Below are 144,179 nucleotides of genomic sequence, written 5' to 3' on the forward strand. Positions count from 1 at the left end.
TTTTTTGGTAGCACGTCACTACAAGAAAAATGGCATTTTCCAGCGCTCAAAATCGCCACAAATACCCTTCAGAATCGCTACATTTGATCATTTGCGGCGATTGGAAAAAATCGTCAGAAAATTGACAATTTCCGGCGATTTTAGTCTGTCGAAAATGTTCAAAAAATACAGAAATGGCCTTCCCATTTACTTTAAAATCGCTGAAAACAACTATTTCCGGCGATATATATCGCCACAAAAACTTAAAAAATCGCCGCAAATAACTTATTATTTTTTCAACGATTTTAAATTATCGTCGTCATTAGGTATTTCCAGCGGGTGGTTTTCGCCAAAAAAAGGTATTTCTGGCGATTTTATATCGCCGGTAATAAGTTCATGCTATGAAAAAATATTTCCGGCGAATTTTACTCGCCGGAAAAAGTGTTTCAGAAAATAATAAAAGAAAATTCGCAAAACATGCCTTAAAAAGGAAACAGATGCCTCAAATGAGATGAACTGGAGAATAATGATAGGAAGAAACCTTTTTAAGTTATAAGATGAAACATCCAACAAATTGAACTACTTAAAGGACCAACACTCAAAAGTTAACCAAATCAAACAGCTAAAAACTAAACTAAATTTATTCTGCCTTTGTATTTCCGGCTGCTTTCAAGGGGGAGGAGCATTAAACTTTAAGATTTAGTGCGACAACTTTTAGCAAAATAAAGGTTAGCAGGTCCTTCCATCTAAATTGCAGTGGGAAATTGAAATTCAAGAAATTTCCAAACAATTATGAAGACTGAATCAAATGAGAAAACTAAGAGGAAATTCAACATTGAAGATACCAAATGCTATGGGCGTTCAATACAACGGCACTATGGGCTGCAAGATGAATGGAGAATGAGTTCAACAAATGCTAGTAACTCAAAACAACAAACATCGGGGTGATGGGGTATCCACATCTCAGAAACTAAAGATGAAAGAAAAAGGGCATGCCTTTCAAAACAGTTTTATATGGAACCTTGCTAGTGATCTTGAACACAAGACTGGGTGCTTTTCCAGAATCTGGCCCATTAGCCTTCTTATCCTCTGAGCTCTTTGATGGAGGTTCTTCCTCATCTGATACCTCTTCAATATTACATTCCTGCACAAGAATTATATAAGATGGGTGAAGATTACTATTAGCATGAAGTACACTAAATGGTTATCTGAGGGATAGACTGCCCTTCATGGGCATCGGCAGTCACATATAAGCTGTGTGCATGTAAATATAGTTTGTCCATAGATGTATCAAGACAGAAAGGCTAAAACCCAAACACAAAGATGAGCATGCTAATGAGATATGTCCAATTCTACAAAAACCATCTGTGATACAGTTTTACCAAAAGCATCTTCTACAAATGACTCTTAAACATTCAAATAAAGTAGCGTCTCAGGAGACCAACTTTGATCCACGATTTTATAGTGTCGAAAATCTAATCAAGATAGTCAACAAGAGATTTCACTTTCTTCTCTATTACCTCCAAAGTGATGACTCCTCGAAAATGTCTTTCCTCCTACTTTTTGGTGTAACCAAGCTGTGGAATAAAGGAGAGGTCAAATAAATCCCAAGATCACAATTGTGATGATGATAGTAGATGAAAGTAGTTGCATTAGCAACAAATACACATCTTATATTACAAGGGCTATGGTGCCTCGATGTAAGAGAATCCCAACTTATAAATTGAAGCTTGAATTTAATGAGGTATTGCTGAATACCATAATTACGATAGGAATTTGTCCAGCACATCAGTGTGAGAATTTATATGCCCATAGTAAACTTGTTCTTGTATTCTGGGAAGCTCATCATTCATGGCATTTAAAAGAGCCTCCTGTTGAAAGTAATTACAGCATTTAAAATGCCAAGCGCAAGCATGCTGAACTCTTTTTTTTTTCTTTTTAAAAAATTAAAAAAAAAAAAAAGAAACTTCAGCAATACCTCATGAGAATCAAAAACTTCAGCAATTATCTCAACTTATAATTGTCATGAATTTTATTTTGGCACAAACCTCTATGTGAGTGAGTGGATCTCCAAGTCTCAAACCTTGCTACTGTTACACTAAAGAAACTAGAAACCTAAAGAATATGGGAGGGTTGTGCTTTTCAATTTTCCTCAACTTTTATCAAACCTATTTTCTGCAATCTGTTTCTGTGCTATATCTCAGACAACTTTTTCTTTTCTAATGTCAAATTGCATTTTTTGTATCCTTATATCAATTTTTTATGCAACTTTCATTTTCAGGTTCCCCCAACTCTGAGATCTGTAATGGATGGTGAGATGCCAAATTATTTACTTGCAAAAGATTTGATTTTACAAGTAAGTTAAACTGGTCCTTCAATCTAGAATTTTCTTTAAATTTTCCTGATGCAGCCTTATACAATAAAGCACTTTTATTGCATGAGCCAATATTTATAAAGTGGTTCATGTAAATAAATATATCTTCCCTTTTCCATTTTGCCACATTACCATGCAATCTTTACGTTATGCTTTGCATTGGTGAAATATCTTTATCTGGTGCAACATTTAAGTGTATATAGTTTGTTGGCACAACTGTTGAAAGCTTAACTGTAAGTAAATTTTAAAAGACAGTTACTGCATTTACTGCTTCTATGGTATTAGTACAAATTTACATCTGTGATGTTAACCATGTTACTATTTGTGATTGTTCAAGTGGATCAATATAAGTCTCTAATCCTCTATACTTTATAGATGGAAGAAAGGATGACATTATGTAACATGGTTGTTGAAGCTGGGGCAAAGAATGATGTTGTCCCTGCTGATAGCACTACATATAAGTACCTTGAGGTTAGTGTACACTAACCTCAAGGTACTGATCAGTAACATGTTACTGATCATGTTACTGATGAGTTTCAAATCGATTTGGTTCGATGGTTGTCTTTGTGTCTGCGCACGCACAACACAGTTGACTCTGATGTATGTATTAGCTATGCATGTTCGTGCAAACATACTAATATGTTTGAGAATATTTTACTCCGTTTGAGCCATATATCACCACTTAGATATATGAAACTCATTCATAGTTTTGATCCTAAAACTTGACTAAAACAGAACACGAGCCTGGGGAAGTTCTACTAAATATCTTTTTTTCCTTTGATCATTTCATCTTCCTTAGCGATTCTATTAGTTTTATATGAACAAAATATCTGAATTGACTTCAACACATCAAGTGAGATTAGTTTATAATTGTTTTATAGCAGGTTCTATTCTCAAAGGTTCAACCGAATAGAACCTGTAGAGGACATGAACTTTTCTTTGGAATAATGTATATAATTCAAGTTTTTCTTCCAAGGATTGTGGAATCTTAATTGCATTTAAACTAAAATGCAGGCAATGAATATCTATGCGGCCCACCTCTAGAATCATGCGACTCCTACCGTGGTGGTAAAGAGGTACAAGCATATGAACAATGTGGGAAGGGAGGAGTTAGATAGCATATGAGAAGGCTGGGAAAACTGAGTCATCCCAACTTGCTGCCTCTTGTGGCATATTATTATAGGAAAGATGAGAAGCTATTGATTTAAGTTCTTTGAACAAGTGATAGTTATTAGCAAAAAGGGTTTTTAGATGGAATTGACAGTCTTGTTAGGGACTCTTTTTTCTCTTTTTTGGTTATAAGGTTTTCATGTTAAGCAAAGAACTTCATCACTAATTAGTTTAGCACCAAAGATTTTCTTCATTCCTAGTTTATGATCTATTTTCCCCTTTTTGTTCAGCTTTGTGTGCATAACTCGAACAAAATACATAGAACTAATTGTAGTTGGACTACGTCTGTATGTATAAAATCATTAAGATTATCACAGCATAAAATTTATGAGTTAAGAGAACATGATGTGGTTTTTATAAGAACAAAACTCCATGGTTTTTTTTTTTTTTGATAATAACTTTTGGGGATAATTAATGCAAGCTGCTGTTAAATTAAAACAATATGCAAATTTTCCAAACCCAATACGCTAAACTAAAGAAAAAACTGATGAATAGGACAATTGCAAAGTAAAATCTTCTCAAACCCAAAAAAAAATCCAAAAGCAAATAAAACCCTAGAGCTGCCAGTATAACACAAACATCATTCACACAAAAATTGAAACAAAATCCTAACTTCATGTTCATAAACCAAATCCATTAAAGAATTACCTCCATCACAAAGCACCTCACAACTCTAAGCCACCAACACAGACATCAAAGACACAATAATCTTGTTTATTACGCACTCTTGCAGCACAAAATAGAGAGACGAGAGAGAGAGAGAGACGGTGGAGGAGAGATGACCTACCGACCAGGACGAAGGGCATAGTGGCTGTGGTGGTGGAGCAGGACCGAGGAGGCGTAGAGGATGAGCGGCGCAGAACAACTCCAGCCCGTCGGCGTTGTGTATTCACACAGAGACTTTAGAGAGAGAAACAGAGAGAGGGAAAGATGCGGACATCGTGAGAGAGAGAGAGAGAGACCGCAGAGGAAGAAAGCCGTCGGGGGGGGGTTTTGGGAAACAGGGGGGAAATGAGAGAGGGAGATATCGGGGGGGAGGGAAAAATGAAGGATCGAGGCTGCGGGCTTAATTCCTTTAAATTTTAAATATTTCCTTTTACGGCAATTTAAAGTCGCCATAAAAAAGCTTTAACTTCTTTGCAGCGATTTAAAACTGCCGCAAAAAAATATTTTACTTATTGTGGCGAACAATTCCGTTGCAAAAAGTAAAAATGCTGGAAGAGACCAATTCACTATTTGCGGCGAAATATTTTCGTCGCAAAAAAATAAAAAATCGCTGCAAAAGACCATTTTATAAACTTGATGAAAAAATATTACGACAATGTAGAAATCGCCGTAATTAAAGTCTTTTTGCGGCGATTTTATTTGCAACAGACATAAAATCGCCGCAAAAAGCCATATTTCTTGTGGTGCGTACGAATCGATCATGCAACTATTAATATGAAAATTTTAAAATCAAGGTGGTATTTCAATAAATATTATATTCCAAAATATAAAGGTTGCAGTTTACAACTATCATTAATCCCTCATTTATGTGCAAAAGAAAATATATATATATATATATATATATGAGAAAGTACTACAACTATAAAAAGATCTTACAAAAATAAATACAAAAATTAATATGATTTCATATGATATATTATATTTATTTTACAATAAAAAAAATTTTACCATATAATATATCATATTAAATTACGTCAATTTATAAATTTATTTTTATAAAATTTCTTTGTGATTAAACTATTTATCATTGAGTCATTTATATAAGTAGTTAGTACCTTTGCCTTTGACTATACGGGTAGGAATAGTTCGAGGTTGAAGATGGGCCAATCACAGGCCTATCCTGGTTTGAGCACAACTGGGCCTCATTTTTCCTAACAAGAAAGGTGGGCCGAGATATGGATCTCACCCAAAAAATAAAATGAAATAATTACAAAAAAAAAAAAATTACAAAAGAAAGAATGATACGAGCATGGTTGGAAAGAGACCCACCTGCCCCCTTATGGTGTCTTCCACATAATAAAAGCCCTACTTATCAAATCTATTTCACAGGTCAGTCCACGGACCTATATCTTACTTCTTCCATATAGTTTTGAAAACATACTAACTATCAAGCGTTCTTGAAATGGAAAATTTTATGCACTATATTATTATTTTATTTTTATCATAATATATAAGATGTGACATATTTATCATTATTAAATAATTATTTATTAGATTTTTTTATCATCCAATAATAGATAAATATGTTATATCTTATACAATGAGATGAAAATAAGATGAGAGTATAGAGTATAAATTTTTTTATATAGATAATGTGATAATTATAATATATTATATAATTAAAATTCATTATATAAATATCTGTTTTAATTTACTTGGCATGATATAATAGGACGTGAGTATCACATATCTATATTATAAAATTGCATAATAATTACTAGATTTGACTGTTTTCCATGTTATGGTAACAATTGCGCACCCTCATCAAGTACCTATGTGTATTCATTGACGGTGATTTAGCAAAAATATGTTAAAAAATAAATGTGAAATGATATAGACATAATAATTGCACAACTTTTACACAACTTGTTAACATAATATTATTATCTATAACAATTATAATATAAATTCATTTTTTTCGATATACATTTACTGATATGTCATATTTTGGATAGAAGTGCTACAATCATAAATAGATTTTATAAAAATAAATCTGTAAATTGACATGATTTTATATAATATGTTAAATCTAATTTACAATAAAAATAAATTTATAACATAACGTATTATATCAAATCACATCAATTTATAAAAAATAATTAAAACATCTCTCTATTTTGAATGGTTGCTCATCATTGATCATTGTTCTCCTTAACTCTACGTATGTAACATTACAAAAATCATCTTGATTCCCCAAACTGTCTATTTAAGTTTTTCCAACAAAACCATACCAATTCACAACTATTGTTACGCCGGTTGCGCATTTCTGCCGCATCATTAAAGCCAAAACTAATGATGCAAATAACCCCAAACACTTGAGTGCTTAAATCTTCTCGGGGGTAAAGTTAAGCCAAGTCATACAACAGCAAATCACGTTAATTTGTGAAAAATAGTTAAAACATCTCTCTATTTTAAATGGTTGCCCATCGTTGACCATTGTTCTCCTTAACTTCATGTATGTAACATTACTAACACCATCTTGATTTCCCAAATCATCTATTTAAGTTTCTCCAATAAAGCTATCACCAACTCACAATTATCGGAATGCCGGTCTATGCGTTTCTGCTGCATCATCAAAGCCAAAACTGATGATACAGATAACCCCAAACACTGGGGGAGTTAAATCTTTCCAGAGATAAAGTTAAGCCAAATCATACAACAACAAATCCAAAGAAATGCAATAAAATGAAAATTGAAAAGGGCTTTGTGGGTATTTGAAGCCGGCAACATACTCGACATGTATGAGGAATAAAAGTAATGGTACTATGTCGCTTTATTTTGCCCCCTCGTTTATGTATTTAATTTTTTTTAATTTTTTTTTAATTATTGATTAAAGAAGTAATTATTAGTTTATTGATATATTTTTTTATTTTTTAAAAATATTTAAATATGTTAAAAAATATATTAAAAAAATAAAAAATAAAATTTGTATATATAGACACGCCCAATAGTCAACACTGGCCGGCACACTAGCACTATCCTAAAAATAAATATGAATAGAGATTCTCTCTAATTTTCTATCCCATAAATACCATATATAATTAAACAGAGATAGACACAATATGTAAATTTCACGACACGAATTCAGAAGATATTTCTCCATTTTTTCTCTTCAGAAGAATTATTTTACGTATTTCCTGTCTTCCTCATCGGCTCAAAGATACGTACAATAATTTTATATTCTTTCACTTGGAACTACGTACCTTAATTTCTTGTGGTCTCAAATGAACGTGCAAAATTGTCATGAGGGCGGCATATCCCTTCTGGCCTCACAACATCACATCAGCATCATCGTCGGAATTTTCCACCTTGTCCACTGTACCAAATATAGATAGCTTTGAGAGGCATTAGTACCATCCCGTAGAGTAGAGGCGAAAATTAATGGACGCAACTTCAACATCCAGCCACCTCGATAAATATAATATTTTAAAGGAGAATATTATGTATCAAATATTACTAATTTCCACATTTTACACTTTTAATTTTTTCATAAAATATATTGTTATTTTTCATAGAACGTCAGCGTATTTTTCATAAAATATAGAATATGAAGTGATGAATAGTAATTGATAAAGAAGAATTTTTCAATCCCAAAATATAACGTTTGCACGCGTATATAATTTACACAAATATTTGAAGGCTTGATAATCTTTTTAGCGGAGAATTTTTGCTTGCCAAACAAAACAAAAATGAATCCCTTGTTACTGATTCAAATCGAGTAATTTTCTTTACTAGCCATTTAAAATCTCGTACGTTTGATTGGACTGGCTCGAAGTGCTACGTACCTTATATTTGTCTTGAACCATCTTTATATTACTTAAGTTTTTTTTTTGTCATTCTACGAAGTTAGATTATCAAATTAATTAAGCTTACAAATAGATGTAAGGATATTATATTAAATTACGTCAATTTACAAATTTTAATTTTATATTTATTTTTTTATGCCTAATATTTCTATAATTATTTTTATTAGTAACGAGACCATGCGGATAAATTTCATACCAGAATTTTGTCGCATTACAACTCACATGTTATGCCCAAGTACGTACACACAAACATATATATATATATATACATTAGCGGTTGGGCAATGTGCGAGGCACGTTTGCCCGGTTGAAAAATAACTTATTTTGTAAAATATAAATATGTTTTGGGTTAAAAAAAAAACGTAATCATAAGTAAAATAAATAGTATATAGAGAATTTTTTATGAACTAAATTTCTGTACCTAATAAGTGAAAAGAGATGTGGAGAATTTTTGTGATAGTGATAGTACTTCACTACATAAATCAAAACAATTCAACCGAAGAAAAAAAAATGAGAAGTGGTAAAATGAAGGGTTGGATTTAAATCTTAAAAATTTTAATGTACCAGTAGCAGCTTCGTCCTTCAAAAAACAACACACGTAGACATCATATCCTTAGATATGATTTGGATCGATGTATTAATGTAGTTTTTGTTTTGAAATTTAAAAAATTTATATTTAAGAAAATTGTAATGATTAGATTAACAAATTAAAAAATATTTTATATTATATAATATTTTAAAAAATATATAAAAGTTTCTGAAAACCTAAGAATCTATTAATCTCTTCCTCGAACTCAACAATTTTGTTTGGGAAGAGATAGATTGTCAATTCCCTCCTGACCCAATGATATTATAAATTTTTTATTTTTTTAAAAATGTTTATGATGATTAAAAAAATATATGAAAAAAAGAAAAGAAAAATAAAAAAATGAAATACACATTCATGACATATTTTCAGGTTACTTTTTTATTAGTTGTAGCAGTTCTCTTTAGTTAATCAAGAATATTATCATATTTAAATTATGTTAAAACTCTAATTATTTATATAGTTATACTTTTTTAAAAATATTTAACAAAATTTCATTATTTATTTAATGATGAAATATTAGTATTTTATAAATGGCTTGGTTATTTTGAAATTAGTGGTACTTGTGTAAAATCCTGTATGGCGTAAGATTTTCTAATTGATAAAAAAAAGCACGTTTGCCACATCTGTCAAATTGAAGAAAAAAATAAAGTGTAATTTCAAATATTAAAATAGTCTAATGTATAAGAATAAAATTATTATTTATTTATATTCATCATTTATTATGAAATTTAAATTATATTAAAAATTCAAATTAATTAGATAGTTTTTTTTCTCTTAAAAATGTACAGTAAAATTTCATCATTTATTTAATGATAAAAAATTAGTATTTTATAAATTAAAGTTGATTTTTAGTATATGATATAATAAACAGTAATAGAATAAGCGAAAAAAACATACGAAAAAAAAAAACAACTTCTTTATTGATCATTTAAAACTTAAAAATCAGTATTTTTTCCACTTTTTCTTTCTTTCTCTCTCTCATTCCCTACGCACGATTGCGGTATTACGTCGCACATTGACATTCACACGGACAAAAAAAAAAAACTTTATTGTTCATTACTGTTCATCATACTGTCGATGAACAGTAATAAGATATGAAAAAAAAAATGGCTGATTTAGATTTACTGTCCACGATGAACAGTAATAAACAGTAACGTTATAGGCACTTTTAAGTAATAAGCAAATATATATCAGATTACAATTCACATCATGCATATATGTGTATACACGAGCAGTACGTACGATATGAAAGCAAAAGACTAGTAAGGCCGCCCATTTTGCATTGAAGCTTACATACATATGCATATTTCAACATCAACTTGGCATCATATTTGATACATACAAGTTTCAACGTGTAGCTTATTTCATTAATGTTACTATATATATATATATATATATATATATATATATATAACTTGTCACGTACGCTTGAAACAAAGAAGCACTCCATCACGATCGAGCTAGCTGCATGCAGCTTATTTCAATACTATCATATATAAACTCGTTATTAGGTGGCCATAATACTGATCTATATATCTTCAAACCCTGAAAATCACAAATAAAAAGAAAAACAATGACAAATTAATTATTACATGCTTTTGATATTTAATGCACGTTAACAAACAGAAGTAGTACTAAATTAATGTGCAATTTCATGGATCGAGGCTTACTGAGTATATTCAATTTTGATTTTTCCGGCATCAGGATTAGCTATTGCAGAGAAAGCTTCTTGAGAGAGATCGATGGTTCCTTGACATCCTGGAGGACAGTAATCGACGATTTTAACCACAACGCTCGTATCCTTGCAAGGTTGTGGTACACCCTGATTTGTTGCCCCGATGCATCTGACACTATAACTTCTCCCACAGGCTGCTCGATTCTCCCATATTACATCGCTTGCAGCAGCTATCATGACACCATCGTCTTGAAATCCGTAGCACGAAGAGGCTGTAGTAGTCAATGACAATAATTAATTGTTGAAACTCATGAAAGATTCTTATAATTAAATCTGATTACGTAATTTGAGTTTGATACATGTAGCAGGGCAGTACATAGCATTTAGCCGCCCCATTTGAAATTGAGCATGCTAATTTGCACGCATCACACTAGCTTGATTGATTTCATGCATATTCAAGAGTAGTTTACTAATTTGATTTAGATGAATTTGAGCACATGAAGAAAATAAAGATTTCTAACTTGATGGGATTTGAGCTAAGTTGAATTATTAAGAAATCTAGTTAATTTTTTCTTAAGTTCAATGAATCTCATGTTGTTAGAAAAAAGAAAGATAATAGTGCTTAAAAATAAAAAGAATTATAATTATAAGGCGATGTAAAGAATACGTATATACTCAACATTATTGATTTGAAAAATATTGATTGGGAAGAAAAGTTTAAAAGTAAGAACTCTTTACATCGAAAATATGTTCACTTTAAAAATTTAAAAGATATAGGTAAAGTATGATATAAAAGCTCATAAGATATATATATATATATATATATTTATACACGCATACACTTTGGTCGATGTTAATTAATAGATACATGTAAATGGATATACTCACGAACATAAGGAGGAGTGTAGAAAGTAGCGGTCCCCTCTGCAGCATTTGCCACGGACGTGAGAGTAAATATGGTCATAGACACCATGATCAAAGCACGAATACCCAATCCCATCTTTTTTTCCTATCAAAAACTACACGACGAGTCTATTACAGTTCTACTTCTCTTATGCAAAAGATGTAGAGATAATGACCCCAATTTATAGAGTAATATAAGAAGACTAACTGGTATATTTTTCTACACTAACAAATAAATAATACATGGTTATGTGAGAATACATCATGCTTATAAAATAATTACCGTGTAATGTAAAATAATAAATAGTAATCGATAAGAAGAAATTTGCTGTATATTTGTTGTCTTTCTTATCGGCTCAAAGGTACGTATAATAATTTTATATTATTTAACTTGGAACTACCTTAATTTCTTGTCGTCTCAAATGAACGTGCAAAATCGTCAGGGCGGCTATGCCTTCTAGCCTAGCCTCACAACGTCACATCATCGTCATCATCTTATAGTTATCTCTATTCAAGTTTTAAATAGGGAAAATGCTAGGATCCTGTTGGTAGCTCCGTTTCAAAATTTTTTTAGTTTTTTTTATTTATTAAGTAATTAAGAAAATGTTATTTAATAATATTATTTAAGAAAGTGTAGACCCACCATTTAAATAGATTAATGACTGTTAATTAAGAAGTGATTTTATCTCATTTTTCAATTAAAATTGAGCTTAATTTTATATACGTCTTTTATAAAAGATTTTATTAAAAAAGAATAATTTTTATATACTTTTTAAGATAAAATCTATAATTTTAAAAAAATTTATATAAAATTTATCTATTTAAAATTTATAGAAATCATTTTTCGTGCAACTATATTTATAAATTTCGAGAACAGCTAGGATTGGAAAGGGCTAGATAAGATCAGTGGTAATATTAGAGGTTGCGTTAATTTTTTTTTTTTTAATTTTTTTTTCCAATTTTGGACCACAATGGGAAGTGAGAAGAAATTGCCGTGCTCGTGAGGTGGCTCCCATTATGGCCGGTTCATGGAATATACCGAATTATATTCTTCAATTAATATTATAAGCAACAATGTTAAGGTGTCTATCAAATGTGTCCATCAAATATATATATTAGTATAGATGAGTTTTTTTATTTATTTTTTAAATATTTTTTAAACATCCTTAATAATTAAGAACAAAATAAAAAATATATAAATTTATTAATAATCACTTCCTTAATCATTAAAAAAAAAAAAAAAACATATATGAGTAGACACATTTGATGGACATATTTGATAACCATACTATTATTTTCCTTTTACATATTAATTGTCTTGACTGGAATATTGGGTAAAAAACAAACCAAAACAATTTAAAATGGAAAAATACGTACTATGTTTATGGTCCCAACTTCTTGATGTATTTTTAATTTTTTTGTGCTTATTAATAGGGTGTTTACTTTGAATGTTTTCGTTACATTTATGATACTTATTTGTTTCTTTGTTTGTTTGTTTCGTTGCATTCCAATTCTAACTTCCTAACTTTGTTGTGTTTGTCGTTATGTTTATACACTACAAGAAATCTGGTCTTTTCCAGCGCTCAAAATCGTCGCAAATACCTATCAGAATCGCTGCATTTGATCATTTTCGGCGATTTATAAATCGCTGCAGGTTCGCCGAAATCCTAAAGCCATTTTTTATCAATTTCGGCGATAGGCAAAACTCGTCACAAAAAACTACTATTTCCGGCGATTTTAGTCTGCCGCAAATGTTCAAAAAATCGACAGAAACGGCTTTCCGGTTTGCCTTTAAAATTGCTGAGAACTAATATTTCCGGCGATATGCATTGTCACAAAAACTTAATAAATCGCCGCAAATAACTTATTATTTTTCTCAGCGATTTAAAATTATCGCCGTTATGAAGTATTTTCAGCGGGTAAGTTTCGCCGCAAATGTATTTCTGCTATAAGTTTCGCCGCAAATGTATTTCGCCGTTATGAAGTATTAATGACTGTTAATCGCCGCAAATGTGGCGATTTCATGTCGCCGTAAATGTATTTCTGCTATAAAAAATTATTTGCGGCGTTCAAAACTCGCCGGAAAAGATGTTTTACAAAATAAAAAAAAAATGCACAAAACAGTATAGAGAAAATATATCACACATCCAAGTTTTGGATACACAGCGATTATTCACTATATGACCCATGTATTATTTCTTTTACCTGTTTACAATGAAACCAATGTCAAGCTAAGCCTAACATGCAGCATCAAGTAGAAAAGATCAACACATCCAACATATGATCCAACATATGATCCAACATATGTGGGGTTTGGTTTACCTATTGACCCACATCTCCGGCTATTTAACCCAAGCTAATTGCAATGGTAACTGCTTTCACTTACCCCTTTCATCTCATTGACCCCATAAACTTTGATCTGCACATAACTATAATATATTTTAGCTGTCTGATTAAGTATTATCTTTAAATGTCACAGGCAATGGTAGACCATGCGGATTAGATGATTCAATGTCAACTTGTTTGAGAGACTTTTCTAGCTCCTTTTGTTGTTGTTGTTGGTTTTTTTTTCTTGTTCAGTTTGCTGTTTGGAGGAGATTTTGTTTTTCCTAGGCGTCTAGCAGTGTTAAGAGGTTATTGGCGGTGGTTGAGCAGAGTTGATCTTGAAAAAATCAACTCTGCATATAATTTGGAATGTAGGGTTATATTGGAACTACTAACACAAATTTTGGTTGTAATGGAACTCTTTATAAAGCCTTAGAACTGTTAGATACTAATTTGATGAAGTCTTGATCCCTAAAGATCATCATGTTACACCACGCTTTCGAATTTGATATCCATGACTGACTACTCTATCGACATTGACCTAGTAGTACATAGTCATTTCCCTTTTGATAGCTCCACTCATATGTAAGTATTCAATGATTTAACAATATAAATAGTACCAAAGCATTTTAACTTAACCTATAGATCCCTTCGTGACTTGGTTCAGGCTCTAATACCAATTATGAAATATATAGTCATTAATCTAAAAACTCTAAAATGGTTGGATACTAATTTTAATCCTAATGATCATAACATTGAACTCTTCAAATAATAAAACTGCCATTTATGTTTAACCACTACCTATAGAAGTATATAGTTGCAATGACCCTCTCCTACTCTGATAAACGTATTATGGAACAACTTGGATTACCTCTTGGGAAGTCAAAAAACCAGCTATTAGACTTTTGTTCTGGAACAGGCCAATGGAGGGTATGGTTAATCTCAATGTTGATAGCTGCTGTTTGGGGAACTCAGGTAATTGTGATGGAGGAGTAGCAAGAAATGAGTATGGGAAACTACTGGTTGCTTTCTCTTCCTTGGGATAAGAAAGCTGGCTGGATATGTACATAACAAACAGAACTACATGAGTTTACAACCTGTATTCAAACACATTATGTAACTACAATGGCGAATGGAAGAACAAGCTCTGCATTGTGGAAAAAAATATGATCAATCACTAATTAAAGGAGTCGGCTAAAACTAAATACATTCAAGCAGCATATACAAACAGTAATCGCAAGTAACATCATAAAAGGTAAAAGACAAGATAAGGCACTCACCTGGTTTTTATACACAAGGTAAGCAAGTGAAAAGTAAATCAGCAAGAAGGGCAACATTAAGGGTGCCAAGATGGAACATGTGAAACCAAGGAATCCAAATAAGAGGACTCGTGGGACTTCTGTATGGTAGGGAAAAGAGAAAGTGCAATTGGACGAATCATCCTTGATTCCGAGTACGAATCTCTTGACTAGATTGCAGAAAAGAGCAAGAAATTGCATCACTTCACACGACAAACTTGCCCAACCAGATGTTAAAACATAAGTTATGAAGAAGCTAGCCTGCAACAATTTGAAAACCAAAATCACAGTAATAAGTTATTGAAAAAACTTCTACATTTCCACAAGAGAAGAATACAGGTTTTCCCCAATTTCTCTACTTGTTGTAATTTCCAATTATCATGGCAGGAATTTCATCTCTATGTTCGTCTCCACAAATAATAATTTTTTTCCCACAGGATCATGATGTCTTCTACAGGATTGCAGCTCTCTTTATTTCATGAAAATCTAATAACCAAAGAAAAGACTTAAAATAGAAAGAAACTGATCATGAGGGATTATTTGACAAATAAAATTCTCATTTGTAAAGCCTTATTCAATCACTAATTGAAAAATAATATTACTCAAAACTCGCATCACTTCACGACATAATTTGATATTCATGTTAGCAAAACAGAAAAACTGAATGAATGGTATACTCTGCATAGGGTAGCATAATCAGAGACAGGTAAATAGCAAATTAACAAGGGAATCAAAGAACATTACCTGCCTCGGCACAACTCTGGCAAGTTGTGCAAGTATGTCTTTTACACTAGAAAGAAGCTCAATTGGCTAATAACAGATCCCGTAAAAACCTTAACGAAAAAAACATTCCAGATTGTGAAGTATAGGACTTTGCAGCATGCACTCTTTTTTTTTTTTTTTAAATTAGAATGAGTTATCATGAATGGTGAGGGGTGCTTTGGCAGTAGACAAAGCCGATATCCTTTATTTACGTTGTAACTGAGTTCATATTCACTTTGTTTCTCTATGTCTATGTCATAACAAATCTTCAATCTTTACTAAGATTCCAGATCAGTTTGACTTAATTACTTCCTGCATTCCAGATCAGTTTCAAATACAAACCCTAGCTTGTCATATGCATTAATCATAATGTATTTTCTTCAATGTGTTTTGTGTCACAGCAAACAAGGCTAAGTTTAAATAAAAAGCCTTTTTGTTGTGCAACACACGACAAAAAATATGTGGTTTGGCATGAAATCTGAGGGAGAAACTCTACTAACAAAAGATGGAGCATAATGGGGGTGAGAAACATTCAAACCTCCCTTTAACATATAAAGTCCTAATTTCTGAAAGGTTTTTGCGCCAAACTAAAAAAACATAATGTCTCTTGTCTACAATTTATTTGTCGTTCTAGTTTTTTCTCTACTTATTTTCCATCTAAAAGCTCAGTTTTCCTAATAAGCTCTATGAAAGAATATTAGTAGAGATGGTCACAGCACATAATTTTGAATGTATTGCAATTTCATAGTGAAGGAAAAAAAAAATAGACCCTACAAAAAATGTCAAACCCGACACGTACAATGATAATACTTTCCAGTTGATCGGCCTTTTGCGGCCATCACATTGCCAATCATTTCTGCATAAATCTGCAGGAAAGTAAATATATCATATAATGATAAGCACAGAGTAATATTTTCAAGTCCCTGTAAATGAGATCACAGTAAATTATAGAACTCAGATATAATTATCGTTGTAGTATGAAACCATGAAAGATCAAAAGCATGAAAACCATAGCATAAAATTCTGAGTGAAAATACCTTGCAAGCAGCATCAAACCCGAAACTTGTAGGAACCTCTTTGCATTTCAGATCACCACAAATGGTCTTAGGGCATCCAAGTACCTAAGTTTTTCAGATTTTTACCCCTGATAGAACAAATATTAAACACAAAATTCTGTGATATGATCATTAACGTCTAAGTGACGGAAGCCTAATATAGAAGAGAGGATACCAAAATAATAGAGAAATGAGTAGTATTGGAAGAAATAATGTCAAAAAAAAGGATAGAAATGTAGTAAGTGAATAGCAGAACCACACCAATCCTATTGATCTAATACCCAACGCCAAGATCCTATTCAAACATATAAATCCCTATTCCATGACACTATGGAAATTTTCCAAACCCAATACGCTAAACTAAAGAAAAAACTGATGGATAAGACAATTGCAAAGTAAAATCTTCTCAAACTCAAAAAAAAATCCAAAAGCAAACAAAACCCTAGAGCATGGTGGTGATTACGCACTCTTGCAGCACAAAATAGAGAGATGAGAGAGAGAGAGAGGGTGGAGGAGAGATGACCTACCGACGAGGACGAAGAGCATGGTGGTTGTGGTGATGGAGCAGGACCGAGGAGGCGTAGAGGTCGTGGAGCAAAACAACTCCAGCCCGTCGGCGCTGTGTACCCACACAGAGACTTTACAGAGAGAAACAGAGAGAGGGAAAGATACGGACATCGTGAGTGAGAGAAAGGGAGAGACAGAGACAGAGACCGGAGAGGAAGACAGAGAGAGGAAGAGAGCCGTCGGGGGGGTTTTGCGAAACAGGGGTGAAATCAGATAGGGAGAAATAGGGCGGGAGGGAAAAATGAAGGAGGTCGCGGGCTCCAATTCGTTTTAATTTTGAACATTACCTTTTGCGGCGATTTACTATCGCTGCAAAAATACATTTCATTTTTTCTAGCGATTTTTTAAGTTAAAAAATCGCTGCAAAAGTAACTTCCACAATTCCGTCGAACAATAAACCGTCATAAAAAGTTTTATGGCGAATACTTCTGTTGTAAAAAGTAAAATTGCTGCAAACGATCAATTTACTATTTGCGGCGAATTTTTTTCGTCGCAAAAAATAAAAAAAAAATCGCTGGGAAAAACCATTTTATAAACTCAATGAAAAAAAATTGGGACGATTTAGAAATCGCTGCAATTAAGGCCTTTTTGCATCAATTTTATTTCTAACGGACAAAAAAAGGCCGCAAAAGGCCTTATTTCTTGTAGTGATATTTTCTGGATAAGAAGGGTCCTGACTAATTTGATTGTAGTACTTTCTGATATGAATTATCCTTATAATTCGTGTTGGTTAAATTGGGATCCTATCGTTACATTTATCAAATAATTATCTTTCTCTCCTCTTTAATTAGTAATGCCAGATAAAATCTTAAAATGTACAATTCTCACACATTTTTTTTAAAAAAAATCCACCATAAAAAATATAATTTTTTCATACGTTTTTAAATTTGTCTTTTTTTTTTCAAAATTCATGATCAACGAGACTTGCACACCGTACAAATAATTTATCCTATTTAATCCCTCATTTGTGTGCAAAAGTAAGTATATATATGCAAAAAGAGAAGTAATATTAATCATTCTTTTCTTATTTCTTGACCTAACAATTAACCTTAATTAATTAAGTAATAGAAACATTAAAATGTATAATTGGACCGACCAAGTAAGTCTTGAGCAATCCTATTTTTTCCATTAGGTTAGGCATGAGTTAGCTAGCTGTTGTGGAAGAAAGCCTGACCTAGAGGAAGATATATCGATGGTGCTTTTATCTTTTGACTCATGATCACTTTAGCCCAAAAGTCGCTTATCGTGAAAATATATTCTTTATCTCAATATATAGTACATATACCGACATGAATTGCATTATCCTAAAACAAAAAAAAAAAAAAATGCAAACCCTATAGTATTTATATGAGAAAATATTAGAATTATAAAAAATTTCATAAAAGTAAATACAGAAATTAATATAGTTTCATATGATATAATATATCTATTTTACAATAAAAAAAAGATTTATAATCTTATATATTATATTAAATTACGTTAATTTATGAATTTATTTTTATAAAATTTAAATAAGATTAAAATATTTCTCATGAGTCATTTATATAAGTAGTTAGTACCTTTGATTTTGACTTTTGACTTTGACGATATGGGTAGGAATGATTCGAGGTTAAAGATGGGCCAATCACAGGCCTATACTGGTTTGAGCACAACTGGGCCTCATTTTTCCTACCAAGAAAGGTGGGCCGAGATATCCAAAAATTTAAAAAAAAAATAAAAATTGAATGATTGGAAGAGACCCACCTGCCCCATTATGGTGTCTTCCACATAATAAAGGCCTACTTATCAGATCTGTTTCTCAGGTCAGTCCACAGACCTATATCTTACTTCCTTCCATATAGTTTTGAAAACCTACCAATTATGAAGTCTCACTATCAAGTCTCGAAATGAAAAATTTTTATACACCACATTATTATTTTATTATATAATATATAACATATTTATATAGATAATATGATAATTATAATATATTATATAATTAAAATTAATTATATAAATATCTATTTTAATTAACTTGACATGATATAATAGGACGTGAGTATCACATATCTATATTATAAAATTGCATAATAATTATTCTATAGATTTTACTTTTTTCCATTTGATGGTAACAATTGCGCACCTTCATCAAGTACATATGTGTATTCATTGACGGTGATTTAGCAAAAATAAGTTAAAAAATAAATGTGATATGATATAGACATCATAATTGCACAACTTGTTAACATAATATTATTATCCATAACAATTATAAGATAAATTCATTTTTCTCAATATACATTTACTGATGTCATAATTTGAAAAGAAGTGCTAAAATCACAAATAGATCTTATAAAAGTAATGATTCAAATAACTCCAAACACTTGGGGACTTAAATCTTCCCAATTATAAAGTTAAGCCAAGTCATAAAACAATAAATTCAGACATTAAATCATGTCAATTTGTAAAAAATAGTTAAAACTTCTCTCTATTTTAAATGCTTGCTCATCGTTGACCATTCTTCTCTTTAACTTCACGTATGTAACATTACTAACACCATCTTGATTCTCCAAATCGTCTATTTAAATTTCTTCAACAAAGCCATCGCCATCTTACAACTACAGTTACGCTGATTTACGCGTTTTTACTGTATTATCAAAACCAATACTAATGATGAAGATAACCTCAACAATAAAAGCTGGCCGCACACTAGCACTATCCTAAAAATAAATATAAATAGAGATTCTCTCCAATTTTCTATCCCATAAATACCATATATAATTAAACAGAGATAGACACAAGATGTAAATTTCACGATACGAATTCAGAAGATATTTCTCCATTTTTTCTCTTCAGAAGATACTGTCTTCCTCATCGGCTCAAGGATACGTACAATAATTTTATATTCTTTCACTTGGAACTACGTACCTTAATTTCTTGTGGTCTCAAGTGAACGTGCAAAATTGTCATGAGGGCGGCATATCGCTTCTGGCCTCACATCACACATCAGCATCATCGTCGGAATTTTCCACCTTGTCCACTGTAAGTCTGTCCCTAATATAGATAGCTTTGAGACGCATTAGTACCATCCCCTAGAGGCGAAAATTAATGGACGCAACTTCAACATCTAGCCACCTCGATAAATAAAACATTTAGTACATGATGCCAATGCCCAAATATTTTCTTCTGTCGTTTATTTTTTAAAGCATAAATTGTGAAAGAAATTAAACCTTTTATTTAGTACTGGAAAATCCTTTAATTGCAGCGAACCTTATTAATTAATTAGCTCGCGAATTAATTAATAAAGGATGATCACTTATATGTAATATTATTAAAGTTGTAGAGTAGTCTATCCTTTCTCAGAGGCATTAGTGGAAGACTTGGACCAATTGATATTTACAGGTCAATAAAAGCTTAATTGTCCACTTCCATCGTTATGACAATTGAAAGTTTTGGGAGCATGTACGGATAATATTATCAATACCAAATTTCAACATCTAGCCACCTCGATAAATGTAATATTTTAAAGGAGAATATTTTTTCATAAAGTATGATGTTATTTTTTATAGAGTGAAATTTTTTTTTTTTATAAGATGTAAAATGTGAAGTGGTAAATAATAAGCAACGCGTGTATATAATTTAGACAAATATTTGAAGGCTTGATAATCTTTTTAGGGGAGAGTTTTTGCTTGCCAAACAAAACAAAAATGAATCCCTTGTTACTGATTCAAATCGAGTAATTTTCTTTACTAGCCATTTAAAATCTCGTACGTTTGATTGGGCTGGCTCGAAGTACTACTTACCTTATATTTGTCTTGAACCTTCTTTATATTAATTAGTTATTATTATTATTATTATTTTTTATCGTTCGAGGGATACTACGACGTTAGATTATTAAATTAATTAAGTTTACAAATAGATGTAAGGATATTATATTAAATTATGTCAATTTATAAATTCTAGTTTTATATATATATATATATATTTTGCCTAATATTTCTATAATTATTTTTATTAGCAACCAGGCCATGCAGATAAATTTCATACCATAATTTATCGATTACAAATCACATCATGTATATGTGTATACCCGAGCACGTACGATATGAAAGCAAAAGACTAGTAAGGCCTGCCCATTTTGCATTGAAGCTTACATACATATGCATATTTCAACGTCAACTTGGCATCATATTTGATACTTACAAGTTTCAACGTGTTGCTTATTTCATTAATGTTACCCCATATATATATATATATATATATATATATATATATATATATATATATAACTTGTCACGTACGCTTGAAATAAAGAAGTACTACATCACGATCGAGCTTGCTGCATACAGCTTATTTCAATACTATCATATATAAACTCGTTATTCGGAGGCCATAATACTGACCTATATATCTTCAAACCCTGAAAATCACAAAAAAATAAAAAAATAAAAAAATAATGACGAATTAATTATTACATGCTTTTGATATTTAATGCACGTTAACAAACAAAAGTAGTACTAAATTAATGTGCAATTTCATGGCTCGAGACTTACTGAGTATATTCAATTCTGATTTTTCCGGCATCAGGATTAGCTATTGCAGAGAAAGCTTCTTGAGAGAGATCGATGGTTCCCTGACATCCTGGTGGACAGTAATCGACGATTTTAACCACAACACTCGTACCCTTGCAAGGTTGTGGTACACCTTGATTTGTTGCTCCGATACATCTGACTCTATAATTTCTCCCACAGGCTGCTCGATTCCCCCATATTGCATCGCTTGCAGCAGCTATCATGACACCATTGTTTTGAAATCCGTAGCACGAAGAGGCTGTAGTAGTCAACGATAATAATTAATTGTTGAAACTCCTGAAACATTCTTATAATTAAATTTGATCACGTAATTAGAGTTTGATGCATGCAATAGGGCAGTACATAGCATTTGCCTGCCCCATTTGAAATTGAGCATGCTAATTTGCATGCATCACACTGGCTAGATTGATTTCATGCGTATTCAAGAGTAGTTTACTAATTTTATTTAGATGAATTTGAGCACATGCAGAAAATAAAGATTTCTAACTTGATGGGATTTGAGTTATGTTGAATTATTAAGAAATCTAATTAAATTTTTTTTAATTTCAGTGAATCTCACATTTTTAGAAATAAGAAACATAATAGTGCTTAAAAATAAAAAAGAATTATATTTACAAGGCGATGTAAAGAATACGTATATTCTTAACATTATTGACATAACAAATATTGATTGAGAAGAAAAATTTAAAAATAAGAACTCTTTACATGGAAAATATGTCTACTTTAGAAATCTGAAAGATATAGATAAAATATAATATGAAAGCTCATAATATATATATATACACAGGCATGTCGATGTTAATTAATAGATACATATAAATAGATATACTCACGAACATATGGAGGAGTGTAGTAAGTAGCAGTCCCCTCTGCAGCATTTGCCACTGACGTGAGAGTATATATGGTCATGGATACCATGATCAAAGCACGAATACCCAACCCCATCTTTTTTTCCCTATCAAAAATTATACGATGAGTCTATTACACTTCTACTTCTTTGATGCAAAAGAAGTAGAAATAAGGCCTCCAATTTATAGAGCAATATAAGAAGATAATTTGGTATATTTTTCTACGCTAATAAATAAATAATATGTGGTTTCCCTGTCTTCCTTACCGCCTCAAAGGTACATAAATACTTTTATGTTCTTTCACTTGAAACTACCTTAATTTCTCGTGGTCTCTAGTCAAATGAACGTGCAAAATTGTCAAGGCGGCGAACGTCATGTCTTCTAGCCTAACAACATCACATCATCATCATCGAAATTTTCCTCCCTTGTCCACTGTACTTAATTATATAAATTTAAAATAAATAAATTTTGTATAGATTTTTTTTTAAAAGATTTTCTTTAAAAAAACAATTTTTTTCATATTTTTTTAAGACAGAATCTATATTTTTATAAAAATTTACATGAAAATTATCTATTTAAAATTTATACAAATTATTTTTCATCCAGCTATATCTATGGATTTGGAGAACAACTATGATCGGAAAGGGCTAGATAAGATCAGTGGTAATAATAGAGGTTGCGTTGATTTTTTTATTTTTATTTTTCAAATTTTGGACCACAATGGGAAGTGAGAACAAACTGACGCGCTCTTATGGCCAGTTCATGGAATATACCGAATTATATTCTTCAATTAATATTATAAACGACAAAGCTAAGTTACCGATAAATGTGTCCACAAAATATTCACGTTAATATAAATGAGATCTCTAATTTTTATTTTTATTTTTATTTTTTAAACATTCTTAATCATTAAGAATAAAATAATATATATATATAAATTCACTAATAATTACTACCTTAACTATTAAATATATATATATATATAAGTGAGTACATTTGATAGATATATTTGACAATCATACTATCATTTTCCTATTCCAGATTAATTACTAATTAGTCCTGACCGGAATGTGTAAAAATCAAATCAGAAAAAAATAAAATGGAAAAATACGTAATATTCTTATGGTCCCAACTTCGTGATGTATTTCCAATTTTGTCGTGCTTAATAATAGGGTGTTAACTTTGAATGTTTTTGTTACGTTTATGATACTTATTTGTCTGTTTGTTTCGTTGCATTCCGATTCTAACTTCCTAATTTTGTTATGTTTGTCGTTATGTTTAATTATTTTCTGGGTGAGTAGGGTCCAGATGACTTTGATTGTAGTACTTTCTCATATGAATTATCCTTATAATTAGTTTTGGTTAAATTGGGATCCTATCGATACATTTATCAAATTGTTATCTTTCTCTTCTTTAACTAGTAATGCTAGACAAAGTTTTAGGATACACAACTCTCGCACATTTTTTTTTTAAAAAAGATCCACCATAAAAAAATAAAAAAATAAATAAAAAAATTCATGTGTTTTTAAATTTGTCTATTTTTCTCAAAATTCATGATCAACAAGACTTATACACCTTATAATTGTATAAATAATTTCTCTAATTTAATCCCTCATTTTTGTGCAAAAGAAAGTATATATATGCAAAAAGAGAAGTAATATTTATCATTCTTTTCTTATTTCTTGACCTAACAATTAACCTTAATTAATTAAGTAATAGAAACATTAAAATGTAGAATTGGACCGACCAAGTAAGTCTTGAGCAATCCTATTTTTTCCATTAATTTAGGCATGAGTTAGCTAGCTGTTGTGGAAGAAAAGCCTGATCTAGAGAAAGATATATCGATTGTCCTTTTGTCTTTTGACTATTGATCACTTTAGCCCAAAAGTCGCTTAAGGTGAAAATATATTCTTTATCTCAATATATAGTACATACCGACATGAATTGCATTATATCTCTAAAGAGAACAAAAAATGCAAACCCTATAGTATTTATATGAGAAAGTACTACAATTATAAAAAGATCTCATAAAAGTAAATATATAAATTAATGTAGTTTTATATGATATGTTAAATCTATTTACAATAAAATAAATTTTACAATTTAATATATCATATTAAACTATGTCAATTTATAAATTTATTTTTATAAAAAAAATTTGTGACTAAAATATTTCTGATTGAGTCATTTATATAAGTAGTTAGTCCCTTCGCCTTTGCCTTCGGCTTTGGCTTTGACTTTGACTATACGGGTAGGAATGATTCGAGGTTGAAGCTGCCAATCACAGGCCTATCCGGGTTTGAGCACAACTGGGCCTCATTTTTCCTAACAAGAAAGGTGGGCCGAGATTTGGATCTCACCCAAAAATTAAAATGAAATAATTACAAAAAAAAAAAAAAAAAAAAATACAAAAGAAAGAATGATACGAACATGGTTGGAAAGAGACCAACCAGCCCCATTATGGTGTCTTCCACGTAATAAAAGGCCTACTTATCAAATCCGTTTCTCAGGTCAGTCCACAGACCTATATCTTACTACTTCCATATAGTTTTGAAAACCTACTTGAAATCATTTAAGTATTTATGTGATGCAGTAAAAATATCTATCAATTCATTCAATAAATTGGTTAGTATTCAAGCATGTAATTAATTTAATAATTAAATAATAATATAAAATAAATAAATTACATAACACTAGGATTGGTATCGAATGCAAACCTTTTAAAGAACTCTTTAAAGGTAAAACCCTATGGGACAACCAAATCTAAAAAATTCAATCTTATTATTTGAAAATCAATTACAAGTATTCATCAATTACAAAATCTTTACAACTTGACTCTCTTACTTACCCAGACAAACGACCAATTTGTCTTCTACCGCAATAGCAGCTAGAACCTCTGGAGATTTTCAAATATTATCTTTCCTCATAGAACTCTAGGGGATGAAGTCCAATAACATGATCCTCCATGCTCGAAGCACGATCACACTCAAAGAGAGATCACAAATATGAAAATTCACTAAGGAATTTTCTCACCAAACAATGCACTAGAAAGTGCTATAGAAAATATGTAGATCTGAATCTCTATAGATCCTAACCAATATGATCCCCTAAATAAACAATCTGAAAATCAATTCTAGTTGTTGTAGGATTCTGCTGACGGAACAAATCTGATAAGAGTTTCAGGTGCAACAGGAGTCTACTGACGAAAGAACTCTGCTGACAGACTGCTAACAGCCAGCACTAAAGCTTCATCAGATAATGGCTTTAGATAACTTCTTGATAGTTTGAAATTTTTTTTGCTTAATATCTTCTTTTTGAATATTTTATCCAGATCACTTAATTTCTCCTATCTTTTTTAACATTGAATCTTGATCAAAAGTCTTTTGAGTTTTTATCTATTCAACCACTTATCTTCGAATTCAAATACTCATAGATAAAGATAAAGACAAATCTTTATCTATTAATCTATTTATCTTTGAATTTAAATATTCATAGATAAAGATAAAGACAAATTACATTCATCCAATAATTCAAATAAGTCATAGCCATCTAATCCTAGCCAACAAACTTTTACATCAACACTACCAACTATCAAGCGTTCTCGAAATGAAAAATTCTATACACCATATTATCATTTTATTTTTATCTTATTATATAAGATGTGCCATATTTATCACTATTGAATAATTTTTTATTGGATGATTATTTATCATCTAATAATGATAAATATGTTACATCTTATACAGTCAGATGAAAATAAGATGAGAGTATAGAGTATAGCTTTTTTTATATAGATAACGTGATAATTATAATATATTATATAATTAAAATTAATTATATAAATATCGTTTTTAATTAACTTGGCATCATATAATAGGACGTGAGTATCACGTATCTATATTATAAAATTGCATAATAATTACTCTATAGATTTTACTTTTTTCCAGTTTATGGTAGCAATTGCGCACCCTCATCAAGTACCTATGTGTATTCATTGACGGTGATTTAGCAAAAATATGTTAAAAGATAAATGCGAAATGATATAGACATAATAATTACACAACTTGTTAACATAATATTATTATCCATAACAATTATAAGATAAATTCATTTTTTTCTATATACATTTACTGATGTCATATTTTGAAGAGAAGTGCTATAATCACAAATAAATTTTATAAAAATAAACCTCAAATTGATATGATTTTATATAATATGTTAAATCTATTTTACAATAAAAATAGTTTTACAATTTAAAGTACTACATCAAATTACATTAATTTATAAAAAATAATTAAAACATCTCTCTATTTTGAATGGTTGCTCATCGTTGACTATTGTTCTCCTTAACTCTACGTATGTAACATTACTAACACCATCTTGATTCCCTAAATTGTCTATTTACATTTCTCCAACAAAGCCATCACCAACTTACAACTACCTCTACGCCGGTTTACGCGTTTTTGCCTCATTATTAAAACCAAAACTAATAATGCAGATAACCTCAAAAACACTTGGGAACTTAAATCTTTTCGGGGACAAAGTTAAGTCAAGTCATACGACAACAAATTCAGACATCAAATCACGTCAGTTTGTAAAAAATAGTTAAAACATCTCTCTATTTCGAATGGTTGCTTATCATCGACCATTGTTCTCCTTAACTTTACGTATGTAACGTTACTAACACCATCTTGATTCTCCAAATTGTCTATTTAAGTTTCTCCAACAAAGCCATCACCAACTCACAACTACTATTACGTCGGTCTACGCATTTCTGCCGCATCATCAAAGCTAAAACTAATGAGGTAGATAACCTCAAACGCTTGGAGAGTTAAATGTTTACGGGGATAAAGTTAAGCCAAGTCATACATCAACAAACCCATGAATTGGCAAAGAAATGCAAGAAAGTGAAAATTGAAAAGGGCTTTGTGGGTATTCGAAGCCGGCAACATACTTGGCATGTATGAGTAATAAAAGTAATGGTACTATGCTGCCTTATTTTGCCCCTCGTTTATGTATTTAATTTTGTTTTTATTTATTAATTAAAAAAGTGACTATTAGTTTATTAGTATATTTTTTATATATAAAAAAATAAAAAATAAAATTTATATTAGTGGGCACGCTTAAGAATCAATACTGATTGTGACATTAGCACTACCCTAAGAATAAATATGGATAGAGATTCTCTCCAATTTTCTGTCCCACAAGTACCATCTATAATTAAATAGAGATAGACACAACATGTAAACTCAAGACAGGAATCCAGAACATATTTCTCCATTTTTTTTCTTCAGACCAAGGCACATGAGAACGGGTTAGGTGCCATGAATTGAACCAGTCAGCAGCTTCCAACTGTTTCTGTGACATTATTAACATTAGCCATTAATGCATATATGTTGTAGTCCCTCCACCCTCCATACGCTCCAATCTTTACAGATTAAATGCACCAGCCTGCAACCAAAACGACCTTCCTCGGCAATTCCTGCTAATGAAAGAGTGACTCGTGTTCACTTCGAATTTGAATTTCACCCGCTTGCATTTATTATGCAACTCAACAACCATGTATATACTAATATAGGACCCAACTACTTTCAAGTTTCCGTCACAAGTATTATATGTAAATTGTTGCGTTAAATTTCTGAGATTTTTTTCTGCTTGGGATGAAAGAATGAAGGTGGTATAAAGCTCACAACTTTATAAATTATAGAAAATACTTACAAAAAGTTGGTGTGTTCAACAGAGGAACTCAAAGAACAGATACAATACAACAATGGTGGAGACAAATAATTCTAAAATAGAACTGAACGAATACTTAAAAAAAAATTATTATTTGCACACTTTTCGTGGCAGACTTATTGAAAACGCTAGCATTTTTTGTTTCTGAGTTTGGCAGATACTAAAAAAAAAAAAATTATCAGTGAAATGCAGAGAGTCTTGTGTCCAGTTCAGTACTTCAGATCTCTTTACACGCTTGGAATCTCTTCTCTCTATTCTCAACTGCAGATGTTCTAATTATACCTTCCATGATTAGGCAATCAAATTTAAATTAATCTAAGAAAGAAGATCGAAGAAGAAATAGAACGAAACTAGACATTTGATGCCGAGGACGAGTGAACGACCTTGTTCTGTTTTCCCGTGAGCCAGAGCAATGTCCGCCTTGCAAAAGATGGTACCTTTGCTTGAGAATCCAAATTGTTACAGCTCTGCCTTTCCTCGTCACTACACAATTCATTCCCTCCATTCTCGCGCCTCCCAATGTTAATCTCAGAAATACTCCTCCTTGCACCCCCATCTCCATTTTTGGCCTTCAAATCTTCTTCGGCTACAACACTTCGGTGCACCGGAAACCGGAACGAGACCGCCCGCCTCGATGCATCAGCTGATGCACTCGGCTTCTCCTTCTTCCCTCGGAGCCAAATCTTTGAAACAGAGAAGCTCTCTCTTTTGCTCCTTCCAATAGCACTTCCATTGCCGTTGGCATTGATGTTAAGATTAGGATCCCGGTATGCTTCAAAATTTCCAATTGCTTCAAACCCGTTGAATTTGAATTCTCTTCTGGATTCACAGTCACATTCAGACATTGCTAGCCTGTGGCCGGGCGTTAATGGCAAAGAAAGCTTCTTGCTTGATTGCTTCTTCACTGGGGTTTTAATGGGTACTTGCAACGTAGAATTCTCATCCATTACATACTCAAACGAACCCATTGAGAAACATCTTCTTGCATCCACGTTGTTGTTGCTACTACCTTCACCTCCATCCACATTCCTGAACTTTCCAAGCTTAACAGGCACTACTTTTTCCTTTGAATTCACCGTCACGGTTGGTCTGGGATCATCTTTTGCACCCAAATCACCAGATTTATGCGATAAATCGATGCGTGCGGACCCAAATTCAGTGACACAATGCGAACCCAGACGGGGATCGGTTCTTCCAACTGAACTGGTTTGGCCAGGAGCAGCCTCTGGGATAATCTCTCTTGAGCTCTCACTTCCAGATTCAAGAACAAGTACAATGGGTGAGCAGTTGCGATTTGGAGAGAAATCAGGGAGCAAGCTAGCTCTACAAAGTGGGCAAGTGGAGTGAGACAAGAGCCATGTGTCAATGCATTCCATGTGAAAGGCGTGGCTGCATTTTGGCAACAGCCTGAGCTTGTCTTCGGGCTCAAATTCACAGAGGCAGACAGCGCAGTCAAAGGGGTTCTTCAACCCTATAATGGCTTTGTAATGGAAGATAGGGAGGGTGTCTATGAAGGACTGGTCAACCCCAGCATCATGGAGGTGGAAGAGTTGCTGCAATTGCCCTTGAAAAGCCGTCACACCCTCCAAATCATCTGGGTCTCTATTTTGGGGTCTCCTGAGGAATCTAACAAGAAGGTGAAGCAAACCAGAAACAAAGAAGATGATGGCAAGAATTATAATGATGAGCAGTATGCCTGGACTGACCTTGTCGTTCAATCTGAAGATATCAGATTGAAGAGTGGGTGGTGGGGGTGGGGGTGGCTGAGAAAGGAAATATGATTGTGTGGGAGGAGCAAAGTTTCGTTCTTTGATTTCGAGGAACAGCCGTTCCATATTTTCTAAAGAAAGAACACGAAAAACTCACCCAAAAATACCAATTTCAGAACGATTCATCAAGTATGAAGAGTTTCATGCAGTACCACCAACAAACAAATCCAAGACCAAATGGAGAAACCCTGAAAGAGCAATACTTCAACGGATTAGTTCACCTCAATCCTTTTTTTTCTCTTGCTGGAGAGAGAGAGTGAGAGAAAGAGGCCGGGAGAGATAATTCATTGAATTCAATGCGAGTTTTAGAGGGTAGAAATAAATGGTGCCAGAAGGTGAGATTTCGAAAGGAGTAACCACAAATCTATCCACGGAGCCAACAAAAATAATAATATTAATAACGAGAATACGACTTATTAGCTACAAATTATAGACCGTGAATCAAATTGATCGGATAAACAATAAAAAGAAACGAACAAAATGGGATGACTTTACTGCTTTGTTTTCATGAAATGGGCTATTCTGTTTGACTTCAAAGAAACCCTTTCATCAACCTCGATGCCCATTTAATACCTCAAGAACAAAGAAGCAGTCTTCGGAACATATTTTATTTTTTTATTACACGTTTCGAAATGTGAACTCAAATGAGTTTGCTGTTTTCCCTCTTTTTAAACATTTCTTCTCACCCTGATCATACTTCTCGGTTCTTCTATTCCACTTCTAAATTCTAATCTGTGAAGTCGGTACCGAGGAATAAGGATCATCAATCCCTCTTCTGGGCAGGACAAAAAATGGGTGGAAGTCACCAATTAAGTTTAGAGAGAGAGAGAGAGAGAGAGAGGGAGTATTTGGAAAGAGTAGAAACGGATGCTTCGAATATATATGATTTTGTTTGCAATTGAAAAGTGAGGCAGTTCTCTGGAGTTTGTAGTTTGTACCCCATATCCTGGGAAGTGGTCAGTGGAACACTTTCCTCACCTCTCTCTCATGGATTTTTATATAAGAAATTTTGGATGCTGCTTAAAGAGGAGTCACAGGTTAGTGCTAGAAGAAGAGGTCTCCACCTTCTGTCGCCCTGTGATAACATTCTACTTTGGCTTTTATTAACTTTAATATTAGAGTATACAAATTGAGCATTGATGATTAAAAAAGCTGCTAATGTAATACGTAGAATTACTCCCTGCCTCATTTCCCAAAAAAATACTCCCAAAATTCTTTTTGGAAACAAATGAAAGGCCTACATAACTTAATTTCTTTGTTTTTGTGAAGATATAAAATAAATAATAAAATCTACATCTTTCCATCAACTTAAACTTTTGGGACAAGTGATGATTTCACATGGTATCAAATTAGAAGTTCTGAATTCAAATCCTGACTCTACATTCTATTACATTTAATTAAATATTCTACATATTGTATTACTCATTGAGAATGAGTCTGGTCTATACATGAGAGGAGTGTTAAAATATAAAATAAAAATAAAATCTACATCCTCCCATCAACTTAAACTTTTTAGACAAGTGATAATTTTACAATTTTTTAAAATTTGAGACGTACAGAGTCTACAAACATAAATTCAACCCTATTAGTGGACAAACAAACGCAAGGTAAGGTGTTAGGATCTACTACAGAGCTTAGAATCTGGAAGACAATTACTGGACAAAAATCTTTTAGCTGCTCTCAAAATGCTTCTTGCAGGTTTGGGATATGGGATGAAATATAAAATTCTCATATAATCTCATTATATCTCATCACATCTTATTCTCAAATATAATTCAAATACAAAATTTTCAATTAATCATTACAATTTTTTTAAATTTTTAAATAAAAAATAAAAAACAATTCCAACTTTTTCAAATTTCAAATTATATTATAAAACTATATTTTTATAATATTTTAATTTTATACTTTTTTTTTTCAATTTTTTCTCATTCATTTTTCAGAATCAAAAAAAATATTCAGCTCAAATTATCTTACTATTATTTATAAAATTCTCTATCTTATTTCACTTCTAAAACGAGCCCTTAAGAGACCAAGCTTGAAAAAAGATTAATATCCAAACTATCTAACCATTGGACAGATTACTTTTCCTTATCTACAACTATGCCAATTAACTATATATTGGAGGGATAGTTTTAGAAACTGCAGTGTCAACGAAGCAGCTCCTTGAGGGAGATGTGAACGGAACGGAGGAAACGTGTGTTTCCCTGAATTAAGAACAGATTCGTGGAAGTCCTTTCCTATATCCCTAACTCAAAGAAAGGACAACCTCGACTTTAGCCATCGATTTTATAGATTCTGTCGGATTAGCAAAGTCAACCTTCCTGCATCGAAGAACGATTTAAAATAAAGAAAGAAAACAAAAAAAAATGAGGGACCATGCAATTTAGGATTCAATACGCCTATGCCTGGTCGATGTATCTCCGAAACAGCTATGTATTATTATATATAGACAGCCACGGGATTCCCATCCTCTTTCACGTACATGCGGTGAATAGAAGGATGCTTCTCCAAGCGGGTGTTATCTTTTTGTTTTGTTTTCAGTACACCAGATCGAGCCCAGAGTACTTTGTGAATAAAGAATCCCCACGACGATGTTGTCTGTGTCTATCATTACCCTTTTGCAAAAATCTATGCAAGATCTGTCAAATGTCAAATAGAAATGCTATATATATAATGTATATATACATATATAAATATATTTATAAAAGATTAATACTATATACAATCGTGAAATATGTAAACATAGTATAGTTATTTTAAAAAAAAATAAGATTTATTATTAAAAAATTAATTTCCTTTTATATGGGTCCTATATTTATTTATTTTTTTCAAAACGACTACACGACGCTTATACATTCATGACTGCAAGTATCATTTCTCTTTATAAAATGATGTAAATTTACAAAATCTGTCAAATTTATTTTATAATAAAAATAATTTTACAGTATAATCTATTAAATCAAACTATATCATTTGATAAATTTATTTTTATATAATTCTTTTATCACAAAAATATTTCCCAAATTTAAATCATAAAATCACGGCATAGAAACCAGTAGTCTTAACTATCACAAGAAGTTGATGATAGTCATGTTGCTGCTAGGCTCCCGCTCGGCTGTTGTGTGGAGTACTTGTCATGAGGACAGCATGTTGGCACATTGCTGAAAGATTACCTTTCCTCCCTGAAACTTACAAATTTTTACCCCCAAATTCAGAATTCAAACCCAAATAACAAATTACATCCATCGATATATTCGACCATTAACACTAAATATCTAACAGAAGCAATATCTCTTGTACGTGATGCACTTTGCGGACATAAATCGTTGATATCATTGTTATCATTCACAAACACTTTGCGGATAAAGTATACAACGTGGGCTATGTCTTCGATGGTTAAGTTAGAGAGGGAATTATGTTTTTCAGTGATCAATTTAGAATCCATTTTAAAATATACCCGAGGTTGAGATATTTTACTATAGTATCGATCTTTCATAGGCACGATTCTTGATACTTAGTTTGGAATGTTACCTAGTTAATTGAGCTCAATTTTGTTATCGATAGTGTTTTTTCGGCACGGATATCTCGCTCGGACTCATTTTGTAGATCTTAATCTTACAAAAATATGATTGTTTAAGATTAGTCATGGTAAACATGACATCTTAGTAGATCTTATCTCCGAACTCGTATATACGTTTTATGTAACTTTATCCTTTGTTCGCTTGAGATCACATGATCAATCGATTCAATCCCCCGGCCGGCCCGTGACTTCACCATCCTTTGCTAGCTAGCCAGCTTTCTTCACCAATGACATATCTATTCGCACCCAACCTACATCGTACGTTGACCATGCCAGGTCAAGGAGCTAGCTAGGCAGAAATTTGAAATTTGTTTGACATGGAGTGGAGGAGAAGGAGATCGGATAATTACCTGTTGACCATGGCAGGCCAGAACATGACTTGATTGATGACATGGATTGGTACCGTCCTTGTAAAAAAAAACCTTTAATTTTTGAGATTTTCTTTTGGAATTTTGCGTGTGTAATGTCCTCCCATGTCCTTGTAAGTTGTATGTTTAAATTTGAAATATTGCACGTAAAAGCGAGCGATATTTGTGATAAAAGAAAAACAATACATTTTTTTGTAACATGCACGACTACCTTAACCATCTGATTTGGTTTTTTTTTTTTTTATATTGAACTCATGTTAAGAAAAGAAGACAATTGGAGCTGCAACTCCCAATCATTTTCTATGTCCGAAAAGGTGGGTTTTGAAACATTTTGAAGGGAGATGAAGGTTCCTACTTTTGTCGGTGCCTAGAAAACTTTTACATGCATGAGAAGATCACAACAACCCAAAAATTAGGTAAATTGTGATATAAAATTGAATTTTCTTAAACCTAACTAATCCCATTCACTAGCAACTCTTTCGTCACGTCCAATTTCATCACAATTTCAAAGTCAGACGTTCATGTCTTACCAAACCAAAAAAATTAAATCGCCAGACCTTTGAAAAACAAGCATCGATCATTAGGTCCCATATATATATATATATATAAAAAGGAAATATATATATTTATATATATGTATATCAATCATGAGTCATGACCATGGGCATCCATGCAGAAGCATGAAACAGATAAAATATATATGGAATGAAACGCACGACGCCCATGTGCATGTAATGAGGTAGATTTAAGTCCCAGTCATACCCATTAATTGCCTATGTACGTCTTTGGTTTGTAAACGAGGTTGACGTGTGACAAATGCACCCATGGAATTTTTTTTTTTTTTAAAAAGAAAAGGACAATATTCATTTTTATTGATTAGTCATGGGAACAAGGGCTTACAAAAATTCTAAAATCGGAGTCCTATAAAATATTATAATTCTTAATAAAATTAGTTACAATTGAGAATGAAAGAAAAGAAAATTAATGACGTAACGTGGAAGTTCCTGTACAATCCAAAAAATAGATATCAATCACATGTTTAGATAATTTATAAAAGGCGGAAAAACTTATTGTATTGTCTATTGCACCGAAGGAAGCAAGACTATCAACTAAGACATTATCTTCACTATATACATGGAATAAATCAAATTGGAAATCACTTTTAAAATGAAGAATGTCATTCCAAATATTAAAATAGGGCCAAGAGGGCAACACATTATTCTTGAACTAATTAACAATAAGAAGAGAGTCTGACTCCACGATAAGATCAGTAATACTCAGTTGATAACATAAGGCAAGACCCAATTTTAGAGTAGAAATTTCAGTATAAGTATTAGTACCAATCCCTAGAAAGGAGAAAAAACCAACAACAAACGAACCATAATGGGAATGCAGAACTTCCCCACAGCCTATAGGATCAAGGTTGCCTTTGAAGGCGTCATCTATGTTTAACTTAAACATAACAATGGAAGGATGAATCCATTTGACTAAGATAGATCTTTTGGATCTAATCGTGAGGATAGGGGAATAGAGAGTGTCCAAGGTGATAACAGTACTAGAGCTTGACACAATACCTTTCAACTTGAGAAGAAAATTGAGATCTCTTAACCATGTTTAACCCATGGACTTTGTGTTCAACTTAAAGGCCTTTTTCAATTTTCTTTTTTAAATGTTGTGTTCAATGTAACGTACAATCACTATTAAGACTTAGGCTTTCTTTCTATTTTACTTTTACACGTGTACATATAGAAAGTTTAGTTATCTTTCTATTAATGTATTAGCCAATAGGAATGAAGTTTAGTTTTTGTATATAAGGCAACTTTGTATGTTTATGTTAATATCAGAATATCAATATATGAAAGAATATCAATATACGAAAGAATATTTTTCTCTCTCTGGAAATTAGAGTTCTTGATATAGTATTAGGAGAAATAGAAGAAATTAGTTTTCTCTCTGATTTCCTGACGATCATGGCTGCTAATGTTCCTGCCAATTCTTCCGTTGTTAATATCGAATTTGATCCACATAGTCCTTTCTTTCTCACAAATGTTGATCATCTTGGTGTTCTTTTGGTCAGTGAGAAGTTGAGTAATAGTAATTACCATTCCTGGTCACGATCCATGTTTCTTTCCTTGAAGGCACGTAATAAACCAAGATTTATTGATGGATCCATTCCAATTCCAGCTATGGATGATCATCTGTTTTCTCCATGGAGTAAATGCGACACAATTGTTCTTTCCTGGCTTCTCAATTCTTTGTTACCAAAGATTGCTCAAAGTGTCATCTATGTTGATTCTTCTCGTGCAATGTGGTTGGAATTGAAGGAGAGATTTTCACAAAGGAATGGATCTCGGATCTTTGAATTGCAAACTGCAATCTCTGCCCTACGTCAAGAACACAATGATGTTAGCACCTATTTTATAGATTTAAAGGTACTTTGGGATGAACTCTTGAATTATCAGCCATTAGCTGTCTGTCTTTGTAGAGGTTGCACATGTAATTCTTCCAAGATTTTTGCTGCTTATCATCATCAGAATTATGTGATGACTTTTCTGATGGGACTTACAGATTTTTTTGATAATATAAGGGATTAGATTTTGATGATGGATCCCTTGCCATCTATTAACAAAGTTTTTTCTCTTGTTATACAAGAAGAGCGACAAAAGCTTGTTAGTAAAAAACATACTACTGTTTCTTCTGTTGAATAAGTAGTTTTAGCTGCTAAAATAGACAATTCCTTTAAGAATTTTAAGGGAAATACACATAGCAAAATTCACCTGCAGTCACTGTGGTATTGTTGGACACACAGTTGACAAATATTAAAAACTTCATGATTATCCTCCTAACTATAAATTTAGGGATAAGTCCAAAGGTGGCAATGTTGTTAATGCAGTTTAGAACACTGAGAATTTCTCTAACCTGCCTCTTACTGTTGAGCAATGTCAACAATTACTAGCCTTGTTGAAACTAGCTTCATCTCCTGCCACTCCTTCAGTCAACATGGCATTGGTTCCAAATTTTTCAAGTAAACACAAAACCTTTTGTGTTGCTGAAAATTCAGTCAATTTTTATTCTTGGATCATTGATAGTGGAGCTTCAGATCATATGATTCACTCTCCAAGTCTTTACACCGGCATTCCTACTATTGTTTCTAATTCAGTCAAGCTGCCCAATGGTACTTATGTAGAGGTTACACATATTGGTGATATTATTTTGAGTCATACTCTTACCTTAACCAATGTTTTATGTGTACCTACTTTTTCCTTTAATCTCATTTCAATTAGTAAATTAACACAAGCTCTTAACTGTTGCTTAATTCTTAAAGCTGATAATTGCTTTCTGCAGGACCTAGCAACTTGGAAGATGATTGGGGCGGTGAATTGCAAGATGGTCTGTAAAAGTTGATTGCTCCCAACTCATCTGTTCTTCACAGTGATTCTTCTTCCTCTAGCTGTTTTTCTGTTCAATCTGATGTAGCCTTATGGCACTTTAGATTAGGCCATCCATCTTTTTCTAGAATGCAACTTTTGCATAAACACATTCCTGTTTTTGACTTCCAAGTTTGATTCATGCACTACCTATTTCATTGCTAAACAAAAACGCTTATCATTTCCCATTGGTAATAATAAATGTGCATCTTCTTTTGATTTGGTGCATTGTGATATATGAGGACCAATGGCAGCACCAACTAATGATGGATTTAGGTATTTTCTTTCAATAGTTGATGACTTCTCTAGGGCTACTTGGGTATACCTATTGAAATCAAAATATGAAGCTGCTCCTCTTTTACAGTCTTTCTTCATCCATGTAGAAACTCAATTCAATGTTAAAATTAAAGCATTTAGGTTTGATAATGGACCTAAGTTTTCTTTGAAGGCTTTCTTTGCTTCTAAAGGAGTCCTTCATCAATTGAGTTGTGTTCGTACTCCACAACAAAATTCTGTTGTTGAGAGGAAACATCAACACATTCTCAATGTGGCAATGTCACTTATTTTTCATGCTAAACTTCTTGTTTCTTATTGGGGAGACAGCGTACTTATAGCTGTTTACCTTATTAATAGAACCCCGAGTCCTCTTCTTTTGAATAAGACTCCTTTTGAGCTCTTATATCACAAAATTTCCTCTTTTTCACATCTAAGAGTGTTTGGCTGATTGTGTTTTGGTTCAACACTCTCTCATAATCAATCTAAATTTTCTCCAAGAGCTGTAAAATCTGTTTTTTTTAAGATATCCATTTGGTGTTAAGGGTTATAAATTGTTAAATCTAGAAACTCATACTTGCAACATTTCTAGAATGTAGTATTTCATGAAGATGTTTTTTCTTTTGATACTTCTTCATCAACACCATTTCTTGCTCAAAATCTTTTATTTTCATTTTCTAAGAACAATTAGAAATAATTGTTCTATTCCATTTCTTGCTCCAAATTCTGATCTTCCCATTTCTGCACCTCTCTCAGTTTTAGAACATCATCTTGCCATTTCATTTCCTATATCAACTACTCAAGTTGATCATTCTAGGAGATCAACTAAGCCTAGACATCCTCCCACATATTTCAATCCTATCATTGTCAACAGGCTAGTTTGCAATCATCCTATTTCTCTGATCAACAAGCTTCTGGTTCCTTGAGTACTTCTCATCCACTCAATAAATACTTGACCTATGACAAATTGTCACATTCTCATAAGTCTTTTGTTCTTACTACTTCTACTCTGATTGAAACCAAGACTTATTTTCAAGCCATTTTATATCCTGAATGGAGGGATGCTATGCAATCAGAAATCTTAGCCTTAAAAGAAAATGGAACATGAGACTTGGTTCCTCTACCTGATGGCAAACACTCAGTTGGTTGTAAATGGGTGTATAAGTTGAAGCCTAGATATGATGGCAATGTGGAGAGATGCAAGGCTCGATTGGTAGCTAAGGGATATGCTCAATTGGAAGGGTTTAACTACTATGAAGCATTCAGTCCAGTAGCCAAGCTTACAACAGTTAGGATTTTTTTATCTATAGCTGCTGTCTAGAATTGGACTGTTATTCAACTGGATGTGAATAATGCTTTCTTAAATGATGATCTTCAAGAAGAGGTTTACATGTCTTTGCCATCTAGATTTGACAACAAGGGAAGTCAAATCTGGTTTGTAAGCTCAAAAACCTTTATATGGCTTAAAACAAGCCTCAAGACAATGGTTTGCAAAATTCTCCTCGACCTTGTTGGCCACTAGTTTTACTCAATCAAAATCAGACTATTCATTTTTCAGTAAACAAGAAGGTACCTTAGTCATCATGTTTTTTGTCTATGTTGATGACATTTTAGTTGCAAGTAATGATGCCTCAATTATGGATTCTTTAAAAGCATACTTGAATACTCATTTTAAGCTGAAAGATTTATGACCCTTAAAATACTTTTTGGGTCTAGAGGCTGCTAGATCTTCTAAAGGAATTCATCTTTGACAGAGAAAGTACTCCTTAGAAATTATAGAAGATTGTGGTTTGCTTGGTTGCAAACCAACAAGCTCTCCAATGGAACAAAATCTGATTCTAAGTGCCAACAATGGTGATGAATTATCAGACCCTTCCCAATATAGAGGGCTGATTGGGAGATTGATATACTTGACTATTACAAGGCCATATATTGCCTTTTATGTTCAGAAGTTAAGTCAGTTTACGCACAAGCCAAGAAAACCACACATGGCAGCTCACATAGTGGTTCAATATATCAAAAACACAATTGGCTTAGGCTTGTTTTTCTCTTCTTCCTCAAAGACTTTCAGCTCAAAATCTACACACACTCGGATTGGGCAGCATGCCCTAATACTAGAAGGTTTGTGAATGGATATACTGTCTTCTTGGGTGACAACCTAGTTAGTTGGAAATAAAAAAAGCAGCATATCGTATCTAGGTCCTCTGCTGAGTAAGAGTATAGAGCAATTGCATCAGCAGTTTGTGAAATAGCTTGGTTGAAGAATCTGTTGGCAGATTTTGGTATTGTGCATTCTCAAGCTGCAATTCACATCTCTTCAAATCCAGTATATTATGAGAGAACGAAACACATTGAGTTGGATTGTCACATTATGAGGAAGAAGTTACAAGCTGGAGTTATTAAACTATTCGATGTGAAATCCAATAACCAAATAGCAGAGATTTTAACTAAGGCACTTGGTTTGTATTAGTTTAATCATCTTATTGGCAAGATGCGATTAATAAACATATATAGTCTATCTTGAAGGGGATTATTAAGACTTAGACTTTCTTTCTTTTATACTTTTACACGTGTACATATAGAAAATTTAGTTATCTTTCAATTAATGTATTAGCCAATAGGAATGAAGTTTAGTTTTTGTATATAAGGCAACTTTGTATGCTTCTGTTGGTAACAGAATATCAATATACGAAAGAATATTTTTCTCACTTTGAAAATTAGAGTTCTTGATAATCATTACAATAATCCTTTAGTACGAAGAAAAAATTGTCATAAATTCTATCAGTCAACTTTTTTTGTTAATGATAGTAATTAAAAGCTAGCTGGTTCTTTTTCGGTATTGGTAATGCTAAAAAATAATAAGTGGGCTTGAAAATCAAATAAGTAGTTGTAATGATGAATTTCTATATATTTGCAATTGAGAAGTTGGCTTTTTTGGTATTGAGATGAGTTTATATGATACGTTAAGGGCCCGTTTGTTTTCAGAGATGAGATGAGATTAAAGTTAAAAAGTTGAATAAAATATTGTTAGAATATATTTTTTAATATTATTGTTGTTTTGGGATTTGAAAAAGTTGAATTGTTTATTTTATTTTGCGTGGGAATTTGGAAAAGTTGTAATGATGAGGTGAGATGAGGTGAGATGAGGTGAGATGTTTTTGGAAAACAAACAAGGCCTAAATCTATCTTATAATAAAATTATATTTATAATTTAACATATCACATCAAATAATATTAGTTTATAGATTAATTATTTTTATAGAATCTTTTTATAACTATAGTATTTCTATTTACAAATTAGCTTGGGCCTTCTTGAGGATTAATTAGCATGCGCACTCTAAGTGTGTGTATATATACACACACACTAGGAAAGGACAACATGCCCCACACGTGTGTCCAATTTAATTTTACATAATTTTTGGTTTTTTAAATAAAAAAATTATTTTAAAAAGTAGAAATAATGAATTATAAAAAAAAAAACTCAACTCATCATTTCCTATACTACACAGTAACATGTGATTTCTCATTTTTACCATTCAATTTAAACATATATATATATTGATGTTTAAATATGTGTGTTTACACATTAAGAAAAAAATCACATATTGGTGTGTGGTGTGGAGATGATGAATAGCATTTCTTTAAAAAAAATATATTTTAAATCTAATATCTTTATTTTAAATATAGCAAATGATTTTTAAATTGAGTCAAGTATTCTAAAATCTTCTAAATATTTTACCAAAATCATTTTAAATGAGGTATTTGTAGTGTTATTGAACAAAGACTAATTTTCAAGTAACCTTTTTATATTTTGGAGTTCTGAAAAATAATATAGTTTTGAAAAATTAATTTATTTAAATGATTTTATTATTTTAAGAATATTATTCAATATTTATTAATTTATTTTATGTTAAGAACTCTCATTATTTAGATGACTCTATTCTCCTAAGAAATATTTATTAAAACTCATCATTTTGTTTTATAATAAAAGATTTTAATTTTAGATCAAGAATAAAAAAATTTGATTTTAAAATTTAGTATATTTTTTTTCCTTATCTATTTCTTTCTCTCTTATTTTTCTATGCATTATTTTCACATTTTTTCTTTCCTCCCAACCCACATTCGCCAAGTTCTCTCTTTTTCACATGTGAAGAACAAAAGTCTAAGGACAGGTTTTCCTTTACCCCCAACCCATCTACTTCTCTCTCTCTCTCTCTCTTCTCTTCTTCCGCTGACATGGTCATCCAGTTTCTATTCAACCTTTTCACTTACATACAAAAATACCCTCCAAAAAGCTGCGATTAGGGTGGTCGTTCTTGTTTTGTTATCTTGTGCAGATACTTTGCCTCTGTGTACTGTTCACACATTCCTAAAACTCGTTGTTTTTCTCTTTGTTTTGTTGGCTTCATTTGGTTGGTAATGGCGTTGGGAGTCTGAAGAGGAGTGGACGACGTTGGGTTCTCCTTTTCTCATGCTAACGGAGACTAACTCGGTTTGCGTCATCATCCTCACCATCGTCACACATAGACTCTTCTGGGTTTTTTTTTTAATTTCTACTATTTCGTAAAAACCTTTGGAAATGTAGATTTTTTCTGAATTTCTTCGTAAATCTAGAGTGTTGTGATGCACTAGTGTTTGTGAAATTGGTGAGTTTCTTGATTGCATGTGAAATTTGTTCTTCTTTCCTCTGGGTTATTTTTCTTCGCTAATCCGGGGTGTAGATCTATTTGTTTCTGGGTTGTGTTTTTCTTTTTGGTTCAATTTAAAAATTTGAAACTTGTCTGTGGGTTTTCTTTACGAAGGGCGTAGATTTTCGTCAGCGTGGTTTAGTGGTAAGGATTAATGGGTTCTTGTCATTTCTTGGTTTTTTCTCTACAGTATATATACCTCCTTATTGGAAATCAAGGACAAAATTGAAAAGAAAATAGTGGAGGAAAACACTGTAGATCACTAGAAGGTTTCAATCCGTCAAAAGAAGTTAGAAATTCAAAAATGTAAAAAAACAATCTAGCCATAATCAGAGAAATGAAAGAAACGGGACAAAATGTAAATTCCTCATAAAATAAGAGACAAAACTAGAAAAAAATATGTTAAATGAAAATACTGTTTATTTAACATTCGTACTTATATATATAGTAGATATATAAAGGGCTAATCAAAACCTAATTTCAAACTCGTGACGCATGCTTTAATTAGACGGTTAATGTGCAATTAATGCAAAGCAACGCTCAACAACTGGACCCTTTGTCGTTATCATGTGCATAATTAAGAAGCTAGAAGACATTATCGACGACGATGCGAAAGTAATTACCTCATTAATTAATTCAGGCAAACCTAAACAACATTAAGTTTTAGTTAGGAAAATGGTGAAAAGATACTACTGTATATTTTGTAATTGAGTAATTCTAAGTACAATCGTGAAGTGCGTAAACGACACGTAATCATTTTAAAAATGAGTAAAATTTACTACTAAAAAATTAATTTCTTTCATGTAAGTTCTATGTTTTATTCACTTTTTTTAAAACGATTATGTTTTAAATATCTTTTCTCTTTATAATTGATTTATAATTTACCGTTGCATAATTTACGGTTATAAATATCTTTTCTCTTTAAAATTTATTTATAATTATGTTTTAAAATTTAAAATTTTCTTTTATAAAAAAAAATATCCTTCATTTAAATACAAGTACTGATCAATAAATAGGTGGGTTCTGGTGAGGACTTTCTTCCGGTTTAAAATGTCGAGATTAGATTTAAATCGATCCATCAGGCCCTAACCGACATATGCTTAAACTTTTGGGTTTATATTGCACTAATTAATGAGGCCGGCCCGCCGCCCATTACTTGGTCCAATTACTTTCCAACTTTCGATTATTATTATTATTATTATTTTTTGGAAATTTTTTCATCTATTATTAACAACTCTCCCAATGCAAGAGATTTCTCAACAATAATGATATCATGCAAAAGAAATTGATAGCCTTCGGCCATCAATATTTGCTTCTGTTTTATGCAAACTTGAAACGCAGAATGATGGGAAATCAATGACCAGAAAAATGAGATTTTTTCACGGGTAAAAACGTGCGCGCAAAATATGATGGCAGGCATCATATATGCTTGTGAAGTGTTGACAATTTTCATTTATTTTTTCTTACAATCTTGAGAAAAACTCAGGCAGAATTATTTTTGTTATCTTTCTTTTAAAGAATAATTAGTTTGAGGTCGGTTGAAAAATAAAATAGAAAATAGAAAAAGATATAGATCAGAAGAGATGAGAGGAGGGAGATCGAGAAACTTTGAGGACTACATTTTTACCATTCTCGGTTGTACTTGACTACATAATATATGTTTCTATTTATAAGAGAATGAGCAAATCTAGAGAGACAAGAGTCTGCATTAAGGGCACAAGTGGACACATTCAAAAAAGTTTCCAACGACATCCCAATAACGACGATAGTAGACAAAGATGGCTATTCAGGCATGGTACGTAGATGACAGAGATAATCTTCCAAACTGTTAAGACTGAGAGGAAGAATGTTTTTTTTTTTTTTTCATAAGTTGTCTTTGATTTGTGTACATCTTTACAAATAAATAGATTCACAAGAGACTTAAGTATAGAAAAACTTACATATGGTAAGTGGACTAATTAGACTAATGCCTAGAATTGAGGCGATTGCTGATTTTCTAGAGGTTGAGTATATGGTAAGATAGATAACTGTCAATACTTCATTTCAAGTTGGTGCATGTAGATCCGTAATGCCCAATTTGCGTGAAAAAATGTGAAAAAGTTTCTGACCTAAGGCTTTGGTGAAGATGTGGACAACTTGTTCATTTGAAGAAGTATGAATGACTTTGAGAAGACCCGAGCAAATCTTATTATGAATAATGTGGCAATCAATCTCAATATGTTTGATATGCTTATAAAACACGGGAAAGTGTGCAATGTAGAGGGCAAATTGATTGTCACGATGTAAGGTGAAGGGCTTGAGATGAGGAATGTCAAGGTCAGTGAGAAGTTGCTTCAACCAGGTGAGTTCACAGGTGGTGACGGCCATAGCTCAATATTCAGCTTCAACGAAAGAGCGAGCCACGATAGTCTGTTTTTTTGTACGCCATGAGATCGGGTTGATGCCTAGCTGAAGGAAGTATCTGTGGTGGGGAAGCTGGTCTAATCAGAATTAGTATATGCTGTGACATGTAAACTGCTAGAGGAAGAGAAAAAAATGCCTTAGCCTAGACTGCCTTTGAAGTAACGGAGGACACATGTAGCTGTAATCATGTGAGGAACGCGAGGAGCATGCATGAACTGACTGAGAATATTTACTACATAAATAATGTCAAGTCGGGTGATGGTTAGATAGATGAGGCTGCCAACTAGACAACCATAAATGCAAGGATTAGAAAAGAGGTCGCCATCTTGATTGCTGATTTTTTGGAGATTAAGTATATGGTAAGATAGATAACTCCTCATCGATTGTGGGTCCTGAAATAAGCAAGTGTTAGAATAAAATAAAAGAACACAAGAGCTTTGAAGGGTAATTTGAGAAACTGATAAAATATTGAAGGAGAAAGTTGAAACAAAATAAACATTAGATAATGTGAGGGACATAGAGAGAATACAAGTGCCTAGTCCTTTGATTGGAACATCTTGTCTAGTGGGTAACCGCAAGCAATAGTCGGAGTAAAGACTCCTCAAATCGGTGAAGGATTCTCGCTGGTGACAGATATGGTGGCTGGCGCCGCTATCCACCACCCAGTGGTGGTGCCGATTGAAGGAAAAAATAAAGGAGTGAGGGGAGAAGATGTTATTGACAAAATGGGCTGAAGAGGTTGAAGTGGTCGAAGAGGTTGAGGACGATGGCGCGAGCAAGGAAATGAGTTTCTGGTACAACTCCGACGACATACCAGGGACGGGACTCGAGGCCGAGAGAATGGTGGTGACCTGGTTTGTAGTAGGTGAAGGTTGCCCAAGAATAAAGGGCCACGACTTTGGATAGGGCTCTCGGCCAGGGGGGTAGCCCACTAGGATTTAGCAGCGATCTCTCATGTGCCATCTTTCCAGCATGCCGTGCATTTCAGAGGGGGCCTTTGTCGACCAGTGGTGCGGGCAACTATGGCAAGGGTCTCTGATGGTGCGGATCGAAGATGGAGCAACCTCTGTTGTTTTTCTTGGAAGAGAATGGAGAAAACTTTGCTTATCGAGGGGAGGGGGTCCATGGCCAAGGTCTGAGTACTTAGAGAGGCAAAGAAGTTGTTGAGGCCAAGAAGAAATTGAATCGCTCACTCATCTTCAGCCTACTGTTGCAGATCTTTGAGGTTGGTGCTGTTTTGGAGGTGCCCAAGCTCATCCCAAATCTGTTTGATTTGGTTATAGTATTCATGAACTGAGTTGGTTGTTTGTTGTAGGGAGAAAAGGACACATTTGAGGTGATATATTCGAGCATTGTTGTCATGACAGAAACGAGAGGAGAGGTTGACCCAAACATCACGAGGATTTGTATGATACTTGAGAGAATTAGCTATGGAGGGGTTGATTTAATTGAGGATCCAAGTAAGAACCATGTCTTTGGTTGAATTCCATTGAGTGTATTCGGGTGAGTTGGGGTCAGGGGATTTGAGGGTTCAATCAACAATGCTCAACTTATTTTTGGCATTGAGTGCTCGTGTCGTGGCTTTCTGTCATTTTGGAAAGTTGTCGCCGGTGAGAAAGCCATTGACGAAGATTAGGCTTGGAGAATCTAATGGATGAAGGAGGTAGGAGAGGAGATGAGTGGGTTGGAGTTGTTGGCCATATGGATAGAGGGTAGGGATCGATTAGGCTAATACCATGTTAAGACTGAGAGGAAGAATTTTTTTTTTTTCATCAGTTGTCTTTGATTTGTGTACATCTTTACAAATAAATTGATTTACAAGAAACTAAGTATAAAAGCATGTACATATGATAACTGGACTAATTAGACTAATGCCTAGAATTAAGGTGATTGCTGATTTTCTGGAGGTTAAGTATATGGTAAGATAGATAACTGTCAATACAAACTACGATTTGTAAACTGTATAACCATTTCAACCTTACTCTCTGTTGATCTCTGTTAAATAAAGTTATGAAAAAATTAGAGTAATAAATTATACTGATTGACTTGTACAATCAACTAAATATGATAGATTATAAGTCATATTATCGTATATACTAGAAGATCAAAAAATATATTTTAAATATAGTAATACTCTAATATATATATAATATGAAGTGAAAATCTCAACTACTTCGACTCCCTGGGATGGGAAGTTCCATAGGATATTGTTTCGAGTTTTCCATGCATATGGGTTTGGGCCGGTTGTCCTCCTGTAATTCTGTTAAGAACTAATGAGTTATAATTTGACATCTAACGTAAAACAACCAGCTCATATATAAGATCAGGTATATATAATTCGAAGTATTAGATATTAATGGAGGAGGATGAACTTAGACGTTCAAGCTAGCTCATAACTTGCCGGCGGCCAAAAAATGTTGGTCCACTTTGTATTCATGCTTGAAAGCCGAAGATGACATTTTAAACTTTATTCAAAGTAAATTGTAATGGAAAAATTAGAGAAGTGGCCGGCCGGCCGGCCATATTGTCACATTAGGGTTCTTCTTCTTCGTCTTCGCTGTTCAAATTTTTTATTTTACAAGTACTCACACTTATGGCTAGATTTGGATACACAAACCTATTTATCTCATCTCATTTTATCATTACAATTTTTATAATTTTTCATACAAAAATATAATAAACAATCTAATTTTCTCAAATCTTAAAATAAAAATAATACTAAAAAATTATATCTAACAATATTTTATTTAACTACTATTCAAAACATCTCATATGAATTGTCTATCAAAATCCAACTAAGTCTCATGCTTCTATATTACTTAGAAGGCTATTTGAGTATCTAAAAAATCGCTTGACAATAATTGTTTCAAACCATATATCATAACAGGAAAGTATAAAACTAGTGTCTGAAATGAGGAAGTACTCCAACTTTATCCAAAACATATATGTCGTATAAGTATTTTGGTAAGTGAAAAATTGAATAAAAAGAAGCATACATACCAGCAATTGTTAAACTTACTAAAGCATCAGCCAATCTATTCCCATCTCTATAAATATGAATTAATTCTAAAATTAGTAACTTTGATATTTTTCCGTTGTAAGTAAATACAATTAAAGTATCGTTCTCTTAAAAAAAAAAAAAACATAACATAAAAATGGATGAACAAAAAGAAAACCCCAAAAATACTCCTTGCTAGCTTTAGCATGTTCCTAATAATTATTATTTCACGCCAACATGAACTTAAGAATAATGAATAAGAAAGAGCTGTCCTTGATAAAGCATGAAACAAAATACACGAATTATGTATGTCTACCCAAGGCCAACATGCTAGAGCATGATGATGAGCTGAAATACGCGTCTTTGCCGGTGGGCTCCGTGGTGGGGTTATGACTTGGGGAATCTCTGCGTATTCTATGTTAAATTTTTATTCTTCAACTCAAGATGGGGCCTGCCGGGGACTAATATAAGCACTACTTTTAATGATAATGTTAATCCTACACATTCTTTATTATTATCTTACTATTCAATTTTTTTTTTTCTTTTTTGTTATTTGAATCTGAATTAAAAATCTCAAAACATGACTCTCTTACATAATCTAAAAGAAAATAAATTTAATCAATCAACATAATCATATAATTTAATTTAAAATAAATTCTATTTTATAAAAATTGACCTAAATAGCAAAATAATGTCACTTTTTATAAAATTAGATTTATTTTAATTAAATTATACGATTACATTATTTGATTGAATTTATTTTCTTCTAGATTATGGAAGATGATCATGTTCTGAGATTTTTAATCTAAATTCAAAGAGCAAAAAAAAAAGAAAAAAAAAACTGAGTAGTAAAACAGTAGTAAAGAAGATGTAAGTGTATCATTACCATTTTTTTAAACTCTAAGACCATCGATTAGGGGTGACACATTGTGTTTTTGGGTCGTGTTCGTATCGTATTAAGTCATGAATATTCGACTATAAAGGTCAACCTGAACCCAACCCGTTAAGCTAAACGTATCAAACTTTCAAACCCTAATCCAACCCATTTAGATAATGGGTCGTGTCGTGTCACCCGTTTTCACCCGTTTAATAATTAATTAGAAATATGTTAACACGACACAACTCAATTAAATCCGTTTATTTCATGTAAATGGGTTGAACTAAAACACATAACTCATTTGACCTGATTAACATAATTTTATATAAAAGTTAAAATCTATATTTATTAATAACCACAATATCTTAAAAAATATATATCAATATTTTTCAAATTTTAACATAAAACTCAATATTACAAATCATACAATAACAAATATGAGCATAGATCTAAAATTACAATCTCAATAATAAAAACATAAGTATATTGAGAAATACTAATATTACAACTTAACAATAATAAAATTTTAATTTCGAAATAAATTTTAAACGGGTGAAAACATGTTAATTTTGTGTTAAGCAGATTAACCAGTTTATAAATTGTGTCTTAACGGGTCAACCTAGTTTGACCTAAACCCATTAACATCATACCCAAACTCGCTAATTTCGTATCTTGTTTGTGTTGAATTTACACGACGTGTCACATATTGTCATCCCTACCATCAATTCGTTATTTCATATTTATTTAAGATGGAAATGCTGCAAAATTTAAAGAGAAAAATGCTAAACCCATCGAATTTGGGTTCCGAAAGTGTGTTCTGAAACTTTTTTTTTTTCTTATTAGTGATTAATGAATTGTTTTTTTATTTTTTTTTAAATATTTATGATGATTACAAAAATACATGGAAAAAAAAAAAAAATGGACTTTTCGGGACATTTTTCGGTGGCTGTAGTGGAGCTCAAATTTAAAAGCCATCGAAAACATTCTCAAACAGTGGAGTCGGGAAATATGACATAGTAGACTAGTAGTTAAGGATGAAGAAAAGAGATCTCGCATAATCTAACAATTAACTCTGCCACGTACGAGAGATCAGACGGCAAATTTACCAGAAAAGTTCAAAGAAGACGTACTTTCAGTTACAACCTAGTTTGCGGTCAAAATATGCAGGTGAAACGTAAAACAAAAAGAGTGAAGGCGAGTGAGCCGTGGGTACGACGCTTTTGGTATGTCGTGCGGTGTCGTCTTTTCCACTCCGCAGAGAAAGGGGAGGAGAGTGAGAGTGAGAGGAACAACCCAACCACCTACCAGGTTGACTGGCCTAATAGGCTAATATTATCCAATCATGAGAGACGCGCTTTTGTTGCAATACATTGTTGGTTGGGGTTGCTGTAAAAAGTCATTGTCCCCAATAAAACATCTCCCACTTCTGTTCCTCTTTATTTATCCTCTTGCCTTTTTATTTTAGGCAAATTCAGCTAACCATATGACTGTACGTATATATATGTTTTTATATATATCATGCCTTGCACCTTTTTCTGGGTCAATTCTCTGCTAAAGTTTGATCAGTCTCTCCAGCAAAGGAGATTACTTACTAGGTGTAGCAGATTTCGTTCTTTAGGTACATCTGGATTTGGGTATTGGGATATTCTGACTTTTGCTTGAGGATTTGGAAGTGGGTGTTGCGTAGTTTTGAATCTTTCTATTCCTTTTTGTGTTTTTATAAATAGTTATTACAGATTTTTGCTTTTGAGGGAAAACTTGGAGTGGGTATCGGAGGATTTTGATTCGTTTAGGATTATGTACAGGTGGGTACAAGAAATTCGGGTTCTTGGGACATATTCACCAATCGTTGAGGGTGATTTTGGCAGTCATTGGAGATTTTGATTCTTTCAGGATCCCGTAGAGGTGCGTGTCAGGAATTCGGATTCTTGGGGGATATTCACCAATCTTTGTGGCCATTTGGGGGCGAAAGTATAAAGGATGATTTTAGGATTGATTAAGAATATAGTACGCTGTTGAAAAGGAATTTAAAGTTGTCTGTTGCAGCTTGTATGTTTGTTGGGTTTCTCGACGTTTACGAGGACTTTTAAACTAATCTATAAACAATCACATCTATGTCAGTTTTTTCTAATGGGTAGTTTCAGAGTGGGTTGCTCCTCATTTTCCCAAAATTGAGGATGTGTACGTAACGAAACAAGAACATCAGCTGTGTGTGTTCGTGTGTGTGTGGGAGCATCAATGTTAGTGGGACTCTGACCGTTACAACCAATGCTTCTGCTGTCCTTGAGAGGCTTTGTCAGGGGTTGTTATCAGTTTGGTAAGACTAAGAAGTTTTGTGAAGAGATTTAAGAGTTACTTTTCAGTTTCTATTTATTCCTTATGCGAATTCGCTGATCGATTAAGGATCAATGCTCTTTGTATTACTCCATTTGTGAAGATTAAGGGACATGAGCTAGGCAGCAATCTCGTTTGGTTCGGTTTGGCTTATTTGAAAATCTTTGCGGGTCATGGGGTTTCTTAGCATAGTCGGGAATTCATTCGGATGTTCGGCATCTGGGGAGCGCTTAGTTTCAGCAGCAAGGGATGGAGACCTTCAAGAAGCCAAGGCATTATTGGATTATAATCCCCGTCTTGCGAGGTACTCAACTTTCGGTGTTCGTAATTCCCCACTCCATTACTCTGCATCTCAGGGCCACCATGAGGTACACTATAACTTAATTTAGGCTGGAAACTATTCTTAGAGAGTCAAGTTGTACCTTTTTTTTTTTAATTGAACAGTATCAGATCTAATATTACGTTTTTCCATGTCTTTAGATAGTCTGTCTCTTACTCGAGTCTGGAGTTGATATTAATCTCAGAAACTATCGTGGTCAGGTAATATGAATCCTCTGATTTGATCTAGTTCTGTTTGATTATTATATATAGTCATTTCAGTGTCTCTACGATTTTGAAACAGATTTCAAAAGTGGCATTTTGTTTTATTTGAGGACGTACATTATTTGGATATCAAAGTTAATTTTTGAGGAATTAATAGATGCATGTTCTTCATGTTTGCGAACAGACTGCTTTGATGCAAGCTTGCCAGCACGGTCATTGGGAAGTCGTTCAGATTCTGGTTGTTTTTGGAGCCAATGTAAGACTTCTATTCCTAGCCATTTTCCTATCTTTCAGTACCTTGAGTAGTTTAGAAGGTTAATGCGATACGATTTTGACAACTCTGTGGGAATCTAGATTCACAGAGCGGATTATCTGAATGGGGGTACTGCCCTCCACTTAGCTGCTTTGAATGGTCATTCGCAGTGCATTCGTCTCCTCCTTGCAGATTACATACCTAGTATCCCCAGTATCTGGAATGTATTAAGGAGAAGATCAGACAGTGAAGAATCAATCTTAGAATTTGATGACAGGTACCTTAATCTGAAAGTCCTCTTAACACTTTTAATTTCTCTGACTAGCATGCTCCTTTGATTTACTTTCTTGTTTTGTTGCTTGCAACAGTGATCTCTGTCAGGTAATTAATAAGCCTGCTGATGGAGGCATCACTGCTCTCCACATGGCAGCACTGAACGGGCATGTCGAGAGCGTGCAATTGCTCTTGGACTTGGGGGCTTCTGTTTCTGAGGTCACTGTGGAGGATGGAACCACAATCGATCTAATAGGTAAACCCTTTTAGCTTTGGCCTTTTTGGTCAATAATCTCTATTCACTCCTTGGTTAAGCAAATGTGGTTCTCTTTCATATTACAAAATAATATGCTTGCAAAATCTGTTGTGTGCTGCTGTTTGTGGTTGAATATTCAGATGGCACACAATCTCATGAAGTGTTTTCTCTCACAAGAAATAGGGCTAATTTTCTGAAAATATGCCCAGCTACCCTAAGAAGTTTTCCATCATTAAGTTTAAAAAGGTATGGCTCAAATCGGGATTGAAACAGGATTCAGAAGCCTAGAAAAGTCAAATTCGGACTAGTTTGCTCGATCGCAGGTCTCATGCGTGTCTAGTGAACTGCTTTGTAGAGGTTTGCTGGACCGCGCATCTCACGGGTGTCTAGTGAATGCTGTATTGCACATCTCACAGGAGTCTAGCAAAGTCTCTGGTTCTTAATTTTTTATCCAATTTTGAACTAAACTCAGCCCAAACTAATTACAACTCTAATGGACTTAGTTTTGTCATTAAAATATGCAAACAAATATTTTTACACTAGCAGTGGTGTTGGCAGTGGGTCCCCCCCCACCGCGCGGGGTTTTCTCTGATTTTCTTTTTCATCTCTAATGGTTTATCACCAAATTGAAACAATAATTTGAACTCAGAATTGAATTATGACCATGGCATTTTTGTTTCATTTAATTGAAATAGATTATGGGAATTTCGTAGTGCATTTCATGACCATTTTTTCCTCTATTGCTTTAATTGCAGTTTTCTGGAGATGTTAGATCCATGTGTCATATAACTGATTTTCGAATCTGTTCATATGATGAAAAAATTTGAAGCTAGATTCTTCTTGGATAAACGCTTGTATTTTGCCATGCCGCTATGGTGCAGACACAATCTCACAATCGGTTTAGTTTGACACATTCTAATCCTTAAGTGCCTCAGTCAACATTTAACCTTTTCTATTTTCCAGGCTATACATGGATTAAACTATAAAAATAGTCTAAATATGTGCTAAAACAGTGTACATTTTTCATGGCTTTGCAGGTGCTGGAAGCACAGCTCTGCATTATGCTGCATGCGGGGGAAATGCACAATGTTGTCAAGTAAGTTTTCAATTACTCTGAATTTGAATACACTATTGGTATTTATGCTGAAGTTTCTAATTTCCTTTCTTTCTGTTCAGATTTTAATTGCCAGGGGTGCCAGTCTGACTGCTGAAAATGAGAATGGGTATGCATTTCAATTTCCTGTCTAATATATCCTATGATTTTATTCTAGTTTAACTGGGAAGTTTTTTTGTTTCTTACAACTTTTGACTTTATCAATTTGTTGTTCAATTGGTTGGGCATAGGATTAAAGTGTCTGGTGATGACATACCATTTATTCAGGACTTGTGATGATTTTTTATAATGCTTGCAGTAGTTTTATGATAAGGCTTATTGAATCTGGCTTATTCTAGACTTAATTTGCAAACTTTTGGTGTTAAAATGTCCATGGGTAATTCAATGCATTGGTGACATATTGAATGACATCAATTTCCGGTGAATCCCCTCTAAAGGATGGATCATGGAGAGTCAGTTGAGGATAGCTCGTTTTTCCTTGGTTTAAGCACTATTTCTGTTATTTTCTCATCATTGCTCGAATTGTCTAAATATCCCTGTTTCTTTTCTGTTCAAAGATGGACTCCCTTGATGGTTGCTCGTTCATGGCATAGAAGTTGGCTTGAGGAAATTCTTAGAACCGAGCAGGCAGGGCAGGCACGAATTCTTCCTACACCCTATCTGTCACTTCCCCTTATGAGCATTTTCAAAATTGCTAGGTGAGTAAAGGTTGTACCAACTATTTATTACTTTTTGTTTCCACGTCAATGCTCAGAACTTTGAGTTTTTCATAATTGTAAGTTACCTCGACATCCGTTCATTCAAATGTATCACAATTGCTGATGTAAGAGATACCAAGCCTCAAATTCAATTAAGCATATCTTTTCCTTTGACATTTAAAGAGTGTCTGAATTTGAACTCATTCTTTATCCCTAGGCTGCATTCATTTCAACTTAAAACTTATTTGCAGATGAAATTAACTTTTTGCATTTTTTTTTGGCTAGATTAACTTTGTGCAATTAGTTACTTGAAAGTTCTTTCTCCGTGTTAGTTTGAGTCCTTTCCAGTTTTATTGTTGTCACTTTGGAGCCATTATATGTTCATAACCTCCTTTGACAAACATATTAGGCTAGATTACTTAATGTCTGACGCTTTCCAAGCTAAATTACAACTACAAATGCTAAATTCAGCCAGACAATGTTAGTAGTTGTCCTTTTTGCCATTCAGAGAGGCTTTGTCTGCTTCCTAGAGACTCTTGTTATAAGAAGGCCTATTTACCTGTTGTGTGAATCAAAGGCATGGATGTGTTTGAAGCAAAACCTACTATTTAATTGACATGCTATGCTATTTGCATGGTGAAGTTAACAAAAAGTTCCTCATTGCTAAGCACCTCCAAATTTCACGAGTTTTCTTAGGTTATTTTGTTTCCATTTTTCTTGTGATTTGTTGAAAATCCACTTTGCCATCAAGTGGGATTGTGGGAAAAAATGGTATTATGTCAAAAAAGGTTGAACCTTGCTGAACCTTATTGCTATTTTGTCTTTTCGGGCACCATTCGCAGAGAATGTGGATGGAGGACAGGTGAATCTTCAGCCGCATGTCATGATCCATGTGTCGTCTGTTTGGAAAGAAAGTGCACAGTAGCTGCAGAAGGTAAATGAACTTATTCTAGAATAAATTCTCTTCTTTGGTCATGTACTTATAATATCCCAACTTCAAGATATGTAGAATTATTTGAAAAGATGGTGTTAATTTCTAAAACTTCTTGTCGATTACCTGTCGGACATGAAACTTTTGACTATGATTTTTCTTTTGGTTGCCAAGAAGACATCAGTGTATTTACAGAATCTTTCAATCTTTTCTAATGTTACCACATGGACACGTATTCTTGCACACACATTACTTGGGTCAAGTTGCTTGGCGGTGGCATTTGGTAGTGAAAATAAATAGTGATGGCGGGACTAGTAACCAGATGATGTTTCTATAGCGGTCATGACTATGAGGGGTAGGCAAGCCACAAATACTATTGCAGAATGTCGAGCTGTAGTTGATGGCCTTCGGATGTGTAAGCAACTTGGGTTGAGGAATGTTGTGGTAGAGTCGGATTCGAGTGTTGTTGTGGGATGGTTTGTTTCAGGTTCGTGTAATTATTGGTACTTGTGGGATTATTGGGAGGAAGCGCAATGTTTGGTTGAGTACTTGGTGTTCAGTTTAAATTGGTGTTTAGAGAAGTTAATATGGTTGCTGATTTTTGGCTAAACGTGGTGCGAATGGTGAGTCTCTGGTTTTTTTTGGGGAAGATTTTGGTATTGGAAGACTTAAGAGGGCTTTTACGTTTGGATAGATGGGGTTTCCCATACATTAGACGTTTATTTTTATTGGGTTGGCCTTGATTTTGAATTGTGATGTTTTGTTACCACGGTATTCATCCGCTATAAATAAAGGTTTTATTAATAAAAGTGGGAAGGGATCACTCATAGACATGTGACCTTCATCTCTTTTTTTTTTTTTTAAAAAAAAAAAGGGGTAGGCAATGAGGTGAGTTCTGCAGGGCGGCAGTGGTGGCATATTATGGTAGGAACAGGGTTGATAATATTCAGTTGACAATTAGGCAGCAGCAATGGTCATGGTGGTTTTAAGTCAGTCCTTAACATCTCTACTTTGCGAGCTACTGCTCTATAATGGTCCTGTTAGTATAAATCCATTAAGCACCGACACAATAACATGTCCCTTGGTGCAGGTTGTGATCATGAGTTCTGCACACGGTGTGCCTTGTACCTTTGTTCCACAAACTGCACCTCAAATGTTGCTAATGGTCCCCCAGGCTCGATAGCATGTCCTCTATGCCGGCATGGCATAGTTTCATTTGTCAAGCTTCCTGGAACAAGACCAGTTGTTAAGGAGATTGCGAGAACAAGTTTGTCCCTATCATTTTGCACGTGTTCTGGCGAAGGACCAGACTCATCTTCACTAGAGACCCCATTTTGCAAGCCCGAGCTACGTTGCTCCAGAATTTCCCCTCTAGGATCTTCTTTCCGCTCCCTGAGCTGCCAAAGGTTCCCATCCATGAGAATTAACTATAACTTTCTTTGCAAGGGAGCTCCAGATATTTGTCGTTCTTTAGTTCCCTGCACTGTAAATCGAAACTTGCGGAGGTGTTCAAGATCAGGCTTTAGGCGGTCGGCTTCTGAGGGCAGAAGAACATGGCTCTCTGCTCTAAATCACTATGTAACTTCTGGTGGTGGATGATGAAATTTTTTTCTTTTACTGCATTCCCTTTTTTTGGCATTCCAAAATCCAAAGCATGGTTTCTCTTTTTTTATTTTTTGTTCCAGATATAATAATGAGGTACTCTTTGGATGACGATCATTGTGCTTGTAAATATATTAATTAATTGAATGAGGTACTTTTTTTTTCAAAGATTGTATAGTACTTGCATACTCACGACTGTAACTATCATTTCTCTATTAATTATGTCAGCGACAAGCTAGAGGATTTTCTTACTCTTTTGTGCTAATTTTTGACTTCCAGAAAGTACAATTCTGGTACATAATTTTTACCCCATCTTGTTAGCAGGAAGTGATGGAACAAAAATAAATATATGAAAATAAAAAAACTTTCGAATCTTTTTTTTCTTGTTATTGCCAAACTAATCTGGACTATTCAGCCTGCATTTTGTCCCAAAATCAAGTGATTTTAGCTGTCATTATTGTTTCTTTTTCCTGAGAATTCAACATCGAACGTGCATGGCAGAACTGTGACCTACGCATGGAGGATTTGTACAAACTACAGTGAGTCCTTAATATTGTCAACACTCATGTAGAACTGCACAACCCAAGCCCTTTCTTAATGATCTGCACCTCATTCGACCAAATCTATTCTTTATTCTAAGATTTATTGGTCTTAAAACGGTGATTGAAACGCTGATTTACGCTGTTTATTCTTTCTCATAATCATCGCCTTAATTGCTAGCTGCATGCTTTTATACGTTGCAAATATGGAACTAAACATTACTGTAAGTCTGCAACTGCAACTAAATCATGGAGATCTTCTTTGTTTTCTTTTATATGTAGTGTTTAGCGGGCAAATGCAAGAAACTACGAAGTGCTTTTAGCTTATTTCCATCTTTAATTCATCGAACGTGTGAAGCTGCAATTGCCAGCTTTTGGTTCGTGAGTCATTATTATTACTTAAAAGAAAACGACACTCCTCAAATGAGAGAAAAATACAATCACTTTCAAATACAGCATAGAAAATAAGATTAGAATCATATATACAGGAGACATGAATACATCAGATGGTATATACTGATAAAGCTCAGGAGGAATAGACCAAGACAGATAAAATGAGAGCATTAATTAAGGTGATAAAAAAATTTAAAATTTAAAATAAATTAAACATTAAAAGTAATATTAAACTAAAAAATAAAAAGTCTTGCAAGATCAAGAAAAATATTATAAATATTTAAAAATAAAATTTTAAAAAGCTCAGTGGGATAGCACCGTCATTGCTTCATCGTGCTGCATCATCCTTCATTTTCCATTTGTGGGGGAGGAGTTCACTCCCGCAACTCTCAGGTGGAGATGAGTTTATGTTTGGTACCATATGAAGGAAATTTTGACAGGCAAAAACGAAAGAATGATGAAGAAGAAAAGACAGGCTTGGAGTGACTTTTGGGTTCAATGACATTAAGGCGTGCTGTGAAGTGATATATGTGTGCAAGAAGGAGAGAGATGCTTTGTTGAAGAGATGGTCGTAGTTTATATAGCGGTGAATAGAAGAGGGAAAATAAATGAGTGTCAGAAAGGATTGACATTCCAAATATGCGTTTAGTTCGATCAGAGAGTTAAAAAGAGCACAACAGTGGACCCAAAAACCATGAATCAATTATCAGGGACCCATTTCTGATCTCCCTCTCTCATACTCTTAATACTGTTTGAATTGTCTGCCATTTTTATCAGAAAGCAGTGTTTGTAATGTGACTTGACCATCTCTGCACCTGTCATCTGTCTTCACATCTTTTACCCTCTCAGTTACGTAAATTCAGAAGAATAAGAAGAAGCATGGGAACTCGAGATCTCAAAGTTTTTGTTTTTTAGCAAAAGAGAAGGCTTCAAACACAGAATGGGGTGCAACAGCAATTAATATTGACGACAATTTCTTGAAACACTCTTACTTTAAACATGTTTTTATCCGCTAAATTTTCTTGAAGCGTATGTTTTTCTGAACTGCAAGTGTTCATAAGTTAATAACAAATCAAAATGCAAAACAAACATTTTGTGAGAAGAATCTTTAGACATTCAAGTGGTTTTCAGATTGGACGCATCCCCACCGCCCACCCCCTAAAGGAAGAGAATTTGGTTTTCATGCATGCAACTAGGCCATTCCTGGAGTTCAGAATGAAAGTGAAAGGGCTACGTATAAACCGCACCCACGAATCCAAAAACATATAGCTAGGAAAAAGCTAGGGATCTCGCTAGGGCTCCCGCTGGGAGAACCCAAAAACATATATAGCAGAGACTCCTTAGCAATGGGTCGTAGGAACACAATGTCCAATGCTGGATAGACTGCAAAACAAGATCTCCTGTCACTGACCATCTAAGTTAGAGGGTGTGAGAAAGTTTAAGAAAAATACTATTTTATCTATTCAATTTGTCTTACACATAATATATTTTAATTTTTTAATTTTTTTAATATTTAAGAATGACAATTAGTATATTAATATTTTTAATATTTTTTTGATATATTTTTTAAAAATATTTTTAAATGATAAAAAAATATTAATAAAAAAATTGAAAAAAAAAACAGATTAATTTGGCCTAGCTTCAAATGGATTCGTACTATTGAGATGATAGAGTAGCTGCTCAAAATCTAAAACAAGTTTATACCAGTGAAAAAGTTGTATGATTTAGATTTTCATTTTCAATTACGTACAATTGATTTGGCTCACTAAATCGTATATTAATATTGTTATAATTTTTTTATTAAAAAAAATATTATATCTCGTAAAAATAATTTTTATCCACCAAATCGTATATTAACACTGTTATAATTTTTTTATTAAAAAAATATTATATCTCGTAAAAATAATTTTTATCTTTAATTTTTTTCTATTTCATTAAATAAATACCCCCTATGTTAAAATTAGTGCGTAATATAATGCACAGAAGAATTTCCTTTTTCTAAACAAGTCCGAGCATAGGAAGTAGGGTTCTATCTCGTTGTCCTGTTGCTTCAACTGAGCAGGAAGAAGACATGGGAGGAGCAATTGTTCCAGTGTGACGGACAACACGTAAGAGAGAAATTTCTGGTTCCAGTCTCAACCAAACAGGGTGAAGTTGAAGTGTTGAACACCACCTGAAATTGCAGAGGTTGCGAGAAAATGAAAGGTGCGGGAGAATGACTGAAAATGGCGCGTGTGGAGATGGGTAGGATCTTCATGTTTATGTCAGCTTTTAATACTGATAATCATCATGACCTCTTTGACAGGACAACACATAGTCAATCCATCAGTCTCTTCTCTTCTCCTCCTCTGTCTGTGGGTTTCAGAGAGTACCTTTTCCTTTCTCTCTACTTGATGGTTGAAGGCTGAAGCCGCCCACGTAAGACATATTTGAACATATGCTGGTATTTGTACATGATGATTCTCTGCGCGTCCTGCATCTGACACCCTCACTGCACGTATTTGTTTCTCTTATACAATTAATGCACTTATACAATTTCAATTATTTAATTTATTATATTTAATCATTTTCAGATTTTACTCTATATTAATTTACTTAATATATTTCAATATTATTTTAAAAAATATACCGAACTTCTAATTTTTCAATATCTCTACATATATTGCCACGTCTCCCTCCATATTTTATAACGATAAATGGTATACATTACACTATTATTTTATTTTGATTATATTATATAATATGTAATATATTTATTATTATTAGATGATAAAAAAATATGTAATAAATGATTATTTAATGATGATAAATATATCACATCATACTTAATAAAATGAAACCACATCATACTTAATAGAATGAAAACGAGATGGTAATATAGTGTATAAAATTTTCTTTTTATAATATACATATATAATTCTTTATACAACTATTTTTGAAAACGAGAATTTTTTATAAAATGATGTTGTTTTATAAAAATACTACTAATTTCAAATATAGTTGTTTTAAGAAGTTGTAAAATGAATTTGTATAGATATCATCTTCGACGGTCTTTCGAATGGCTTTGAAGAGAGGGTTAGAAATCAGACGAGTGAGAATTCTTGTTTTACACTCACTAATAGAAAAATGACACATAGGGATTATAGCAAAATGAGTAATAGAATTGCATGTAGGCTATTCCTTACAAAATTATCTTCTTTCTTGGATCTCTTTCTTCCCCTCTCTCCTACCCACCACACACACACACTCTCTCTCTCTCTCTCTCAAGTCTGAAAGAAAAAGAAAATAATCCATGTCAAGTTCCAGTCCTATGTTAAGCACAACAATTGAAGAAATATTTTTTTTTTGGAGAAACATAGAAATATTTCTGGGTGTTAATATATCACTTTAACAATTGAAGAATATTTATTTTTTTGTATTATTCCATGTCCAAATTCGAAGCTATCCTACTACTTACTACTTTTTCCTTTCTCTTTTCAAATATAAAAATATTATATCTGAAAGTGAGAGGAGAGTGAGGGGGAAATGGGAGAGAAGAGGGGAGAGCTCGGAGGAGATAGGAAAACTGAAATAGAAGAAAAGATCCCCTCAACTCACACTCACCATAACACGTATAAATCTCCTACGTGTTTAAATTTTGTTGGAAGGTGCAAAATGCCAAAGGATACCTAATCCGGTTTGAAGCTTTTTCCGGCTTTCAATTGTGAGATTTGAAACATGGCCAAATTCATATTTGTATGAAAAATTATATTTACAACAGGTTTTGTTGAATGAAATCGAGCGCACTTGCTGTTGCAGTCGGCCTACTCTCTCCCTGGGCATATCTGTTAAACTCCCACGACAATGAGCACCAGATTCGGCCAGGCTTTGCCCATGACTAAGGACTCAGTGAATTGGTCCGAGGGCCAAAGTCGAGCCAGTTCGGGTTGGTGGTTCGGAAAGTTCCCATGCATAAAGAGCGGAGAAAAAGATGTGCGAGGCCCATATATTATTATTAATCAAGGGAAAGATTCATGTATTAAATCAGACATATGGGCTCTAATATCCGTAGGATGGTTAGTCTCCAACGTCTGTGCCTGCTTCTTGAGAGGTCAAGTTTGTTGGATTGTGAAACATATCCGATTCCTTTGGGTAGTGATAGGTTTATTATCTTATTACCATTTATCTATTAATCAAGTGTATTTCAAGTTTTTTTTTTTTTTAAAGAATTTTTTTAACATTCTTACTCACTAAGAAAAAATTTAAAAAAATATATAAATTTATTAATGCTAACTTCCTTAATCATAAAATAAAAAATTTTAAAAAAATTCAAATACAACAAAAATAATAAATAGATAGTAGTAAACTTATCATTATTCGAATCCTTTACATCACACAGACTGCTCTCACTGTGTAGTTGGAAGAGACTCAACATGTCAGGATTCAGCATGCCTAAGAATTGCGCGTTCAAGTTGATTGGGGGGGCCTCTCACAGGTACAACAAAGAAAGCCTCATTGATTTTTATCTGAAATTAGGCGAACCAGGTCTTCTTTTGGAAAATGGAAATGAGATGACATCGCTGAACGTGAAACCAGATTGGGAGAAAGGTTGTGAAGATCACAAGCCCACCAACCTAACCCAACACTCTCTGGTGGTCCTGTCCCGTCTTTGGAAATTTTACATTCATGCAGCTCATGAAAAGAATCTTCACTTTCGGCTCCCCCTATCCATGTCTTTTGGTATTGTGTAATGTTACATACAGTTACGAAATGTATAAATATCGAGTAATTATTTTGAAAAATAATAGGATTTATTAATAAAAAATTAATTTCTTTTCATGTGAATCTTATATTTATTCATTTTTTTTAAAGTAACTATACGACGCTTGTATATTCACGACTACAAGTATAATTTCTCTTTGACATTTTATTCTCGAAGATTTCCAAACACATATAGCTGAGACTTGAGAGAGAGCTGAACATAGTAGGACCCTTGACACCAGAAAGCGGTAGTGCTCCAGAAGATGTAACATAAAGCAGTTCAGGCATATCCAGCTGAGCTAGCAGCCATGAAGTTTAGTTTAGGAATCTTTAGTGAGTTATTAAGGGTTTTATTGTTGTTTACAGAATTAATGTTTTCATGCTCCTTCCTTTGTCATTATCACTTTCAAAACATGTTAGTATGGTTGTCTTATACTGGATAAAGATTTGAAAGGAAGAGGGCAGTGTTAAACATGGGTGGATAGCAGCTCTCTCTATAACCAAAGATACAGAAAAAGACATTATAGCCACTGATGATCAATCTTTTTCCATTTTTCGTCCTTATAAAGTTGTATTTTAGTTGCACCAAATACAGAGCAGCAGCGTTTTCCTTAGTAGAGAAACTCATCTATAAAAAACCTCTGTGAAGACTATGGTCACCACCATTGTCTGCTTTTAAAGTTCTGTATTCATGGGGAGAACTTGCTTGTTGTAGGCTAATAGAAAATTCCAAAAGATGAAGATGATCCATCCAACTGCTAGAAACATGTTGAAGCTTGCTAGAAGTTCATCGCAAAGACACAGAAATGTTGATACTCAGCGCAGCATTGTTCCATTGTGAGGAGGTGGGGCTTTTTGTCGTGGTTTCCTTTCATGGCATCCAAGTTTCTTTGTTTAAGCATGCTTTAATCCCTTCTAATACCAGTCATGTAAGGCATGCTATGTCCTGGTTTGGTTTTACTTGACTACAGATTTTGCGTATTTGAAGGGATCTTTTCGCTACTTAGACAGTTGGTGCTGAACTTGGATCAAAATCTTTCAAAATTTTTTTTTTCCAAAATTGAAAACAAATTGCTTGAACCCATTTGAGCTTGTTTGTGATCTCCCCCTCAGCCAAAATTCCCCTGTTTTTGTACTTCAGTCTTTTGTTTTAGCAAAAGGGCTAATTTCATGTTGTCTGATTCTTGAATTTATTCAAGAAAAAACATTAATTACTCAATAATCTTACTAAATATTTGCTCGTGTGTATTAAACTGAAAATTCATGAGCAGAACTTTCTGTAATCATAATAATTACACAAATTAAGTAACAACATGTCAAAGACAGAGAGTAACATTAATTTTTGTAAAACTGAAGCTCGTATTTTGTGAATGAAGTAGAGAGCATCAGCATATGATTGATGGTCGTAGCCCAAGTCTTGTAACGCTGATAATCATCCGCCATGTCTAGCTTGAATGTCCCCCTGCTCGTTGTTAACACAATCAGATAACATGTACTGCTCTCCTCGGTTTCTGAATCTTCATACAGCTCAGCATGCAGGTCCAGCACAATACCTTAAACCATTTCTTAATTTATCAGTATGGTTATTTTTTTTTTCTCCTTTTGCAGTTTATATTAGAGTCTGAATATGACTTTTGAGAGTCGCTCATTGAACTATTCATCTTGTCATTCTACGTTCATTTCGTAATTTGTAGACTTTATAAGTTGACGTGGTTTCATGAAATTCGTTAGATCTATTTTATAATAAAAATAAATTTATAATTTAACGTATCACATCAAACTTATGAATTTACTTTTATGTTGACTAAAGTATTTTCCTTAAACAAATTAGAAAGTGGAAAGTAAAAGAGAAAGACATACTTTCTTTTTTACTTTTCCAGAGATTGTGCCTCCTTGTTTTCAGAATAACCTGTAAAGTTGAAACAAGAAGTAACAGTTCAGATTAAGGCTAGGGCTAACCAACAGGTAGTGGCTCAGAAAAAACAATGAATAAATGAAAGTGAAACAAAGCCTGCAACTAAACCTAGCGTGGAAAATTGGAAAAAAAAAAAAAAAATCAAGAAACAATGACAAAAAGAAGCACAATTTATTCAATCTCTCATGTATAGTGCATATAGTTAGATTTATTTCTCTCACTTTATCTTAGGTCCAATAAAAAGCAGTTCAACTTTTGCAACAAATTTACATTATTACATATAGAACGGTACATGAAGCAGAGCAGATGCAAGTGAAATATTATAATGTGAGTGAGACCTTGGCCTGGCTGTTGAGGATGACTGACACTGTTTTCACCGAGTACTTCCCTGTTACACATTATTCACATAGAACAAGCTGTAAATTTGAGATAAAACAAAAAGGATTTCTGAACATGTTGAAACACCAAAAGGACGAGGTGTCATTGTGTAGCATCTGTGCTACACTACTTAAAAGGAATGACTTTGTATTTGTACGTACCTTCTGGTGTTTCCACACTGAGCTCTGCACCCTTTGCGAGGAGTGCCCTATACTTTTCATAATTGAAGTCTAAATCGTTCTTCTCCACAATGGGCAGCACAGGTGCGCTCCCATTTAATCTTTTCTTGCATTCTGATCTTGCTTCGAGTGTAGCAGCTCCTTTTAATGCTTCAACAAGTTCATCAACACTTAATCAATCAGACAAAGATAACTGACACTGCTAGTATAAGGTAAAACTTCTTGGCGAAGGCCAGATACATGCTTTTCTAAGATAATTGCTATTCTTCGTTTACATTTTATCACATCCTCAATCGTACTGTTTGTAGTATCATATTTTAAATGGTTGATCTATAAAATCACTTGAAATATAACACATTAACTATGACTGAAAATTGATAAAATCTAGATGAAATATAATTAATATATAACGCAGTTTAGCCGAATAGCCCAATCCAGAATCCAAAAAAATCTGATGGTCTGAAATTTGAAAGCCCAATTTTACCCCAATCATGTAGGAGCAATATCTACTGGGCTCCTAGCTACAAGCACAGGATCGGAGGAGGATGGTTTAGAGTTTTACATGTTGCAGCTGAAGCTGTGAGCGTCAAGATGTCGCTTGCATTTGTACCACTCACGGCTGAAGCTATCACGCTGCTGAGCTGTTCCCTCTTTGCCCCCATTGCTTCCGCCACTTTCGCACACTGGGCCGCAACCAAAGCAGCCGCAGAGGCCACGGCGGCTTCCTTCCCCGTGCTTGGCCCCTCCTTCTTAGAGTTTTCCTCCGCAATGGCGGCAAGTGCTGCTGCCACGCCCGCCACTGATATTGCTGCATGCACTTCAGCTCTCTGTAGCCTCCCTTCTTCTTTGCGCCTTGCTTTAATTTCTTTCAACCATTTCCTGATCGAGACATTTTTGAATGGAACTATTTTCCATGGCAACTGCATGAAATGTTGTAGTTTATTACAATTATCTTTGTTTTCGTAGACAAATGCAAAAGCATATATATATATAGGTCAAGGTAAAAAAAGCAAAGCAAAAAAAAACAAACGCACCCATTTCTTTTGAAAATAGCTGTTGTAGTTCAATTCGGGGTGCATTGCTTGCTGCATCCATATCCATGACTGCAGAAAAATTTAAGAGTCCTGAAGTACATCTCTATCTTTTTCTGATTACGTGCAGAGTACTGATTAGAAGTGAATAAGATGAAGATGTTGTTACCTTCACATCATTGGAATTCCATGGTGGTAGAGACTTGAAATCTGCATCGTCCATCTTAACGCTCTTGTCTATCTTCTACAAGTTAAAACGTAATAATAATAATAAAAATAAGACATCTGTATATCTTAGCTTCATCTTCTCTTGGTCCAAGAAGTGGATCTAAGATATAGGTTTAATGCCAATAACTAAATTCCATTTTATTTCCTTTTTCCGGAGATTATTTTAATAGGGTAGCTAGCAATTCCACTTACCATGATAGGAGCTCGGGCATAGCTCTCAATTTGCTTGATTGAATTATCAAGGATAATGACTGATCGATCTTCTAGCTCCGGTTGGATAGTTTGAACTGCAAAGTTGCACCAAGCAAGTGACAGAAAATCCATGCTCTCGGGATGTGCATCTGAAGGTGTTGGATTGAAATTTGTATCCATGGAATTAGGAGCTATGATTATCTTAGAGATGGATCTTAGTCAATGAGCAAATGCTTCTAGGCTTCAAATTACTCTAAATCACCATCCTATAAATGCTATATATTAATGTGGGTTCTGAGCACCCATATAAATAGGGATCTTACATGTATTGAATTGAGGTCATAAATTAAGGCCTCTGCTCCCCATGTGTACCCAAAACTTTTCTCAAAAATGATATTAATGTAGAGGTGGCATATTACAGTTGGAAATAGAATTTTATTCGAGATCGATCGAGTCCCTGGCCTAAAGATTCAGTGGTGGGAGAGAACACATGCAAACCACTACACGAGTATCGTTCCTCGTGGGAGTAAATATTATAAAATTGGTGAAGAAGGCCCCTATCCTTTATTAGCTTTAAATGAAAACCATGAGTTCAGGCTAACAACCGCGAAAAATCTGATCTAGACAATAAAATGGTCGGATTACTAGCTAGAGCTGTCCGGGGCCACCACCACATTATCAGCACCCTTAAGGCCGCAGCCTTAACCAAAACAGATCACTGGAAAAGGAAGAGCTAGCGGCATCATGAACAAGCATGCACTTGGGACCAACATTGATAAAAAGGAAGCAGACATGTATGATTGATGTGAACATTGATGAAAAGGAAGTAGACATGTATCATTGAGGTTGAGAATTAGAGCAGCATCTTTGTGATTAACTTGTTGTATAATCTCGACAAAGATTAGCTTTTTCTTAATAAATAGGGTATTGAACGTTTGTTGAGTAGCTTTTCATTTTTTTTGTTGGTGAAAATCTGTACTGGATCTCTGGAAATTTTGGTTAAAGTTGTGCTCATTAGACTCATGTGACAGATAAATAGTTTATTATAAGCTTGAACACTAATTAATTGGTATTTCTTAATCGTGATCATGGTGATCATCGATCAGCAGGACCACTAAATACTAGTCTAGGGTCGATGCACTGTTTTTCTTTTCTTTTTTCTTTTTTTATGTAGAGATAAGGAAATGTTTTAATCTATAACAAAGTTATGGTATGCGGAATCGACAAACATACAATACTAATTAATGATGAAAAATGTTAAATGTATTTAAGAAAAACTTACAAAAAAACTTATTTATCCACGTGTGATTAGTTATTAATATGTTGAAAGTCATAAAATTTGAAATTTAAAAGAAAACTAACAAAATAAGTCTTGTAAGTAAAATTGTAAGTAAAAGCATAAATACATGTAACACTACTCATTAATTATATAGTGAATTGCCACTACTTATAAGGGGTGCTTAATTTAATACGGGTCTTAGAGCTAAACGAAATTATATATGGTTCTCAGATGAATGGGAGAGGAAGGTGCAAGACAACAGCAAGAGGCAATATTGATGTAGAAAACATGCATGGACCACCAAAAGATGATTAATTTTAAAGTTGATATACAAAGCAACCGAGTACTATTAATTCTAATCGTTAACGATCGATAGATATAGACTAGTCGTGATAAAATATTAATGTGTTTTTTATGAGTCATATATATATGAGGGAACCCCTCAAATTTCAGGATTTCTTTTCCCGGTACTTCTGCATGTGTTACTCGAAATTAAACTCTCTTAAAAGGAGATCAAAGCTGTATACTACAAGGTGGTCAGAAGATGTATCATGATGCATGATCAGACGTTGGATTATAATTTAGTTTGTTAGAAAAGAGTATAAAGCTAGCTACCGTTTAAATGGAGTACAATTTACTTCTCAAAGGGAATGATGAGAGAGAGATGCCACTCGGCGAAAACAAAGTTTTGACGATCAGTAACTAGTTAAACTGTTAAAAATATAATATAAATAATTATACTCTATCTCTTTTCATCAACATAAACTTTTTTTTTATACAATGGAGTGAGGGGTTTTGAACCCAAGTTTTCTATTTAGAGAATCGGGTCATATGTCATTAGGCCATCAAATTACTCTTGACGCAACAACATAAATTTTTGGACCAAGTGATGATTTCACGTTCAATATTTCATTCGTTGCAATATTTCATGTTCAGTTAGTCTCCATGTACGTTGTTTCTAATGATGATCACCAATTTCTTTCCCATTCTCAAGACGTGAAATTAAACTGCAGGTCGATCATGCCCACGGCTTATAACCTTTCGTATCTAGCTAGCTCGATATCACTTTACAGATATAGCAAAAGAGTTACAAAGACCCATCATCAAGGCTTCAATATCTACGTTTACTTTAATTATCTCCATTATTAATTGATGAAATTAACCATGCAGGAAATTATTCAAACCTTGGCTTAAAATTGACCCGGATCGAGTACCTGACCTGACCTGACCTAGTCCTAAAATTGAGAGGTAACCCATCTGGATTCTGGGCCAATAAGTAGTAGAATACCAAGTGGATCATCTAATTGGTCTAACCCATATTATTATTGCGAATATTAATAATATATGTTGTATGTTTGGTTTGATTTGATTTTCAAAAGACACCAACTACATTGGGTCGCTCGGAGCTTCAAATTCAATGACTTGGGCCCAAATCAGAATATAAGGCTATCGCATTTCCAAAGAGGCCTAATCATTTCCTTGAAGAAATTGGAGAGACAACTTTTAAGTGCGGTATGAATAATAAATTAAAATAAGGTGAATTGAAATAAAAGTTAAAAATTTAATAAAATATTATTATAATATTATTTTTTAATATTATTATTTTTTGAGATTTAAAAATTTTGAATTATTTATTATATTTTGTGTGAGAGTTTAAAAAATTGTAATGATGAGATGAGATAAAATGAAACACTTTTTGTATCCAAACGAGACTGCAGCCAAGCAATTTGCTTGTATTGTTCTAATTCATATATCGAAGACAATGTCTTTCGAATAACACGTGCCACGTGATTGAGAAGCTTCCGAATAAGATTGGAGAAGGCGTCAATTTAAAAAAAAAAACCCTTATCCATGGGTAATTATGAATAATATTATGATAATTAGTTTGCATATATAATAATTTTTATTTTATAATAAATATTTATTATTTATAATCGTCAACATGCACCTAATTATAATTCACTCCTTCCACTTTCGAACCCATTAATCCTGTTCGATCGACCCATGTGCTTAATTTCGTACGTGCCGTTAATGCCGTTGGAATTTCGCATGGTGCCCACCAACCCAATAGCCAGCTTCTTTGCATGTCTTTCATTTTCTTTCATTCATTCCGAAAGACTGATCATAATCAGCACTCTTAATTTTCATTTCATTCTGCATGCTGCTCGATCAAGTCAAAAGCACTCAAATTGTTTACTTTTGAGGTTTTTATGACACTTATTAATTCAACCTTTTAAGTCCAACTTCGTTAAAATTGTAAGTTGTTGGTAACAAGGAAAAACAGAAAGCATTGATGGAGGCTTAGAAATCCAATTCTGTATATTGTACTGTTATTACCAAAGAGAAAGGGAGGCCGTAGCCTATATACAAGTCTGCTTTGTAACAAACTAACAAAAAGTAAAATTTACTTCTATATTTACAGCTGTGTAAAATAAAGAATAAAAGAATATAAAACTAGAAATACAAACGACTTGTAGCTTTTTACCCTTTATCATCTAACACCCCCCCGCAAGATGGAGAATAAAGATTAATTATTCCCATCTTGGATAGATGTGATTGTATGAGGTAGAAGGGCAAAGCTTTGGTAAGCAAATCAGCCAATTGTGTCTGAGAAGTTACATGTGCAGTGGTGATGTTGCCATCTTGAATTTGATCTCGAATTAAGTGGCAATCAAGCTCGATATGTTTTGTTCTCTCGTGGAATACCGGATTGGCACAATATGTAACGCAACTTGGTTGTCACAAAAAAGAAATGTAGGATGTGGATGAAGTAGATCGAGGTCTTGTAATAAATAGCGAAGCCAAGTCAACTCTGAACAAGTGGTGGTCATTGATCTGTACTCAGATTCAGCTGAAGATCGAGAGATTACATTTTGTTTCTTGGACTTCCAAGAGATTAGTGATTGGCCTAAAAATATGCAATAGCCTGTGGTGGATCTGCGGGAGTCAGGACAAGAGGGCCCAATCACTATCACAATATGCCCTTAGCTGAATTTGAGATGAGGATGATAGGAGAATGCCTTGACCAGGAGAGGTTTTAATATATCTCAAAAGCTTGTATACGGTAGCCAAATGAGTGGACATAGGCTTGTCCATGAACTGACTAAGCAATTGAACAGCAAAACTGATATCTGGCCGAGTGATTGTGAGGTACAATAAACGGCCAATAAGTCTCCTATAAATGCTAGGATCAGAAATGGGAGTTCCATTTTCTTTGCTAAGTTTGGAATTTTGTTCCAAAGAAAGTTTCAAAGGTTTACAGCCCAACATACCCGAATCTGAAAGGATGTCAAAGGCATACTTCCTTTGACATAAGTGGATGCCCTTGGAGGATCTTGCAATCTCTAAACCCAAAAAATACCTTTGGCAGCCCAGGTATCTTATTTTGAACTGATTATTGGGAAAAGTTATAAGAGAAGAGATGGAACTATTAGAGTTGCTAGCAACGAGAATATCATCAACATAAACTAAAATGGCAATGTAGGAATCTTCTTCTTGTTTAGTAAACAAACTATAATCTGATTTGGATTGAACAAATCTAAAAATAAGGAGAGATGAGGTCAACTTAGAATTCCATTGTCTTGAAGCTTGTTTAAGGCCATAAAGACTCTTAAGGAGCTTGCACACTTGGTGAGGTTCACCCTTGGTATATCCGGGTGGTTTTTTCATGTAAATTTTCTCGGTTAGATCACCATTCAAAAAAGCATTGTTTACATCGAAATGATGTAAAAACCAGCCTTTAATGGCTGTAGCACTAAGTAAAAGTTTGACAGTTACCAACTTAGCTACGGGTGAGAAGGTATCAACATAATCTACACCTTCTACTTGGGTGTAGCCTTTGGCTACTAACCTAGCTTTCAACCTTTCCAAAGTGCCATTAGAATTGAATTTTACCTTGTAAACATACTTACAATCAATTGGTCTTTTACCTGCTGGTAGGTCAGTAAGTATCCAAGTGTGGTTTGTTTCCAAAGCTGTAATTTCAGCTTCCATAGCTCTACACCAAGCAGGGTCCTTAATGGCCTGTTTGTAAGAGTGAGGCTCGGTATGCAAGCAAATGGAAATGGTGAATGATTGAAAAATAGGGTTAAATTGATGATAAGATAAACAATGAGATAAAGGAAAAGGTTTACCATTTGAAGTAGGAGCCTGCTTGGAACTTGATTGCTCATAAAGGTGCTGCATGGCATGGTTGCAGTGGTAATCCTTGAGATATTGAGGGGTTGTTCTAGTCCAAGAGAATCTTCTAAGGGTAGGTTGTGGAGCAATGGCAGGGTGTGTTAGAGGAAGAGAGTGATGGGGTGAGCTAGAGTGTGGAGGTGAAGGTGTAGTTGCAGGGTTGTGTGGCGAGTTGGGTTGTGTAGGTGATGGACAGGTGCAGGGGTAGGTGAGGGGTTGTGTGTGGGTGATTGGATTTTGGCAGTATGGGGAAGGTTAGGAAGGTTTGAAGTGTTGTGGTGGTTTTGTGGTAAAAGTGAAGGAGATAGGGATGGGGGAAAGAGGAATTAATTTGCGTTGTTGGAGGTGAATTAAGAGAGAAAGAAGATGGTGGGAAATCTGTAGAGGGGGAAGAGTTAGGATTAATGGTATGAAAAGGAAACACAAATTCATGAAAAATAGTATCTCTTGAAATGAAAATGGTGTTGTTTTGAATATCGAAAAGTTTATAGCCTTTAACTCCAAAAGGATAGCCAATAAAAACATAGACACGACCTCTAGGTAGAAATTTGGTTCTGCCTTGGGAGATAGTGGCAGCAAAACACAAAGATCCAAAAACTCGCATATGAGTATAGGTTGGTTTTTGTTTAAAAAGGAGCTCATATGGTGTTTTGTTTTTGAAAAAAGGTGTAGGGAGTCTGTTGATGATGTATGTTGCTGTGAGGATAGCATGATTCCAATATTTATGGGGGCAAACCAGATTGAAACATGAGGGCTCTAGTGACGTTTAATAAGTGTTGGTGTTTCCTCTCAACAATGGCATTTTGTTGAGGGGTTTCCACATAACTTTTTTGATGAATAATGTCATTTTTGTTAAAAAACTATTTCATTTGAAATTCAACACCATTGTCACTTTTGAAGATTTTAAGTTTCATGTTAAATTGTGTTTCAATTAAATGATAGAAAGACTCAATGCACTTGCGGGTTTCAGCCTTGGTCATGAGTAAATAAAGCCACGTGGAACGTGAAAAATCATCCACAATAGTTAAGAAATATTTGGAACCATCTTGTGCTATTGTTGGGGAAGGTCCCTAAATGTCACAATGGATGGTTTCAAATACATTAGAAGAAGAATGAGAATTATCAGGAAAAGGGAATTTATTGAATTTTGCCAAAGGACACAAGGTGCAAGGCATTTCATTAGTAAGAGATCTGTGAGTGTTTACAGAAAGATCATTGATCAATTAAAGCCTATTTTTGGATAAGTGACCTAGGCAAGAATGTCATAGGTTGTGTGGATTGTGATTTTGTGCAACAAAAGCAAAATGTGTGGGATCTGTGTGTGGTTTGTGTTTATAAATGGAAAAATAATTGGTAAGGGCAGTGGGTGACACATCTGAACAGCGAAAATGATAGAGTCCATGCAGTAAGTCACCCTTCCCAATCGTTGTCCAAGAATGTAGGTCTTGAATGAAACAATGAGAAGAAAAAAAAAAAATAAAACAACTGTTGTTAGACTTGGTCAACCTTGACACATAAATTAAATTGAAATTGAAAGAGGGGACACAAAGAACTTCTCTGAGAATAACAATGTTGGTTAAATGGATGGTACCAACATGGGTCACTGATGCTGAGCTTCCGTTTGGAAGCTTAACAGAATATGAAACTGTGGAAGTAATGGATGAAAACAGGGAGGTGCTACAGACCATGTGGTCTGTAGCACCAGTATCAATTATCCAATTTGTGTTGGGTGAAGCCAAAGGGGCGTGTGTGTGTGTTGAAAGGCAATTGATTATACCAAACATATTGGAGTGTGAGGCTGGGTTATTTGAACGTAGGACATTAGCCGATATAGGATCCTGAGATTGTAGTAGAGCTAGCAGTTGCTGATATTGGAGCTTTGTCAAACCCACTTTGTCCTCACCGAAACCATCAGATTCAAGAGCAAATGAGAGATTAGCATGAGAACTAGGAGGTTGTTTGTTATGGAATTTTGACCCGGTGGATACCCATTAAGCTTATAGCATTTCTCAACCAAGTGACCAGTCATATTGGAATGGATACAAAGGGGAGGTTCAGCATTGCCAAGTTTGAAGCAATTATCGACAGTGTGACCTTAAATTTTGCAGTGAGTGCAATAGGGGCAGTCCTTTTGAGGGTTGGTTTGATTTGTGTGAGATGGTTTGAAAGGGTTATAAGGCTTCTTGACAGCAAGAGCTAGGGTTTCAGAAGGTTGGGGATAAGAGGTAATTTGGTTATGGCGCTCTTGTTGCTGTACAAGGGAAAAAACCTTAGAAACAAGGGGAAGAGGGTCTAGAAGCATGATCTGGTCACGAATGGGTGAAAAAGAATCATTCAAACCCATTAAAAATTGAAGAACACAATCCCGTTGGGATCTAGCCAAAAAAATCTTCATAGTGCCGCAGGAACAAGATGGAAGGGGATCATAAATTGACATTTCATCCCAAAGAGTCTTTAGATTGCTATAATAGATGCTTATCGAGACATGTTCTTGGGAAAGAGAAGCCAAAGCTTTTTTCAATTGAAAGATTCGGGGCCCATTTTGGTGAGACAGTCGTTCATGAAGATCCAGCCAAATCTCGTATGCATCGTCGACGAAGGCAACACTAGATTTGAGAGAGGGAGTGATGGAATTTTGAATCCATGACACTACCATGTCATTGCAACGATTCCAGAGGTCGATTAAAGGATCATTTGGAAGTTTGGGTTTGGTTAAGGTGCCGTCGATGAAGCCGAGCTTGTTCTTAGCTCGTAAGGCACGTTTCATTGCACGGGACCAGATTGTGTAGTTTTCAATGGTGAGTAGATCGGCGACAAGAGTGATTGAAGGACTATTGACGTGATCTAAACGGTAAGGGTTTGTGGGATCTGCAAGGTTGAGGTATCGAGAGTGAGGATTGTATGAAGGTCTAAGTGGGTTGGTGAATCAGGTAGGATATGCGATTCGGAGAACTCCATCGTTGCTCTCACTGGCTCTCTGATACCATGTAAGTTGTTGGTAATAAGGAAAAACAGAAAACAGAGAGCGTTGATGGAGGCTTAGAAATCCAATTCTATGTATTGTACTGTTATTACCAAAGAGGAAGGGAGGCAGTAGCCTATATACAAGTCTGCTTTCTAACAAACTAACAGAAAGTAAAAATTACTTCTATATTTACAGCTGTGTAAAATAAAGAATATAAAACTAGAAATACAAACAACTTGTAGCTTTTTACCCTTTATCATCTAACAAAAATTAGGATTTCCCTTTCTGTTACTCAAGTATTTTCAATTCCTAGCTTGAATTCGGAATGAAATTGTGAAAAAAAAAAAGAAAAAAAAAAGGCACACATATAATTAATTGTCAACAATAGATATAAAAATGCATGCAAGCAAAAAGAAAGGTATAAACAAATTTAATGGAATTGGGTTCAGACTAATTAACGGGGAAATCGAGACTAGCTCGTAGTACTACTGCATGCTCAATCCTCTTAAGGACATCTGACATACGGAATGAAAATTTAAGATGCATGCAATGCCATCAAATTATAATAATACTAATGTAATATGTTTTCTTGGGCGCCCCTAGCTAGCTGATCTACCTTCATAATCATGCAATATATATATATATATATATCTACTTATATATATAAAGAGCCTATCTAACGGCAATTCTTGTTTTAACAGTTCACATGATTTTTCCGTTAAAAATAATTCCTCTCCGTTAAAAGTTCTTCACATCTGTTAAGTAGCTCTATTTCCAATTTGATACCCATTGATTGGGTCTTTTACGCCATCGGTATTTCAGATTTGATGATGCCCATTTATTGACTCTTTAAGACCATTTATTGATTGTTAAATTATGAGAAATGAATATATTAAACCGTTGATTTTTCACCCAATCATTGAAATTCTCTCTATTTATCAGTTCCTGACGATTCAAATGCATGCATATCATTCTGAGATTCATTATATTTTGCATCTGCCGTTACAAATCCCTAATTAATAATTACATATAAAAAAATACAAATACATAAAATTTAAATAATAACAAATACTATTCTCCTAAAATAACCTTCTCATAAAATACTCTTCCCAGCCGAGCCGAAAAAATTTCTCGTTTCTCTTGAGTTTGTATTCATCATTCCCCATGTTTCTCCTTGAGCTTGTATTCATCTTTGTACTCTTGGAAGCTTCTAGAGACTTACATATGCAAATTCTGCTGGATTTAAGGTAATATTTCATTTCTTTATCAATCTTATATTTAACTATTTAAATGAAAAAAATCCTATTCATATCTACAACTGCATATTCACAATTTATCTTTCTTCTATGGTCTGTTTCTCTCAAATCAGTTGTCTGGAAGCAGTGCAGTGGTGATAAAGTTTGAAGGAAACATTGAAAAGGTCAATCTAACCACCTTTTGTGTATTTATAGTATATCTATAGTCTAGAAGCACAAACACAACCCATATATGTTCTCTGTAAGAAGAAAATGACATAACTTGTGTTTTTTGTTGTTTACAAGTATATAACTTCAGGATTTGTATAGAGAAATAGACATAAATTTACAGAAAATTGTAACATCATAAGATTCAAAATTCTAGAGTAATTTAACTGTAACAAACACCATGGATTAAATTCCATGGATTCAAAAGTCTAACATCATAGGATTAAACACCATCATAATAGACTGGGAAGATCATTCCATAAAAGTGACAAGTGATCACCCTAGGTAGAGATCATTCCATAAAATATATGAAAGTTATAAAAAACCAATAGGGAAAAAAAACAAAAAAACAAAAGATAAAACCAAAAAAAAAAAAATGCGGAGTGGATTTAAAGAAGCAAAAATAACAAGTGACAAGTGATCACCCTAGGTAGAGATCATTCCATAAAATATATGAAAGTTATAAAAAACCAATAGGACATAAAAAAACAAAAAACAAAAGAAAAAAACCAAAAAAAAAAAGAAGCGTTGAGTGGATTTAAAGAAGCAAAAATAACAAGAAGTATCATACATTCAGATTTAAAGAAGCAAAAACCAAAAAAAAAATAACAAAATAACAACAAGAATCATACATTCAGATTTAAAGAAGCACTACCACGTATTAAAAAAATAAAATTTTGTAAGTCATTTTTACTCGACAAAAGTTTGTGCCTCAGGAAAAGCACTTGAATAAAGATAGCAACTAGAAATGAATAAAGTAAAAGAACAATGATTGCATGTAAAAAAAAATTGAAAACAAACATTCAAAAACAAACCCATACATTTTTCCCAAAAAAATGAAAGGAGCATCGAAGAGAAGAGAGGGATTTGGGTGGCAAAAAACTGATATGGGAAAAATATCTCCGCCACAACATCAAGTTGTAAAGACTAAATTGGCCTCTTGAAACTGAGAAATAGAAGGAAGAAAGACTTTTAACCTACGAATTTTTTTAGTTTTAAAAATTTTAGGATAAATTATATATATAAAAATATTTCAATCAATTAAAATAAATAAAAAATCATAACATCCAAAATAAGAAATTAATAGAGAAATATTTTAAATAATTATTAGAGAAATAGTTGGCAGTTGCTTGGAATATGGAATTAAGTTTGACAAATATTTCTAAAACATTTTTTATATGTGATATTGAAATATGCTTTTTTTAGATTTCAGTTTTTATATGTGATATTGAAATATGTTTTTTTTAGATTTCAGTTTCATAGTATTTTATCATTTGATTATTTAGTTAATTTTTTATATGTGATATTGAAATATGTTTTTGTTAGATTCCAGATTCATAGTATTTTATCATTTGATTATTTATTTAATTGAGCATTGGAAATAATAGTTATTTCTTTCTTTCATCTTGCTTATGTAGAACGGTATCCAACAGTTAAAATAATCATTTTCTTCATTAACATAATGAGAAACGGTAAGATTCTATAAATAATTTATTTAAAAAAATTTAACAACGAAAATATAAATTTGTGTCAAATTTAAGTCTATAAACAATTTCTTAAAGATCATGGAAAACAACCTGCAAAAAGAATCATATATAAAGATTTACCAGAAGAGAAGAAAGAGGAGATTCGCAGAAAGCAAAGAGAAAAATATGCTAAACAAAGAGCATATAGAAGCAACTCGATTTGTATAATGACTCGACATCATTTGGTGATGATGATTCTAATAGATCTGTTGGTGATCAAACGACTACGTCGATTACTCGATATTCAAACAATGATGTCCAATATATAGACAACATTCAAGACTTTAGTCTTGTTCAAAAAGTATCAAAGAGATAACGAAATTCTGATATTCATATTGATATCACTAAAGAGGATTCGTCTCGTGAATCATGTGTTCTTCATGGTGTTGATGTCTGTGTCATTAATTCAAAGACAAATTCATCCATAAACAATGTCTCCAAATCTTCTAATCAACTCTTTATCCAGCAGGTTCTCCTCTAATAATTTTTCTAAATTTCTTATTCACCCATCATTCTGTTATTTTTCTCTGAGATTTCGAAAAATATTATACAAATAGGATCTATATGTTGTTCGAGAGGAGTCAAGCTACGGCCAGTCGCATCATAGTTCTACTGGATTCAGACAATTGTTGAAGGTAGTGCCATCTAGAGCATATTCTCTACCATTAGTACCCAGCTGCATACACTGCAAAGTAAAGTGATTCTGCCATGAAACAACTTGCTTTTGCTGTGCTGATGGAAAAATTTATTTAGCCACAAATGATGTTCCTGATCAGCTTTATGCATTGTTGACCTCCAACACGGATGAATCTACACATTTTAAGACATCCATTCGAACTTATAATAACAAGTTTGCTTTTACATCATTCGGAGTGAAATTTGATAAAGATCTATGTAGGACAAATAGATGAATTTATACTTTTAGAACTCAGGGATAGATCTATCACTATATCAACGATTTGCTTCCTTCAAATAATTGTCCTTCTTATCTCCAATTGTATTTCTATGATACAGAGCATGAATTAGAAAATCGCATTTCTGATTCAAATAGAATGGATCCATCAATTGTAGCTCAACTCATCGATATTCTTCGCATCAATCCATATTCCATTTTTTTCCGTTCTCTTAGTGATTTGCCAGATTTAGAAAATCAAAAAATCTGTATAAGATCAGATGTTGGCCTAGATCAACTTGTATTTAATGCTCCTACATCTTCACAAGTTACAGCAATATGGGTAGAAAATGATGATGGAGGTCAACTAAGAGGACGCGACATTTTTGTCTTTAACCATTCTAGTGAAAGTTATATAGTTCAGTACCATTTTGGATGTTATGATCCGCTGCAATATCCATTATTATTTCCTTTTTGCGAAATTGGTTGGCATCAAGGAATTGAAAGTGTCAGTAGAGGAACAAGATTTACACATAACGAAACAAGCCGATTAATAAATCCTCAACAATCAGGGACTGCAGATGAATTACTTGCAAGAGAACAGCAATGTTAGATTGCGATATTAATATTCAAAAATTTCATTTAGCATGTACGACCAATTCAATAAAATTTAATTCACATTCTACTTTTGTAGCGTTAAACAGAGAAAGGAAGGATCCGATTGTTTCTTGCCGTGAATATTATTGCTACAAATTGCAAATAAGAGAAAATATCAGATCAATTTTACTACTTTCTGGTCAACTACTGCAATAATTTGTAGTGGATATGTATGTCAAAACCAAGACGCCAAAATTAGATTACTTTAGAAATAACTAACAACATATCCGATCAGAGGTATATCAAGGTATTGTTGATACCATTACGCTTAGGGAAACAAACGCTTCTAATGTTGGAAAATAGATTGTACTGCCTTCTTCATTTATTGGAGGTCCAAGAGACATGAGGAAAAGATATATGGAAGCAATGGATTTAATTTAGCGATATGGCAAACCAGACATTTTCTTAATAATGACGTGCAATCCAAACTAGCAAGAAATTACAAACGAATTAAGTCTGCATGAGGAAAGTCAGAATCGACCTGATTTGGTTGTTTGGGTCTTTCATTCAAAATTAGAAGAATTAAATGATCAATTATTCAAGAAGCATATTTTTGGTAAAATCTCAGCATATGTCTACGTTATCGAGCATAAAAAAAGAGGTCTTCCACCTGCGCATTTTTTAATTATCTTACAGAAGGATTGGAAAGTTTATACGCCTGAATCTTTTGATGAGATCGTATCAGCAGAGATACCTGATAAAAATACAAACATGTACTTGCATAACGTTGTTGTCAAGCATATGATACATGGACCATGTGGAGCCTTAAACCCATCAAATATTTGCATGAAAAGAAATGGTTGTTACAAAAGTAGTTATCCAAAGAATTATGCATCTGGTATGACCATTGGAAATGATTCATTCCCAATATATAGACGTAAGAATAATGGAATAACTGTTAAAGTCAGAGACAAAAATTTAGACAATCGTTGGGTTGTGCCATATAATTCATATCTGCTTGCAACATTTAACTGTCACATTGATGTCAAGATTTGTTCTACAATACAAGCAGTCAAATATCTTTATAAGTACATTTATAAAGGGCATGATCGTATTGATTTCAATCTGGTTTCTGAACAAAACAATTAACAAGTTGATGAAATCCAACAATTCCAATCTACCCGATGGATTGCTCCCCCCGAAGCTATGTGGAGAATATATGGGTTTGTTATTAATGAAATGTATCCAGCAGTGTATAGTTTACATTTACATCCTACAATACAAGCAGTCAAATATCTTTATAAGTACATTTATAAAGGGCATGATCGTATTGATTTCAATCTGGTTTCTGAACAAAACAATTAACAAGTTGATGAAATCCAACAATTCCAATCTGCCCGATGGATTGCTCCCCCCGAAGCTATGTGGAGAATATATGGGTTTGTTATTAATGAAATGTATCCAGCAGTGTATAGTTTACATTTACATCTGGAGGATCAACACCCAGTGACTTTCGAAGCAAATGAAGATCTAATTAACGTTGTCAGTTTAGATCATTCCAGAAAATCGATGTTAACATAATTTTTTGCATTAAATCGAGTAGATGATAATGCAAAGAGATTACTGTATAAAGAATTTTTAGAATATTATGTTTGGAGCCAACAATACAAAGAGTGGACTCCTCGGAAAAAGAAAACCGTTATAGCTCGTATTGTTACAGCAAATCCATTTGAATGCGAGAGATATTATCTGCAGATATTACTAAACCATGTAAGAGAACCTTTATCCTTTGAAAATCTTAGAACAGTTGATGGTGTTGTGTCCCTAACATTTCGCGAAGCAGTAACAGTGCATGGTTTGCTACAGAGAGACAGTAGCTTAGAAGATTGTTTACAAGAAGCATCACTATATCAAATGTCGTCCAGTTTTAAACGATTATTTTCAACAATATTTTTTTATTGTAATCCAACCAATTCCAAGGAACTATGAGAACGTTTTAAGCAAGACATGTCAATTGATTTCAAATCAACAGAAAATTCTATATCAAATGTAAGAACCTAAGTATTGAGGTCAATCTCCTTCACAATCGAATCGATGGGTAAATATATTAATTCCTACAATCTACTTGATGATGACATTTGTTTTGATGAAGAAAAATTTCAATCTAGAGAAATTGATGATGAATTGGCTGTTGAAATTTCAGAAGAAGATATTGCCGCATCAGAATCTCTTAATAGTGAACAAAAACATGTCTATAATGCAGTGCTAGAAAAAGTATTTGCAAACCAAAATGCTGCATTCTTTGTAGATGGCCCAGGTGGTACAGGGAAAACATTCTTATACAAGGCACTTCTCGCAACAGTACGATCAAGAAAATTGGTAGCACTCGCAACTGCTTCATCATATGTTGCCGCATCTATTCTTCCGGGAGGTCGAACGGCACACTCACGTTTCAAGCTTCCACTTGATACTGACAAAACAAGCACGTGTTGGGTCAGCAAACAAAGTGCACTGACAAACCTACTTCGTTCAGCAAAATTAATAATATGGGATGAAGCTCCAATGACAAGAAAATAACACATAGAAGTATTAGATAAAATGCTACAAGACATCAATGATTCGGATGTAACATTCGGTGGAAAGGCTGTTGTTTTCGGCGGAGATTTTTGACAGGTTTTACCAGTGGTTCGCAAAGGAACGAAACAAGAACATGTTAATTACAGTTTGGTTAATTCGTATTTGTGGCCTACATTGACTAAGTTCCACTTAACTGAAAATATGCGAGCAAGATTTGATCCAGTTTTTTCAGATTATGTGTTAGAAGTAAGCAACAGAATACTGCCGAACACAATTGATAAAACCATAAAAATCTCGAATGAGATGCTTGTTCCCTATGAAGATGACAACATTTTTTTAGATAATTTAATAGAATATGTTCTTCACAATATTCAAGAATATTCAGCAAATATTTCAACTATAATGAATCGGGTCATATTAACACCAAAGAATGGTTCTGTTGATGAAATAAATGCATTGTTAATTCATAGGTTTCCAGGTGAAGTTCATCGATATTACAGTTTTGATGAGACAATAGACGCATCTGAACAATCAGTTATGGAAAATTTCTTAAATACTCTAACCCCAAATGGACTTCCCCATTTAATTTGTGGTCTTTTGATCGAAATATCATAAATACAGAAATTACAGTTGGACATCATATCGGAAAAATGGTGTTCATTCCAAGGATACCATTCTTACCAAATGTTGATGAAAATAATAGTTTTCCATTTAAACGAACTCAGTTCCCTATAAGATTAAGTTTCGCAATGACTATAAATAAGTCACAAGGGCAGACATTAGATTATGTTGGGATTTATTTACCTCAACCAGTTTTTTCACATGGTCAATTATATGTGGTTTTATCAAGGGCGAATATAGCATCTACAGTGAGGATTCTAATACGACCAGTATCCACTGAACAATGTGAAAATAACTACACAAAAAATATTGTGTTCATGGAATTACTAACATTATCATATGACTATTATAATATTAATCTCTATATGACTAATATTCAATTATTTAATTAAATATCTTCGTTAATTGCTCTGGTAGATCATGAATTTAAATCAACACTTGTTATACTTATGCATTTGAAATTTTTGTATCTAAAAAGGGGAGAAAATGCAGACAGTGTATACATCAATAAATGATATCACTCCAAATGCAAGAAACTGAAAAATTAAGATGATCGTTGCAGAGAAGTCACCCAAGCGAATAAGCCAACGCACAACTGTGAAGTACCAAAATCTGACATTATTTGATGAAGAGGTATAATATTTATTGGCATATATTAGGTTTCAAATTTTTAATATTCTTTGAAATTGGAAGTTCTTAAATTCTATCACATATTATATAAAAATATTAACGATGTTGCACTTATTTATTTATCTTTTCACAACATATTTTTTTTAAAAGAAATAAAAAATACAAAAATGATTAAAAAAATATTTTACTAAAATAATCCTCATAATTTTATATAATACGCTATTAATCACAATTATTTTTATTGTTCTTCAAGGGAAATCGTGTGCAAGCAGCAATGTTTGGAACTGATATTGACCACAGGGAAGACACTTTAAATATTTTCCAGTCATATTATATCAGCAATGCACATGTCAAACCAGTAGATCCAAAGTACAAAATTGGAGAATATCAATATCAATGGACCCTGAACTCAAGAACAATAATAGAAGATGTTCCACAAAATGAAGAGCAAATAGAGAAACCAAAATATGAGATCGTCTCATTCAAGGACATAGACGCCTACAAATAGACGATTGGAGAAATAGGTAATTTAATTTTAATTTTATTATAAATAATAATTAATAAATTAACATTTATATTTGAATATTTAGATATTTTAGCTGTTGCAATCAAAATTAAGCCAACTAAAGAGGTAACGACAACATTTGGACCAACAACAATCCAAGAGATATATGTTATTGATGAAAGGTAAACAATTCTTATAACTTCTTATTTCTTTTAAAATTGAATTCCAATATTAATTTTGATAAATTCTATTAATTCTTTTAATTATTTTAATTTTGTAGCTTGAACCCCATAAGTTTGACTATGTGGGGTCGATTTGTCCAAGATGAATGCCAGAAAATATAAAAAATTATTGAAGATAAACCAATAATACTTGGAACAAAAATATATGTTCGATCAAAAAACGGTATTTATAAAAATTAAGAAGCTTCGTTATTTTTCCGTATTATATATGTCTACGTTAATATTGATCTCAATTGCAACAAAGGATTGTCTCTATCATCACGTCCATCAAGTACCTTTACAATCAATCTCCTTCTTCCTGAGGCAGCTACAATGAAGAAATGATAATTCTCAAAAATTAAATATTACATATTAGTGCATTTATATTATTGTTAATTATACGATTTATGTAATTTATCTACATAATTCATTTCCTTATATTATTCTTCATTTCTGTATTTTAAGGGCGGATGATAATGATTTGATCATTAAAAGTATCATTGCAAGAAACTTAACATACCCATATGCCCCTCTGTCATTTGTTGGTATCCGAGAAATTGTGAAGAACTGTGATATTGCAAAGTTGATGAAGGGTCTACAACCCATGGAGATAAAAATTATTTTATTAGTAATAAATTAAAATATTTACACAAACATTCATTCTAAAAATTGATTATGATTTAATGTAGAAACTAAAATTCTAGATAGAGGCCAAGATAAAAGTGATTGACTTGGACCAAGTATTTTATTACATGTCATGTGTTGGCTATAATAAAGGAACTGGACATAAGTATAATGAAAGCTTCGTTTGTATATATTGCAAAAGTCAAGGGGTCTACAAACCACGGTATGTATCTTACAATTTAAATTCATAATCGATATGTAATTTAATAGAGAATTCAAAAATATTCAGATTTAAAATAATATATTCAATGTATTTAAAATGCTAGGGCATATGTTGGAACTGGACGATAATACTAGAAAGATAGCTGCTATTATGTTTGGTGAAGTAGCAGAAGAGGCATTTGGTTGTTCAGCTGTTGAGTTGATAGAGCATTCTGGAGAGGTATCTTTTAAAACTTTTATTCAAAAATTGAGTTTGGTTATAATGAGTTAATTAAAAACAAAATTAGGTTTTAATTAATTATGCAAAGCTATTCAATTTTTATTTTTTATTTTTTGTAGGAACATCAACCATATATTAAAAGCGTTGCAGAAAAATTATCAACAAAAATCTGGAAGATTCAAGTTTATGCAGATCCAGAGAAACTGAAGGAGAAAAAACATAAGCATTATAATGTCCTCTCTATCGAGGCAATGCAAGATGAGAGAAATGCTGGATCATCATCCTAGAATCAAAATTATCTCAAATAACTTTGATAAGATTATGGACGACGTTTATTTACAAGACCATGATATAGTTTCTATTAATGCTCTTCATTTACTTATAATGTTAATTTATACGAAATAAATATTACATCGTTATTTAATTAAGTCAAAAAATTATGTCCTTATTAATAAAAAAATAATTCTTAAAAAAATTAAAATATAAACTAAGTAAATGTGCACATTGCTTTTACCTAATATATATATATATATATATATATATATATATATTGAATTATATATGCAGGTAGGTGCTCTAAGCACGGGCGTGCAGTCGATTGATCTGGCGTTCTTGTTCGTGGATGTCAGACACCATGCAATCACCTTTTGTGAAAAAAAAAAAAAAATGAAAATCCTTTGGATGAAATCAGATCATACGTACGTACCTGATCGATTTCTGGCCCAAAACTGGCAGATGATCTAGTAGAATAGCGAATGACCCTGAATAAAAAATACCATATATACATGTATCATGATTAATTGTTTCCTTTTTCTGAACGTACATTAATTAAATTACACTCACAAATTAGAATAACGCACCAAATTAAGTCCTCTCGGCCCACCCTAAATCCCCCATTTGCCTCACACTTCTCTGTTCATGTAATACGTTTAATTACATTATACGTTATTTACATAGAGTTTTGGCTTCTTTGTAATCACATTGGAGAAAAGGCGACAAATTTGCAGATCAAAATCTTGTGCGAACAAAAAGAAGCAATTTAATTACATGAAATAAAAGGAACAAATTAAATTAAGTTCAATATATATTGGCTTTTCAGTACGAAAGAGCTACGTACGCACGCATCATGGGATATATATTGAGAGATGAACGCAAACATAGTGAAGCTGGTCAGCCTTGACGTACCTGGAGGGAAGAGGCAGGCCAGAAACTAAAGCTTTGAATCAATCGCTTACATAGCGATACATATATTCAATATCTCATGTACATGATCACCTTTACTACCAACCACCTTCTGTTTTCCTTCACACACACACACACATTATGTATATATATATATATATATATAGAGTACTCTTGCAAAATTGAAAAAGAAAAAGAAAACAAATAAACATATATAACGAAGTAAATTACAGCTTGTTTATACCATACATAATTAGCTTGGAAGAACTAGCTAGCAATACATGATCGCATTACATCAACCTGAGCTCGCAGATATGCGATATAATCTAGAGTTTCTTCCATCAAAGCTGTCTCATCCATGAATTCTCCTCCGGGCACAAGACTCTTGAGAATATGTGTTCTCTTCTGAATTAATCTCTTTGCAATACAGTTGGCAACAACCTTACGAGGCACAGTTTTTCTTACTCTACGGACTGTACTGCAGCTTCTTTTCAAGATGTTCTTGCTTCTAATCTTCGGCCTGTTGCAAGTCATGACTGGAATAGTTGAAACTCTCTTTACCGAAATTTTAGACTCCGGCCGGCCCAAGATTCGCTCAGCCAGGATTCTGTTATCATTGTCTCTTGTAGCATTGGCAATGAGGGCACGGCTCCACGACGTTGTCCCATTTCTAGCAGAAGCCATGGCTAGGTCTGCGGAAAACTTTATGACCTTCTTTCTCTCCAAGATGTTCATGTTTTTCTTTAAAGAAGTGCATCTTCGAAGACCAATTATCCATCTTTTAAGGAATTCTTCTTTGAGTAAGCTAGGATTGCGCATCCTAGCTAGCTAGGTAGAATGAAAGAAATTAATATGACATATAAGCGGGATTTTAATCAAGTAAATGGTTTATTCTGAGAATTAAGGAGATACTGGCAAATATATATATAGAGTGCTCCTAGCTAGGGTTTCATTGAGATAAAAAAAGGTAATGAATAACATGCAACAAAACTCGTAAACTAAACTTACCTTCTGTTGGATAAGAAGATCGAGAGACACTCCAAGACCCAACTAGACGAAAGACAGCTTACAGAGTGATGCAGTTCTGTTGATACAAGGAGGTGTATCAGAATCAGAAAGAGAGAGAATAAGAAAGAGGAACGTGACGAAACCCAATTTATGTTCTGAAGGAAGAGAAAGCGGTGGGCCTCAGGGAGAAAGACACAGCACATGCAGGCACATGGTGCCAGTGGCCCACACTAGTACACCAAAACCCTAGAGAAAATGAAAAAATAAAAAATCATAGATTTGTATAAGTGTAAAGAATAAAGATCCCCATATAATGTAATGCAAACCTAACATTTGTAGCTTGTGGAAAATATACAAACAAAAGTCATGAGTACTGTACGTGCCCGGGGCCCCTATACATGTGTAAATTGGGATGGATCAGAGACTACTACAGGAACGAGTCGTGGAAATTTTCTCATAAATACTGTTGTATAAATTATAAACTGCAAGTAAATAACAACAACAAAAACAAAATTCTTGCTTACTCAAACTTAAAATAGATAGATATTATCCATATCATCATGTTATATATTCAATATTGATTTAATTTCCTTCATGTCTCTTCACCCCACAGAACAACTTTGTCTCTTTATTATTTATATGGGCATAATCGTGTACGATCGATGCAGAAAGTTGATCACCTTAATTAATGGAGTGGGGAAAGTACGTAAAGTATATATGCATTCGCAGGCCGCTTGAATGATAAATTAGGGTTTGTGGTTAATTTTAAGTGTGTTTCGTCATTGATGCAGATGAGTTTGAAAAGGGAGGCCGGGGAATTGACCAGATCCAGAAAACATGTTAATGCTAATGCGTGGCCGAATGGGTTCCATATGAAGAAAAATCCTGGAGCATAAGACTTGGCTTTAACTGTGACCTCTTTTGAATGGGTCGTAGCGCTAGTAGCCTTAATTTGTGGCTTTGGTCTATCAGGTGGACTGTGGGACCTCCTTGTCAACGGCCGAAATCTCGTAATTCCCAATGATCCCCTAGCTAGCTACCCCCCTCTTTATCTCCCATGTGTTACCCTAATCAGCCATGCATGCATGTCTTGCGTTTCAAACCAGCATGTTATTAGCTAGGGTCATTGATCAGGAAAAGTTACAAAGAATGGTCTAAAATAATATATACGTTTCCTTATACACTCTCACCGAAAGCTATGTGAACAGCTGATTCAAAAACTGTAGTTTCTAATTAAGTTTATGAGAGAATTATAACAGGCCTGTCAGAAATTAATAATATACATAACAAATTAAGAAAATAATATATATACGAAAAGATTTAATAATAAGAAATAGGGGAGGGGCCTGATCCTGCTAAGGCCAGGAGCTCACGACACAGTTAATTGGAAGGAAAAGGTCCAAACCGTACGTCCCGTTAAAGCAAAGTGAGGTAGAGAGCTTTCTACCCCCGTAATTTACGGCTATCCTTACGGTAATTGACTCGCTGTCAGCATGCAGCAGTCCAACATGTGCAACATGGATTTTATGACTTTATAATCATTATTCCACCTCTCCAGGCACGTAGCATGCATATCCATGACCAATTTTATATTTATATATATATATATATTAGCCAATATAAATATATATCTCTCCAAATAAAATGGAGATTAAGTGTTAAAAGTTTGATTTCTCCTCTGATCTCCCTGGCGGCCTCCTGAAGGAGTAGGAGACGAGACTAGGAGTGAACCCGCGCGGTCTGCAGAGGCCAGTAGAAAATTATAGCAGAGATTGAAGAGCTCGCATGCATAAAATTGAGTGCGCGGCGGTGCCATTAACTGGAGGTGTTTGTGCCCTCAACCACACACGGTAACACACGCATGTGCACACGTGGATGGGACCCCCCAGTGTCCTAACAAAGGTTTACAGCCCTACAAGCTTTTTAATGATTTGGGCAATCCCGATTTCTGATACCGGACAGGTTTGCATCACTTTCGTATGTCCAAAAGTAGACTACAGTAGCCCTCTTCTTCACACAAGTTACAAAACCACCAACCCTTTGATAGATTTGATCGATTGGCTAGCTCCAACTTCCAGTACTCATGAGTCACGAAAATTACATGGATGCTGGCCGGGAAAATAAGATAGCTAGGGAGATCATTTATCAATGAGGCCGATCGATGAGATATTAGTCAAATATTTAAAGGGTGATTTTGGGCTCGCAATTCCAGACGTTTGAGGTCAATTAAGGAGAATGTCGCGATCGATAAAGAGATTACTTTGTCTTCACAAGTACTGATTATTCCACTCATGCTGATAATGCGGATTTTTATTTTTAGCGCTTGAATTTCACGTTAAAATGATAATGAGGCTTCCTTGTCGATCGAGATGCATGCATATAATATGATTAATTAAGAATTAATTGATCCTGTCTATCTATTGATGGAAGTGGATAGTTTGAAGTACTGTACCCTTAAATATAGCAAGACATGAGGAGTCACTGTATCAGGGTCAAGTCCATTATAATAAAACATCATTAGCCATGTGAACTAATTATATAGTTTGTTTATTATCGTACGTACGATCTTTACAGCTAGAATTAGTCCAGTACTGCCTAATTAATTACTAATTAGGTTCCTTTTGATTTTCAAAATATTTGATATTATATATAATGATACATACATTTGATCTAGTTATTATTTTTTTCCTAAGCAGTGACATATTATGCCCTTAAATCAAGGGCTTGCATTCCAAGCCATATAAACCAAATGAGGTTCCTAACTTCCTAGCTATATTAATCCAACGAACGCAAGAAATAATGGCACGTATACAAAAATTAATATTAAATGAAGGACAATGTGCGTATGTATGCATTAGTGTCATCTCTCATTCTGGTATTTTTTTATGAGTATTAATACTATATACAGTCTTATGGTATGCAAGTTTTGCACTCTCTTTTTAAAAAACAACGTGAGTGATCAACATTAAAAAAAAATGAGATTATTCAGGTGGATTACAAATTTTTCTAATTTTGAGAGTGAGCAAACTTTGTATACCTTATAATTGTACAAATCATTTCTCCTTTTTATTAATTTGTAATCAAGAATCGACTCTGAAACATATCATGGCCAGCAGGCCAGAAGGGAGTTTGGCACTGTGTGTTGTATCATCCCATGGTTTGGATATATTTGAATTGTTTTTATTGATTTTAATAAATGTGAAAAGATATTTATAATTGTAAATTATGTAATTATTGTGTAATCATTTAAACGGACTATCGTTGGACAATGTCCTTTGTTGGATTAAGCTGGCGAGTTTGGTCTATGGTGTCCTGAACATAAGACTCTAGGCGTACCTGAGCGCTATCAATTCATCGACAAAGAAAAGAAAAAAATAAAACCAGAGTGGCTAGGAAGATTGATGTAATGGACTAAAATATGGGAAATGTTAGAAGTTAATCTCATTGTACTTTTTAATAATAGACCATTCTTCTTTTTTTAAAATAATTATGTAATATTTATATACTTTACAATTATATATAAAATTACTCTTAACAGATATATACTCAATTTAAGAGAATCGATCCTATCTATTTGGATGTTCAATGACGTTATCTTTTAATTAGATCCAGAAACCTAGAGAAATATTATGTGTTTTGCTATCCAGCTGTCTAGCTAAATTACACACTATACCTGTACCGTTTTATTTTTCTTATTTTATCGAAGAATAAGATGAAAAATCATAAAAAGTAAGGTAAAAAAAAAATAGTTATTAAATTAATTAAATTGTTCTAGTCATTATCTAGGGATGATATCATAATCACTAGAGATCATAGGACCAGTACTACTCATGATCAGCGGTTGGCTTTGCCCGGTTATAATGGCCTGAAATGATATATATGCGTACCGCATGGGGAAAAGGGTTTTTAATCCGGTGCATGCATGCACCGTAGCTTCTAAATTTCTTTGGTCTTTGTACGAAAGATAATGACAAAAATAAAGAAAAAATTAAAGGACACTTTTGTTGGAGCGCCCATCAAATGATGTGAGAGATTTTATAAGAAACTTTTTCGAATTTTACAAACCTGTCACACATCAATCTATAAATATTAGTTGAGACTAAGATACAAAACCAATAAAAGAAACTGAAAATGTGATCATGTGCATAATTATTATGCGCTCAGACCGTTCAACTTGATCTCACCGTACATTTGAGTTTTTATTTATTTATATTTTTTTAATATATTTAAAATATTTTTTAAAAATAAAAAAAATACATCAATATACTTATAATTACTTTTTTAATTATTAAATAAAAAAATAATTTTTTTTTTTTAAACGATACCATTGAAACGACAAAATAGCTTTTCTTAATTATTATATATAAGGTCTATACATATACCGATCCATGCAGTTGTTTTTAGTTTTACCCTCTAAATTACTTATACCTTTGGACAATGGTACTTAAACTAGACAATGGTTCTTATACACTAGGGCTCAAAAGCTCTTTTAATGGCAAATTGGCAATTGTATCAAATATAGAAAAAAAAGGATATTAAGATGCATATACGCAGGAAGGGGAGGACTTAAAAGATGGAACATGAAATATTGACCCTAATTTTCAAATACTTGAACCATGTTAAATTATCAGCAGATCAATATAAATCACTTCAACAATTTTGAACTTTTGAGACGATTTTTCTTTAGAACGAAATTAAAATCGTCCTAAAATGTAAGATGTAAGGATAAAATTTTGATTTTGTCACAAAAAAATTAGGAAACATGCTTCCCATTCGAACGCATTCGAACGCATTCGAACGCTATACTTAGGGATGATAAATTTCGTGCATAGTGAAATAATCATTCGCAGTTGTGAGAAAAATTGGTGGGTCGTTTGCAGGAAAGTAATTTGTTATTCGAACGTCCATTATAACTATTCGAACGTGTAAATCACCTGTTTCGAACGGTCAGTTAATGTTCGAACGGTGACTCTAATTTAATAAAAAAAATTAATCAATTAAAGAATTAATAATAGTAATCAACAATTAATTTATAAAAGAAAGACAAAATGCATAATTAATTAAACTTTGAAAACATCAAATATTGTCCATACCAAAAATAAAACAAAATATAAAATACAAGATATAAAATACTATGTCCCCAACTCTCTTTGAGGACATCTTGGATTGAATCTACTTTTGCCTCTATCTGTGTCAATCGAGTAGATATCATCTCCTAAGTCCAAGACATGCGATCAATGACACTCATGAACTCTGTACGTAAGCCTTCGAAGGCAATCTGGATCTTCGTACGCACTATATCAACAATTTGATCAGCAGTAAGAGTGCACGATGCCTCGGACTGCATGGATGTCTGACTGGTCGATACTCCATGATTAGTCAGGTGTGCATCTATGGTCTGAGTATCGACCAGCTCTATAGTAGGAGCACAAATATGAAGTCTCGAGTGCCTCGTGCTCCGTGACAAGATGGAGGTGTTGATCGGTCGAATCGGCTCCCGAATACACTCAACAACAACAAGTAAGACCCCAGCCGATAATAGGAATCTTTTGATCAGGAGGCCAAATGGCAAAATATCAGTCGTAACGTATGAAACCTCTGATCTCATCCTAGTGAATATATAACCCACTAGGTCGATAGGCATCATACGAGCAACACATATTATAAATCTAGCCCTATCCATGCCAACCTCCATCCTGTGTTACCGAGGGCCAACATGGCGATAATTAAGTTCAGAATCTTGAAAAAATATGATAAATGAACTTGTTTGATGCTCTTCATCCCATTATAAGGAGGAGCATCTGGATCAACAACCAACTACCTCACCTCTGCATCTAAGAGGCCATCCAATCCATCAGGATCAGTGCCCTCGTCCTTAGTTGTCTCCTCACTAGCTGTAGACTCCTTGAGCACTATGTTTGGATATGCAGTCTCCAAACGTGCGATACCAATAAAATTGGTAAGTATGTCTGCCGAGAACGGGAACGAAATACATCGCATGCCGATAATATATTTACCCTCAGCATCTAGACTGGAGGCACCAAGCCCTCTATAGAAGTCGGTGACAAGATCAATATATGCCACGAACTGAAACGTCTCGTCCCTGTGGTCCAAAATCGGTGACCAACTACGATCCACGAATACAGATGTCAAGGAGCGGCCTTCAAATAGAAGATCCTAAAAATCGTCGATCTTTACTTGACGCTCCACTAAAACTTTACGGCCTAACAAAGTATCAACCATACTACCAGGAGAACCTAGTTCCCATAATCTGGCAAGCTTTGACCTTTGAGATGAAGAAGAAGACATCGATGAAGATGTATATCCTAAAGTTGTTGGTGACGATCCTGAAAAGGATATAGAGCAAATGCTAGGCAACATTGATGTGGAAATGTTTATGGATGAACGTGATACGGACCCACCAAATTCAAATGATCTGGGCCATAAAACTTTTATCCTCTTGTGGAATGATTCATAGCGTGAGTTATATCCAAGATGTAGAAAGGCATAGTAAGTTGTCATTTATAGTTAGACTGCTTCATATAAAATTCATGTGCTGAAAATCCATTACGGCTGTCAATATGTTTCTCGAGCTGTTTAAAAAAGCACTTCCACCTGATAATATTTTACCCCGCAACTTCTACGAAGCAAAACAGATGAAAAGAAGACTCCAGTTTGATTACAATGTAATTCATGCATGTAACAATGATTGTGTATTATTTTGACGAGAGAATGAGCAGCTGAACGAGTGTCCCATTTTTCATAAATCAAGATGGACAACTGAGAAGCAGAATGTGCCGCGGAAGGTCATACGTCATTTTCCATTGATACCTAGATTACAACGGTTATTTATGTCACATTCAACGGCTGTGAACATGACATGACACTCATCATCTAGAGTTAAGAATGATAATATTTTGTCACATCCTGTGGACTCTTAAGTTTGGAAGAAATTTGACATGGAACACCCATGGTTTGCTGAAAAACCTCGTAATGTTCAACTTGGATTAGCAACAGATGAATTTAATCCGTTTGGAAATATAAGTACCAGTCATAGTACTTGGCCAGTTGTACTTATGTCGTACAATTTACCAACGTGGAAGTGTATAAAAAATCAATATTTTATTATGAGTTTGCTCATTTCAGGTTTGAGATCACCGGAAAATGATAAAGACATACACTTACAACCATTGATTACATAATTGAAAGATTTGTGGGAGAATGAGGTCTTAACATCTGATTAATCAACAGACAGGTCGTTCACTTTGCATGCTGCGGTGTTATGAACAATAAATGATTTTCTTGTTTATGGAAACTTGTCAGGTTTGATCAATAAGGAGAAAATGGCATGTTCGACTTGTAACAAACATACCCAATATGAATGGCTTACGTATGTGAGGAAATTATGTTTCATGGGTCATCGCCGATTTTTACCTGGTGACCATAGATGGCGTGGAAATGGTAGGATGTTTGATGGCACTATTGAATGGAGGCACCCTCCACCATTCTTGTATGGCGAAGATGTTATTGCACATTTTATGGAAGTCAGAAATAATGATTTTGGTAAAAAACAACGGAAGAAAAAACGAAGTGCAAATGAGTTGAATTGGACAAAAAAAATTATATTTTTTGAACTCCCCTGCTAGTCGAAGTTAAAATTGCGACGTAGTTTTAATGTTATACATATTGAAAAAAATATATGTGAGTCCGTGTTAGGAACATTGATATCAATTAAAGGCAAAACAAATGATAATATAAACTCACTAAAAGATCTAAAACGGTTGGGAATCAGATTTGAAATGCACTTGCAATAAAGTGGTTCGTCTGTCTATATGTCAATTGGTTGGTATACATTGTCAATGAACGAAATGACTACATTTTGTAAGTGGTTGCAAAAGATTAAATTACCGGACAGGTATGCCTCGAATCTAACAAGGTATATGCGAGCAAATGACTGGAAAATGTCTGAATTAAAAAGCCATGATTGTCATTTATTTTACAACGTATCTTGCATGTTGGTATTCGCGAGTTCTTGACGAGAGATGTGCGGGTTGTGTTAATTAAATTTGGTGCATTTGCCACATGAGGCTCGACTTGCAGGATCAGTCTAGTATAGATAGATGTATACTATTGAACGATTTCTTGGAAAGTTGAAACGCACAGTGGGTAGGGGTGTAAACCGGTTGGTCCGGTCCGGTCCAGTGATGGACCGAATATTTTCGGTCCATCACTGGACCGGACCGGACCGAACACCCCATAGGGACCGGACCGGACCGGTAGTTATCGGTTATCGGTCCAGTCCGGTCCGGCATATATATATATTTTTAAATCAATTAATAAAAAAATTTTATTTAAAATACTAAATTAAATTAAGTGACTTATTAATATGGATTAGGTAACAAACTCAATAAAAATTTATTTTATATGGTCAATGATAATAAATTAAATGAAAATTACATTATTAATTTATATAATTACTATATAATTAACTAATTGATATTATATATTAGTTAATTCATAGAATATTAACAAGTGTTAATAACATATTTAAAATTTTATATTGTTAATAGTGATAGATTAGATTAAGATATATATAAAATATTGTTAATTTATAAAATATTAACAATTATTAATAACATATTTAAAATTTTATATTGTTAATTGTATAATTATTATATAAATAATATATATAATATATATTTTTTTTTATTCGGTCGGTCCGGTCCGGTCCGAGAAATCTCCACCCCGGTACCGGACCGAAGACCGAAACTTTATTATTTATTAGACCGAAACCGACCATGCATTTGGTCAGTCCGGTCCGGTCCGGACCGAACCGGTCGGTTTCTCCGGTCCGGACCGACCGGTTTACACCCCTAACAGTGGGTAACAAGGCCCGCCTAGAAGGATTAATTGCATAAACATATATTGATGATGAGTGACATACATTTTGTTCCAAATACTTCCATGGCGTTGACACAATGTTTGATCGGCTTAAAAGAAACTTTGATGTTAACCAAGCAAGACAACGGAACGGGTTTTTTGTATTTTTTCAACAAGTACGTCTACTTGGTGCTTAGTGTGGTTATAATTTGTGTGGAATGAAGTTCAAGAAAGTTCAGTGGTAAGTGCTAAACAATTACCCTGAGATAGAGAGCCACTTGAAATAAGTTCAAATTAATTGTTAATTAATATTATAATTTACTTATTAAACAATTATACGAATATATTTATTGTTGGTAATGTTTAATTTCAGTAATCATATTAACGTGCTCAAAGAACTGTGGGTAAATGATATAAACCAAAGACATGAATAGGAGTTCCCGAAATGGTTCAAACAACGGGTAATAACATTAATACAGAGACGATTTTGCATTACATTAAAACATAGATTGGATTGTTCACGGTTGAATGTTTATGCTTTATTTAATATGTAGGTTGTACAAATACATACGAGTAATCCGAATGATATATCAGACGAACTATATGCACTTGTGTGTGGCCCATCGAAACGCGCTGCTCAATATTCTGCATGTATTTCTCGAGGAGGTAGGTATCATAAAATTGATCGAAAACTTTATACAAAAACACAAAATAGTGGTATCATTGTCAAAGGGAGTTATGATCAGACAACGTTGATTTCTATGGAGTTATCATAGATAGAATTGGAATGAAATATGTGAGAGAACTTTTGATTTATATATTTAAGTGTGATTGGTGGGATTTGCAATCCTTAAAAGGGAAAACGTCACGATAAATATTTTTTTAGTATTAATTAATACATCAAAAAAATAGTATGAATATGATCTTTTTATTTTGGTTTCTCAAGCATCTCAAGTATTCTTTTTAGACGATTATGAGTTAGGAAATTAATCAATGACAAGTAGTACAAATTTCTCCTAAAAATATATATGACGTTATCTCTGAGGCAGAGGGACAAGATGAAAAAGAAGAAGATCCCTCTATCACTGTTTTTAATCTTGTACCGTACCAGCCGGTATGGCTGATATTTGTCGTACTAGCCACTGGGCCGGTACAGGTACCATATACGTTTGGTACCGACCTAAATACCGGCCGTACCGGCCTCAATTTCAGCCTGTACCGGTCTATATTTCGGCCTTCAATTTTTTTTTCATTTTTTTCAAACTACAGGTTTATTTTTTGACCCCCAATTTAGACTAGGCAATTTATAATATATATATATCTATTTATATATAATTTATTCATATATCGATTATACCGAAACGGTACAAAAATCGGTACTAGTATCGAAATATTTCGTTCCAGTGTCTTGACCGATACGACTTTCGGTACGGTATTCAAAACATTGCCCTCTACTCAAAAAACATACCAAGAGAGTCAACCTATCTTTAATTTATTTGTGGATTTGAACCAGTATGATATGATCTCCTTACATAGGGAAGATATTGAGGCTGAAATAGTTGATGCGACAGTTGATCAATTGTCGAGTCATCTGAAGTATCTATAGATGATGAAAGCGAATCTATAGATGAAATTGATACAGATGATTGATTGGTTTTATGTTCACATTACACAGTATCTCACAATCATGCCACCAAAGAGGAAGGAAGTTCACATCCCATCTCCACCTCTTTCATGCTCTCCATCTGACTCACCATTAGAGATTGACTCTATGTAATAAGGTAAATAGCTAATACTCATTTTTTTAATTAAAATAATTAATAATTGATACCAGGTAAATAACTAAATATTATTTTATAGAGATAACAGTATAATCTCATCACAGACGAGGCAGTACTAGAGGCGTGACGTTGGAAAAATATCATAAAGTGTATAAGATTAAGGTTAACATTCCTACTGAATATACCGGAGGTGAGGGACAACAACCAGCTTGACTTGCATCATATGTGGGTGCTATTACATGGACTTATGCACCTTTGGTTATGAGTTCGTGGTATAAAATCCTGCAAGATGTGAAAGAGCTTATAAAGAAATGTTGTTTGGTACGTATTATTAAAATAATAAATTTATATTGATATTATTTAATATTCTAAATGAGAATATCTTTGTGTATATACTTTTTTAATGATGAATTCGAACTAAATTCTGGTCGGAAAGATGAGCGTAAGACTATCGATGAGCAATGTGTAATGCATTCTGAAAGTATAAGACAATGTGTCACCAGCATTAAAAGAAATACGAGAACAAAGAATATGCACGCCAGCATCCTTTTCATGATATCCGACTGAAGATTGGGAAAAACTTTACGCCATGTTTGAGGATCCATCATATAAGATAAATTAAATAAATTCTTTATGTGTTCTATTTATAATTTTCACTTACTAATTTTTATAACTTCTATGCAAGAGCGGAGTTCTATAAACAAAATAAATAGATCGAAGTTGAATATTCATCATCATGCAGGCTCAAGATCTTTTTATTGTCTCTCTCTGAAATTGGTAATGTACTTACTTTTTTTTTAATTTTGTATAGTTTTTTTTTTTGAGGTACTAATGTTAATATTGATTTTATATTTTAACAATGTCTTTTATAGCAAGAGTCAAACACCAATTATGATCTGACAAAATTATATGCTACATCACATACTAATAGTAATGGAGAGTGGACTCATCCCAATGCTCGTGAGAATTATGTAAGTATTATAATTTGTTTTAATTAAATATATTTAAATTATTGTCTCAATATTAATTTTTTATGTTGTGTAGGATAAAATGGTTGCCCTTTGTTTTGAAACTGCATCAGATCAGAATTCATCAACAAGTGATGTTGAAATTTTTACACAAGTTCTGGGTCAACGTTCAGGATATTTGATGGGTTTAGGTCGCTGTGTAAAGTCTTTAGACTCTTCATCAACATCTAGTACTACTATCATTGCGTTAGAAAATGTGAATTCTAAGATCGAATAATTGATTGCAAAACAGAATGAGTTAAAGGCTTGATTGATGAAATAAGCAGACATGAAGATGCACATAAAACAACAAGAAGATCAATAAAGAGAGATGCAACTCCAAATGCATATGCTTATGCAACAATTCAGGCCTCCAATCAATTGATTTTCCTGTTTAGCATAAATTTTAGGATTTATAAAATTCTGTACTGATAATATTATTAGTATCATTACTATTTTATTTATTTAGTTCTGACTTATTAGATTAATTTTATTTATATTGAACAATTTGTAATGTATTTTTAAAATATAAATATCTATTTGGTTTTAAATTAATATACTCTATGAAAATACTAACCGTTCAAACGATCATTAAACGTTTGAACATATATACATTGGACACAACCGTTAGAGCATTTCAAGTTAGAGTTTGAATGGTAGCCAAACGTTGCTGAACTTATGTTGATTACCTTTCCTAATGTGGAGTGGGTGGAGGAATTAAAACGGGCCTATAGTGAAGATGCACACTTCAAAACCCTCCTTGAAGATTACTCTTGTAGTAGTTTGAGTTCCAACTATGCCTTGAGAGAAGACCTACTGCTATAGAAAAACAGGTTGTATATCCCAAACAATGATGAATTCAAAAAAAGGCTGCTGGAATTATCCCATAGCAGTCCATGGGGTGGACACTCAGGGTATGACAAATTTGTTCACAGGATGCGGAATGACTTCTATTGGTCTGGGATGAAAAAGGATCTAAAACAATTCATTAGGGCATGTGATCTTTGACAAAGAGTCAAAACAGATAACTCTTTGCCAAGTGGTTTATTGCAGCTATTACCCATCCCCTCCCAACCGTAGACACACATAATGATGGACTTCATTGACGAACTGCCCAACTCCCACAACTATAATAGCCTATGGATTGTGATTGACCATTTGACTAAGTACAGCCACTTCGTGCCATTAAAGCATCCTTACACCGCCAAGATAGTGGCTGAACTATTTCTAAAAAATATATTCAAGTTGCACGGACTACCAGTATGTATTGTTTCTGACAGAGACAATACTTTTACTAGTCACTTTTGGCAAGAGCTCTTTTCATTGCAGGGGTTCAAATGGCAATGAGCACTGCATATCACCCCCAGACGGACGGTCAAACAGAAGCAGTCAACAAAATCATGGAAAATTATTTGAGATGTTTTACGGGCGACAGACCAAGGGACTAGTCCCTATGGATTCCCCTCACTGAGTGATGGTATAATTCCATTCAGCACTTTTCCATTAAACTTACGCCATTTGAGGCACTCTATGGCTACCCACCACCCCAGATCCTAGACTACATCCCTGGCACAGCTTGTGTGGACTTAATAGACCAAACCTTACGCAACAGAGATCACATCACCAAGCTTCTCAAACACAACATACAACAGGCCCAAAATCACATGAAAAGGTATTCAGACTTATAAAAGAAAAGAGCGGGTATTTTAAGTGGGCGAATGGGTTTAGCTCAAGTTGTAGCCGTACCGTCAAACAAGCATAGCCCACCGCCGTAGCCTCAAACTAGCACCTCGATTCTTTGGACCATTTCAGATTCTGCAGAAAATAGGCAATGCTGCGTACAAGCTAGATCTCCCTCCATCATCTCGGATTCACCCAAAGTTTCACATGTCCCAACTCAAATTAAAAATCGGATCTAAAATCATGGCACTACCGACCCTACCATCGATTGACAACCACACAGAGTTATACACCCAGAGCTAATAGAAATACTTAGCAGGCGCATGAAAAAAGTGGGGAATAATGCACAAGTAGAGTTACTTACCCGTTGGCACGGCTAAGATGCAGCGGATGCGATTTGGGAGGTGTACTCAAGACTGAAAGAGGACTTCTCCCACCTTGTGGGCAAGGTGTTTTAAGGGGGGGTATGTAACAAACCTCCATCAGAGCTCCTGTAGGCGGTGCAACCCTTGGGTAACCCTAACCTAAGGGCAGGAGAAGTGTCTGACTTGAAGTAACTGAAGTGAAGACTTTAGTTTGAGTAGAAGCTTCCGTGGGAAGAAGGAGCACCTGGGCTGGGCCTCGGGCCAGGCCCTTTTACGTAGTGGGTCATATTTTAAGAGGGACTTTAGTTATGGGCCGCAGCTTAGTCTGGCTGTTGGACTTTATCTTTTATTTGTTTGCTTTACTTGCTTTATTTGTAGTATTTACGTGAGTCCAGTTTGTACAAGGCTGAGGCCTTTCTTTTGCTTTGCAGTAGGAGTCTGTTATAAGGGGACTGACTGTAGCTGCAGCAACGTTTATCAAAGAAATATATGAAAACCTAGTTTTTTCCCTCTTATCTTCTTTTTCCCTACTCTCTCATCTCTTCGGCCTGGCCAGGCGCCCCTTCAAGGGAGTTTCTGTGTGTTCTTTGTATTATAGATCTGGGGTGTTACATTGCATTTATTTACGTATGCAACGGCGTAAAATACGTACAGTCACTACTAATATTTTATGGGCACAAGAAGTTATATAAATATAGCTGCATGCTGCAGATTAATACATTTCTAATTCCACAAGTGGAACCAGCTTGTAGCTGAGCATGTTCTTGGAGTACTAGTTGTTCTATATATTCTCCTTAGACCCCATATAAAGTGGACAGATTCTTAAGAACATTCACCTTTTCTTCTAGTAAGAGAATGTAATTTGCAATCCTTGGAAACAAGTTTTCCATATCCATTTCAAGACAGCCCGGAATGATCCTTTGCAGCTGCATGAGCTTTCTCTGAACGGATGGTTTGACCGTCGTCTTACTGCTTTCAACAAAAGAATGCCTCAGCTTTTTCTTCCTTCTGGTCCTCATGCGCATGGCCCCGCCTCTTGATCTCCAGGGAGAACACCTTCTCATAATTCACAGAGAGAGAGAGAGAGAGAGAGAGAGAGAGAGAGAGAGAGAGAGAGAGAGAGAGAGAGAGGTGTTGATTGCCTGATTAAGGGGTCAAGGTGGATGTTTATAAAGGCAAAAAGGAGACCCTACCTCATTCACAAGGAAAATTCTCATACGTGTGTGTTGAGAGAGAGAGAGAGAGAGTTTCAAAATGGGTAGCTAGGGTGATTTAGCATGTAAAAAGCTTCAAGAGGTTTTGTTCCAGCTTTCATGGGCATGTAAAAAGCAATCATCCAGTTTCTGGCTAATTATTATGTATTCTAATATAAAAATTATTCAACGTACGTAATTGGAATTTTTCACACATGCATAAATTATTTTCCAATTTTCTCTGCCATCTTTCCAGACTAGACCAATGTTTTGTCTTGTACTGATGTATAGTACGATAAGATCTTGATAATCATGTAGTTTTTAGTATTGTAGCTGTGGGACAGAAAGACCTTTTTTTTTGAGACAGAAAGACCTGATCTTCATCTTCTTCTTTCTTTCCCCTCGCAGAGAGACGTGTTCTGAATATGATGTACATGTTTCCCCAAGCCACCATTGGGCAGGAGGAGATACATGAGCTAGCCGATATATGTCAGACAACAAGTTAACGAAAAAACAATCCATGAAGGAAGAGAGAAAGAGAATTGCGCTGGATGCCTTGTGTATTTAATTAATTGTTTCTCTCTTATCGATTCACTGAAAATTTGAGCCATTTTTTACTTAATGCCACGCAAAGACTGCATGAAGTGATGCAAGAGAAAAAGAGCGAGGGGCTGATCTATGAAGAATTCGGAGATAAGTTGAAATGAATTAAGAAAATTTTATTAAGTTGAATAAAATATTATTTTTAATTATTATTATTTTAATATTTGAAAAAGTTGAATTATTTATTATATTTTATGTAAAAATTTAAAAAAATTATAATAATAAAATGAGTTAAGATGAATTTCAAATCCAAACGGAGTCGGTCATGTCTTAATTTGATTTCCATCCACTTGGAGACTAGATCGATGCTATCATTAATTATATTACAGCAGCTAGCCTTTAATTTGATAAAATACCCGAATTATCTTTAAAATTGAGTACAAAATCAATGTTTTTCTTACACAAATACCTATTTGGGACTCTCTCTTTCTCCCCCTTAATTTCTCTGTACAGGATGTTTGACCTCATCAGTTCCAAATTCTAACAAAATACTCACACATTGGACTAGGATTGCAAAGCATGCATGATAATGTGGTCATTTTCTGGGACACTACATAACTAGCTAGCATTTAATGGCAAAATAAATAGACAAGCTGACGGCTGATATATAAGATGCTACCTGATCAGATGCCTCAATTTCATAAAGTCACGAGGTTACCACATGGAGGGAAAGGTACTAACTAGCCTATCTAGCCTACAGCCTAGCTACTTGCATGGGTATCAAAAGTACGTAATTTACTTTGGTTGCGTTTGGATGTTGAAGTGAGTTGAGTTGAGTTGAATTGAGATGATAAAATATTGTTAGAATATTATTTTTTAATATTATTATTATTTTAAAATTTGAAAAAATTGAATTGTTTATTATATTTTATGTTGGAATTTAAAAAAGTTGTAATGATGAGTTGAGAGATGTTTATCATCCAAACGAAGCCTTAATCTTAACTTTCAATTAATATACAAGTTTTTTATATATACTTTTTTTTTTAAGGTGGATCTATTTTTTTATAAAGATTTACACGGAATTTTTTTTTGTTGAAGTTTGAAAAAATTATTTATAAAAAGATAAAAAAATAAAACCCAGTACGTAGTAATAGGCATAGTACTTTATATACTGCTCGGTTTTTGTTGTAATATTAGCATTCACTGATCATTGAGCTTCACATTTGTTCATTACCTCCGGAAGGAAAAAAAGAAACAGAAAAGTTGAAAGGCTTGTTTGGTAACATGATTGTCTTCTGTAGGCAGCCTGGTTTGGTTATATTTTAACGAATTTTCTTATCTTATTTCATATAATTATTATAATTTTTTAAAATTTTTATATAAAATATAATAAATAATTTAATTAAGTTTTTAATCTTAAAATATAAATTATATTAAAAAAATTATATTTTAATAATATTTTATTTTATTTTTAATTTTTAACTTATCTCTACTGTATAACCAACCGAAACGTGCAGAGGAGTTTGGATATAGATTTCTTTGATCGAAACATTTTATTTCAATATTTTTCCCTTTTTGGACATGACCACCCTTTCTCATGGAATATGATTTATTTTATTTTTTTTGCTCACATCAAACCCATCCGAGATTTAAGTTCTTTTCGACAGATATGCAGGATGCCCTTGGGGAATAAGTTCCAAAAATAAAAAATAAAAACCCAAAACTTTTGATATCTTTTTTATTTTTTCCAAAACTTTTCTCCCATTTCATTAACGAGTGATGGCGAAGAAGATGGTTGATATTTATTTTAATTAGCTGGAAACGATAATCTAATCGATCAACATGATCAGAATACTTGAATCGAGGATTATATAATATAGAGATGAATAATTGTACTTCTTAGCGGGAAGTGCGGGAATGATTTACAGAAATGAATAATTGTACTGTGAAATGAAGCTCTAGCTTGCTTCCATGAAATCACCTCAACTTCACTGGATTCGCCTCGGATTCTGAATTTGGACTTCAATAATATTTCCCAAGTACTCTCATTGAAGAGACCAAACACGAGCGAACGTACCAAGGGCACGACTCGAAGAAAATGGCTATTGTTCTGGTTCAGAACTCACGAAAGAAGAAAACAAAGACAACAACAGAACTAGAAGGTACACGAAATGACGAAACAAAAACAGGGCCTAGCTAGAAGAACGTACCACCGCCCATTAAAAAATAGTACATCAAAAACAGGATGAAAACACAAGCTCCTCACCACAACTGTTTGGCAGAGTTCACTCTCTCACAAGTCTCGAGCCACTCGTTTCAAGCTCAGCTCCCTGCCAAACCATTTCACACTGTAGTGACACAGATTATTCAGCGAGCACACAATCAGTACACTTCGATCCCTCACTTCAGCAGGTCAATCGAGAGAAAATAAGCCCCAAATTCATGTCATTTTGACGTCCTGTCTAATCATTCTAAAGTTCATTTTAGTACGAAAGAAACGGATTCCATCTTCGAAAAGACCTGCTGGCTTCTGCTGCCGCCTCTACGAATGACATCTCATCGTTAAGTCATCATTCCTGCAGGACCATAACCGTCGACCGCAGTCATTATCTTCCCATCTGAAATCCATTTCAGCACCATGATGCAGATGAATTAGGAAAGCGACAATTGCAGACATTGCATGCATGCAACTCGACTTCAAGTTAAAACTTGACACCAAGACAGCTTACCCAAGTTCGAAAAAATAAAAGCATTGTAATAATTGACTATTCATAATAAATGCAAACTGGTGGAAAATATAACAGCTAGCCTAAGTTTTACCAACAGCCTCACTATCCCATTTACAGTAAAAATAGAACCAATAAATATCGTAAACATGACATACACAGTTCGCCTTGATGTACTACTTTCTCAATCCACCACGAGTTTCCTTGGCTGTGCTTGCGAGTTGAGCATCCCCTTTCCTGTGACGCCAAAAAACCAGTTCCTCACTTCTCCAAATTACTTGCACAAAATCAGAGCTCTTTGCAAGAATGGAAGAAAGTAAGCTGTATGTCACATGCAGGCACTCTTTTGATTTGAAGAGAATTGAAAACCTTGAGGTAAAATATTAAAGAATCCAATACCATAGAAAAAATATCAATTTTTACAACCATTTCGAGACATATTAAACAGCCTAAATGTTAAAGCTGGAAATTGGATCCATCCTGCATCCGGAAATCTATCCCATGCGTTACTGTCATGTATTTGGTTGCAACAGGCAACATCACATATTTAAACAAAATCCTGCGGCATTACTACTAACGTTCGATTAATTTGGTGGAGAAGTTATATTAAGTAACTGGGACGTTGGAGTCCACTGCACAGTGCACGCAGCAGCCAGAGTCCCCCCCATGGCTAATGCCAAAAAGACTTGTCACAGATAGTGTTTAACGTGTGGCATCAAAAAATTGTCAGATAAGTAAAAGATAATAAATGTTTTTTTATTGATTTAATGCCACATTTGGAAACAAAGAAAGGGTGATGAACATACAACATTTTCTATCGAAGCAATCAAATAATGAGCGAGGAACAGACAAGCTGGAGCATGTCATGGGGAAAGTAACGGACCTGAAACTGATGTTGTGCGGCAGTTTTGGTAAACCATGTGCTTCGTCGTCTAGTCTCTGTACCCAAAAGTTTGTTCTTCCGAAATGCTTGTTTCGTGTACAAAGCTGCTCTTGGAGGTTTGATCCTTCGCCACTCCATTTGATGACTGATCTCTTGGTTCATTGTCTACCATGGACACTTTCCTCATTGAAGCTGCCATCTTCAACCTTTTCACGTACCACGAAGATCCTATAATATAATAAAATAAAGAAAAATACTTTAAAAAATATAGATCTTGCATACATTATATTTATTTTTATTATAAAATAAATATAATGTATCTCATACATTTCAAATTGTGAGTGTACTTAAGTGAGATCTTTTCGTTAAACAAAAAGAATGTAATATTGACTTCCTAGAGCTAACAGATATACGGATGGAAGCCCACAAGCATTCAGTCCATAACAGAAGAAAATAGTTTCTGGACCAACTTAAATCAAGCATCAAACTTAGTCCGCGTTCAGATCCATTGGCGACATCAAATACACCCCTTCTCGGATGTTTTCGGCCTCTTTTAAGCCCAAATTCAATTATGTCAATCACTTTCGGCGTCGTGCGGCCCTTTTTAGTTGTCTACTGGACTATTTGTTAGTTGAAGGGTCTAACAGCATTAGTAGTGGCCTAGTATGGGCGGAGCGGGAAGGCGGGGCGGAAACGGGGCGGGGCCCCGCTGCCCACCCCTAGCTGCAAGAAGGCGGCGAGGATTTGGAAGATGATTCCTCCTTGTCTTATGTGGTGCATTTGGTTCGAGAGAAATGGGAGATACTTCGAAAATAAAGAATGTTCTTTGGGAAATCTTAGGGATTTTTTCTTGAGTACATTGAGTTCTTGAACTAAAGCTTTTGTAATGGTGGATAATTTCTAGCTTCTGTTTTAGTTTTTCTAGTGTCAGTTTCTTTTTGTTTTTGGAAGTAGTAGGTGTTCCTTTTGTATACGTCCTGTGTACTTAGGCTTATGCCTATTTCTTTGAATAAAATTATTACTTATAAAAAAAAAATATTGAAGCAATGAAATTAGTTCAACATTTTGGCAAGCCTGATATTTTTCTAACTATAACATGTTAGTTCAATAAATAAATGAACACTTTTATTTTGGTTTATTATTATTATTATTATTATATTTATTTTATTACTTTATTTATTTAATTGCTAAGGTTATGGTGTATTTTATTTTAATGTGTCTTTTGTTTATTTTATTTTGGTCTTTTCGGTTTGGACTTGTGTGTTTGGATGTGTTTTATTTTTTGTTGGGCTGAATTGGGGTGTGAGAAACGGGCCCAGGCCGTGTGCCAAAGGGGAGCCCAGCCCCTAAGGCCTTAAACGGCGTCGTTTTGGCGCTGCTGGAGGGGAACCCATGGTTCCATCATTTTCACCCCTGCGTTGTTACCCCTCTTCTTTCTTCTTCTTCTTCTTTTCTTTTCCTTCTCTTCTTCTTCTTTCTGTTGCTGAGAACCCCGCACTCCGTTCTCCACCTCGAGCTGCTGCTGCTGCACCTCGTCCTCTTCCATCTCCCCGCAGGTCTCTCTCTCCCTCTTCAACCGCGGCTCTCTCTCTCTCTCAACCTAGCACTGCCATCGCTGCCCTTCATCTGGTCACCACCACCACCACCGCCGCACCAGCAGCTCCCCCTTTCACCCGCGACCTCCAGCCACAATTGAAGCCCCCCCGACATCCCATTTCTCCCCGCTTCTCTCTTTCTCGAAATGGGTCTCGCATGCACGAGTTCTCCCTCTCCAACTCCTCGCACCACCGCCGCCTGCAGCCCGGGCACCACAATGACCTCGCTAGACCATCCTTAGCCTCCCTAGCTCCTCCTTGGCCAACCCAGCCTTCCCCTTACCTCTCATGCTCTCTCCCTCTCTCGGATTCACTGTCCATGGCAAGATGCTGCTGTGCTCCGTCCAACACCGCCACCAAAGGACCGTCGTGAGCCTCAGCCTCCAGCTGCCTTCTAGAGGCTGCTCAACCACCCGAGCACCAATCATCCTCTTTCGCACCCCCTTTTCCCTCATATCCACTCTAGCCCATGCGTACTAGCCATCCCCACCCCTGCTTCGCCATGGCAGCTTTCTCCCTCAATCAGCAACACGCCAAAGCTACCATCCTCTTTGCGAGAAACCCATCGGTAGTCCTCTATCTCACCCGAATTAGCCACTGCCGCCTTGCACCGCTGTTGCTTTGTCACTTTTGGCGTCAACTTGATGAGCTAATCTGTCTGCATTGATTAATATAAATATCGTTTGCATTCTTATTATTTTACTAATATTTTGGTGTGACGAAGAGAATCAGGTTGTATGGATAGTTCATAGGAGAGACCATGTATCGATACATGTATAATAAAATAAATGGTTATATTTGGTCCAATGAGGTTTTTGGCATGTGTGACTAAAATGTGTCTTTTTGAAAAAAAGAGTGAATCTTGTTCTTGCATGTTCTACTGTCTGGTTATGGATGTGTTGGTTGCATTAATATGTTTTAATCTCTTGGATGTTGTTTGGTTGCTTATTTGTTGAGATTTTATAATCTCACTGTGGTGTTTTCACCTACGATTCCGTCTCATGGAATTGTAGTCTTTGTTGCAGAGGGAGAGTTTGAATTAGAATGAGCGGCTCGGTCAAATGAGCAATTGTTGGAGCTTCTTTCTCCCATTCTTGTTGTAGGATTTATTACTGCTTTATTTATGTTTTCAGCTGAATGGCTATATTAACCTCTTGGAGGATATAATTTTTGGTTTAAAACTTTATGGTACTTAGTTTTGACTGCCTTTTATTTTTCCGTTGCACTTATGTGTTGCACACATATTGCTTGTTGCACACACTAAGCACATGGCGATAAGGTGCGTGATCTGTGTGGTCATCATCATGGTTTCACGACTTTCACCAAATCACAAGTGGGGATCTAGGGCATCACATTTCATGTGCACAGAAAGCTAATAAATGTTAATCTCCAAGATGAAGATGCAAACTATAAATTGATGGATATATTTCATTAAGTGTGAAACTATATATCTCCACATAGATTCAGGTGGAGAAATCCATCTACCTAATTGGAATTGTTTGATTTCATCAATCTATCTCTTTCTCAGAATCTTTACAAACTTCAACTGATCTACACGTTTTACTTTAGATCTGAGAAGTTTCTCTATCCTTTAGATCTACGAGTTCTAGCTTTTGTTTTTGCAAACCAAGGTTTGATTTTGTACAAATTCTTTTCGGATTTAGCCGTGAAGAACATGACTCTGCTTCACGGGAAAGGTTAAATTTTTAGAAATTTTCTTCTTTTACAAATTGTTTTTGTATTTGGTTCCCTCTCATGCATACGGATATATTGTTTTAGTGATCTCGTAGAAATTTCAACATATTGTGTTTGGGTTTGAATGTCCTCTCTTCTCGTGTACATGGGTATGAATTTGCTTTGTTGTTGTTTCTGGAATCATTTGAAGGAATTTCTGGTATCAACTTATGTATTTATTTTTTTGATCTAAGTATTCAGTCTCAACAAATTACTTACTTGGTAGAGAATCGAAAATATTGAACTGAGAAGAAAAACCAAAAGAAGTCGTACATATGCGATGCCGAGATTGACAATCAAAAAACAAGCTAAAGGATTGAACGCACTCTCTGAAGATTTCGAGAAATACAAGACACTGAAAATACGAAGGGGAGGAAAGTTTTTATGGGAAAGCGGTGACTAAAATAGGGGGAAAAGTTGTAGTTAGTTTTTATACAACCTAGCTAAATTCTAGGTTTAGCTCTAATGCGATTCTCCTTCTCTCTAACCCTTAAAAAAAAGCAATATTTTACTATGTCATGAATCTAATCCTTACAAACAGGCAAGGAATTTGAAAATTCCTTTTCATTTGGAACTGCTTTTTGCATAATAATTTATGCTGGGTTTATAACAATTTTTTTTTTATGTTGTGGTTAGTTGGCTTAGTAGCTTGCTTGGTCCGATTGTTCATGTCATTGATGGTCCCGCTGCTCTTTACCTACTCATATCCCCAAATCAAAATAGTCGTTCACGTTCCCTATTCATCCTGATCCTCATTCCTGATCTCTGTGAAAGGTCCAGTCGATGGGAAAGAATCCATGTTCAAGTCTTTCTTGTTTTTGGTAAGGGTAATTATAGGAAGTTGGAAGTGTTAGCACGGGGGGTTGTCTTTGGTGTACATGTATTATGGTCACTGTCGTATTTAGTGACTGCAGTGTTGTTGATGAAACGTAGAGGTGATAAATTGTGTTCCTGTCATGTCAAGTCATTAATATTCGACTATATAGGTCAATCCGAATCTAACTCGTTAAGCTAAATATATCAAACTTCCAAATCTTAATCCAATCCATTTCGATAACGGATCGAGTCGTGTCAACTATTTTGACTTATTTAATAATGAATTAAAAATATGTTAATACGATACTATTCATTTAAATCTGTTTATTTCATGTAAATAGATTGAACTAAAACGCATAACTCATTTGACTTTATTAACATAATTTCACGTAAAAGTTAAAATCTAGATTTATTAATAACCACAATATCTTAAAAAATATATATCAATATTTTCAAATTTTAACATATAATAAAATCAATATTGCAAACTATACAATAATAAATATGAACATAGATCTAAAATTACAATTTCGACAATAAAAGTATAAGCATACTAAAAAATATCAATATTACAACTTAATAATAATAAAAAAATTCTAAACATGTCAAAACAGATTGATTTCGTGTTAAGCATATCAATTTGTTATTGACTTATTTATAAATTGTGTCTTTAAAGATCAATCCGTTTTGATCCAAATCAATTAATATAAAATTTAAATCCAATTTTATGTCGTGTTCGTATTTAATTTACAGATCGTGTCAAATATTGATGCTCTTCCAGGAGGATAGAGTTTTCATAATTATTAAACAGTATCAGTATGGCTCTCTTCGAATTATCCTAGCCCTTGCTTTATTCCCACTATTATCCGCGGGTACCCAATAGAATTGCATATCACAGAGAGGAATACGAAAAGCACCCGTTGGAAGAGGACTGATTGATTGAAGCAAGGGAGCATATATGTGAGAATCAGACTTCAGATATTCCCCAATCTTCTTGAACAACTTCTTCTTCTTGGTTTCTCTGATGGGTTCTCTTACTTCGGTTCCTAAGAGAAGCGGAAATTCCAATCCATCAAAGAATACGATTTTATAAAACCCACCAGCAAACACATTAAAACCCAAATTTTTTTATAGAAAAAGAAAAAAACTTGATTACCTGGAGGAGGGAGGAGAAGAACGAAACATCTTAGGTGGGGAAGAGATGAGAGGAGTAAACATGTAAGAATCCGATCTGAGATAGTCTACTAATTTCTTGAGCAGCGTTTTCCTGCTGCGCTTAATGGGCTTTCTCTTCTGTACTCCAGGCAACGCTCTCTTCCTCTCCATTTTTCTGCTTGATTATTTGGCTTTGGTTTGGGCGATAAAACTCTCCATCGGAAACACACTATATAATGGCGGTGGGATTTTGGGACGTTGCGAACATGTGTCTGTCGCTAAGAGTGTTCGCGTGTCCTTTAAATGATTTATTAAGTTTCAGGGTGCTTTTTTTAAATGCATACTTTAAAATTATGTCTAAGATTACTTTTTTATAAACTGCCGAGTATAGATATTAAATTACACAGCCCTCTTGCATCAAATTGGCAGCAGGATAGAAGGAGATTAATAAATTAATTTCCATCGTGTTTGGAATCAATCATATAACTTAGATATGTGGCACAACTAATTGTTTGCGTTCGTTCGCTTACATATAACTATTAAACGGCATTTTGTTGTCCAGTTTTTGTTAAAAATAAAAAATCCACTAGTTACAACAATTGCTTTCTTGCTTTCCTTGGAGAGATTTTTGCCGTGCTTGATGAGACAGGCCTAAGACCGTGCTTCAATGCAGAATCCCAGACGAGGTCGATCCGGTCGACGTCAATCGCCCCGACTTCGTGGTGAGTCCAACCTTCGAGAAGATGAACCACTCCCCCGGCATGGCATGCATGCACCACTCCTCTCTCCATCGTATACTGTTTCCACGTACAGATTAGTATAAGAGATAATTTTCTCATGTTAAGCTCATGCATAACAATATATACGTACCGTCGATGGTCGATGTTCATGGCTGGTTGAGTGTCCAAAACATCACAAAACCAAAAAACAAAATGAAAGATGTTTCGGTCGGAAAAGATTTTGCTCGTTATTGTGAATCAAATGAAATAATGATGTTATCTCATTAGACTTTTGGGACATTAACAATTTAAGAGTTTAGAATGATCTAAGAGTGTGAGAACTCGTTCCGCGCGTTAAAGATTATCCCATGTTTTTTTCATGTTTTAAAATCGAATTTCAACCTCATCAACTACAGTACTTCACATGCATTGTATGATCAGTAAGCTTGTGAAAAATTAGCCATTCCCGTTAACACACAAAAGAAGATAAAAAAAAAAAAAAAATGAAGCGAAGTGCTCTCACCTCGCAACATCCAAGCCCTTGGACATCGTCAGGTAATCTCATGGCTGCAAGATCAGAATAATTGCAGTCTCTTCTAAAGGGCAAGATTGGAGGGACAACGAATTGATGGAAATGTGTTCCACGTGGCGCCCAGCTTTGCTGCCTTGGTGTGATCCATTTCCCAACAATCCACGTCTGCAAGTAGTGATACTTAATAATCATATGAAAATCACAACCATTTCAAAATCGAATGAGGCTTATAACCACCTTTTATATTTAAGCTGCGTTTATACGTTAAATTAAATAAAATATTATTAAAATATTATTTTTTAATAATATTATTATTATTATTGTAAGATTTAAAAAAATTATAATAATTAGAAAAGTTGAGTTGAGATGGATTTAGAATCCAAACTGACCCTTAGTTTAAAAACATGACTCATGATCAAGGAAATCACTTTTGCTACAGACAACTGGCATGAGCAAACGAGATGCAACCGGTTGTACATAGCAAAACATAACTTATGTGGAAGGCAAAAAAAAAAATGAAAAGCTAAAAAGTTGCAAAAAAGCAAAAAAGCAAAAAGGAAAAAGCAAACATGAGGACATGAAGAAGAAATAAACCAACGAATGCCCAAATGAAATTAGTAGAGGGGTCGTCTTTGTGGGTCTCAGATATGTGGTTACTTTCGTGGGTAGGAGAAAAAACAGAGGGTGCCTTCGTGGGTCTCAGATATGTGGTTGTCTTCGTGGGTAGGAGAAAAAAAAGAGGGTCGTCTTCTTGGGTTTCAGATCTGTGCTTGATCGGGGGTAGGAGAAAAAGCATAGCTTAAGATCTTTTTTGTTTGAAAGTTGGAAATAGGAAGACTGAAGACACTGAGATGAAGATGAAGCCCTATTCTTTTGCTCTAAGTTGCTGGCTAATTTCTCTATGGCTTTCTTTCCACCTATCCATCTATCGCTTTCATTAACACTCCCTCACTCATTGATTTTTCTCTCTTCCTCGCACTTTCTCGCATTTTTCTCGTTTTAATTTTCTTTTTCTCTGCCATATACACACAAGAAAAGAAAAATAAAAAGCAATTCCTTGAACCAAACGGCCTGAAAAATCTTTGAAGTTCTCAAAACCTCCCTTTGTTTTTCTCACATTCTCTCGTCGCTTCCAAAAACTTAGCCTTTTTCACTGCCATTGCTCATAGTTTTCTTTGAAGTGGAGTTTTTTGCAAAGTTCATCTTCCATTTTCCATTGAGAGTTAGCTCAAATTCGAGCTCAAGATTTCACTGAATTTAACTTCAAGGAGATGTGAATACAAGTGTCGAATTGCGGTGGTTTTTTGTGTTCTTGGTGGAGGCAACGTGTGGAGGAGTTAATGCACAGACAATCTGGTGCATTGAGAGTAATGGAAGGTAGGGTTTTGTTAACGAAACTCGAAGCTTGATGTCACCCTCGAAGAAGATGAGCACTGACTAGTCTAAGTAATTGGGCCCCGTGGAGATGGACATTGAGTTGGTAACCGTGGAGGATGGGGGTCATCGATGGAGAAGACGATAGCAACTGTAGAGAAGCCTCAGACGTCGTCGTCTTTGGCAATCATGGGAGCGTTGCATTCGTCAATGGAAAAGACTTGATAATTTAAAAAAGAACACAGACAAAGACAAAGAACACAACAAAACTGAAACGACGTCATTTTTTATTAATGCCACGTTGGATGAGATGCCGCAGGTGTTCCCTAGGCCCGTTGCATCCATCATTTTTGCGAGGAAATAAACCATGTGAGAATACCTTGCAATTTCGTGCTGCTTGGTACTTTGTCACTTGTACTAGGTTGCTTTGACAATCCAATGGAGCTTCCTTCTGAATGTTTTGAAATCTTTCTCCCGATAGTGTCAGCATCTGCAATTTTTCTCATCCAATAAGAATTGATCTACGTAATAATATACTACGTATATACATGCATATTTATATGGATAATAATATGTTTACTACTTCTTTCCACCTCTTTACTATTCTATAGTGTATTTGAAATTTTTATTTTTTATATTATTTTTATTTTAAATATTTTTTTAACATCCTTAATCATTAAAAAAATATAAAAAAATATACAACTTTACGAATAGTCACTTCTTTAACTATTAAGTAAAAGAAAATAATAATAATAATAATAAATTAAAAAAATAAAAATAATAGTAAATAAGTAGTAAAAAGAAGTAAGCTTATCATTATTCTATTTATATAGTCTCACCATGTCACTTGTACGTTATAAGTTTGAGCGTAAACATATATATATATATATATATTATGCTTTGGTAAAATTACATCAGTCATAAAATAAATACAAAATACACTTTTCTAGTGCTAGACGTTGATGTGTCGGGTTTATATATATATATATCAACGAAATGTTTGACCTGTCAATAAATAGGTTTGTAAATATAATTTGAAGTGCATGTCGATCCTTTTGAATGTAAGGAAAACTAACCAAAAAAAAAGGAAATTAAATAGAGATGACAGTACTTACAAGGACTCTTACTCTCCTTCGGCAAAGGTAGAGGGCAATGGCTCTACCGAGCTTCGAAGTAGCTCCTGTTAAAAATACCTCTTCCACATCCTTAGGTAGGTCATTGAGGATAACAGCCGCCGTCAAGGTGTTTCCATGGACAACTCGAACTTTAAGGTTTGGGTGTTTGTTCACAAACAGTGTTCCACCCCCGTTGAGAGCTTCATTCTGCACACAAAAATATTTGATGAGAGAGATCAGAATGATTTATAATTCAGTGATGAAACGAAAAAATATTTACAATTCATTTAAGAAAATTATATGATTATTTAGGTCTGATCGATCGATCTCCAAGTTACAATTAATAAATATATTTTAATAATTAAAACAATCTATTCCATAAAGTCCTAAAGCATTTATAAATATTATCCATATGAGATTTCGAGGACTATATATATATATATATATATAGAAACCTTTTTTACATTTAATACTTTCTAATTTCTTCACAAAAGTAAACATTTTCTTCCTAACTGCTCTTTGGCACGCATTCTCTCGTTGATATCACTTTTTTACGGCTTGTAAATGACGGGACGGTGTACGTTTAAAAATTAGAGTGGTGCATGGCATATTAATGGAGGAAGGACCCTGCTATTAATTAGTGTAGTACTTCACGCTCTTATCTTATCTTGCAAATATTAATTTCCTCCGACAACGAATTGACTAGAACCGATCTCCCAAAACTTTTCTCTACTCTCAAGCAAAAATGCTACTGATGGATCGATTGGTACTTTCGATAATTTTTTTATTTAATAATTAAGAAAATATTTTTTTAATAATATTATATATTTTTTTTAAATATATGAGTATAAAAAATAAAATAAAATAAAATAAAACTTTTTACTCTTATTGGACCGCCTCGTGCTACACACGTACGGTGGGTGTATAGTAGCATGCATGCTCATTTTCAAGTAGTCCGTACGAAGAGGAATAAATTAATATTAGACAAACCACCAGCGTCAGGCAATTAAGTACGTACAAACCTTGTTTAATGCAGCAAGGCTAATGACTTTAACCCCAAGTTTATCTGCCCTTAGAATGGCCTGCTCAATGTGCTTGTTGATGCCCTCCCTTGCAAATGGTAAGAAATACTGCATAAAATAAGCAAGCACCGGATCATGATCACGATCACGATCACGATCAGAATATTGATGTTAAAACACGTAGATTCTATTTTTTTTTTTTTTTTGAATGTAAAAATGCAAACCTGGAAGCCACACCTAGGCACAGCCCATGTCTGGTGCAACCGGCCTCTGAGTTGGTAGAAAGAGGAAACAAAAGTTTTAGACCAGGCCCACATCATGAGCAGTACCGAAAGGGTGATGGGCCACAACGGGATTAACAACAGATTCGTCGAGAATGGCATTGCTGCAAACGATCGGAAAACGAAGGGCGCGTGCAGAGCGGCCGAGACATCCACCACATGGGCTAGGAAGACAAAATCCGGTACCCTTGCAGATTTGCCTGCAGCAAATATTAATTACGTGGGTGTAAAGTTAAACTTCCAACAACTACTGCACATGCATTAAAATGTGAATACAGTCATGAATTCATATTTAATGGTGATGGAAGTGTTACCTGCAGTCTTTGTCATTGTCATTACTACTACAGTACTGCGCGAGGAAAATGATACTACATTTATATATTTTTAATTTATTTTTTTAATAATTAAAAAAATATTATTAGTAAATTTATATTTATATTTTATTTTTAACTCATTTATACTAGTGTCCTTATTTCGACATGATTGTCCTTGTTTCAACCATCCAAAATATATATATCTGATGCATGTTGCCATTGGTGCATGTTTTCGCATGCCAACAGCATACTTGTCGATCGAGCGTGGTTGGTTAAATAATGATAATAAAATCGAAAAATTCTATTAGTCATTCTAGCATTACATACCATGATTTTTTATTTTTTATTTTTACTAAATGTGTGATGTATAGATAATTAATTGAAGAATTTAATTAGTTTATAAAAAATAAAATAATAAATAACTAAAAGTAAAGTATAGTAGTGTGTGCAGGATATGTGAGGATAATGATCATCAGTAACAAAACTCAATAAAATCATCTATTTTTCACCTCCTTCGTGATATTTTTGTAAACTTCATCATTGACACGTATACGTACGGTTAATGTGAAATTATGCTATATCAGTTTGTATAAGAAATTATTGATATTTTGACTCCTTTTATAAATATAATAGAGTCGGATAGACGATTCTATAGGAAGTAGTACTGTGATATACATTCGACTTGTAAATTATAACGTAATTTATTTTTTAATTATTTAATCACATCAAGAAACTATAAAAGAATAATGATTAATATGAGGATGAATGTCATTAAAATCAAGGGTGATGCTACAGCCCCCGCTGGGAGCTCCTGCTGGGGTGTAGTGTTATTTTATATGTGTTTTATTTAAGTAATTTTTTATATAGATCTTTTATTATTTTAAAATATTTTAAAAAAATAAAATAAATTTAAAACATCATTCAGAAAATATTTTCTTAATTAGAAAGTAAAAAAATATAAATTAAAAAATATTTTCTTAATCATGAAGTAAAATAAAAAATTATAAAAAATATTTTTAAAAAAATAAAATAAATTTAGAACATCATTAAAAATATTTCCTTAATTAGAAAGTAAAAAAAAAAATCATTAAAATATACTTTCTTAATCACGAAGTAAAATAAAAAAATATTTTTTTATGATTTTTTATTTTACTTCGTGATTAAGAAATATGATTTTTTATTTTATTTCGTGATTAAAAAGATATTTTTAATAATATTTTGAATTTTTTTTTATTTTTTAAAAATAGTTAAAATTATTAAAAAAATTTATATAAAAAATAATTTAAAAACAAAACACATAAAAAATACACTAATCTCCAGCGGAGAGCTCCAAGCGGGAGCTCCCAGCGAGAGATATAGCATTTCCCTAAAATCAAACTGAACACACCTAGATTTGAACTTATTTTCTTGTGCAATTCCCATGATTTGCCGTTGAGTGTCTTCCAAAATGCATCAAACAGAGGCATAAAAAGGCAGAAATTGGTACCCATATCTTGGTGGTGTAAACTGTGGTATCTGCATATATAGCATGATTAATTAGTAACTAAATCAGTAAAATTAATCATCATGTATATGATAACTACCAACATGCAGCAGCTCAACGATTTAAGATGAGAAAAAGTTACTGTTATTATTATTATTATTATTAGGTGATTTTGTAGATAGAAGTTGCCTAAAGCATTTTCTAACTACCGTGTTCATGAAGAAATCATTTGTCAGATGAATAGCAACCACAAATGGCTGATAGTAAAAATGCAAAGTACTTCTAGATATGCCTTAAAGTTCATTTCCTTTTTATGAGCTAGGGGTTGTAAACAGATAGGACTTCTGATCTTTGAATAATTAGATGATGTGATTTTGCTAAAAACTGAAACGGATAATTGCTTACGTTGGTGTATATATAAGATATCTAAGAACAGGAATGGTCTGGAAAATTTGGTGCGGAACAACTTCGACATTGCAATGCCCCAAACATCTCAGAAAATCAAAGATTAAAACATAGGCATAGATCATGCTTATCGATCCATATCCCATTAAAGAAGCCCCGAGTATCGGAATTGCAATAATTCCGGTTAATACAAGATGCTCCAACAATGTTGCATTTCCAGCTACAACAACAACAACCAAAAAAAAGACAAAGATCAAAAGTAAATAATGATCTAATTGAAGAAGGGAAAGGGAAAAAGAAAAAGAAAAAAGGAATTTCTGATCTTGAAGTAGTTTTCTTTATAAGCTGTCACCTGTAAAGGGCTGGGGAACTGGAGACGAATGGTGAAGGGAATGATAATGGGTAAAAAGATGGTTCCCATGGAAGCACCTATGCATCCAGTAATAGAGAGGCTCTGAAACAGCCATATGGAGTGTCAGCAGAGCGATAAATCCTTTTGTGTTCCAGAGGGGAAGATTTTCAAGGAATGGAAACGTGTAGAAGGCGATGGAGGCAGTTAATGCTTGAAGAATAATGAAATTGTCCCTGTAAATTAAATAAGAACATAAGTTCAAAACTTGTTTGAAACTAAAATAAATTCAGCTAATTAAATATATATCATTCATATGTTGCAAACTCATTCCATATATCATAAAACTGAATTATTGATCAAGCTTCGACTTGATATCTAGGAACATACGTACCAGTCCCATTCCATGTCAATCTGCTTGAAATCAACCCCTTGCTGAACAATCCTGCGATTTCTCTTCAGGAAAAGCATGTTACTGTAAGAACTCCATAACTGATGAATTAAACCTCTTAGTGCACATATTATCAGAATATGGAGGCACCAATTACTATCTTCGGGGCCTTCCTGATCTTGAAATCTCGAACACACAACTTTTGCAAGAAAAGGTCCATATAGTAGATACTTCAACATATACAAGAGAACATGTTAGGGAAGTTAAACAGAGAATGAAAGACAGCATATATATACTGATCAATACAATCCGTAAATCGATCAAAAATTCAACACTAATAAGCATCGATCGCAGATCAAAACGTAACTCAAACCTTCTTTAGGTTTGCAGTTTCATACCTTGAAGCGGCCAAAGTTCTCCCAAGGCCAAGCTGACAAAGGAGCAACCATTTTACCCTACAAGACAACAAACTCAACCTAGATTCTTTCGATTCCTGGCCCTCGTCTCCTCCTTAAACGTCTTAAAAACGTGTCGAAGAAAAATAGCAAGCTGAGAATAACAGAAAATATTGAAAAGAGTGGACAAGCAAGAGGCCCAGGTGTTGGGAACTGATCCCTGGAATATAGAAGGAGGGGGGAAGAGGAGAGGAGGGGGCCGGAGGCGGGGGCAAATTGCACTTTCTAATTTGATTATCTTTCTTCTAAGAAATGGCCGGCGCGGGGCAACAATACATACGGATTTTATTTCCCCAGCACTCCTCCTCGAGTCATCTACTTATAGGCTATAGAGCATCCCAGGTAGTGTTGCACCCAATACAGTAGATCGAGCTAGATCATGATCTGTATCTCTGTTAATGATCATAATTTATTACAGCTTTCGTCAACAATGGAATTAGGTATAGATGTTTGGATCTCAACGCCTCTAATTTTCACATGCTCAACAGATCATCGTCGAGCACAACTGTAGGCTGTAGGTATGGCCTGCAGAAATTAATGCATGCTTTCCTCATATGGTTGGGGAGTAGCTAGCGGTTGGTGATGATCACTGTTTTGTGGCTTGGCTTGGCTTGAATTGTAATTTCGAGCGTTCAGATTACGTGGTCGGTTGCCTCATAATAATACTATATATGGAATTAATATAAAGAAGGAGCTGACTTCAATGTATAGCTAGCAGCTTTGGGTTGGTTTCATTATTAATTATGCTATAATGACTAGAAAGCATGGCAGATTTCAGCTAAACAACAAGAGATTTGGGCCTGTGAGATCCGGCTATAAGTAGATGGGCATGCAAGACTTTCCAATAAATATATAGAAGATGCTCCAGTCCTACTACTTGGGATTTTAACGTCAGATGTCAGACTGTGCTGTTTCTTAATGAGTTTTGCAGCCTTTTTCAAAGACTCTTGTAAAAAAAATGAAAAAAAAAAAAAAAGGAATGAAACAGGAAAGTTTTCGACTCGGCGACCAAATTGCCTTCGTGATCCTTTTTCTCATTAATTCTGGTTGAACAGCCATTATGGTCATTATCCCCAACAGCGCTTGCGTACGCAACATAACAAGAAACCGATAACAAATTGATGACATGTTCAAACCATGAAGACAATGATATCTCTCGTTGTCACTCTCAGCCCTAGGTCTCTCTCTGAGATCTCTCTCTCTTATCGTGGGTGGTGGGCAAATAGTCCTAGGGCTAATCTGCCCCGGCATTCAGACTGGGGCACTCGCCCAAAGGGGTGGGGCCAAGACCAGGGGCCAAAATCTCCCGACGCGAGGTATAATAGTGATTATTTTATATGCTAGTTTCAATAAATAATTTACTAGAAAAAAATAAGAGAATCGTCCAAAAACATAGAGAAATACTTCTGATATTCAATTCAAAATTATCAAAATTCAAGAATCATCCAATCAATTCACAAGCTGGGCTGTAATAGTTGAAGCTGAAAATCGATCGTATAATTTTATCAAAAATAACAAAATCTCAATAATCATGTCAAAATTAAATGCGTAATAAAAGAAACAATCTGTCAAAAATCTCGCTCAAATCGAGTTCGAAATCACTTCATAAATAGTAGGAGTGGTTTGGATTCAAATATTAATTGAGATGGGTTGAAATGGTTTGTGAATAGTAGAATAAGAGTTGTATTATTTATTATATTTTGTGTGAAATTTAGAAACGTTATTTTGAAATTTGAAAAAATTGAATTGTTTATTATATTTTATGTGAGAATTAGTCATGCTTTGATCACTTGTTCTACCATTTCTAGTCTATGGCAAAAATTTCTTCCAATGTTACAGCAGTTTCAGTCCTCTTTAAGCTTTATTGATACGGTGAGAAGAGTTACTAGGCAAGGAAGTGAAGATGACTTAACTGTATTCTTTATTTTATGTTGGAGCTTATGGTATAGGCTGAATCTTTGGCAAATGAAGGCAAAGTTGATACAACCATTACAAGTAGTTGACCATGCTTTATCCATTTGCGAAGTTTTTAATGAGGTGCGTAATGCAACAGTCCAAAAGATGCAAAAGGTTTTTAAATGGCAAGCCCCACCTAAGGGTTTTCTCAAAGTGAATATAGATGGTGCTATGTTTGCAGATTTGAGAAGAGCAGGCGTTGGGATTGTACTAAGAGATATGTGTGGAGGAATTGTGATGGCTACCAGTAAACAGGAAGAGGATGTCGATGGGGTAGCCACTATAGAGACCATTGCTGTGTTGAAAGGCCTCGGTATCCCTAAATTAATCCTTGAATGTGATTGTCTGAATGTGGTACAAGAGTTGCAGTCAACAAAGGAATCATGGGCTAGTGCTGGTAATCCGATCAACGAAGCCAAGTTGCTTATGGGGCGTTTCCAGCAGGTTTGTGTCCAACTTGTTGGTCAAATTGGGAATGAAGTTGCTCATTCTTTAGCTAGACATGCGTAGAATATTATTGATATTAATGTTTGGTAAGAGCATATCCCATCTTTTGTTAGTCATATACTTTGGTTTGATACAAATTAATGTATTGTTGTTATTTAAATGAAGTTTTATTTTATCAAAAAAACAAAAAAGAATATATCTGGCTGCCTTTGAAAATTGAAATCAACTAAACTAATGAGTAATAATATTAACACAATTAATACATTTGTTAATACATTTTATAATACATATTTTAAAATAATAATATTTTAATAAAATGATGTTATATCATCTGTACAGTGTGTTGCCTCCACCACATGGTCGACACTGATGAGTCTCAACCAGCCCACCATTGTGAAGCTTCTAGTGACAAATGTCACCTCAAACAACTAATTTCCCTGCAACTGCGAAGCCCCAAAACTTTAAAGCCTCCGCTGGACTACTTGCCTATTAGGTTGCTGTCAGTAAATACGTATTGTCGCTCCTAAGATTTTAATTCGCAGCTGAGGCATTAAATGCTCATTATTTTTCGAAGAAATTACACAAGTTTGTCAAGAAAAAAACAAAATATGGCTAAACGATGCAGAAATTATTTTCATCCCATCTAACGTAATTATTATAATTTTTTTAAATTTGTATATAAAATATAATAAATTATTTATTTTTTAAATATCATAATAATAATATTTTAATAATATTTTATTTAACTCATCTAAAATTATCTCATTTTATCTCATCTTATTTTATTATTTAAACAAGTTAGAGTGTAATGCCTAAGGAATAATTAGGCCTGTTTGGATAGTCAAGAAAATAATTAGGACTTTTTGAATATTTAGAATGTTTAATTTATAATTAATGAAATTATTTAAGTTACTATGTTTTATTAAATTTTAAAAAAAAATTGAATAAAAATATTATAATTTGTTAATATTATTATTATTTTTAAATTTGTAAAAATTATATTAATTTTTATATTTTATTTTAAAATTTATAAAAATTATATTAATTTATATGTTTAAATAAACTTAACGTATCACCCTCCTAACCATAGAGGAATGAGAGGCTCTAGATTAGCCAGATTATATAACATGGACTGGATGACTTATAGATTAATTAACCTAGAAGAGAGTGTGGATCTTCTCTCTTTATCTTCCTAGTTCCTTATATTTGACTGTTAGTTTGTAGGTCAAACTAATTTTAACTTTTAAAAATTCTAACTTGTAAATTTGTTTAACTTCATATAAATTTAATAACATTTATAAATAAGAACAGTTGAGTCTACAAATATATTTTATAAAAATAAATTTACACATTAATATAGCTTAATGTGACACATCAGATTTATTTTATAATAAAAAAATTTACAATTTGATATATATACTATATCAAATTACATTATTTTATAAATTTATTTTTATAAAAAAATTTTCAGACCAATCATATATTTTTGTGAATGCATCCACATGAAACTAAAAGAAAAACCTTTTTAAATGTTTTTTGATTGATGATAAAGAATCGTATGGGCCTATGGCCAACGTGGATAAGAAAGGAACAAACCTCATTAAACTTTAATGTGACAATTTTTTTTTTTTTGTTCAACATCACTTGCTTTTTAGGGTTCACTCCTAATTCATTATCACTTTGGATTTTAGGCTCGGTTTGTTAACACAATTAATTATTTTCAAGTATTCTTAAATATTTATAAATATATCTAAAAATTTCTCAAATATAAAATATTTTTAATTTTAAATATTTAATTTTTTAATTTAATCATTATCTAATCGTTATAACTTTTCTAAACTCTCAAACAAAACATAAAAAACAATATAACTTTTTAAAATTTTAAAACAAAAATTATATTTAAACAAATTTTTAATTTTATAATATTTTTATTTAAAATTTTTTTCTATCATTTTTTAAAATCTAATAAAATATCTTAAAGCAAATCGTTTAACTATTATTCATTAATGTACTGAGATATTCTAAATATACAAACAGATGTTTAGAATAGGAATATGCATCCGGATCCAAGTTCAGGGATTCAAATATATCAAACCTATAATCGAGTTTGAAGTTCCATCCAAATATTAAGCCTGCTCAAAGGTAAGGCCGCTTAAACCATTACCCAAGGTCCCACCTTATATGGAAGGCCCCTTAAATAAAACTAAATTTTTATTTGTATTTTGTGTTTTTGAGAAAAAAATATAAAAGCCATTAAATTGAACTAAATTTTAAATAAAGCACAATTCTCAATAATTTTAATGTGTGCAAGACCCAATACAAAATTTTATATCTAAATCAATGAATATTAATATTTTAAAATAATTTTCTTAAATTGAAATTTAAGAAAAAATTTACAATGAGACCTCATTTTAAATTATTGTATTAAATATAAAATTTAAATTTGAAGTAAAGTTTTATTCTATTTAAAAATTTTAAATAATAATTTATATTTTATTATATTATAAATAAATAAAAAGTCACATTTTAAAAATAACGAAGGATCCGGAAATGTAACGTGTTGTCTTGGGTAAAAATCTACACTAGTTCAGTTTCCGCTTGGTATTATATCGTTTCCCTAGTTTGCTCGCCACGTCTCCTTCCTTCGCCTGTTGTTTGAATGCTGCCACGCTCCCAACACTGTACATACGAAGGATATTGATCATAGTCACTCTTCACCCCTTTCACTTCTCTTTCTCTTCGATCAAATTCGAGCTAATTTGCAAGGAAAACAAATGCGAATTTATTATATAAATCTCACCTTTTTCCTCCAAACTCGAGGATTTCATCGATAGGGTTTGTTTTCACAGATAACATGAGATGAGATGAATTGAGATTAAAATTAAAAAGTTAAATAAAATATTGTTAAAATATATTTTTTAATTTTAATTTTATTTTAAAATTTAAAAAAATTGAATTGTTTATTTTATTTTGTATTAGAAATAAAAAAAAATTATAATAATTATATAAAATAAGATAAAATATTTTCTGAAAATAAACGAGACTAAATCTCACATTTCGTGTTTTGATTTCAGGTTAGTTTTGGGTAGTGGACTTCACTATTATTTATTTATTTATTTATTATTATTAACTATTATTTAATATTTTATTATTATTATTACTTTTTATTTTTCATTATTATTGACATAATATCTTAACTATCATGACCAAATAAATTGGTTTGGTTATTTCTTTGACCTTGCTTGGCCACGGTGAAAATGAAGACTTGAAAAGATTTTTAACTTTGATCTGGTTTGTTTTTATAATTTTTTATAATTTATTTTATCTAATTATTATAATTTTTTTAAAATATTTATATAAAATGAAATAAATAATTTATTTTTTTCAAATCTTAAAATAAAAATAATATTAAAAAAATATATTTTAATAATATTTTATTTAACTTTTAATTTTAATCTCAATTCATCTCTAAAAATAAATGAAAAACTGTTTATTAATAGTTTCATGATTCTCAAATAATGCAATATCATTAATGGAAAAAGTTAGGGATCCCGCTGGGAGCTCCCGCTTCCTTCTTTTTATTTTGTTGTACTTTTTTTTTTTTTTAATTTAGGGATTAAGAAAATATTATTTATTAATATTATAAATTTTTTTCATTTTTTAAAAATGTTTAAAAATATTAAAAAAATGATGTGATAAAAAAATAAAAAAAACAAAATGCATTTAGCCTAACAAGAGCTCCGGTGGCAGTGAGGACCCTGCCACATCAGTCGTTGGATTCATAGGAAAAAGATTCATGGTCTGAGATTGAAACTTGTTACCCGTGGCCTTCAGATGCTGAGTTTGATAAGGAGCATATCTGATAATGGTAGATCTCCTCGTTGGGCCCTTTCTCTGAGTCCTTTCAGTTCTTGTTTGCTGGGTTCCTTCTCCTTGAACTGGGACCCTCCTTACAGCTACAGGTCCATCTACTTCCTTTTGGTCATCTTCGATTCTGTCAAGAGACATTCTAGTGGTTAGCGGACATTTTTTTGGAGGGTTTAAGAAGCTGCTTTTCTCTTCCAATTGAGATTTCCTCTTCCTCATAGTCTCAGTTTGGATGGGAACAGATGGTTGGGGTTCTGCGACAGGGGAGAACATTTTGCTTTGGGGTAAGTTTTGAAAAGGGGAAGAAGGTATATCAGATAAGTCTGGAAGATTTGGAGGATTTAGATGTGTCGGGGAGAAAATATTGGTTGGACTCACCTGGATTGTGTTTATGGCAAAACAGGCCCTTCCTGTGGGACTAACGAGGAGTGAGATATTATGACTTGGGTTTTGGGTTTCAGTTGGGCTATTTTGTTCTCTGAGCTGTGAGATAAACTGTCGAATAAAGGAATTGGGCTTGGGGTCGACAGATAGAGGCCCTTTGGACTCCTCGTTGACTAACAGATTGGGGGGGGTTCCTGAGGGCTTTTAGGTAGGGATAAGGGGACAAGGAGATTAAAGGAATTTCCTTCATCTTGCGTTGACATGGAAGGAGACAGGGGGGACACGTGTAAGAAGGGAAACTGGGGGACAGGTTTTGTTGTCTGGAGATCAGAAGGAACTGAGTTGATGTTGAGAGAATGACGACCCTCCTTAATGAATTCTGGCTCATTTGTCTTAGGTCTCGGATCCGTGCCACGTGTTGACTGGATTAGCTTGCATGGTAATGTACACAATGCATCTGGCTGAACAGTGTCATTGTTTAGGGTATCTCCATTGAAACCTGATGTTGCCGAAAAAAGCTTGTTGATGCATAACTCTTTCCTTTGCCCTTCCTCGGTATTGACAATAATGGCTTTCCCTTTTCCCAGGTGTTTGACTTTTCTACTTTTTCTAGCAGGGTCATTCGTACTTGAACATTCATGGGGCGGAGATTCTCTAATACGTACTGATGGGAGAGAGTATGGGATTTTTTCCATTTGATCTAGCAGGTGAAAAGCCTGTGTGCACTAAATATTTTGGTCCCTGTGCGATTCTTCCAGTCTAATTAGTCTTCGTGAGTCTTGAGCTTCTGCTCTCATCCATGATCCAAACAAGGGTTCTTCAACTGGGTTAATAAAAATATTGCAAGTCTGAAGAAGATGACCAAGCCGACCACACTTATAGCAAAACTCTGAGAGTCTTTCGTACTTAAAGCTAATCTTTGCTGGATGAGTGTTTGAATGTGGTAAAATGAAGCCTTCAAAGAGAGGTTTCTCAGTGTTAATCTCAACTCTAATCCTGAGAAATTGCTTAACTCCATTACTAGGAAGAAAAGCTTGGTCTATTTCAAGGAGATTTCCCATGACACTGCCTATTTTAACAGCATTATTTTTCGTCATCATTTCAAGGGGCAGCCCGTATATGTGTACCCAAAAAGCAGAATGGGTGAGGTCTATCTCAGACAAATTTAGTCCTGGGGGCCATTCTTTAAGCACCATATGGAAACCCTTAAAGTTCCAGGGTCGTTGGGAGAAGACTCTCTTTTTCTCAGTTGAAGATGGAAAGGTGAAAAGGAAAATATTTGGACCTAGATCTTCGATAGTAAGGCCGTGAATAAAACTCCATACCCCCCGGATTGTGGAGTGAAGCAAATGCTTATTCAACTTTTTTGTAGAAACCAGCTTACCAATCAGTGCATGACTTGAAATCTTTGCTGCAGTTTCCATTTCAGCAACATGTAACAGCTTGGATCATTGAGAATAATCAAATGGGGAGAATGGAAGAAAGCCATGCAGGTTTCTTTTTGATTCGATTTGATGTGGCAATTAGAGACCAAGGAAGTATTTTAGCATCCATATGCTGGAATGACTCAGGTGAAATCATCTTTGCAACCACAGATTTCAGTTGCAGTGTGAGTCCTAATCTTGGGGAAGCAAGAGCAGCATTGATGGCCATTACCGAAGCAAAGAGACAGGGTCTACAAAATATTTTACTAGAAGGGGACTCAAAAATTACCATTGAAGCAATTTCTAACCCTTCAGTGGTTCAGGACTGAACTCTGTCCCCTATTATCAGTGATATCAGACACCAACTCCTCTCTTTCACTGTTTAGAAAGTTAGGAAAATTCATCGATCCAATAATCGATGCGCGCATTCTTTGGCGCAATGGGCAGCGGCAACACAAGCTTTTGGCAACATCCCTTTAATCCAATTACCCCCTTCTCTGTTAAATTTTCATAGTGAAAATGATTACTTTTTTCTCTTGTATAATTAAGAATTTCAGACTCTGATGTATTTGGTTTTAGTTTAATATAGTACTCATCTTGATCAAAAAAAAAAAAAAAAGAGCTCCCAGCGGTAGATATAGACCCACTCATCATTAATATATAGCAGTAGGTCTTTTCGAATTAATTAATGGAAGTTCTGGGAAATTCTTTTGAGGCTTGGTACTTTAAGGTCTACGTTTGGATAGGTAGTTCGTTTAATCTCATTTTAATATTTTAATATTATTTAAATATAAATATTATTTAATTTCTCTTATATTATTTTTTATCTAATCATTATTAATCATTATAAATTTGTTTAAATTTCATATAACCATAAAAAATAATTCAATTTTTTAAAATCTTAAAACAAAAATTATATTTTAACAATATTTTAACTTTATAATATTTTTATTTAATTTTTTCTCTCACCTTTCTCAAAACTCAATAAAAATCTTAACTTAAATTATTTCAGTATTATTCATAAATAATTTCACTATTATTCTTCATATTTTTTTTATCTCATTTCATCTGACTATTCAAATGAGATCTAATCTCTAGAAGGAGACAGAATTTCTATTTGACCAAGGAAAAAAAAAACCTAAATCACTCCGGGTTCAAATATGGGAACCTAGGAACTATACATCCTCTAATCAGATATAGATATCCGGTTAGAGTAATGCTATTTGCAAATATTTATATTAGATATCATCTATATGGTATAATTTGATTTATAAGATTCAAATTTTAAAAAATTATCTTTTAAATTAAATTATATCACGTAAATAATATGTGATGTAAAAAACTTTTAAATAAAATTATTCATCCGATTATCTGGACAAGAAATTCTATAGATATCTAGAAATTCAAGCTCAAACCGTATTCAAAATCAGGTTACTTGAATTCTATACCAGGCAGGAAAAAATTGGCTCTAGATAAACAACTTCAATTTAGTTGTGTTTGGATAGTGGGATGATATGATGTTATTCTACTACTATTCGATACTTTATCATTAATTTTTATATACTTTTTACTATTTTTTATTATTAGTCACTATTATTTAAGATTTTATCATTATTTTTTTATTAATATTCAGAGATCATTTTAAATCATCTCACTATTTAAGCGTAGCTAATTTAGACCGGTCAAATTTTAAAGAATTAATAATCTATTGGCTGGCATTTTCGAGGTTGAAGGTAACAGAGCCATGCAAATCTCGTTGGAAAATACTGGTTTGAAAAGTTAGGCCTAGTGATTGCGGATCCAATATTCCAATTGCTGGTCATATTCACATAGGAAGTTAGAACCTATCTCCCAACTACATAGATGGAAAAGTAAGGACGATACGTGATGCTTCTAGTTTTAAGAACTAATTAATAATCGATTTATCGTACTTGTTACGGTAAAACCTCTCAATAAATGGCCTTCTTTTTTGTTCTTGAGCTCAATCAATCTCTTAACAAGTAACCAATCCATCAATATTCTGAAAAGACAACAAATTCGTAACATAGAAGTAAGCTGCATGTTGGTTTTATGCAACTTGGGACGAAACTATAGGACATATAAATAGGCTAGAATTAGAGAGCCTTTATCTAATTATGATCCCTAACTCTCGAGTTTTGTTGGGATATTAAAAGTATGTCAAATTATTTGTGAATAATAATAAAATAGTTTATGATTAGTAACGAATAACTTTTAAAATATTAGTGAACTATTTATGAATAATAATGAAGTAGTCTGAAAAGATTTGAGAATAATTGTGTACCCAAATACAACTTTAAAATGGGACACTTCCCGAGCAATTGGAATCCACCTTTATCTCACAAATTACTCGAATTACAAACAATTCGGATTGAAAATTTCATGCGCTCTAATGTATCATTTGAATAACAAGTTATTAGAGAAAAAAAGATTATTCAATTTAATTTCCGAATTTAAGAACTCAAAATGAGAATGAGATATATGAAATAAGAGATTTTGATCTAATTATTAGGAACTTGGATCCTATATAACTTCATCCGATTTGATCTCCCCTTGAATGGGAGGTCTTGGGAATTGGTGATTGATGATGGCCCATTGCGTTGTGAGGCGAGTGAGAGTTTGTCCGTTCTGATATGGTGTTCTGAAAGGTGAATGGGTCCATTGCCTTTCTTTCTTGGCGATACAAGTCCATCGTCTAATGGGCTTGGATTACTTACCCAAAAAACAGAGGAGGTTTACTTTTACGATAAAATCAAAGATAACACATGCAGCAGCTTCGGTTTTACAAATACGAGGGTGAGAGAACCTCCAAGAAATTGAGAAAGTTGGTTACAAAATAGTCATTATAGAACACAAGCTCAAACTTCTCTTCAATAACATCCATTATGTGTTCAAACTTCTTCTCAATCACATCCATGAATTTTAGCTATATAAAAGTAAGTTTACATACTAATCTACATACTAATACTGTTATCTTCATATTCTAAATTTAAATTAGTACTGTTTTTAATAAAATCTACTTTCTGACCAATCATATTGAATAAATGCACGTATTAATACGCAAAATCGCTTATAACTAAATTTTTCCTTACACAAAATAGTCATTATAGAACACAAGCTCAAACTTCTCTTCAAACTTCTTCTCAATCACATCCATGAATTTTAGCATCTGCCATAATTAATCAAGAAAATAGTTGGTGTGATTTCGTGCCACATGGTACTGCATCTGTGGTATGATCTTATTTTAGGACATTCAAGAAAGGACATCTTTGTATAAACCAACTACGGAATTCATGTCTAACTACAACTTGGTCTTTTTTATTTTTATTATTTATTTTTATCTCTCTTTTATTTTGGTCCACTCACTGGTATTGAATGAGGTTAGGGTTGTTTAGATCACCTGTCAATAAAAAATTATAGAAAATTTTATACATAGTATCCGCATCTTATTTTTATTCACAAATCACCACAAAGAGTTAGTATTATCCATCAATTTTTAAATTTCTTCTCTTAAAAAATAAAAGATCATTTAAAAATAATAAAAGTAATATATTTTATATGAAAAAGGCTACTTTGCCCACTCTATTTGACTGCTGATCAAATTTTTTTATTTTTACTTAATGATTAAGGTAATGATTTTAAATGTATTGATATATATTTTTTTATTTTTTAAATATATTTAAATGTATTAAAAAAATATAAATGATAGGTTTCTACTTTTTTATTATCTATTTATTACTTATGGTGTATTTATTTTTTTATTATTATTTATTATATATTTTTTTATATAAAAAAATAAAAAAATATTAAAATATAATATATAGCATTATTTATTAAAACGATGCAAGGATCAGTCAAAGCCAAATTATTTTCGATATATGTAAATTTAAAATTCAGTTATAGGCAGAGAAGAGGGATTTTCAAGGTTCATGATATTGACGGAGAATTAAGTTGTACTTTCCTAAGGTTTGACTGTCTCTGTCTCTCTCGCTCGCTCTCTCTCTCTCTCTCTCGCTCGCTTTTACTTTTTGTTTGGCAGTTCGTTCACAAGCGGCTGAAACATCATCATTCATCACCTGGGTGAAAACAGCAGAGAGTGTCGTTGGAAGTTCCAGACAAAACCCCATACACCGGACGGGAACGGACGCCGATCCGCGGGCTCACAGAAACTCCCACATGGCTTTATTTCATTGTTCAGGCCATCGACCAAATTCCTCGGTGAATGACTCTCTCTCTCTTTCTCTAACCTCGTCTGGGCTTTCTAAACTGGAACCTGCCGAAGCTCTCTCTCACTAATTTGCTTCAGCTTCTCCATTCGGTCGTTATACAAGGTAAATTTATCTCTTTCTATTCTCAAATTTAGGGTTTCTCTCATTTTCTTTGTTTCTTTAACTGTTGATGATTATTGAGAACCAACTTCTCTGGAATTCTTATTTTTTAAATCTTCATGATAAAAGTTTCCTACCATAATCTTTGATATTCTGAACAAATTCCGTATCATATAATTTCCTTGTTTTCGGTCCCTATTCATTATTTATTGAGATATCTTGAGTGGTTGAAGTATTGGTGGGAAGATATCTGTAAAAATTTTATGATTTTAATTGTTGTAGTATGTGACCAAACTCACGTGCATGGTTGCTGAGGAAATATTATGAACTGACGGTGACATGAACGAAATCGACCTGCTAAAACTATGATTTTTCCCCCTTCGTGATCGAACAAAGCCCAAAGGGTTTTTTTTTTTTAATGAATATTTCCTATTTGAAAAAGAAAGAAACTGAATCTCGGAAAATAGTACGGCCAATTGTTATTTACATATTCAGAACAAGCTTATCTGGAAGTCTTGTTTGAGCTCGATTCTGGTGATTGCAGTTGGTTCAATGCCGTCCGTCACATCGCCTCAGTTGCATGAGAAGGCTAGCGGTTTCTTCTCTTCTTCGGGTATGAAATTGATATACATGCACACATTTATAGTTGTACTCAAATTTTCTTAGATTCCACCTTTATTTGCTTGTTTGGTTATATACTAACTTCAAGTTTTTAAAGCAGGTGTAAAGTTCAAAGAAGCCCGGCAATCAGCCGGGACATTTGTGGGGGAGGTTTCAAAGGATGCAAAAGATAACTTAACTGATGTGGCAGAACGTGTTGGCTTGGTGGTGAAAAGTCGATGGGCACTTCTACAGAAGCCATCGACAAGACAAGCTGTTCAAGAACGTCTTATATGTGCAGCTGCTTCCACTGGTACATTGCTTAGGAAGGGTGTCACGGAGACAAAGGGCAAAGTCGTCGTTGGGAAGACAAAAGTTGAAGAGGTAATTTTAGTTAAAGAGCCAGTTCTTTGTACCTTACACCTTATTAGGTACTTAAACTATATTGTTTGTTAATGTTACTTGTCTCAATAAAATTTTTATTCATAAAAAAAAATATATATATATATATATATATTGTTTGTTAAAAATTTTGTAATCATTTTCTTGTTCAAGTCGTGAAGACTACTTATTATTGTAAAAGTTAAAACCGAGTCTAGGTGCTGGCATTGTTTTATTTGAGGTGTGAAGAATTTTAGAGGCATATCTAATTGATTTTTGCATCTCAAGCTGTCATTAGTGTTATTCATCACTGAATGTAAGAGATCAATAATTTGGGACATGTAAGTCAGAAATGAAATTCTAAAGTTATGCGACCAGATCAAACTCCTTCATTCATTATTCTGTGTTACAAGTGTGTGGTCAAAATTGTGGAGCTATTTTTACATATGCAATATGGCTAAAATTTATCATGCCCTATCTCTAAAATTGGTTCGAATGCATAGGAATTAGTTTGGGAGAACATAACTGAAGACTACTTGTTATCTGTCTACTTTTTCAAGCATTGGAGGTCTTAACGTTTCTTTCTATACCCTTCTGCATATCTTAAAATTTGGTTGACTTGTTTAATACTAATACATGTCATTACAAAATTCAATGTTGTGTATGATATGGAATTTTTGTAACTAAGGTCATCTTTGTTTCCGGCGGCCTATAGTTGGCCTGTCTTCAAGAAAACATCTTCCTTTTTATAGGTTTGCATTCAAGAAAATATCTTCTTTCTTATAGGTTTGTATTCAAAAAATAATTATAACTGACACACCTCAATATGCCGAGTTTCTTTCAGGTTGCAAAGAAGACCGCACAAAGAAGTAAGACTCTCTTGACTGACATCGAACGATGGCAGAAGGTATAGGAGTCCAAGGCAACTAGTATTTCCTCTTCTCATTCCCCTTACTTTGTTTTTCACTACTAAGTTTCAAATTTCTTATGTTGTTTTGGTCATCCGCAGGGAGTCGCAAGCACTGATGGTAAGTTACTTAAAACTTACTACATATTTGCTGAGCTTTCATTCTACATCCTGTTGGCTGAACTTGATTTGACTGTTTCTAGAAAGATGTATTGTATAGGAGATGTTCATTATGTTCGTTTGATCAAGTTGAGATAGTGAACAAGGGTTCCTCTTTTTCGTAATATTGGAGTCTTTTGTCATGGAGTTAACATTTTTCGTTTATTGTGTTATTCTTTTATATTATTGTGGTGGCTGGCATATCCAGTGCACTGCATGTTGCTTTGTATTATTGTTCTACACTAGCACTCTTATACTGGCAGATATTGCCTCCATTTATAAATTTGTTCTTTCATAGTATTTGGCATTCCAATTGAGGTCACGGTGCAGCGGCAACAATCCAGCAGGCCCATTCCCTATGTTTTGGTCAAATGTGCAGATTATCTTATATTATCTGGTAATTGAATTTGGATTATAATTATACTTTCCTGAAGATACATAAACTTTAAATTTTGTCTGGATTCCGAGAGTAACTTGTTTTATTGTTCTGATTGTTTAAGGACTGAATTCACCTGACCTTTTTAAGTCCGAGGGCGATAAAAAGGTCATTCAACACTTGGTTTCGATATATAATCAAGGTATCTGCACATTTGTCTTCATTTATTCCATGTGGATGATATTATAATCTAACGCCATTGACTTTGATTACAGATTCTAATTCGCTGTTACCAGAGGGAGTAAATCCAGTTGACGTAGCAGCTCTAGCAAAATGCTACCTAGCTAGCCTCCCTGAGCCACTAACTACATCTGAGCTGTATAACGAAATTAGGGGCGCTCATTCTAGTATACATGCAATGAGAAACATACTTAAGAGGCTTCCTAGTGTAAACTACACGACCCTGGAATTTATCACTGCTCTGTTACTCCGGGTTAGCCAGAAGTCATTTCTTAACAAGGCATGAAATCTCTCTCTCTCTCTCTCTCACACACACACACACACACAAAACCGTGAATTGGGGGTGTGGGATGAAGCATTATCTTATCAGATTATTAGATATGAACTTCTCGCTTCATAGAGGATCACGTCTTGTATTTTTTCCAAACATCAATAGGATCATTTAGTTGGTTATTCTATCACTCTTTTTTATGCATTAAAGTCCTATTTATAGAGATAAGGCTTTGTCTGAAGGAAACATTTAAAGCATCATTTTTTTCTTGGTAAGTAAGAAGATATTTTATTGATATAGAAATAGGAATAGCCCAAGATACATGTGATTACACCTAGTTAGGAACTAGAAACGGTTAAAGCATAATTTATTAAGCACATTTATGACTTTTGGTTGGTTCTGCAAAAAAATTGTGCCAATCTATACAGAATTCAAGAAAGTTACTTTTTTTTTTTTTTGATCGGTAAACAAAATTTTATTGATCAAAAGTGATACAAAGGATGCCCAAGTATACGGGACATATACATGAGCAAATTTAAGTCTAGCTTAGGGATACAAGGAAATCGTGAAAAGACCTGCCCTGAAAATCAATTACAATTGACCAATGGAGTAAAGTATTAAAAAACAAAGTTCTAAGCTCTTCCACTGATCTCTCTTGATCTTCAAAGCATCTTGTGTTCCGCTCCCCCCAAATGCACCACCATAGACAAATAGGTAGCATCTTCCATATGGAGGCAATTTGAGAGTTGCCCCTAATACCTCTCCAAGAGGCTAAAAACTCACTTACTTTTTCTGGCATCACCCATGCTAACCCCACCCGTGCTAGGACCTCGGACCAAAAGGACCTGACAATCTCACAATGTAGTAAGAGATGGTCTACGGACTCACCACTCTTCTTACACATATAACACCAATTCATAACTATGATGCCGCGTTTCCTCAGGTTATCTATGGTAAGAATCTTTCCCCACGTGGCAGTCCATACAAAAAATGCTGCCTTTAGAGGTGCCTTCGTCTTCCAGATGCTCTTCCATGGGAATGGGACTGAGTTGTGCACATGTAAGGAATGATAAAACGAGCGGGTCGTGAAAACTCCTTTCTTAGAGGGACGCCAATATAACTTGTCTTCTCCTTCCCCCGACATCCGAGTGGAGTACACAAGGTCAAAGAAGGCCGAAATGTCATCCATCTCCCAATCTTGTGCATTTCTATTGAAAGTAAGGTTTCATTGGAATGAGCCATTTGTAAAGCTAAGTAGATCGGCAATGGATGCATCTTTCCGTCTTGCTAAGCTGTAGACTCCTGGATATACATCCTTGAGTGCCCGATCACCACACCATAAGTCATGCCAAAATTTTACCTTAACACCGTTGCCGACTTTGAAGCAAGTGTGTGCTGCATAGATGTCCCATCCTCTTCTGATATGTTTCCAAAGCCCTACTCCGTGGGGGCCACTCACCTCATTGGAACACCACCCTCCCCATGATTCCCCGTGCTTCAAGGCAATGACGGTTCGCCAGAAGGCCTCCCGTTCATGGTGGTATCTCCATAACCATTTGCCAAGCAAAGCTTGGTTAAAAGCTCTCAAGTTCCGTATACCTAGACCTCCTTCCTTAATGGGGGTACAAATTGTAGCCCATTTCACCAAGTGATATTTAAACTCTTCCTTGATCCCTCCCCATAAGAAATCACGTTGAATTTTCTCCATACGATGAGCCACCTTGGCGGGAAGTGGAAATAGTGAAAGGAAGTATGTTGGTAAGTTAGAAAGAGTACTTTTTATGAGAGTTAACCGGCCCCCTTTAGATAAGTACATCCTCTTCCAACCAGCTAGTTTCCTTTCCATTTTTTCTATTATTTCATCCCAAATAGCTATCGATTTGAATGCTGCCCCCAACGGAAGACCGAGATATTTCATAGGCAACTGAGATATCTTGCACTCCAGGATGGACGCCAGACTTTCCACATTGGTTACATGTCCCACTGGCACTATCTCTGATTTAGCCAAATTCACCTTCAAACCTGACACCGCTTCAAAGCATAATAGAAGAGCTCTTACAGCTCGAATTTGCTCATGTCTGGCTTCACAAAATATTAGAGTATCGTCAGCAAACAATAGGTGGGAAATGTTAAGTGAACCTGAACTTGTCTCTCCTACTGAGAATCCTGATATGAACCCTCCCTCTACTGCCCCTCCAATCATCTTGCTGAACGCTTCCATCACAAAAACAAATAGAAGGGGAGAAAGGGGGTCTCCTTGTCGCAAACCTCGTGAGCTTTTAAAAAAACCTTTGGACATCCCATTCACCAATACTGAAAAGCATGCTGTGGAAATACAATGAAGGATCCAAGAACACCATTTAGAACCAAAGCCACATCTCTCCAACATATAAATCAAGAAACTCCAGTTGACGTGATCATAAGCTTTCTCCATGTCTAACTTGCAAAGGATTCCAGGCTCTTCGGTTTTAACTCGATTATCCAAACATTCATTGGCTATCAGTACCGAATCAAGGATTTGCCTACCTTGAACAAATGCTTTTTGAGGCTTCGAAATTAATCTTTCCATCACCTTACTCAATCTGTTTGCCAATACTTTAGAAAAAATTTTGTACATACCACTCACCAAACTAATGGGGCGGAAATCTTTCACTTCTTCCACGCCTGGCTTTTTGGGAATAAGAACTAAGAGAGTAGCATTAAGACTTTTCTCGAACCGCCCGCTTCCATGAAATTCCTGAAAAACCCCCATGATATCATCTTTAAGCACATCCCAACATGTCTGAAAAAAAGCCATGGAAAAACCATCCGGACCTGGAGCTTTATCACCCGCCATACCCTTGATCACCGGCCGGATCTCTACCTCGTCAAAAGGCCTTTCAAGTCGTTCCGCTACCTGTGGGTCAAGAATATCAAAGGCCATCCCATCAAGTCTCGGCCTCCACTCAAATTGTTCCGAAAGCAATGTATCATAAAACTGAACAATGTGGTTTGAGATCTCGGAATGGTTGGATGAGACCACCCCGTCTATCAATAAGGTATCTATCGCATTGTTCCGCCTATGTGAATTGGCCACTTGGTGAAAGAACTTGGTGCTTCTATCCCCTTCCTTCATCCATAACACCCGTGATTTCTGACGCCATGATATTTCTTCCAATAGAGATAGCCGTTCAATGTCCGCAACCACTTGGGATTTGCGGGCCCGCTTGATTTCAGAGAAAATCCTCACCTCTTCCACACCTTCCAAAGCCTTAAGCTCCTCCATTAGTACCGATTTCTGGCTTTCCACATTACCGAACTCTTGTGTATTCCACTCCTTTAAGTCTTTTTTCAACGACTTTAATTTGCAAGCCATCTTGTAACTAGCAGTTCCATGGAAATGGTAAGAAGACCACCATTGTCTTATTCTGTCCAGAAACCCCTCTGACTTCAACCACATGTTCTCAAATTTGAAGTGTCTTGGACCACTTCTAATGGCCCCACAATTCAACAGAATAGGGAAATGATCTGAACACAACCTGGGTAGTCTCTTCTGAATAAGCTCTGGGTAGTGTGCCTCCCAATCCGTTGAAATTAAAAATCTGTCTATCCTTGACCAAGATGGAAGATCTCGGTTGTTAGACCAAGTGAAGGAACCGCCCGCAAGAGGTAAATCTTGTAAATTCTGCTCAGAAATGAAGTTAGAAAAATCTACCATAGGTTGGTTGTAGCCCACACCACCCGATCTCTCACTCGGAAAACGGGTTACATTAAAATCACCTCCAATACACCAAGGTAAGTCCCAAAAACTGCTAATACCAGCCAACTCATCCCAAAGTAAGCTTCGAGACCGATCAAGATTAGGCCCATAAACGCCTGCAAAAGCCCACTGATAGCCATCGATGACATTCATAAACGAACATGCCACCACATAATCCCCCATGAAATTTTCCTTATTTTCCACCACTCTTTTGTCCCACATAACTAATATACCCCCGGATGCTCCAATGGACGGTAAGTAATGCCATCCCACTTGCACACAGCTCCACAAGCTCCTAATGATGCAAAGAGAAATAACTTCCAACTTAGTTTCTTGTAGGCAAACAATGTCTACTTTCCAACTTCAGAGGAGGGATCTAATATGTAACCTTTTATTCACTTCATTGATCCCTCTCACATTCCAAGACATTATTTTAGGCTTCATTAACTGAAGAAGCGTCCCTCCCTTTTGTTCTATCTCTGCCCGAAACACCCTCTTTATTATCATAGTTAATGGAGCATTGCAACCGTTTCAGCTCTCTTTCTTTTTTAACCGCTGACTTCGTTACTGTGGATCTACCCGCTTCCATGGCTATTAGAAGGGCCATGAATTGGTCTTCATACCCAACACAGGAGATTCCCACCCAACCATGAAGCTCCTTTACTTTTTTTAGTACCCAATCTGATGCCTGAGGTGCTATTAGCGGTGGGAGCATCTGTAAGGGTGATGGGCTTCCCAAATTTTCTTCCTCACTACCCACGGAGTCCATAACCAGAGCCAAGCAGTTAGTACCCATCTCCTGTCCATCTACAGAGTCTCCTCCCGCCAATGGTGTGACCATTTTCTCCACTTCCGGCCCCAAAAACCCTTCGTCTGACCCACCCATAGCCTCCACCATATCAGTCGACACTATCTGTGTCTGTATAGAAGGCAAGGGTTCGCCCACTGTCGACCCTTTTTGTCCCGAGATTTCTCCTTCCTCTAAGGTGAAACTCCCCACCTTTTCATTACTCGCAGACGTCTTCAATGGCTTCGGCGACGTTGTCTGTGCGTCGATGGTTTCCGTCGTAAAGGTCTGAGTACTGTTTGGGTCTTCGTGTTCATACGAGGCAGCAGAGAATCCTCCTCCATGTTCCGAGAAAGCATATTCCGACGACGAGCCATCCATCGGCGTCACGGCAACTTCCCCCGGTGTCGCCCGACCCTTCACCGCCGGCGGTGGCTCGGCCCCATTCCCTGATGGGCCATCGTCCTCCATCAGGGAACGGGGGCTTCTCTTCCTCCAGAAGGCTCCAACGCTCTGTTGGGCCTTAGTGGGCTGAGGCCCATCGCAGCCCAGGAGCTTAGCTTTCCCTTTGGGCTCACTCGGCTGGGCTGAGTTCATCCTCCCCTGGCCCAGACTCAGACCCTCCTTCTCATTAATCACAACGCATCATTTTAATAATTCCACCCTATAAGTCAGCTCTCCCAGCTGCGTCTCCATCTCGCTCAGCACTTGCAGCAGATTATCTTCTTTCATCCCAGCAACTGCTCTGCCACCTCCATCCCGCAACTGTGCATTCCTCAACGAAGTGATGGGTCCTGACTTCAACAGGTCTACTTTTTCAGCACTATTCCCGTCTCTAGTCCTCACCAACTCTCTGCCCCCCTGTAAAATGTCTCTATACGAAGGAAGGTTTGAATATTGTGTCGTCGTTAATGGTAACGACCTCCTTGAACCACCACTGCTGCCCTCCTTCAGCACCTCCACTAATTTTCTCCAGCCCTTTCGGTCCTTGTCACCTGGGATGAAGATGAAATTTCGACGTCCCCCCCCACCATACTCCACCAACGCCATATATTCTCCCCTGGAGTTACAACACCTTTGAGCAATGTATCCCTTGTCCCCATCTCGATAAGCAGTATAGAAACCCTTTCCTTCTAACAACAAGCACTCTTCCAATGCATTAGAGAACCAACGTACTGTCCCCAACCCCAAATTCAAATTTTTTACAACTTTCCATCCCCTCTCTGTAATGTTTACGTACCTCCCATCCCCAGCCACCTCAAACACTTTAGACTCAATACTGATGCACTTCATGGGTAACAACCTTACCGAATGATAACTATCTAATGCACCGTGATACGTTAGGCTTCAGATAAAACTAAAGCCATTAACGAATCACCCCCAAACTTCAGGAAAAAGAAGATGGAACAGAGTAAAAGAAAGAAAGAGGAGCTTGTACGGAGAGAAAATGTTATTCAAGCTCATTAATTGTCTTTGAAATGTACCATGTCAACTTATGCAAGCATGTTTCTGATGAATAAGTACTCCATATTTCTATATGCATTGTGCTACTTGCTTGTGTCCTACCTGGGATTACTGATGGGTAAAAAGCAATTTGATGGTCAAAAGGAAAAAAAAAACTATTCCCTTATTAATTGCCTTTGTTCAGTTAGGGAATTCATCATAACCATGACTTATGTCATAGTTAACTTGCTCCTCCATTTTGACTGTGAGATAGATGCTGTAGGTTTTTTGTGTTGTTTGTCAATATTGGAAGCCTTTATTTTCATGTGATTACAGATTTCTTCATCTAATTTATGATGGCCATCTGGTCCAAATTTTTTTTATTATTTTAAGTTTTATTTTTCTTTCTGCATGAGCTACTTTGTACAGTGTATAAATTGTTGTTCTGTAGGTGTAATGGTTGTTAACTTCTACAGATGGATGCCCGAAGCCTTGCCATGGAAATGGCCCCTGTCATTATTTGGCAGAAGGGAGGGAAACCAGAGTTCTATAGGAAATATTGGAGTCAGCCGTCCAAAGGTTCTTCCAAGAACATGGATCCCCCACCCAGTTACAGTGCATGGGACATGCTTGCTGGTGAGTAGTCCTATTTCTTACAGTTTGCCTACCAACTTTGTGCCCAGGCTAGTGGGCACTTGCGTCTCACAGTCTATGACTTCAGTAGATTGAATGAAATCTGTGGGGGCAACAGGCTTAGTTTCATATGCTTCACACATGAATGTTAACGGCCGTTGCCATATTTGGGATGACAACATTTTGCTGATGTTATCAGATCAAGTATTGGATTAAAATGACTACTTAATTTGAGCTTCTTTACACATCAAGACTGGGCCATGAATTTTTATTTATTTGGGACCTGCAGTGAACACAAACTGAGACTATTTGGACTAAAGTAGAAAACATTGAGTATGACATTGTTGAAGGTTTTTTATATTAATTTGTTAGGTGTAACTGCTGATGATAGTTGTCAAGCTTTTGTTTTAACAAAAAAATTTTATAATGCCAAGTGATTTTTATTTTTTTTGAATCAACAAATCCTTATTCTTTTGTTAACCTTTTGGATACAGAGGAGGGTGAAGCAATCGATGCATCCTCTCCCATTCCTTTGGATGATGGTATGACAACTGACTTTGGTGCCATTGAGGTGGTTGTGTGTCTTATAGAACATCACAATGCAATTTTCACGGATGCTAATGAGACTGTCTGGAGATGACTTCAAATGGCTTGTGCCATCATACATCATGGGTTTGTTTGAGTAAAGGTTGAATTCCTAATCTGGAGGAATGGAAGTGCATGGCGCATAACTTCGGAAGATTGGTCAGTTCAATTCTTCACCAATTCAGGGTTTATAGCTGTGAAATTCATGTGGTGTGAATGCAGTTGGAGTAATGGTTTGCTGGTTTTGAAAAAGCGTTACATTAGACAGTAGCTGCATGTGATAAAGGCTGTGTTTGGTCTCCAGTAACTTGAGTTCATTTGGGAATAAGATTTAGTGGTAGAGATAATATGTTATGTTTCATCTCTCCTTCGTCTCTCTGTAAAATATACAGTGAGAAAATACAGCCTTCGGAGGATTAATCTTCAGAAAATTCTTGTTGACGGCGAAATCGCGCACCCATGGGCACCGACGATGACGTGGGATGGGGCTGGATTTAATCATTAATGAGAGTTCCTGTTCACCTTTTTCTTCTTCTCCATTTACCCCTCCCTCCTCTTAGATGATGTGAACCAGAAAGTTATTTTCTTTCCCATTAAAGAGGAAGATGAAGCTCCTGCCAAAATCCCAAATTTCTAAAACCACAAATTTCTCCCTCAAAATCTCCCTATTAAAGAGGAAGACGAAGCTCCTGTAAAATCTCTCCCGCAAAAACCCAAAAAAAAAAAAAAAGTCCAAATATCTCTCTCTCTCTCTCTCTCTAAAATGCTTTGTTTAAGTGTTAGTTCATTGGTTGTTCAATCTGGGTCTCCAGCGACAACAAAATTTAGATTCTAGAATCATGAATGATTTTGTAAAAATATCATCTAAATATTAAGTTCAGGCAACAAGATGCTTACACTTGTAGAAATTATAGAAACTGAAATAATCTTTACAGTAATAATTTACTAATCCTCGAAAGCGAATAAAACAAAACTTGAAATATATATACCTAAGATTTTAAACTGAGAACTTGTAAGATTAACTTATATCCCATTTTGATTTTTTTTCAAAACGGGAGATTTCACCTTCAATTTCTCCAAGATTTATCAGATTCAAATTTTTTTTTTTAAAACCGTAAATCCGACTTCACCGATTACTAGTAAAGCACAATCAACCATGGAAGAATGAGAGGGGAGGGGGAGGGGAAGAAAACAGGGATAGATCTAGTTTATAGTTTTTTCTTCTGGTTTGCTAATGTAATAAAAGTGTGTGGTATTCCTTGTCATTCTTCTCAGCTCTTTCTTCTTGATACCAAGTTCTTTTTTTTTTTTTGTATTTTTTTTCTTTTTAATATAAAAAAACTAAAGCTAACGCCACGTGTACTTCATCCACTGGATAGGTGCGCTAAAGTGCCAGTACCTAACATTTCCCTTAGCCTTTTATATCAACTTACAAATATAAATTTTCATTAACAAGTTTTTTTTTTTTTTTTTTACTGCCTTTTTAAACTGCTCTCTGTTTGGTTTGAAATAGGTTAAAATGGATGAAATAAAATAAAACTGTGGAGTCTTTTCAAAGTTTCAATACCGGTGTATTAATAATGTGCACTGTGCACCTTCATTCAACAATTTACAACATATTTTCCAAGTATAGGACGTTAGAAACTATCGAGAGACTGAATTGTAATTACCAAACAAAATCATGTCGCAAGTAGTGAAAATATTTTCAAAGCACGCCGTTTTAGGTTGCGTTTGGATGTTGAAGTGAGTTGAATT

At 34.3% G+C, this 144,179-nt stretch overlaps 8 protein-coding genes and 2 long non-coding RNA genes across 12 annotated transcripts; 3 read left to right on the top strand and 7 right to left on the bottom strand.

The window, feature by feature from the left end:
* Positions 1-977: 977 nt before the first annotated feature.
* On the bottom strand, positions 978-4,482 carry LOC108981501. The gene is made up of 3 exons (XR_001994564.2): positions 4,311-4,482; positions 1,500-1,556; positions 978-1,123 (listed from the first exon to the last, which is right to left on the bottom strand). It is a non-coding gene; the product is annotated as an uncharacterized LOC108981501 (long non-coding RNA).
* Positions 4,483-10,077: 5,595 nt separating this feature from the next.
* On the bottom strand, positions 10,078-11,360 carry LOC109021918 (EG45-like domain containing protein). Its single transcript, XM_035693628.1, has 3 exons — positions 11,208-11,360; positions 10,315-10,591; positions 10,078-10,189 (listed from the first exon to the last, which is right to left on the bottom strand). Exons 1-3 carry the CDS (start codon positions 11,317-11,319, stop codon positions 10,183-10,185), a joined length of 396 nt encoding a protein of 131 aa, XP_035549521.1. The 5' UTR covers positions 11,320-11,360; the 3' UTR covers positions 10,078-10,182.
* Positions 11,361-21,314: 9,954 nt separating this feature from the next.
* LOC109018768 (EG45-like domain containing protein) lies at positions 21,315-22,826 on the bottom strand. Its single transcript, XM_019000947.2, has 3 exons — positions 22,634-22,826; positions 21,762-22,038; positions 21,315-21,628 (listed from the first exon to the last, which is right to left on the bottom strand). Exons 1-3 carry the CDS (start codon positions 22,743-22,745, stop codon positions 21,622-21,624), a joined length of 396 nt encoding a protein of 131 aa, XP_018856492.2. The 5' UTR covers positions 22,746-22,826; the 3' UTR covers positions 21,315-21,621.
* A 5,631-nt stretch (positions 22,827-28,457) lies between these two features.
* LOC109018765 (RING-H2 finger protein ATL13-like) lies at positions 28,458-30,837 on the bottom strand. Its single transcript, XM_019000946.2, has one exon. It carries the CDS (start codon positions 30,217-30,219, stop codon positions 28,735-28,737), a length of 1,485 nt encoding a protein of 494 aa, XP_018856491.2. The 5' UTR covers positions 30,220-30,837; the 3' UTR covers positions 28,458-28,734.
* Positions 30,838-50,156: 19,319 nt separating this feature from the next.
* On the top strand, positions 50,157-56,953 carry LOC109005455 (probable E3 ubiquitin-protein ligase XBOS32). Its single transcript, XM_018984406.2, has 11 exons — positions 50,157-51,088; positions 51,209-51,473; positions 51,586-51,645; positions 51,833-51,904; positions 52,003-52,178; positions 52,270-52,430; positions 53,468-53,526; positions 53,607-53,653; positions 54,102-54,242; positions 55,085-55,176; positions 56,264-56,953. The coding sequence occupies exons 2-11, from the start codon at positions 51,279-51,281 to the stop codon at positions 56,770-56,772; spliced, it is 1,512 nt and encodes a 503-aa protein (XP_018839951.1). The 5' UTR covers positions 50,157-51,088; positions 51,209-51,278; the 3' UTR covers positions 56,773-56,953.
* Positions 56,954-63,691: 6,738 nt separating this feature from the next.
* Positions 63,692-66,550, bottom strand: LOC109022346 (VAN3-binding protein). Its single transcript, XM_019005223.2, has 8 exons — positions 66,371-66,550; positions 66,120-66,194; positions 65,954-66,022; positions 65,482-65,839; positions 64,902-65,069; positions 64,701-64,750; positions 64,308-64,356; positions 63,692-64,000 (listed from the first exon to the last, which is right to left on the bottom strand). Exons 1-8 carry the CDS (start codon positions 66,548-66,550, stop codon positions 63,783-63,785), a joined length of 1,167 nt encoding a protein of 388 aa, XP_018860768.1. The 3' UTR covers positions 63,692-63,782.
* On the top strand, positions 63,909-65,520 carry LOC118349251. The gene is made up of 3 exons (XR_004802210.1): positions 63,909-63,986; positions 65,004-65,131; positions 65,417-65,520. It is a non-coding gene; the product is annotated as an uncharacterized LOC118349251 (long non-coding RNA).
* Positions 66,551-86,249: 19,699 nt separating the features above from the next.
* On the bottom strand, positions 86,250-87,201 carry LOC109002480 (transcription factor IBH1-like 1). Of its 2 annotated transcripts, none has more exons than XM_018980249.2 (2): positions 87,082-87,201; positions 86,250-86,897 (listed from the first exon to the last, which is right to left on the bottom strand). In XM_018980249.2, the coding sequence occupies exon 2, from the start codon at positions 86,890-86,892 to the stop codon at positions 86,341-86,343; it is 552 nt and encodes a 183-aa protein (XP_018835794.1). In that variant the 5' UTR covers positions 86,893-86,897; positions 87,082-87,201; the 3' UTR covers positions 86,250-86,340. The 2 variants fall into 2 exon arrangements, with proteins under 2 accessions (XP_018835794.1, XP_018835792.1); XM_018980247.2 differs by having other exon boundaries at positions 86,250-86,901; positions 87,082-87,180.
* A 24,674-nt stretch (positions 87,202-111,875) lies between these two features.
* LOC109002481 (very-long-chain aldehyde decarbonylase CER3-like) lies at positions 111,876-120,435 on the bottom strand. The gene is made up of 11 exons (XM_018980250.2): positions 119,823-120,435; positions 119,428-119,654; positions 119,037-119,269; positions 118,685-118,904; positions 118,184-118,311; positions 116,426-116,682; positions 116,202-116,309; positions 115,180-115,386; positions 114,444-114,554; positions 112,682-112,855; positions 111,876-112,236 (listed from the first exon to the last, which is right to left on the bottom strand). Exons 1-11 carry the CDS (start codon positions 119,871-119,873, stop codon positions 112,030-112,032), a joined length of 1,923 nt encoding a protein of 640 aa, XP_018835795.1. The 5' UTR covers positions 119,874-120,435; the 3' UTR covers positions 111,876-112,029.
* An 11,471-nt stretch (positions 120,436-131,906) lies between these two features.
* LOC109002479 (uncharacterized Rho GTPase-activating protein At5g61530-like) lies at positions 131,907-143,154 on the top strand. Of its 2 annotated transcripts, XM_035693400.1 has the most exons (11): positions 131,926-131,941; positions 132,015-132,306; positions 132,848-132,916; positions 133,022-133,287; positions 134,129-134,191; positions 134,294-134,312; positions 134,649-134,747; positions 134,851-134,928; positions 135,002-135,246; positions 141,683-141,842; positions 142,334-143,154. In XM_035693400.1, the coding sequence occupies exons 3-11, from the start codon at positions 132,856-132,858 to the stop codon at positions 142,477-142,479; spliced, it is 1,137 nt and encodes a 378-aa protein (XP_035549293.1). In that variant the 5' UTR covers positions 131,926-131,941; positions 132,015-132,306; positions 132,848-132,855; the 3' UTR covers positions 142,480-143,154. The 2 variants fall into 2 exon arrangements, with proteins under 2 accessions (XP_035549294.1, XP_035549293.1); XM_035693401.1 differs by having other exon boundaries at positions 131,907-132,306; positions 133,025-133,287.
* The last annotated feature ends 1,025 nt before the right edge of the window (positions 143,155-144,179 follow it).

Source organism: Juglans regia, chromosome 8 (assembly GCF_001411555.2).
Source record: "Juglans regia cultivar Chandler chromosome 8, Walnut 2.0, whole genome shotgun sequence".
Classification (NCBI taxonomy): Eukaryota; Viridiplantae; Streptophyta; class Magnoliopsida; order Fagales; family Juglandaceae; genus Juglans; species Juglans regia.

Coding starts and splice junctions, on each gene's coding strand:
- LOC109021918 (XM_035693628.1), bottom strand. CDS start 11,319: ATGGGATTGGGTATTCGTGCTTTGATCATGGTGTCTATGACCATATTT. Junction 10,592..11,207: donor CTACACTCCTCCTTATGTTC/GTGAGTATATCC, acceptor TGACTACTACAG/CCTCTTCGTGCTACGGATTT.
- LOC109018768 (XM_019000947.2), bottom strand. CDS start 22,745: ATGGGGTTGGGTATTCGTGCTTTGATCATGGTATCCATGACCATATAT. Junction 22,039..22,633: donor CTACACTCCTCCATATGTTC/GTGAGTATATCT, acceptor TGACTACTACAG/CCTCTTCGTGCTACGGATTT.
- LOC109018765 (XM_019000946.2), bottom strand. CDS start 30,219: ATGGAACGGCTGTTCCTCGAAATCAAAGAACGAAACTTTGCTCCTCCC.
- LOC109005455 (XM_018984406.2), top strand. CDS start 51,279: ATGGGGTTTCTTAGCATAGTCGGGAATTCATTCGGATGTTCGGCATCT. Junction 51,474..51,585: donor CATCTCAGGGCCACCATGAG/GTACACTATAAC, acceptor CCATGTCTTTAG/ATAGTCTGTCTCTTACTCGA. Junction 52,431..53,467: donor AACCACAATCGATCTAATAG/GTAAACCCTTTT, acceptor ATGGCTTTGCAG/GTGCTGGAAGCACAGCTCTG.
- LOC109022346 (XM_019005223.2), bottom strand. CDS start 66,550: ATGGATACAAATTTCAATCCAACACCTTCAGATGCACATCCCGAGAGC. Junction 65,840..65,953: donor GCTATTTTCAAAAGAAATGG/GTGCGTTTGTTT, acceptor CATTTCATGCAG/TTGCCATGGAAAATAGTTCC. Junction 64,001..64,307: donor CTGGAAAAGTAAAAAAGAAA/GTATGTCTTTCT, acceptor AAATGGTTTAAG/GTATTGTGCTGGACCTGCAT.
- LOC109002480 (XM_018980249.2), bottom strand. CDS start 86,892: ATGCGCAATCCTAGCTTACTCAAAGAAGAATTCCTTAAAAGATGGATA.
- LOC109002481 (XM_018980250.2), bottom strand. CDS start 119,873: ATGGTTGCTCCTTTGTCAGCTTGGCCTTGGGAGAACTTTGGCCGCTTC. Junction 118,312..118,684: donor TATCTTATATATACACCAAC/GTAAGCAATTAT, acceptor CTATATATGCAG/ATACCACAGTTTACACCACC. Junction 116,310..116,425: donor TGCCTAGGTGTGGCTTCCAG/GTTTGCATTTTT, acceptor TATTTTATGCAG/TATTTCTTACCATTTGCAAG.
- LOC109002479 (XM_035693400.1), top strand. CDS start 132,856: ATGCCGTCCGTCACATCGCCTCAGTTGCATGAGAAGGCTAGCGGTTTC. Junction 134,748..134,850: donor AGATTATCTTATATTATCTG/GTAATTGAATTT, acceptor TGATTGTTTAAG/GACTGAATTCACCTGACCTT. Junction 135,247..141,682: donor AGAAGTCATTTCTTAACAAG/GCATGAAATCTC, acceptor TAACTTCTACAG/ATGGATGCCCGAAGCCTTGC.